General features: G+C 52.0%; 3 protein-coding genes across 5 annotated transcripts; 2 read left to right on the plus strand and 1 right to left on the minus strand.

Annotated features, from left to right (window-relative positions):
• Positions 1-22,392: 22,392 nt before the first annotated feature.
• On the minus strand, positions 22,393-82,090 carry LOC122385680 (probable cytosolic oligopeptidase A). 2 transcript variants are annotated; one of them, XR_006257246.1, is made up of 17 exons: positions 81,837-82,024; positions 73,363-73,526; positions 72,492-72,718; positions 70,984-71,146; positions 69,605-69,707; positions 68,808-68,990; positions 66,963-67,078; positions 63,192-63,318; positions 62,713-62,825; positions 55,441-55,531; positions 40,279-40,438; positions 31,354-31,466; positions 27,622-27,786; positions 25,656-25,755; positions 23,450-23,577; positions 22,649-23,075; positions 22,393-22,584 (listed from the first exon to the last, which is right to left on the minus strand). XR_006257246.1 is itself a non-coding variant. In XM_043374127.1 (16 exons), the coding sequence occupies exons 1-16, from the start codon at positions 81,896-81,898 to the stop codon at positions 22,931-22,933; spliced, it is 2,160 nt and encodes a 719-aa protein (XP_043230062.1). In that variant the 5' UTR covers positions 81,899-82,090; the 3' UTR covers positions 22,393-22,930. The 2 variants fall into 2 exon arrangements, 1 of the variants encoding a protein (XP_043230062.1); XM_043374127.1 differs by having other exon boundaries at positions 22,393-23,075; positions 81,837-82,090.
• LOC122385679 (uncharacterized protein K02A2.6-like) lies at positions 46,841-51,894 on the plus strand. Its single transcript, XM_043374126.1, has 2 exons — positions 46,841-51,486; positions 51,574-51,894. Exon 1 carries the CDS (start codon positions 47,005-47,007, stop codon positions 51,481-51,483), a length of 4,479 nt encoding a protein of 1,492 aa, XP_043230061.1. The 5' UTR covers positions 46,841-47,004; the 3' UTR covers positions 51,484-51,486; positions 51,574-51,894.
• Positions 82,091-93,747: 11,657 nt separating the features above from the next.
• Positions 93,748-100,484, plus strand: LOC122385681. 2 transcript variants are annotated; one of them, XR_006257247.1, is made up of 3 exons: positions 93,748-93,974; positions 95,806-96,028; positions 100,067-100,484. XR_006257247.1 is itself a non-coding variant. In XM_043374128.1 (3 exons), exons 2-3 carry the CDS (start codon positions 95,806-95,808, stop codon positions 99,691-99,693), a joined length of 1,188 nt encoding a protein of 395 aa, XP_043230063.1. In that variant the 5' UTR covers positions 93,748-93,974; the 3' UTR covers positions 99,694-100,012. The 2 variants fall into 2 exon arrangements, 1 of the variants encoding a protein (XP_043230063.1); XM_043374128.1 differs by lacking the exon at positions 100,067-100,484 and adding an exon at positions 98,729-100,012.
• Positions 100,485-144,179: the final 43,695 nt, after the last annotated feature.

Below are 144,179 nucleotides of genomic sequence, written 5' to 3' on the forward strand. Positions count from 1 at the left end.
TTAATTCGAATTCAGCTAGAAAAACTGGCCTAGAAACATGTAAAACTCGAAAAATAGAACCGAGGTCACCAAAGGTCAATGACCTGACCTGACCTTCAGGTGACCTTGACACCCACCCTAATGCATGGGGGGCAACATCATATCACATATTTAAGCGCTTGAAACCACGAAAAGACTGCAAACGCGCTGCTAATGCGAGCCGACATACGCCGAATCGCGATTCTGGCCAAACATAGTCTCGAAAAGTAGGTCACAGGTCAAAAGTCCTTTTGGTCAGGGCCATGAAATTTTCAGGGTAGGTGTAAAATTGATTAACGCGAAGGCACTGAAAGTTTTGACGCGATCGGCTGCTTTTTACGCGAGTTTTTCGCGAAAACCGAGGGGGGTCCGTTCGACCCTCCCTATACGGACGAGGGTTATATTGTGAATATTCGAGCCTTTATGAAGACATGTCATGTATATGAAGCCACAAAACCTACATGACCATCTTTCTTGGACCTATGACCTCACAGAAAGGCAAATAAGGTCAAATTGTACCGGTTTACGACGAAAAGCAATTGTTTTCGTAAAAGTGACTTAACTCACGTAAAGGATCATATTCAGTCAGAAAGAGGTTGATAAGTATCATAAATATTACTCCTGACTGATTTCAAGCACAAATACCGAAAATATTGTAACGTCATAAGAGCAGTCGCTACTTTTCTGACATTCAAATGGCTATATCTCTTGCAGTTTTAGAGATATTTTGTTAGTGTTCGGCATGTGTAAGGCCCGTAAGGGGTTCTCTGACATACCTATGTTCCGGTTTTTTGAAAATTTCCAAAAATTTGAAAAATATCCCAGTAAATCTAAATTTTGAGTTAGGAAATCCCTACGTCTGGAGATTTTTATATTTTGGAAATTTCGAAATAGCTATTTTGTTTGCCATGCGTTTTTATACCTACGGTCCAATTTTTTGAGTCGCTTAGTTGAAACTCTAATGTATGCGATTTTTTCCGTGAACAACTTTTGCGACGAAAAATCGCGGAACATAACTTCAGTGTGACCTCTATAGCTCGTGACCTGAGGTGAGCTAGGACCTATTTTTTTTTAGGAGTTGTGTAAAATTGATGTCCGGGAAGGTACTGAAAGTTTCAAGTCGAAATTTGCAGCCCTTTCTGAGTTATCTGCAAAAAACACAGGGGGCCTTTTGCCCCCCCCCAATGGGTCGCGGGCTTTAACCCTCGCCGGCACAGGGGGGGGGGGGTTGATGCAACCCCCCAAGCTTTTTCGCGAATAACTCACGTAAAAAGCGGTCGATCGCCATGAAACTTTCAGTACCCTCGCATTGATCAATTTTACACCTACCCTGAAAATTTCATGACCCTGACCCAAATGACCTTTGACATGTGACCTCTTTTCTGAGACCATGTTTGGCCGAAATCGCGATTCGGCGTATGTCGGCTCGCATTAGCCGCGCGTTTGCAAGCTTTTCGTGGTTTCAAACGTTCAAACATGTGATTTGATGTTGCTCCCATGCATTAGGGTGGGTGTCAAGGTCACCTGAAGGTCAGGTCAGGTCATTGACCTTTGGTGACCTCGGGTAACCTCGGTTCACTTTTTCCAGTTTTACATGTTTCTAGGCTAGTTTTTGGAGCTGAATTCGAATTTAGCATCCATTTGAACATTTACGAAGTAGTTTCGGTGCCTTCGTAACATGTTACGAAGCTGTCAGAGGCGGTTGACACGTATTACGAATACCCGTCACAACCCCTACCGGTTGACCTGACCTGACCTGACCCGACCTGGTCTAAATGCTTAAAGACATCATCTATGATCAAAACTAACACGATATTCGTGATCAGCACCCCGGAAAACCACATAGCAGCCACGCTTTACGACTTTCTAACAGGTCCCGATTTTCCCGGTTTTCGGGTCATTGACCTGACCTGGAAGGTCACCCGATGATCTAGGACCTTAAAATTGGGTATCATCGGCTTCGTCTCGTGACGGGCAACACGCTCGTTTTTTTCCGCGAAGCTCTAGCTCGATCAGGGGCCAAACGCGAGGGGGGGGTCGTACCAACCCCCCCCCCTTGTGCCGTCGAAGGACGCAAAATGGCCTGTGCCGGCGAGGGTTAAGGAAGGGAACAGAAGGTCCTTTTTCATGTCATTGGGTCTTTCTGTTGCAAATATGCCTATCTGTCGCATATGTGTTGCCACTAGTGATGTCAATTACGGAAAATCGTGATACCGATACCAAACCAAATACCAATTATGTATACCCCTGGAAAAATACCGATACCGTCCGAACTGACATGGAAATATGAGGAAAATACCAACTGTTTACCAAATTCTCAGCCTCCTTTACATTAGTGAGGATTCATAATACCAACAATATACCGAATGCATTCGCCTTGAAATATCAAATACCAAGTTGGTATCGGTTTGGTATCGGTATACCTAAAAGTTGGTATCCGATTGACATATCTAGTGGCCACAGAGCAGTGGCGATTGTTCATCTGCTCTCTGTTGATGCTCCCGACTCGCATGGAAGTGAAAACAATAGTTTTTCTACCCGTAATCGCAATCGTTTCTTTACCCGTTATACTCACCGTCTGACATTAACGCGGCCGCTAGCATCAGAGGAGAAGGTCTTCTCATCGGAGAACTTGACTCTCCTCCAGTAGTCAGAGCCGTTGTCGACCATACGGCGCGCGTAGACCAGCCGCCGCTCCTTGTGCGCTGCGGTCAGATCCACCTTTACTGCTGCCACCCTGGTGTAGATTCCTCGCTCTTGAAGGCGGCGGCGAACGGTGTGCGGCGGTATCACTCTATCTGGCTGGTCGGAGGCGGCGGCCACCGCGATCCCCACCTGTTCGAGGGGGAGGAATGGCTGCTCCTCCGTTACCTGAAAATGCAGTTTGCATGGTCAGGGCACTGGCATATGGCGTTATTAGTGAACCTCTGCACGGATGCAAGATTTTCGTTATGAGACACCTGAACTTTTGAGAGGCTTGTTAACTATCTATATTATGAATTTCTATTTTGCTTAATAAGTCAATGGGAGAGATATTGAAACATAAAAAAAAATAGGAATTGCTGTTATGAAAGGCATATATTACAATAGTAACAACTATTAATAGCTGTTTTCATAACGAGTTATCAGGTGAATGCACCAAACTTGACCAAAAACAATAAACCTCTTTTACAGCAAATATTTTCACTGTATGATTTTATTTACCTAAATTTACACAGCTAAACGCCACACCAAAAGAGCACCTGAATACAATCGAGACGCTATGAAGCTGTGAACCTGAATATTCTATTGGCAAATTGTTGTCAAATTATTTGTTTCGCATCTTAACCTTCGCCCTGGTGGGGGGGGGGCCATTTTGGCCCCCCCCTGTGGTTTTTCAGCGATAACTCAGAAACCACTTGAGTTAGCGCCCTGAAACTTTGTATAGCTGTTTATTCAACATTTTTACATCATGTCCTTTTTTGGGGGGTTCGGGTCAGGTCAGGTCAGGTCACAAGGTCACCAAAACTGACACCACCTCTAAAAAAGTTCAAAGCTCTCTCAAAGGCACAGCTTTTATCCGATCGATGTAAAATTTACAGTACTTGAAGATGTCACCCAGCTCTACAAAATGGCTATCTCGGATTTTTTTATAAATGTGACCTAAGGTCAGGTCAGGTCATCGCTGCTCCCCATTATAAGTCAATGGGAGAATCGAAAAGTAGTTGTTTTTCAGCTAAATCGGGCGTGATTGTTCCTATATTTCGTTATTGATGTGTCTTGGGTCAGCAAATCACAGCCCATGTGAAACCATTTGCTTGTGACCTCGCTGAGGTCACGCCAGGTCATCTCCCTGGTCACCAGAGGTCACCAGCGGTTTTTCTGCACTTACTTGTTATTGAATAGAGATAGAGACTCCGTTCGACGTTTATCGTGTTTGTCTCGTCAATGCGGATCGAATGATATGCAGCATGACCTATTTCGGTAAGGTCATGACCTTGACCTGAGGTCAAATTTTCAAAATGACCTTTCGAGGTCAAACTATATATCATTCGACGCGTCTCGACGAGCCAAGCACGATGGTGCATGAATCGTTTCTCTATTTTCTCGTGAATGCATGCTATAGTTAAAAACATTTTCAACGAAATTTGCCAAGTTGACCTTGCATGACCTCTGTAGGCCAAACCGTTGAGCTGAGGTCAAATCTGACGAACCTTGGCGAAAGAGCTTGAAAAGAGCTATCGATTGCTTTTTTCCGCGGCTCTCTAGCTCTTCTAGTTTCCGAGCTACAGCGGAATATGTCCGGCAACACCGAAAACACTGAAATTTGACCTATGATGACCTCTAGCGACCTCAATATTGACCTTAGCGAAAAAATGACTGAAATACTTTCGAACGTACTTGTTATGGGCTTTCGTTTGCTTTTTTCCGCGTCTTCCTAGCCCTCTTCGTTTTCGAGTTAGACGGGGGGGGGGTCATTTTGGCCCCCCCCCCCACCAGGGCGAAGGTGGCTCAGACCCACACCAGGGCGCGGGTTAACCCTCGCCCGTATTGGTGTTTTTCCAGCCGCGAACGTATAAGGGGGGGGGGGTCCGTTGGACCCCCCCCCTTGCCGTTTCGCCCCTGATCGAGCTAGAGCTTCGCGGAAAAAACGAGCGTGTTGCCCGTGACGAGAGGAAGCCGATGATACCTAATTTTAAGGTCCTAGGTCATTGGTTGACCCTCCAGGTCTGGTCAATGACCCAAAAGTCGGGAAAATCGGGACCTGTTAGAACGTCGTAAAGTGTGGCTGCTATGGGGGTTTTTCGGGGCGCTGATCACGAATATCATGTTAGTTTTGATCACAGATGATGTCTTTATGCATTTAGTCCAGGTCGGGTCAGGTCAGGTCAGGTCAACCAGTAGGGGTCCTGCCGGGCATTCCTAGTAGGTGTCAACCGCCTCTGACAACTTCGTAACATGTTACGAAGGCACCAAAACTACTTCGTAAATGTTCATATGGTTGCTAAATTCGAATTCAGCACCAAAAACTGGCCTAGAAACATGTAAAACTCGAAAAAGTGAACCGAGGTCACCAAAGGTCAATGACCTGACCTGACCTTCAGGTGACCTTGACACCCACCCTAATGCATGGGGGCAACATCATATCACATGTTTGAACGCTTGAAACCACGAAAAGACTGCAAACGCGCGGCTAATGCGAGCCGACATACGCCGAATCGCGATTCCGGCCAAACATGGTCTGGAAAAGTAGGTCACAGGTCAAAGGTCATTGGGGTCAGGGTCATGAAATTTTCAGGGTAGGTGTAAAATTGATTAACGAGAGGGTACTGAAAGTTTCGTCGCGATCGGCCGCTTTTTACGCGAGTTATTCGCGAAAAACCATGGGGGGGTCCGTTCGACCCCCCCCCCCCCTATACGGGCGAGGGTTAATCAATCACTTTTTCCTTTCTTATTATATGGTACGAGTCCTTGGCCGATGGTGTCGTTTGATTCTCGATAACAGCATCTTTTGGAAGCTACGGAAATCCTAACAATCCCAGGTAAGACTATGTAGTCAATATTATGAATCTCAGTTGGTGACTTACCAGGGAAAAAGGCTAAAATTGGAGTAGTCTATTCTATGATCCTGTAACAAAACTGCCTGTCATAGGGTCCCGTATAAAGGATATAAAAAATGACGCCTTTTTGGTAACCTTCTCACGAAAACCACTTGGACCGTCTGAAAACTAATTGGTCCACCCTGGAAATGTCATGATCGATGAACAAATGAACAAGAAAAAGATTGGTCCTGAAATAATGTTCAACTCCCTGTAGAACATACTAAAATATGACTGTAATTACGAGCGAGCGAGCGCAGCGAGCGAGCGAGTTCATACTGAATTAAGGGAAAATCCTGAGTATGAGCGGCCGGCCGGCCGGCCGGCCGTGGGGACGCTCTTCAAAAGCTAATATCTTAGGAACGGGACATCCGATTGACAAGCGGTCTTCTTTACTGAATGTCACTTGGACGTTAAAGTTTTGTGGTGTGATGGCCACCATGCGTTCTTGCCAACCACCGCACGTGGCGCGTGGTAAAGTTGGACATTTTTTAAGAACCCCCAAAATTGCAACCTCAATAACGGCACAACGGTTGGGCCGATTGAATTGAAACTCGGTACACAGTTAGGTCTCCATCAGATAATACATCTGCATGTGTTAAGGTTGGGGTGCTACAGCACGTGCGTACGTGCAGGGGGCGCTCCCAGATCTCGAGAACGGCTGGGCCGATTGCGCTCAAATTTGGTACACGGTTGGGGACCAGTTAGTAGGGTGCCGTGCAAAAGTTGCAGTTTGGACCCCGCTTGCACCTGCGCACGTGCAGAATGCCGCTTCCAGATCTCAGGAACGGCTGGGCCGATTGCGTTCAAATTTGGCACACCGCTAGCGACCGGTTAGAAGGGTGTTTTGCACAAGCCCGTTGGAAGTACCCTCTCGCCCTTGCGCACGTGCAGGGCTCACTATCTCGCTCGCTCGTTCTTCGCCCAAAAGGCGTTTTACTGGTATAACTGTAACTGTAAAATAAAATAATACTGGTTGAATTATCTTTCTCTTGATACCATTCACCGGTCAGAGATGTGTTGCCTTTCTGCGTAACCCGCGCATGCATGGGATATTTTCCGTAGCGTTAGTGACTGGGGATGGGGGGCTATCCAGAGCCCCCACCCCCATCCTATCTTCGAAACTACTAGGCCGATCGTCAAAATTCAAACGGTGTCTGATAGCCCTGGAAAACTCCCATGCGGAACCCATTTTCATTGAACTCGAGGTCACCAATGACGTCACAGGTCAGGTAAAGGTAAAAATTATCAGCATTTTTGCTTGTTCACAACTTAGGCTCTGACCGCCGGCTGACAAGTCGATCAGGCTCATTTTTGGTTTACGCACTCCTTGCTATATGCCTTAGATACCCTGAGGATACCGAACTTTCACTTCGAATTTTTCAGGTCAAGGCCAGGTCATCCTAGGTCACGGAAATTTGTATATCATGTATCGGTCACGTGACACATTTTATGGTCCATTTTACTCGAAGATTTCTAAAACAACGTAGTCTGTGTCATTTGAGGTCATTTCCAGCTGAATTTACCGGAGGTCAGGTCACTTTCAGGTAAGAAAAAGCCAAATTTGAAAATGAAATTTTTAACAATAAAGCCACCCATCAGATGCGGGTTAAGCTCCGAAACACGATGGTGCCACTTATATTGCTATACGATGTCAAAAACGTACTGAAAAATGATTTTGAAAATATATGATTGTGAAATTTTGACAATAATGCAAATAACATGGCTATTTTTGAAAATATTTGGCTACAACTTACTAGAATAGTTTATCAGTGTGTTTTTTATCTCATATATTCCAATTTCTGCGAAAAATGAAGAACATTAAAAAAATCATTTTTTTGTGATGTCAATACATTTTTTTCAAAATTTTGAACATTTTGAAAATTCGAGATAGCAATTTGACAGGTACTTGCAAGTGCAGTCCACTCATGCAAAGGAATTGGATGTTGCCTTAAAACTGAGCTCTTGAGAGCGTTTGCCGAAATTCAATATTTTGCATCGAAATCGGCCGACATGACGTCAATCTGACGTCATTTCCGGTCAAGCTATGGTAGTTAGACAGTTAAAGTTTCAACACAAGGTGTCAAATTGATGCTGCTGAGGGTACCGCAAGTTTCGTGTTGATACTTTAAATTGTTTAGAAGATATTGCCGAAAAACGAGAGGGGGCTCTGTAGAGACCCACCCAGTCATGCGCGGGGTAAGGGCCGATACTGATAAAAAATCATACTTTTAGGGTTATCTCTTCAACATGGCGCAAGATCATTGAATAGAGCGCTCTAATTTTAGCTTATTTCCCTGGGTAAGTCACCAACTGATCTACGCAAATAAATAAAAAAGCTTGACGTGTTAATTTTGAATTCACTTCTTTTCCACCTAACAAGCAGGTCGCCGAAGAAGCATGCTCCATCACGAAGGTTGAACTTACCGCCACAATAGCGGTGTCCTCGGCCCGGGTCGTGGACCTTCTGCGACCAGTGGTCTTTTTCTTTGCCAGGCCGGCATCTCCTTCTTCTTGGTACCGGTTCCACCATTTCGCGATCGACTTTTTACTCCTCCCCAAACGATCCGCGCACTCCTTGTTTGTAAGGCCTTCCTCTTTTAAAGCGACAAGCCTACCTTTATCGATATCTGTGAGGTGATAAGACATGGTTCAGTCAACTGCGCCGCGCACGCGCTGTCTCTGGGCACTGACTGCGCAGTGGGCAGTGGGCTGTAAGCTGACCTGACCTAGCCTGAGGGGCTGTGACGTCACCGGCGGGCGGCCGCGCTGGCGGAAAGTGACGGCTCAGGTAGCGCGGGCGCGCATGCAGTGAACGCCTCTTACACCAAAAACCTCTGGCACCAACACTTAGAGCTTGTTGCAGTGGACACCAAGAGAGTCTACCGTGACAATTTACATATAAATTAATCCAAGCATCTGTAGTCTTATGTTATGAGGCGTGCAAGATAATTTAGAATCATAGGCTGGCTAGCCATAAAACAGAGGCCAGTTTTATCAGCAGAAAAATAGCCGCCTGTCGGATTTTTTCCTTTAAGACCGCTCACATACGGAGCGTAAAGGGTAGAGCCCTATCCGCTTACGTGTGCATGCATCGCGTTTATGCTCCGTATGTGAAGCGGTCTTTAGCCAAAAAATTCCGGCAGGCGGCTACTTTGCTGTTGGTAAAACTGGTCTCTGGTCGCGGATTTTAGCTAGTTACACATTTTGGTACAGCATGTGCTTCCTGAGCTAAAAGAGGTCATTGCTACAGCCAATTTAAAAATGTTTCTTTTAACCCGCGCCCCGTTGAGGTCTGGCATGTTCCACGTCCTGTTTGGGGGGGGGGGGGCAAAGGTCCCCGTCGTATCTCCGGAACCAATAGCCGGATCGGAAAATTCAAACGGTATTCAAAAGAGCTCATCAAGATGCACATGATAGAATATCAATGAACTTGATAATCGATCTGTAACGTCACAGGGAGGTCAGAAAAGGTTAAATCAGTCCAATTTACAATGACGAAAAGTCGGTCATAAAAATGAAATTAAATGTTCCAAAATGAGTCTGGATATGATGTAGGGGCATGTGGATGGTTACCTGAGTGGATGATGACCCATGACGTCACAACAGAGGTCAGCCTCGACTAATCAGAAAACACTTTGGTGAATCGTAAGGAAAGACAAATTAAATTGTGAATATTCGAGTCTATTCGAGTCATATATATATATATATATATATATATATATATATATATATATATATATATATATATATATATATATATATATATATATATACACAACCAGAGAAACCTTGACCATTTTTCTTGGACCTATGACGTCACAGGAAGGTCAAAGAAGGTCAAAATGCACCAGTTTACATCAAAAAATGTATTTACGTAAAGGTGACTTTACTCACGCAAAGGATCATATTCAGTCAGGAAGAAGTTGATAAGTATCATAAATATTACTCCTAGCTGATTTCAAGCACAAATACCGAAAATATTGTGACGTCATAAGAGCAGTCGCTACTTTTTCAGTCATTCAAATGTCTATATCTCTGGCAGTCTTAGAGATATTTTGTTAATTTTTGGCATGTGTAAGGCCCGTAAGGGGCTCTCTGACATATATGCCGTTTTTTTTATCCAAATTTTGAAAATATCACAAATATTAACTTTGAGTTACAAAATCCCTGGATCTAGGAATGTTTAGAATTTTGAGTCGCTAAGTTGAAACCCTGATTTTCTGCGATTTCTTTCATTGAACAACTTTTCCGACGAAACATCGCCGAACGTGACCTCACTTTGACCTCCATAGCTCGTGACCTGAGATGAGCTGGGATCTAAGATTTTCAGGAGCGGTGTAAAATTGACGTCCGGAGAGGTACTAAAAGATTCAAGTCGAAATTCGCAACTGTTTCTGAGTTACCTGCGAAAAACCACAGGGGCCCCCCGACGGGTCGCGGGTTAAAGGAAATAGTTCACTTTTAAAATGGGGTTTCGAACTGGAAGAGCATCATGAGGGGCACAAATCACGAGCTTTTACGGCCCAACGATCAGCCTAGACTAAGATATTCCATTTCCCGTTCCGTAAAGAGTGCCTTGTAGAGGAATGCGTGCCTTTCTGAGGAATGCAGCCACATCGTCGTAGCCAATCAGCATGCTGCTTATACAGCCACTGCAGCATGCGTAGGTTTGAAATACGCATATGATTGATCAACGCGTAATAAGCTTCCGCGTCAAACAACATTTCACCTAGAATATAGTTCTTCCTATATTAAAATATAGAAAATATTTATTTTTATAAAAGGTTATATTTTATTTTCCGTCCATTTTGAGCATAAGAAGTCGTAAATTCCTAGCAAAAAATTAATTTCAGGAAAGTGAACCTTTAAAGAACGCAGGCCATTTCGGCCTGAAAATCTGTTGCCAAACTTTGGATTGATATGGTAGGGCGTAGAACTGTGCGTAGGTTGTGCAAGCCAGTGACGGTATGCCGCAGCGGCCAAGAGCGTCCCAGAAAAATGCACCAGTAAGGCGCCGGAGTAGCGATAGTGTGCCCGTGCAGTGAGAGACTGAAATGTCCGAATAGGGCCCTGTTTCACGACTTGACGCTACCTGACGCTACTGGTATCGTCTGCCATTGGCGTCAGGTATAGCGTCAAGCCGTGACACAGGGCCTGGGGCAGCCCGCCCTGCCGTTCAAACGGTCATCTCGGGAAAAAAGTAGTTATGATCGATTGAGAAGCCTCACCTGAACCGGTCGTGTGTTTGGGATGACCGCCATCCGGATAGGGAATCGTGAGGGGGATGCGGATGTTTTTGTTCTGAGGCAGACAAGGATTGATTTACTACTTCTCTAGGCAAGGCACAAAAAGGCAACGTCCTTACAAAATCGATGACCCCAGCGTGCCCCGAACACTCTACCTGCCAATCCGCAGTCCAATATCCTCCGCTACGCCACGGAGTTGGCGCAGATCGTGTTTTGAAAGTAGATAGGTCTGTCGGAAGCCGCAGAGGTGTATCACTAGTCGGGAAACGATCAGTCGGCACGTGGCCCGCATTCTGCGTCAGTGGGCCAGGCCTCTGGCTAGGTCGGTCACGTGACCGACTGACCGACTGGTGGTAAAGGACTCTGCACCGTAAACACAAGGCGGCACCAGATCTGAGGCCCAGGGCCAAGCTGACGGTTATGAGATGATAGAGCAGATATCTTCCTGGATATCTTCTACAGTTTAAGATTGCAGTTTAAAGCCCGAATGGCCCGTGTCATTGGTGCAACGTGCAGAGGTTTTGCCGGCACCCCTTGATGACAGCATTTAACATTTAACTATGATGACTTCTCTATGCACGCTGATAAATAGCTGGAATCTTAGTAAGTCGCTGCAATAAGCTTTTCTATAGTAGACAATGAAAATTAGTGAAACGCGTGAAAAGGTTGGACACGCAACGACCTACAGAAAACTATTCACCGATAAGTTGTCAAATTACAATGGCACAGATCTCCTTTTCTGTAGAAAAGTAATGAGCCCGGCGCGACACGAACTCGCAACCCTTTGATGACCAGCCCGACGTCAAACCACGGCGCCACGGATCCGCAGTTTCAGCGTGGGGCTATCGAAGTTAAAATGTAGTTTTGATAGGTGACGACCCCATGGCACCGCACCGCCCATCTGCGCTTTGGTCACTTGGCCAAGCCTCGGGCGGGGTCAGTATGTGACCGGTTTGAAGTGAGGAGTCAGCTACGCAGCTTTTGTCCACGGGGCAGGGGAGAACGTAGGTCGCGAGGTCATTCACTGGCGCCTTTGAGAAAACTTTTGAGTGGTTGCGTGGCGCCGGCGCGGTGGTCAGCGAATCCCGAGCAATTGACAGGTGGAATTCTCAGCAAACTTTGACACAGTAAAAAGCAATAGATAAATCGCGTAAACAACAAACACAGTAAAAAGCAATAGATAAATCGCGGTAAGGTCTTACAGAAACGTAAAGATCATTTTTCCATCAGGTCATCGCTAAGGTCACTGGAGCTCACCAAAAGTAGGTAATATATCGCTAATTTTGGTTCTCGATTTTGACAACTTATCAGAAATTGGCGCATAAATCGTGAACCAATAGAGGTAGTGCCGCGGTAAAGCGTATTCGTTAGCTTAAAAAAAGAATGCAATTATTTTCTAAATTTGACCTAGGATCAACAATACCTTCCAGTTGGCAAAAACTCAAAATTTGACGTTTGGTGGACATTTGTTCTGTAATAACTTGTGACACTAAGCTTTTATTACGTTGATTTGACCGGCATCGCGTTTCTCTCGTCGAGACGCGTCAAGCTTACTTTAACCCTCGCCGGACCTATTGGTTTTCTACATACGCGCCGGCCGAGGGGGGGGGGGGGCGGGTACGACCCCCCCCCCTCGCCGTTTCGCCCCTGGTGGAGCTAGCGCGTCGCGGAAAAAACGAGCGTGTGCGCCGTTACGAGACGCAGCGATTGGTACCCGATTTTAAGGTCCTAGGTCAACCGGTGACCTCTGAGGTCAGGTCAAGTGCCCCAGGGCACGGTTCAGTTTTTGGTGAATAACTTCGCAAAAAACGACCGCAGAGCCGCGATTTTGGCAGCATCGTGTTCGCCTCGCTCAGGCGCGTCGAATGATATACTTTTTGTCCGGGTCAGGTCAAATTGGGGTGTTGACCTCAGGTCAAGGTCAGGTCAGCACCCCCAGGTCACGAAGTTGGTCGAAAGAGGTCATGTCGCATATCATTCGATTCGGCAGGTCTTCCTGAGTCCATTGGTGGCTTTCTCGACTCGCTAGCTCAATTTGATCAAGAGTTATTGACGAAAAACTAATATGACCTTGATGACGTCATAAATGACGTCACGCAAGGTCAACATTGCAAAAGTGACGCATCTAACCTTGCAAGGAGTGCATCAAATCACGATTCTGTGTGCTTGAGATAGTTTGAGATCGTTCCCGGCGCCAGAATAGCAGTTTTCATTTTTCCCCATTGACTTATAATGGTGAGGTCACGAAAATGACCTGACCTCATATGACCTTTAGGAAAAATCCGAGATATACAAGTTGTGAGACTCATAATGGATACTAGATCCTGCAAGTTTCATTTCCCTGTGACATCTCCTCTGGCAGTGAGGGCGTTGCGAAGTTGCGACAACTGAAGACCGTGCAGAGGTTCACTTATGACGTCATAGGTCAGTGACCTGACCTGACCCAAAAATGCGGTTGGTGTCAAAAGATGCGGCTTGGATCAAAGGTCAGGTATGCCAAGTTTCAGCTCTCTATCGCCAGCGTGTTCGGAGGTATCGCGAAAAAAACCTATGGGGGGGGGGGGCGGCACCCGCCCCCCCCCTCGGCCGGCGAGGGTTAAGCTGACCTGAAAAGGTCAGCTGAACAATTTGACCTCAGATGAAGGTCATGGAAAAGGTCATATTGCATGTCGCGGTCGATTAGTATCGCTGATCTGAACGCGCACACGGTGTTTTGAGCGTTCTGGCATGTTTTTATCTTTACGACGTTTCATGACGTGAGATGACCTCAGCTGCATAAAAGGGTCTACGCATGCAACTTACTGATGCAGTGTATCATATTTGTCTGTATCCCAATGATTGAAAGTGCTGTCGCTTAAAAAAGAACATTGCAATTTTCTCCCATTGACTTATAAACGGGAAGTCGCAAAACGACCTGAACTAGGTCACCGATATTAAAATTCCGAGACATGCAAATTGTTGGTACTGATTCCTTCATGCCATTACGCGGGTTTCAAAATTCAAGGACGAAGGTAACTGTGGGAAGCACAGAATCACAAAGTTGATTAGAGGCATGGTCACTCAACTTGACCTGCTGACCTGACTTCACGATGTGACCTGGGGTCAACAATTTCACACATAATGCGATATTAATGTATCACAAGTTATACCGAGTTTCGCGTCGCTGTGCGCTGCGGTTTTTGTTACAGACGCAAAAAAAATGTTAGGTGTGGCCAGAAACGCAGGGAGAACAATATTATGAATTGCTGATCTCATTGCGCTAACTACGACCGCAACCAGCATCATACTCGAATCCACACAAATAGACCAGCGATTCGCGGTGCAGGCACCTTAGCCACACATATAATATGTGAGCGGTATGGCGACCAGCGCGGCGCGTCCCTGAAGCCGGTCAAACGCGTCTCTGGCGAGCGTGAGGCCAGTGAGATATACTGTGCCGCTGAACCTGGGTGTGATGCGGCGCAGTCTACCGTTCCGGCCAGAGGGATATACTGTGCCGCTGAACCTGAGTGTGAGACGGCGCAGTCTACCGCTCCAGTCAAACGCCTGGCCGTCGGGGGGCGAACATCACTTAGTAGGTGAGTGTACATTGCATTCACTTGATGTGTTCTTAGTGTATGGTAGGGTCGAACTGGTCACTCGCACTCGAGTTACACACGCACCGAGTTGCAGTTCACTCGCACTCCGAGTTGCACACGCGTTGTTTCATCCGTTCACTGTATTTGGTACTTGGTAGACGGCAGCAGCAGCGCGCACCAGTGCAGTGTGGGGCGGCTGAGCAGCGCAATCTGCCCGTCGAAGACGAAGGTGAAGTGAAGTCTGTGGGTTTGTTTGTTTGTTTGTCTGATTGCTTTGGTTGGTTGGTTAGGAGCAGTGTTTGGCCTGAAAAGACCACTACAGTCAGAGCCAGGGGATGATAAGGTAGGACTAGGGGGTAGCGTGTAGACTAGAGATGTCAATCGGATACCAACTTTTTGGTATACCGATACCAAACCGATACCAACTCGGTATTTGGTATTTCAATCCTAATGAGTTTGGTATTTTGTTGGTATCATGAACCCTCGCTAATGTTTAAAGAGGCTAAGAAATCGGTAAAAAGTTGGTATTTTCCTATGTTCCCAAGTTGGTTTGGTTTCGGTATTTCTCCACGGTTTTGGTTGGTATTTGGTTTGGTATCGGTATTCTGGTTTTCCGTAATTGACATCACTAGTGTAGACATTGGGCTGTATGTATAGTGGCACCGACAGACGGTCGGCCGCCGCGGCCGACACAGTCCCGGTGGACCGGCCGGCCATGGCCCGTCCCGATCGGACAGGCCGCCCGGCGCGGTGGTGGCACCCCACAGAGGAGCCGCGGATCCGGCGTGGCCGGGCGTCTGATCCACCGGTGGCGGTGGCCGCCAGCCAGGAGAGGGCGGCCACGCAGATGGCATTGTCTCCGAGGATGGGTCAGCCGGGGCTGTTTACACCGGGTTGGTATATGAGCTTAAGAAATGAAACCAGACGCGTGTACAAGACGGGCACAGCACACAGAAAGGGCTAAAAATGGCCGGGCGTTCGGCGCTCCACCCGCAGAGCAAACACGCCCGAGCGGTGGGCACGCACAGCTCGCTGGGGCGCCGGGCGTTCAGCAAACAAACGGTCACCCGGACCCGGGGCGGGCCCGGGCCGTCCACCAGTCCGGCCGCTCAGCCAGGGGGGGGGGGGGGCGCCGCGGCGTCGGAGCCCGCTCGGCCGACCGGCGCGGCGCGGCGCACCGGGCCGCAGCGGCGCGGCGGACCGGTCACGCCCAGCAGGCACCAACAGGCACTTACATGGCCCACTGACCACTCGCTGGTGCCATGTGGCGGCAACAGACAACTTGTGCAGCAAAGATGCCCGATCAGGGCGGTGCCGAAAATGGCGGCCGTGCCGTTTTCGAGATATTTGCGGAAAATGGCCACTCGCCAGGCACGTGGTACCGACGAAATGAAAGCCCGCTTGTGTTTTCTCTCCCTCGCTTTGCCTTTGCCTTTGTACGTTCTCACCACCAGTGGCGCGGGAACTTCTTCCAGACTGGGGGGCTGAACCATAATAGAGATCAACCAAGGGTACCCCCAAATCTAGTTTTCTTACCGGTTTTAGGCCACTTATTTTTCAGACCTTGGCCTTTTCAACAAAAAGAGAAAATATTTGCAAAAAAGTGAGGTATTCCGTCTCAGTTGAGTGAAGAAACTACGTAGGGTAGACCGGGGCAAGTCGCCCCGCCGAGGTAAAACGCCTCACCGATGTTTCTCGGAACTGGCAAGCTTCTGGGGAAACATCCTCTCTTCTATAAAACGTGCACTATACGATCATTATATGAGCAGACTGGAAAGAAATTGTGATGACGCTTTAGGGAGATATAGCCAAAAATGTGTTTTTGGAGTGATTTTTATGTTTTGTTGTCAGATTATGCATCATGGCGTTCTTTTATCGTCCACATAAGGTTAACGACTTTTATGTATTTTGAACGACTATTGTCTAACGCTTATAATGCCGGGTTGGTTCGTGTTAAATTATGTCTTCCTGGAGTGCAAGGCGTTGTTCTCTGACCGAACTACGTGATGGGGTAAAACGCCCCAGTAAGTCGCGGGGCAAAAAGCCCCATGGGGCGTTTTACCTCATGTGTTGTTCGGACTACCCACTTCCTAATGTTCGGTAGCTGGCGAACGGCATGTTTCTATGCATTTATATGTACTTTTCTCAGCAACTGGATGGCAAAGGAAGTATTTTGTTAACATTTGCATTGCAATAATTTTTTATTTGGCCTTCTGAGGCAGGTGAAAAAACTGTTCATACAATAGTGTCGTAGCTGAACACCTAATAGGATGGAAGGTGCTAACTTCGGTGCCGTGCCTCCCAAGGTCTAACGGACCTCTCATATAAGATTTAGTCAACTAGCATGTTTAATCTTTAATCTAGAGCATGGGGCTTCTTGCCCCAGGCCGTGGGGCGTTTTGCCCTGGGGTTGGGGCAAAACGCCCTATTTGCAGTTGCTTCACAAATCACTTCCTAGTTGGGAGTCCGATCATAGGTGAATGCATTTGAGGGGTGTAATTTAAAGTAAAATGTCCAAAGAACGCATTGAGCACAAATTTGGCCTTCCAGGTGATGTTGGACAAAAGTTATGTAGCAAAATAAATTATCTGGGGCGTCTTGCCCCAGGCTACCCTGCCGTTTTGGCAACCTGGAATAAAGGTTTTAATCTGCCAAATGAGTTGCCGAGCCAGTGAGAGAGGTGGATTTTTTTTTTTCACTTACATGCTTTCTTTCTTTGTGCAGAGTTGTGGCCGCAGAGTTGTGGGGGCAAGCTTCCCCCACTGCCCCCTCCCCCGGTTTCCGCGCCTATGTATGAATCTATGAAATTATGTTGGTAGATTTCCGAGATTCCTCCAGCTGGGGGGGGGGGGGGGGCTCAAATACCTACATTACGAGCCCCCCAGCCGAAAAGTTGGGGGGGGGGGGTGGCTCAGCCCCCGCTAGCTCTCCCGGTTCCCGCGCCACTGCTCACCACGTTTCACTGGCAGGGCTGGAAAAAAAGTGTTTCGGTGGTTGTCGTCCAAAGGAAAACGGGCTTATTTCAGTCGGGCACACTGTGGTATTTCCGATCCATTTATGGAAACGTTTCCATTTTTGGAACAATGTTCCAAAAATGGATACGCCGTTTCCAAAAATAGAAACGGTCTGTTCCATAAATGGAAACGCTGTGTGTATCGCTACCTTTAAAGCAAACTGGGCATTGATTGGTGCAATTTGGCATGCGCAGGATGCCACCAATCGATAGCCAGCATTCTAGTTTATGTTCCTGTTCTCCGACTTTCCGATCAGAAAACCGAAAGTTGACGAACGAGGCGATGCTTATAACATGTTGACGTGATAAAAAATTCACACGTTTTTCTAATCGAAAATAATAACATTTATGAATGCTTTGAACAAAAAATAACATTTTTAACAGACTACTGAAAGACTGACCCATTGATTGGAACAACCACATCACCGGGACCTTCAGTTTTTCATTCATTTTCACGCTGCGTTTACCGGTGTACCAGCAGCCTGGTGGTCGTCAATCTTTGATTAAATCGCATGAAAGTTGTTGCAAAGCCCTATTTGGAGACTTAAGTGGGCAATTTATGATATTTCAAATGTGCTGAATATGATCGTAGGCTCGGATCAACGTAAATCTCCGTGCAAATACGTAAAAAGCAGGATGGAAATAAGGTCTGCACCGTCGTCACACCAAATACCGTTGTATTCTGACGATGAATTTATTCATTCTAGCTCATGTGTAACATTGATATTAATTTTATATATTGAAATGATATCTACGCTTTATGTATTGCCCACTTTGGACCACATCTGTCCAGTAGTTTCTGGGAAATCTTAGTTTTAGTTGACTTTTGAATGTGCTCAAGTTGCGGCGCGTAATTTATTATTTTCGAACCCGACGTCCAAGATAACTGCCGAGAGCCGAGATGCTAAACCAGTCCCAAAACATCAAATTTTAAGTTGCATGTGAATTTTAAAAACACATTTAAGCTAAGTTTGCACACATTTGAACTTCAGCGTTTCTATTTTTGGAACATCGGCGTTTCCATTTTTGGAAACTAAGTCTCCATAAATAGATACGATTCAGGAGCATTTAAAAGACGTGAATTTGAATGCATACGACAGCTTTCCATTCAAGAAGACAAGTGCTTTTGGTGTATCTGAGCTTGTTTTACACGAAACAGTTGTTATACATCACATCCAGCCACCCTTGGCAAGAAAATATGTGCGGAGATGTTAGCATTTCTATTTATGGAACGAGCGTTTCCATTTTTGGAACAGAAGAGTAGTCAAAATTGGAAACGTTTCCAATAATAGAAACGTCTCCATAAATGAATCGGAGATACCACAGTGCGCCCGACTGATTTGGTTGTCAACTCATACATACCCGTTTTAGAAGTTTAGACCATCATCGCTCGAGCTGTTTTAATTTAGCCCCACAACTTTAGGGCCGCATTTTTAGGGCCACACCTCCACGAGATTTTGAATTTTGCGTTTAGGGCATCACAAAAGAAAACTTTACGGCGATGAAGGACTTTATTCAAAGCGTCGTTTCCATGGCAACCAAGCTCCTGGATGGAGCCCCGCGACACGATTAGGTACTTTGTAGGGCAAATAAGGAAACTGTTGTTTTTGCGCATGGAATGATCTCAAACTATCTCAAGCACACGGAATCGTGAGTTCATGCACTCCTTGCAAGATCCGATGCTTTACTTTTGCATTTTTGACATTCCGTGACGTGTCATAGGAGTTTCTCGTCAATAACACATGATCAAATTGAGCCAGCGACTCGGGAAAGCCACCAATGGACTCGGAAAGACCTCCCGAATCGAATGATATGCGATACGACTTCCTTCGATTAAGTTCGTGGCCTGATGGGCTCTGACCTGACCTTGACTCGAGGTCAACACCTTAAGTTGACCTCACCCGGACAAAAAATATACCATTCGACGCGCCTGAGCCAGGCGAACACGATGGTGCCAAAATCGCTGCTCTGCGGCCATTTTTTGCGAAATTATTTACCAAAAACCAAACCCTACCTTGGGCTTTTTGACTTCACCTCAGAGGTTACCGGTTGACCTGGGACCTTAAAATCGGGTATCAATCGTTCCGTCTTGAAACAGCGCACACGCTTGTTTTTCCGCGAGGCTCTAGCTCCATTAGGGGCGGAACGGCGAAAAGGGGTCGACCAACCCTCCCCCCTCGGCCGGCCGAGGGGGTGGGGGGTTCGACAATAGGTACGGCGAGGGTTAAGCAGCCCCACTTCGTTTTTAGCATGTTTGTTTGTCAATGAGATCAACAACTCAATCACATATAATTTCTAGCACTTTTCCGGGCCCCCGGCCCAGTGTGCGCCGGTCTCCATCCGTCGGCCGACAGCCTGGACCGGTCCCACCGCCTTGGACGTCCAAAGCCAGGCAAGGTACGGCCCATCATCGCCAAATTCGGCACAACAAACGCTCGACAAAAAACTATTCGACAAGCGAAAGGAGCTGAAGGCTGTGAAGGTGGGTGGCCATCCGGTGCTGACCCGTAGTTAGCCGCATCTTTGTTTCAGAGTGCCTGACAGCTAAAACCAGCATCTACTCTTCTTGGCTAGTCAGCTCCGGAAACGCAAGTCTCTGTGGGCCGCCTACACGACCAACGGCTGTGTGCGCGTGAAGAAGACAGAGGGAGACATTGCAGTCTCAATCAAAGAGCCAGCTGACCTTGAAGATATCGTGGGAGCCGAAGCTTTTCGGGAATTGCGCCCACGGGAGACCGAGCCAGGCCGCCCGGCGCGCCGCGGGTCGGGGCCCGCCTGGCAGGCCTCTGACGCCATCAACGCGTGGGTGACCGAGCGCCGCCGCGGGAGGTCCCCCGCCGGTCGGGGCGGCCGAGGGGACGGCCCCCGCCGCTGAGCTAACCAGCCGACCATCGAAGGCATTATAATGGACGGACTGGGTAGGTAGCTGCGCAAATACTCGGACTCAGGTAACACCTCATCAATCAGCTGCTCGCCCCGCCGTCTCCGACAGTGGGCGTGTCGACAGGGAACGATTCCCGAGCGGTGACCGTTAGGCGAGCCGGGCCTACGCTGTGAGTAGTGAGCAGTGAGCATTCCATCTCCCAGACGGGCCAGCACCCCCCCCCCGTCCTCCCGGCGGGGGCTGGGTTTCCGGTGCCGGTTCGCTCAGCGCTGGACGTGCATGTGTCCAGTGTGAACATAACCAAGTCACTCTACAATCTACATGACCCGTATATGGCATATTGCCCATCCTATATTGTCTTCTGCTCAATGTGAAATGATTTCCATTTGCCCACCTGACAACGATGCATGAGTTGTTAACACAGCTCTGTGCCCAGCAGGGGTGCGGAGCCGGAGCCGGAGCTGGAGCCGGAGCCGGAGCTGGAGCCGGAGCCGGCATATTTTGCCCGGAGCCGGAGCCTTGAAACGATATAGCCCGGAGGCGGAGCCGGAGTCGTCAAATAAATATTGACATTTTGATTAAGATCAGTAGTGATTAGTAGTGTTCGATTAGTACTGTTATGTCTGCTTTCTATTTGTTTTGAGCGGCGTCTCGTTTTAAGCGCCATAGCGCTTCTACGCCAATCGTGATGTTTCGACAAGTGTGAATATGGATGCTCCAAATGCTCCAATAAATTCTCCCTTCCTCCCCCTCTCTCTCCCTCTCTTTCTCTCTCTGTCATCGGGCGCTAGCGGAGCCGCGGACCAACACGAAGCACTGCACTCGGTGACTCGTTCAAGTCTTAAACTTCTAATCCCGAAAGTGACAAATTGACGTTCGGAAAGCAATAGGGGCATGGGCCATTACTGTAGTTGTGTGGTTGGAGGTGGATTTTGGTCATTTGGTAGTCCAATTCGGCCGGGCCGCGGCGGCCGCTAGTTACAGCGTCTGAGGGGTCGGTCACCGGTCTGTCTGCCTTTGACGCAGCGGGGGCGCCGCCCAGCCCCCCCCCCCCGGCTCCGGCCGCCGCCCAGCCCCCCCCCCCTCCCCGGCTCCGGCCGCCCAGCGCCCCCCCCCCCCCCGGCTCCGGCCGTCCAGCGTCCCCGGCTCCGGCCTCCCAGCCCCCCCCCCCCGGCTCCGGCCGTCCAGCGCCCCCGGCTCCGGCCGCCTCCCAGCCCCCCTCCCCCTGCTCCGGCCGCCCGCGCGCGCATTTCGTTTTTTCCAACAAAGGAGAAAGAACCCCATACTGGGTCATAACTGGCGCTCCGGTCGGCTCGCTCCGGCTGAGTGGCCAAGTCGGTAAGGTAGGATGCCCGCCTGGTGAGTAATGAACGGGCCGCCGGTGTTTGCAGTCAATCAATCACTCTGAACGGTTTGTTTGGCCCGTTATAGGTTTACGGTATTAGGTTGTAGGTTGTAGGTTATAGGTTAGGACAGGTTAGGTTAAGTTTGTTTTGGCTTGGTTAAATAGAAGCATTTCCGGGTAGCGCCTCTCCTTTGTCGGAAAAACGACACACCCCGCCATAAGGGCAGCGTACAACTGCGCCAGCGCGAGATGAACTACATGGACGCTCCGCACGCCCGGAACGCATTCTAATTAGTGGACTGGGGAGCGTCCGTTTCTGAGCCGTGCAGCTCAGCGGTTCGCTGGTTTCTCCACGATGACGTTCCCGCTGTGTCCGTCCGTCCGTCCGTACCGTACCGGTCCGTACCGTACCGTCCCGTACCGTACTACCGTACCGGTCCGTACTACCGTACCGGTCCGTACCGTACCGTACCGTACCGTACCGTACCGTACCGGCCCGTACCGTCCGTCAGTGCTGGCCGCTGGGCCGTCCTCCGGGACCAGGCCGCCGGGCAGGCGCCCTGCAGTTCAGCGCCACCACTGCAGCTTCCTAATCCCAACATCACCCCGGCACAGGCAGGCCGCTGATGTTGCCAGCAATAAACACCTCGTTGGGCGATATACGGGTGACGGGTGCGCTGGCTCAGCGACCCCGGCACACCTGCTCTCCAACCCACACTACTGGGCCATACCGGACCTATCATGTATTGGGACGATCGCACTCGGCCATTCAGCAGCTCGGCTCCCGTTTGCACAGCTCCTAGTCATCACAACACTACGGCGGCTGGCCAACAGCCGGGCCGACAGCGGCGGGGGCGGGGGCGGCGGCGCTGCAGTCGGAGCCGGCGGCGTGACACCGCCAGCCGCTCACCCGGCCCCCTGCTCACTGCTCAGCCACCGGACACCGGCCGCGCCGGCGCCGGCAGCGGCTCACCGGGCCCCCCTGCTCACTGCTCAGCCACCGGACACCGGCCGCGCCGGCGCCGGCAGACGCCCGGGGACGGGGACGCTCCCAGCGGCGCCGCGCCGCGCCGGGACACTGCGTACTGTGTACAGTGTGTACTGCGCGGGCGGACCGGTCCACAGCGGCCGGCCGGCCGGCGGCGGCGGCACAGACTGACAGCCGCCTCCGATAACAACACAATACAACAACACTGGGCCGCGGTGCTGCAGTCCTGCGGTCTGGTACAGCGGCACGGGGCCGGGCCGGGCCGGGCCGGGCCGCTCAGCCGTGCTGCTGCTGCCGGCCCAGTCGGTGCAGGCCGTGCAGCCGGATGAAGGCGTCACAGGTGGGGTCTCGGCCGCGGAACCGGCGAAACACCTCGGACGGGTGGACGGCGCCGCCGGCCGACAGGTACGTGTCCCGGAACCTGCCGCCGCGGCAGACAGTGTCAGACAGAGCGGCAGACAGTGTCAGACAGTGTCAGACAGTGTCAGACAGAGCGGCAGACAGAGCGGCAGACACAGCGGACCCAGACACAGCGGACCCAGACACAGACCAGACAGCGGCAGACACAGCCCAGACAGCGACAGACAGAGCGTCAGACAGCGTCAGACACAGCCTAGACAGTGTCAGACACGGCGTCAGACACGGCCCGGGCAGAGCGTCACGCGCCGCTCAGACACAGTCCACCAGACCTGAACAGTGAACAGTGACCACCATACCAGCACATCGGACACCGGCCTGGTGCGCGTGTGCTGCCCCCCCCCCCCCCGGGTGGGCGCCGGGCGGCGCGGCTCCCACCTTTTTCCGACGGCGCGCAGCTGCTCCGTGTCGCCGGCGCACTCGCTGAAGGCGGCCGACACGTCGGCGGCAATCATCCGGGCCCAGAGTGCGCTGTACACGCCGCCGCCGAGGTCCTGCGCCAGCGACTGTCGGACACAGACACAGGCACAGGTCAGACACGGCGTCGAGACTCAGACAGACAGACAGAGACACAGACACAGACACAGACAGACAGAGACACAGACACACGGCGCCAGCGACTGTCGGACACAGACACAGAGACAGACAGACGGAGACAGGCAGACACAGACAGACAGAGACAGACAGACAGACAGACAGAGACAGGCAGACAGTCGAAGACACGGACACGGACACAGTATCACTAGCAGGTGCTCGCGGCGGTCGGCGGTCGGCGGTAGGAGAGGCCCAGGTCCGGCAGCTGGGGTTGCAGCCCGGTCCCCACTCCTCCCGTGCCCTCTGTCAGTCGGTCAGAGCAGTGAGCCCGCACTGAAACGACAAAGGCCGACCGGCGGGCCAACGAAAGGAGGAACAGCGGGCCTGCAGTGAGGGTAATGTAGTAGTGGGGGCGTGGGGAGGGGGCGGGGAAGGTCTCTACTCCTCAGGTCTGTCGACAAAGGTGGTGTGCTGCTGGTGCGGTACTGGTGGTTGCAGGGCCTCGTTTCATAAAGCGAGTCCGTAACTTACGTCGGTTTTTGGTCTTGAATTGCAAGTGCATGTGAAGCGATGACGATAGTTTGAATTGTTGAATTTATTTATCTTGTAAGCAAGAACAGAAAGGAAAGGGGGAAATAACTTTATCTCTTCAGATGCACTTGCAATTTAAGACCAAAAACCGACGTAAGTTACGGACTCGCTTTATGAAACGAGGCCCTGGACGTAATGCTCCGCCCCCCCCCCCCCCGCCCCCACAGGCGGCGGCGGCGCTCCCCGGCCGGCCTGCCGAGCCCTCGCCGCCGCCGGCTCGCCGGCCAGCACCCGACACTGGCCACCCGACCCGCGCGGTCGGATACCCGGGGGGGGGGGGGGAGGGGGGTCAGACCGACACTGACCACCCGATCCGTGGTGTCCCCTCTCTGAGGGGAGGGGAGGGGAGGGGCCACAGACAGACGGGAGCCGGCCGGCCGGCCAACCCCGCCCGGTCACGGGTGTATGTCTGTCTGCACATCACATGACCCATCAGTATGGTGCCAAGACCGGTAATGAAGGAGCTGACCCGGAGTACAGTCACTTCCCGGCCAGGGATTGTTCAGATATCGCTGGGTGTCGTACACCAGGCGGGGTCCCGGCGTCCCTGACCGTGGTCCATTCCGTGTGCGGCCCCGGCGCCTCATCCCCCTGACTGTGGTCCATTCCGTGTGCGTCCCTGACTGTGATCCATTCCGTGTGCGGCCCCGGCGCCTCGTCCCTGACTGTGGTCCATTCCGTGTGCGTCCCTGACTGTGTCCATTCCGTGTGCGGCCCCGGCGCCTCGTCCCTGACTGGTCCATTCCGTGTGCGGCCCCGGCGCCTCGTCCCTGACTGTGGTCCATTCCGTGTGCGTCCCTGACTGTGTCCATTCCGTGTGCGGCCCCGGCGCCTCGTCCCTGACTGGTCCATTCCGTGTGCGTCCCTGACTGTGATCCATTCCGTGTGCGGCCCCGGCGCCTCGTCCCTGACAGTGGTCCATTCCGTGTGCGGCCCCGGCGCCTCGTCCCAGACTGTGGTCCATTCCGTGTGCGTCCCTGACTGTGGTCCATTCCGTGTGCGGCCCAGGCGCCTCGTCCCTGACTGTGGTCCGTTCCGTGTGCGGCCCCGGCGCCTCGTCCCTGACAGTGGTCCATTCCGTGTGCGGCCCCGGCGCCTCGTCCCTGACAGTGGTCCATTCCGTGTGCGCTGCCGCTCTGTGTGTTTGGCTGTGGGACTCGCCGTTGTAAAGTCTTACAGGCTCATTTGATCCACTAAGGTGCTATACCACTGTCACAGTGTCCACCGTCCATTGTAATACACTGTATTGGTGCCGGCCTGTCGGTACATCTGCTGGGTACACTGTGCTGTACCGGCCTGTCGGTACATCTGCTGGGTACACTGTGCTGTACCGGCCTGTCGGTACATCTGCTGGGTACACTGTGCTGTATCGGCCTGTCGGTACATATTCTGCTGGGTACACTGTGCTGTACCGGCCTGTCGGTACACCCGCTGGCCGGCCGCGGTGTACCGCTCTCACCTGTACGAAACTCATGGTGTGCGCGTCCTTGCTGTTCAGCTGGAACGGCAGGAACTGGCTGTAGAGCTCCTGCTGCAGGTTCAGCCAGAAGCCGTCCTTCCTGGAGGACAGTAATCACAGTCACAGTCACAGTCACAGACACAGACACACAGTCACAGACACACAGACACACAGACACAGACACACAGTCACAGACACACAGTCACAGACACCCAGTCACAGACACAGACACACAGACACAGACACAGACACACAGACACAGACACAGTCACAGACACACAGTCACAGACACAGACACACAGTCACAGACACAGACACACAGACACACAGTCACAGTCACAGACACACAGTCACAGATACAGACACAGACATAGTCACAGACACAGACACACAGTCACAGACAGACACACAGTCACAGACACAGACAGACACACAGACACACACACACACAGAGCACAGTACCCTGATCAGAACAGTACAGCACAGCACAGTACCCTGATCAGAACAGTACAGCTAAGCACAGTACCCTGATCAGAACAGTACAGCACCAGTACCCTGATCAGAACAGTACAGCACCGTACCCTGATCAGAACAGTACAGCACAACACCCTGATCAGAACAGTACAGCAGAGCACAGTACCCTGATCAGAACAGTACAGCACAGCACAGTACCCTGATCAGAACAATACAGCACCGTACAGTACCCTGATCAGAACAGTACAGCACAGCACAGTACCCTGATCAGAACAGTACAGCAGAGCACAGTACCCTGATCAGAACAGTACAGCGCAGCACCATACCCTGATCAGAACAGTACAGCAGAGCACAGTACCCTGATCAGAACAGTACAGCACAGCACAGTACCCTGATCAGAACAGTACAGCACAACACCCTGATCAGAACAGTACAGCACAACACCCTGATCAGAACAGTACAGCAGAGCACAGTACCCTGATCAGAACAGTACAGCAGAGCACCGTACCCTAATCAGAACGGTACAGCACAGCACAGTACCCTGATCAGAACAGTACAGCGCAGCACAGTACCCTGATCCGAACAGTACAGCACAGCACAGTACCCTGATCAGAACAGTACAGCACAGCACGGTACCCTGATCAGAACAGTACAGCACAGCACGGTACCCTGATCAGAACAGTACAGCACAGCACAGTACCCTGATCAGAACAGTACAGCACAGCACGGTACCCTGATCAGTACAGCACAGCACAGTACCCTGATCAGAACAGTACAGCAGAGCACAGTACCCTGATCAGAACAGTACAGCACAGCACAGTACCCTGATCAGAACAGTACAGCACCGTACAGTACCCTGATCAGAACAGTACAGCACCGTACCCTGATCAGAACAGTACAGCACAACACCCTGATCAGAACAGTACAGCAGAGCACAGTACCCTGATCAGAACAGTACAGCAGAGCACCGTACCCTGATCAGAACAGTACAGCACAGCACAGTACCCTGATCAGAACAGTACAGCGCAGCACAGTACTCTGATCAGAACAGTACAGCACAGCACAGTACCCTGATCAGAACAGTACAGCACAGCACGGTACCCTGATCAGAACAGTACAGCACAGCACGGTACCCTGATCAGAACAGTACAGTAGAGCACAGTACCCAGGACAGAACAGTGGACAGCCGTTCAGAACAGTACAGTTCAGTATCCCGGACAGAACAATACAGCTGAGTGCAGTACACTATAGCACAGGACAGTAATACGGCCAGCGCAGCACACTACAGTGCAGCTCCCAGTACAGTCAGCGGCACAAGTAAGCACGCCAAGCTACAGTCAGCACTGATAATCCTATACGTGACGGATAATCCTATTCGGCGGCACGGTACCCGCGGTACAGTGGCCCATTATAGCGGCACGGTACCCGCGGTACAGTGGCCCATTATAGCGGCACGGTACCCGCGGTGCAGTGGTACATAGCGGCACGGTACCCGAGGTGCAGCTTCAGGTCGAGCTGCGCCATGTACAGCTGCCGGCACAGGTCGTGTCCCTGCAGGTGGTCGCCGGCGGCGATCAGCTGACGGCAGGTGGCCTCGCTGAGTGGGCCGGCACCGGCGGCGGCCGACAGACGCCGCACCGTCTCCGGCTCCCGCAGCCTGGCGCAGCGCAGAGGGCAGGGGGCACCGGTCAGTAGTCGGCGGTCAGAGAGGGCAGGGGGCAGCGGTCAGTGGTCGGCGGTCAGAGAGGGCACCGGTCAGTGGTCGGCGGTCAGAGAGGGCACCGGTCAGTGGTCGGCGGTCAGAGAGGGCAGGGGGCACCGGTCAGTGGTCGGCGGTCAGAGAGGGCAGGGGGCACCGGTCAGTGGTCGGCGGTCAGAGAGGGCAGGGGGCACCGGTCAGTGGTCGGCGGTCAGAGAGGGCAGGGGGCACCGGTCAGTGGTCGGCGGTCACAGCGCAGAGGGCACCGGTCAGTAGTCGGCGGTCACAGCGCAGGGGGCACCGGTCAGTGGTCGGCGGTCACAGCGCAGGGGGCAGCGGTCAGTAGTCGGCGGTCACAGCGCAGGGGGTCGGGCCGGGGCACCGGTCAGTAGTAGCTCGATTTGGGGCTCGAATAGAGTGAGCGGAGGAAGGCCAGCACGAGGAGGGAGGGAGGGGCAGAGGGAGGAGTGGGAGGAGACCCGAGTCGTGGCGCGCGGTTGACGGCCCGGGTCCAGGGACGGGGAGGGGACCGGGCCGCGGCCGGGGCGAGATAAGGCGCGCACAGTATAGTCAACTACAGAATGATGTTCCACTTATCACAGGCAAATATTTGCCTGGAGTGGTAGGCTGTGCCGCATCACACGGGCTGAGTTCACAAATTATAGCTTTGTCCCAATGCTCACAATTGACACGCTTAATTGCGTGATAAACGGCACAACTTAGCGTTCAGGCCAACTGATAGCTTCTGAGGAGTGGAACATCATTCTGTAGTCGACTATACACGGGGAGGGCTCCCGGGAGGGATGGGTAAACTACCGATGAGGGCGTCGTAGCATGTTAAGAAGGCATTAAAACTACTTCGTGACTGTTCTTAGTGTTGCTAAATTCGATATCAGCTCCAAAACTACCTTAGAAACATGTATACATGGTCGGAAAAGCGTATCCAGGTCATCAGACCAGATTCGGTTGCCAAATGGGACGTCAATAGGCTCCGCCCACTCGAGCCTCAATGACGTGACCCCCAACGGCCGACTCGTCTCGTCTCGTCTCGGCCGGCGCCGGCTCTCCCCCAGCAAGACAGTGAACGCTACGGTTAGTGTATTTAGGTTGGACCACCGGCTGGAATGACCGGGTCCGGTTACTTTGACCACGTGGTGTGGGCGTCACATTTCTGTTGGTTTCGACCCGGCGTCGGCAAGGCGGTCTAGATGACGTTAACAGGGTCAACATGCCGCCAACTGGTCGGTGCATATCCCCATCAGCGCGGTCTCGGTATGGTATCGATATAAGGGGCGCAATAGCGGCGCCTGCCAGTCATGCCAAGTTCAACGGCCAACGCGTATCGCCCAGCAGAAACGCAGCGCGGCAAACTCGGTGACTAACGCTCGTCAAACACGAAAGCTGAGGGGTGTTCACGGGCACCGCACACTGCTGCGTGCGGTGTGTGCGGTACGTCCAGCAGGCGTGGTGGTAGGGGATGGGTAGGCGGCTCTGAAGTCACGGCTGCGTGCGGCGGACGGTTTCCTGTGGCCAGTCCCCCCGACCGGCCACAGCGGTCGCTGTGTGCGGTGACGGAAGGCTGACGTAGGGACGCAGTGGGCGGAGCTGGCCCGTGAACAGCCCTCGGGACATGAGGGGAATATGTGGACACAGTGGTGCTATTTGCTTGGGGAATCTGTGGACACAGTGGTGCTATTTGCTTACGACCTGGACGGCCATTGCGGTGATAAAAGCTACACCGCCGACAAACCGCCACAAACAAGGGAAGGACCATGAGACAGCCGGAGAGGAGAGGAGAGGAGAGGAGAGGAGAGGAGAGGAGAGGAGAGGAGAGGAGAGGAGAGGAGAGGAGAGGAGAGGAGAGGAGAGAGAGGAGAGGAGAGGAGAGGAGAGGAGAGGAGAGGAGAGGAGAGGAGAGGAGAGAGAGAGAGAGAGAGAGAGAGAGGAGAGGAGAGGAGAGGAGAGAGAGAGAGAGAGAGAGAGAGAGAGAGAGGAGAGGAGAGGAGAGGAGAGGAGAGGAGAGGAGAGAGAGAGAGAGGAGGAGAGGAGAGGAGAGGAGAGGAGAGGAGAGGAGAGGAGAGGAGAGGAGAGGAGAGGAGAGGAGAGGAGAGGAGAGGACTTGGGTAAGGGAACGTGCGGCAGAGAACGTGCAGCAGAGCGTGCGGACGCTCGGAAAGACGACCTGGCATGGCTCATAACGCACACTGCGGCGCCGGCGGGCCGGTCAGACAAGTGCAAAACAGCAGATAGCCCGGCACGGCAGGCTGTGGTACTGCGATTAAACAATCCTAGGCGTGACTTCGGCGGCGTATTCATGATTTGCCTCGTACATGATCTAACGCCGTAATAAGCTGGAAATACCTATATAACCGCATGTACAGTCCACAGCAGAAGTAATGTGTGGTTTCAGTCATGGGTATGTTCTGCTTCTGAAGCCTAGGAACGATTAGCCAGACTGCAACGAGACTTTAAATGTAGCTTACATGTATCTTCACCCTTGCAGCTACAGCTTTATCTATTGACGTCTTCTTTTCAATCAGTCCGCATTTAAAAATCGTCGGTCAAAGCCATCCGTTGAGATTGGTAAAACCACACATTACTTTAGCGGTGGGCTGTACATTCTGCTCCGTTGGCGAGTTTGGCGTCTTGTTATCGATCATGATATGAACGATAACACGATTTGGGTGCAGACGGCCATTAACAGCCAATACTGGACAACATATCTGGGGAGCGAACGGTATGAGACACCCAAATCAGTAATAGGGCCCACCTGTTCGGAGATGACAGCGCAGAGGGAGGGGGCACCGGTCAGTAGTCGGCGGTCACAGCGCAGGGGTCGGGCCGGGGCACCGGTCAGTAGTCGGCGGTCACAGCGCAGGGGGCAGCGGTCAGTAGTCGGCGGTCACAGCGCAGGGGGCAGCGGTCAGTGGTCGGCGGTCACAGCGCAGGGGGCACCGGTCAGTAGTCGGCGGTCACAGCGCAGGGGGCAGCGGTCAGTAGTCGGCGGTCACAGCGCAGGGGGCACCGGTCAGTGGTCGGCGGTCACAGCGCAGGGGGTACCGGTCAGTGGTCGGCGGTCACAGCGCAGGGGGTACCGGTCAGTGGTCGGCGGTCACAGCGCAGGGGGTACCGGTCAGTGGTCGGCGGTCACAGCGCAGGGGGTACCGGTCAGTGGTCGGCGGTCACAGCGCAGGGGGTACCGGTCAGTAGTCGGCGGTCACAGCGCAGGGGGTACCGGTCAGTGGTCGGCGGTCACAGCGCAGGGGGTACCGGTCAGTGGTCGGCGGTCACAGCGCAGGGGGCACCGGTCAGACGGCCTCGGTACCGGCCGATACGCACCCCCCCCCCCCCCAAATAGAACTGCAAACGTGACCCGCTGCTCACCAAGTGACTGACTGACTGACTGACTGACTGACTGACTGACTGACTGACTGACTGACTGTCTGACTGACTGACTGACACAGCGACTGACACAGTGACTGACTGACTGTCGGCCCCCGTTGACTGACTGATTGAGTGACGCACCAGTTTCTGAAGACGTTGGGCACGATGTCCACTGCGTCCCATTCCATGTTGTTTGGGGCACTGACGTCCGCGTACCGGACCGTGCAGAGCAGCGTCATCATACTGCGGCCGAACTGGGAACACAGAGCAGCGTCATCATACTGCGGCCGAACTGGGAACACAGAGCAGCGTCATCATACTGCGGCCGAACTGGGAACACAGAGCAGCGTCATCATACTGCGGCCCAACTGGGAACACAGAGCAGCGTCATCATACTGCGACCGAACTGGGAACACAGAGCAGCGTCATCATACTGCGGCCGAACTGGGAACACAGAGCACGACGTCAGACTGCGGCCCAACTGGGAACACAGAGCAGCGTCATCATACTGCGGCCGAACTGGGAACACAGAGCAGCGTCATCATACTGCGGCCCAACTGGGAACACAGAGCAGCGTCATCATACTGCGGCCCAACTGGGAACACAGAGCAGCGTCATCATACTGCGGCCCAACTGGGAACACAGAGCAGCGTCATCATACTGCGGCCCAACTGGGGACACAGAGCAGCGGCATCATACTGCGGCCCAACTGGGAACACAGAGCAGCGTCAGGCTGCGGCCGAACTACATATCACAGCGTCATCATGCGGCCCAACTGTGTATGCTGACACCAAATTTTTCGGTCAAAGCGTGACGCGAAAACTTCGGGGCTGTTTGGGTGCTTCCCAACCCTGGTCAAATGTGTGCGACAGGTTCAAGTGCCGTTCAAGTGCCACACATCTCACGAGGGCGTGGCGCGCCGGCTCCCAAATAACTCCACTGACCTCTAAGGAGGGATTCCGTGCTAGCTTTTTCATAGATAACTATATTATCAATATCCCTTATGATGATGACATTGCACACTTTCATACCTTCTGCCCTTCAACCTCTGACCATTCCTATAACATACACGTCCTTTTCAATTTTGCATCCCCGCTAGCACAATGCTATATACCTGTAGCTGGGGGAAGGGAGGGGAGGGCTACTCGCTGGCAAACGTTCTTTGTCACCCTGTCCCGCCCCGAATCGCCAGCGAATTTCACGCCCTGCCTATCAACTCATTTTCACAGAGAAACTTTGCATGTGTGCATGTTGGTTTTAGCAAGGCGAGCCGAGAAGGTACCTATTGGAACATTTTCAACTTTTTTCGCTAGTGCCTGCCGACTGGTGAAGATCAGGAGACTCTGCTCGGCCCTAGAGGCAGCTGGAACTAACAGGAGACTCTGCTCGGCCCTAGAGGCAGCTGGAACTAACAGGAGACTCTGCTCGGCCCTAGAGGCAGCTGGAACTAACAGGAGACTCTGCTCGGCCCTAGAGGCAGCTGGAACTAACAGGAGACTCTGCTCGGCCCTAGAGGCAGCTGGAACTAACAGGAGACTCTGCTCGGCCCTAGAGGCAGCTGGAACTAACAGGTACTCTGCTCGGCCCTAGAGGCAGCTGGAACTAACAGGAGACTCTGCTCGGCCCTAGAGGCAGCTGGAACTACCAGGAGACTCTGCTCGGCCCTAGAGGCAGCTGGAACTAACAGGAGACTCTGCTCGGCCCTAGAGGCAGCTGGAACTAACAGGAGACTCTGCTCGGCCCTAGAGGCAGCTGGAACTACCAGGAGACTCTGCTCGGCCCTAGAGGCAGCTGGAACTAACAGGAGACTCTGCTCGGCCCTAGAGGCAGCTGGAACTACCAGGAGACTCTGCTCGGCCCTAGAGGCAGCTGGAACTAACAGGAGACTCTGCTCGGCCCTAGAGGCAGCTGGAACTAACAGGAGACTCTGCTCGGCCCTAGAGGCAGCTGGAACTAACAGGAGACTCTGCTCGGCCCTAGAGGCAGCTGGAACTACCAGGTACTCTGCTCGGCCCTAGAGGCAGCTGGAACTACCAGGAGACTCTGCTCGGCCCTAGAGGCAGCTGGAACTAACAGGAGACTCTGCTCGGCCCTAGAGGCAGCTGGAACTAACAGGAGACTCTGCTCGGCCCTAGAGGCAGCTGGAACTACCAGGAGACTCTGCTCGGCCCTAGAGGCAGCTGGAACTAACAGGAGACTCTGCTCGGCCCTAGAGGCAGCTGGAACTACCAGGTACTCTGCTCGGCCCTAGAGGCAGCTGGAACTAACAGGAGACTCTGCTCGGCCCTAGAGGCAGCTGGAACTAACAGGAGACTCTGCTCGGCCCTAGAGGCAGCTGGAACTAACAGGAGACTCTGCTCGGCCCTAGAGGCAGCTGGAACTACCAGGTACTCTGCTCGGCCCTAGAGGCAGCTGGAACTACCAGGAGACTCTGCTCGGCCCTAGAGGCAGCTGGAACTAACAGGAGACTCTGCTCGGCCCTAGAGGCAGCTGGAACTAACAGGAGACTCTGCTCGGCCCTAGAGGCAGCTGGAACTACCAGGAGACTCTGCTCGGCCCTAGAGGCAGCTGGAACTAACAAGAGACTCTGCTCGGCCCTAGAGGCAGCTGGAACTAACAGGAGACTCTGCTCGGCCCTAGAGGCAGCTGGAACTAACAGGAGACTCTGCTCGGCCCTAGAGGCAGCTGGAACTAACAGGAGACTCTGCTCGGCCCTAGAGGCAGCTGGAACTAACAGGAGACTCTGCTCGGCCCTAGAGGCAGCTGGAACTAACAGGAGACTCTGCTCGGCCCTAGAGGCAGCTGGAACTAACAGGAGACTCTGCTCGGCCCTAGAGGCAGCTGGAACTAACAGGTACTCTGCTCGGCCCTAGAGGCAGCTGGAACTAACAGGAGACTCTGCTCGGCCCTAGAGGCAGCTGGAACTAACAGGAGACTCTGCTCGGCCCTAGAGGCAGCTGGAACTAACAGGAGACTCTGCTCGGCCCTAGAGGCAGCTGGAACTAACAGGAGACTCTGCTCGGCCCTAGAGGCAGCTGGAACTAACAGGAGACTCTGCTCGGCCCTAGAGGCAGCTGGAACTACCAGGAGACTCTGCTCGGCCCTAGAGGCAGCTGGAACTACCAGGAGACTCTGCTCGGCCCTAGAGGCAGCTGGAACTAACAGGTATATCGCATGTTTTGAGTAACGGTCACAAATCTGACGAATCTGTGACACTCCTTAGCAATCACGTGACTATTGACTAACTATTGTGGATAAATTTTGTGTTTTGTTTTGTTTTGATCTTACCGAAACAGGGGCCCAGGAGCGATTTTCAAGTTGGGGGGGGGGGGCAAGCCCAAAATACCTGACATGACGCATATGAAACACTAAACAGTGGCGTAGTCAAGGGGTCCCAGGAGGGGGTACAGTTAGGTACCCCAAAAACTTGAAATGCCCCTAGGGGCCAAAGTGTACTATGTGGCGAAAAACAGACTTCACCTTCGTAATCAACGTCAAAAACTACAAATTAGCCAGTACTTATGAAAATCTATTGGGGTCCGAATGTGATTCTGAATGTGATTCTGAATGTGAATCTGAATCTGAGGCTGTCTTGAAAGACGTGTCGTTTGTCAAGACAGCCAAATCAAATCAAATTGTCAAATCATATTGTCAAAAATTGTCGAGACATTTTCTTTTAAATTTATTAATCGTTTGTTTAATAAGATTTTAAATACGTACCTAAATACGTTTTTACACCTAGGATTAAGGCCCTTAAAGGGACTATCCCACCTTCTAAAATGTTGTTAAACCACTTAAATTGTGCCCGACTTTATAGATTGGATGACCAGGAACACGGTTCTGGCATTTATTTTTCATTAAACATCTTAGGCTTCCCATATTCCGAACACAAACTTTCAACTATGTGACGTCACAGCCCAAAATTACCTCCTTCCCCAGGCCACATTACTGTCATAAAGCTGATTCTTTTTACTCTGTAGGCACCACAACAGAGTTCAGACCAAGTTTTAAGCGATTTTTCAACGAACAAACCCATTTAAATCAGGATGACTAAACGAGGTGACGTCACACTAACGGTCGCTCCATGTTGAAGATAGGGCCTTGAATTTCTTCAACACCAAGAGGCCGCGGGGGTTGCAACCTAGATAGATAGTGGTTTCTGAACCTCGCCGCAAACTTGGCTATCTCAACTCGAACCCCATGTTAACTCGCGAGTTGCTGGGGGGGGGGGCGTTAAACGCCCCCACTTTTTTCGCCGGGCCATAGCATAAAAACGGCGCGCCGCAGGCGCGCCAAATTTTGGGTACCTGTAGGGAATTGATTGAAGTTTGTTGTGACAAAGTTTAAAAAAAATCGGTCGGAAAATTTTTGAGATATCGAGGTTTTAGTGACGTCATGATTTCTGAGTTTTCGACCAAAAACGGCATATGTTCAAAAAATCATATAAAATCACAGAATAGACATACAGACATGCCGTAAACGCCATTAGACTGCCAATACCATGATCAATCAAATGGCTATTTTCGATTATTGCTTATCGTTCCGCATTTTCCATAATCTTGAACTGAATCGTGGCAATTTTTCGTGACTACTTCACGACCATGATACATGCATTTCTTAAATTGAACTTTTTGAGCCAAACACGTACACATATGATAAAATGAATGTCACCATCGTGTTCTACGCCCCAAATTACCTATAAAACATGTGTCACAGGCTGCGAATATCAGTTTTGATTTTCGGGGATATGTGCCTACCCGGTTGACCTGACCTTGACCCTGACCTATGCTTGACTGACCCCTACATGGAGCTGACACTCTTGTAGGCCTTATATGATGGATTGTGCACCGTTTGGACAGAGTTTATGACGAGAGGTGCCCATTGCGAAGTCCTGAAGTCCATGCTACTGAAAGCCCGATTTCAGGTGTTTGACCTGACCTTGACCCGACCTGTGACCTCAAAATTCAACTTTAAAGTACTCATCTGAAGCGTCTCGTCGCGCTCTTTCGTTTGCCGCCTCGTGCGTTTCGCTGCGCCTATTGGTTCTCGAGTTATCGGCTGGGGGCGTTTAACGCCCCCCCCCCCCCCAGCAAACGGTGGGTGGCGAAATACCCCAGCAACTGCCGGGTTAAAGGTGGGATAGTCCCTTTAAGCTGCCCCTTATACCTACCCACCTAGGATAAAAACTTTCACCATCGCGTTCCTCGCACCATTGCACGCCAAATGATATTTCAAAGTAAAGCGAGTAACGACTGCAGAAAGGCAAGGTTTGATTAACACCAACAATGATTTAGCCCCCCCCCCCCCCCGGGCCTCTCCGGTCTCCCCCCAATTCAAAATCTTTGGAGGTGCCGGTGTAAATGATCCGCTTCTATTCAAGCGAGTTATTCAGGAAAAATCCAGTGGAAGAGTTCATTCGAGCACCACATAAGTGTGGAGTTTAATACCAGGTAACATCGGAAAAAGAAGAACTTTATATTGAGGTAATTATCATTTCTGAGTGAAGTACTGTGGGCTAGCGAAGCGTTAGTCCTAACCGTTGATAACAGATGGCTCTGTAGTGCAGGGGCAAAACTGGACCCCCTTATTGCTTAACTGTACTTGGAATATAATTACTTCGGATCTCATGTCCGTTTTTGGTAGGACATCAAGACATACTAACGAATGATACTATTCTGTGGTGTGTTCACACACCGCATTTATGTTCAAGGTGCACACTATACCTAAAACTCACATTCAGCTCCTCTGGTCTTCAGGATGAGGTTTGGATTGAGCGGTCTACAAGTAGGACCTCACTTCTACAGGAGCCATCCGACAGGTATTAACGCGACTCCCCACGTGGGGGTGCCGTGTGTCCCAAACCACAATGATGGAGAAGTGATCTCTCATAAGCGGGAAATGGTATGTTACCATCCTGGCGTCGGAGGTAATCATGCGTTGATGACCCATCCACTACATGCTTCGGCAGGCGGTGGCCGTGAGAGCACACGCTGAGTGGTTTGGAACATACCGTATGGGCGTCTGGGAGCGGAGAGTGGTGCGTAATATGACAGTGAAATGTTTACGTACTATACTATAACCGTGAGTGCATAATGTGAGTTACTTCAAAACAGCTAATAATGAAACTTAACTGATAATTGCCCGAGCGATAGTTTCTTGAGCAAATCCATTTTCTTACTTTCTCCATTTACTAAGTACAAAGTACCGCTGTCAATCGGAACTTGACCTTCCGGAATTCCGACTTTGTCCAATGTTCAATTCAGAATTTAGGCAGCCGGCATTGGATAGCATTGGACAATCACTTATTACACCTCAGCATTTTATGAGGTAATCCCGTATAACATAGATAGGCGAATAGAAAGCTCAGCTCTCGATACGCTGAACACTTTTGGGCTGATAAAAGTACCTTAAAGGCAATTTAAATAACTGAGTGTTGAGTGCACATTATTGCGTAGTTTGCGGACATCTGGACAAATGGCTGGCTTGGCTGCTTCGGACGAACATCGAATAAACTCTGAAATGGCACCGCTTCCTCAAAGTAAGCTTGCAGCATAGTTGGGGCACCAGCACGTTTGAATGAGAATATGACAACAGGCACCGGCCCTGCCGCCAGCTGTACTTGTAACCATCCCCTCCCCCTCCCTCCCCTGCCGAGAGTGGCTGTGTGTCCCCCCTCCCCTCTCCTGCCGTGGCTGTGTGTCCCTCCCCTCCTCTCCCCCTCCCGGCGTGCCAGCACAACAACGCCACCTTTCTGGGGTGTCAGACGACGACCCCTCTGCCCGGCACCTCCGCCACTCTGCCCGGCACCTCCGCCCCTCTGCCCGGCACCTCCGCCACTCTGCCCAGCACCTCCGCCACTCTGCCCGGCCGCGCCGCGCCGGCCGCCGGACCCGGCCCGTGCCGTATTCGGGCGGCCCGTGTCGTATTCACTCTCTGCCGCCGGAGCTCGGGTAGGGTAGCCCGCCGGCCGTGTCCACTGTCCAGGGCTGCTCCCTGTGTTCAGCCTGTCAGCAGACCCACCCGACCGGGGCAGCCGGCGGCCGGGAACCAGGCAGACGCAGGGCCGCGCCCAGGGCCGGTCGACCGAGGGGGGGGGGATGCTTTACTCATTGCACTGAACTTTGAAGCGAGCTATTTTTAGGTGTCATCGATAAAAATATACACTGAAACATTCGATTGTTGTGTCCATGAAACACTGTTCGTTCATTACAAAAGACTACTCAGGGCGGCCTGGGTCTCGGAAATGACGCCTCCGGTGTGCAGTGTTATACAGTAGCCATTGGCCGGTGTGCCATGAAGGCAGTGTTATGCAGTAGCCATTGGCCGGTGTGCCATGAAGGCAGTGTTATACAGTAGCATTGGCCGGTGTGCCATGAAGGCTGGTGTGCAGTGTTATACAGTAGCCATTGGCCGGTGTGCCATGAAGGCTGGTGTCAGTAGGTGTACTTCATTACGAAGGGCTCGGTATGTGGCCATTCTTATAAAGAAAAGAACGGAGGGACGCTCCGTCATTTCTGAGATTAGACGGAATTTGGTTATCATAAAAGGACGAAGACGAAAGACGGAACCAGTTAAAAGAACGAAGCCAGATTGACGCTACCCCCACCCAAAAGGACGCGTTTCCGTATCATAAAGAGACAAAGACGCCTCTGGTGACGTAAGACTTTGCGTTGTTCGTGAAAAATAACGCACCAGAAATAGCGCTGCTCTTCAGCAGCGCTTTTTTACGGCATTGATACGATATTTAGCTGGTTGCGAGAGCAACTTGTGCGAAATGTGTTTCAGGCTGCATGCTAATCGATATGTGAGCTGTACGACATTGGTCGGGAGTTATTTCACACGAAAATTAGTCAATTTGACATGCAGACCAAGTACCTATAGACCGCCACCTTATCGTTCTGCAGCTATCGTTGTTTATCGGGCATACACATTAACAGGCAGGATTGGACACCTTGAGATGCAATATCCAGTACATACCTAAGTGGTAGGTGTTTACTGTTTGCAACTGCCTCCCAGTAGCTCCACCCTCACCTGGCCTGTGTCCTGTGTCCTCTGGCGCCTCGACTGGTATCACGGTTGGAGGTCTGAGTCACGTGGCACTACAACTTCTCGTTAGCACTTCAAGTTCTTGTTTGCACGCAGAGAAATTCGTATACACTCCGCCACGCTCAAGCGCTCTCGCTGGACTGTCCTCGCTGTCCCCACACAGAGAAGATCCACAGGCCATTTCTTCCCCCGCTCCACCTCCCCCCTCTTTAGCGTGGCAGTTCGTCAAAACAACACCTGCGCCCCCCGTCTCTCTCTCTCTCTACCTACTCCTTCCCTCTCTCCCTCCCTTTCATCCCGAGCCGCCGCGCGCGTTCGCCGCGCGCCGCGTCGTCCCCTAGAACGATAAGATGCCTTATCAGTATCCCCTCCCCTTTTATCTCTACCGCCTGTCCCGAGCCGCCACGCTAACTCAGGGTGTCTGCGTTGTTCCCTTACCGCTTATTAGACACCCTATCACTGAGTAAGACATAGGCATTACCACATTTATACGCAAAAACAATCTTTGGTGGGTTTCAGCCTAGCAGGAAAGACTACAACATATTACATACTTCGCCTATCTATATTATCCTTCATCGTAGCCAAGGCCGCCAAGGCTATGTATCGTAGCAGACAACAGCCCCCGGTCCCATAAAAATTCAAATATGATCCCAAATAATTGCAGGTTCTCATTTTATTATACCTATATAGCGATCACACAATATTTTGTTAGTCTTGTTGCATTCTTTGTGACGAAATTTGTAAGAAAATATTGCAGGAAATAATTCCCGTTTCATTTACTAAAGCTCTTGATCATTTAGACGAAAAACGCATCCTAGCAAAACAACGAAGGGGGAGGGGTAGAGGGACGGAATCTTTATGATAACCAATAAGGACGGAATCGTTTAATTCATTGAGTTCTTTTTTCCTTCCGTCCCTCCGTCCTTTTTCTTTATAAGAATGGCCTATGGCAGTTGACAGCTCCGGCAGTGAGCCGGGGCCGAGCTCCCCCCCGCCCTCCCTCCACACGGAGTCACTGACCTTCTCAAAGAGCGTCTGGACGTCTCGGAAGCTGAGGCCACTGCCACCTGGCGGCGGGAAGTTGAAGTTGAGGTAGGAGATGGGCGTGGTGTCGCAGATGGCGCTGCGGTGCCGTCCGGTGAACGTCCAGCCGGCGCCCAGCGGGAACGACTTGCCCTCCCTGCGGCGGCGGCAGATGGCGGGTCACAGTGGGTCAGAGCGGGTCACAGTGGGTCACAGTGGGTCAGAGCGGGTCACAGTGGGTCACAGTGGGTCAGAGCGGGTTACAGTGGGTTACAGGGCGGGTCAGAGCGGGTCACAGTGGGTCAGAGCGGCGGGTTACGGACAAAAGTACGTATCGCTAAAGTACGTAGGACAAAAGTACGTAAGCAAAAGTACGTAGGATTAAAGTACGTATCGCAGAAGTACGTACAGTATAAAGTACGTATGGACAAAAGCACGTCAGGGACAAAAGTACGTATCGCAGAAGTACGTACAATATAAAGTACGTATGGACAAAAGTACGTCAAGGACAAAAGTACGTATCGCAGAAGTACGTACAGTATAAAGTACGTATGGACAAAAGTACGTCAGGGACAAAAGTACGTATCGCAGAAGTACGTACTATATAAACTACGTATGGACAAAAGTACGTCAGGGACAAAAGTACGTATCGCAGAAGTACGTAGGGTATAAAGTACGTATGGACAAAAGTACGTCACGGACAAAAGTACGTATAGCTAATGTACGTTGGGTAAAAGGTACGTATGGACAAAAGTACGTCACGGACAAAAGTACGGATCGCAGAAGTACGTAGGGTATAAAGTACGTATGGACAAAAAAAGTACGTCACGTACAAAAGCCTACGCATAGCAAATGTACGTAGAGTATAAAGTAGGGTAGCCTTGGGCAAGACGCCCCAGATAATTTATTTTGCTACATAGGTACCTGCTTTTATCTCACACCACCTGGAAGGCCAAATTTGTGCTCAATGTGTTCTTTGGACATTTTACGTTAAATTCCACCTCTCAAATTCATTCACTTATGATCGGACTCCCAGCTAGGAAGTGCTTTGTGAAGCAACTGCAAATGGGGCATTTTGCCCCAACCCCAGGGCAAAACGCCCCACGGCCTGAGGCAAGAAGCCCCATACACTAGATTAACCCTCGCGGGCCCGGGGGGCGTTTTTTGCCACCCCCCCCCCCCTGGCGAATATTTGCGATAGCTCCCGAACGTTTATAGGGATAGGAAAGCGAAACTTTCAGTACCGTTTCTCCCATCAATTTGACATCTTCTGAAGTAAAAAATTTGGACCTAGCCCCATTGATGACGTTACAAAGTCGATTTTTCTAGACCCCTGCACGGCAAACTTCGGTTTCACAGACGCGAACTTCAAATAGCTGCTAAAAATAGAGTTTTAGAGATAAAGACAAATTACGAGCACGGTTGTGTAGCGTTTGACCTAGAGAAAAATACAAAAATAGTTTTAGTGACCTGAGGTCAGAGGTCAGGTCAACGACCCCGAGCTGTGGTTTTAGTTTTTTCGCAAATAACTTCGACAAAAATGGTCCTAGAGTTACGGCAGTGGTACCATCGCATTTGCCTTGTCAAGCCGCGTCGAATGATATATATATATTTTGTTTGGAAAAGGACAAGTTTTATGTTGACCTCATGTGACCTCGAATGACCTTTGGTCGACCTTGACACACCAAAAGTCGTTTATGATGGATTCCCACCCGCTGATCACGAATCTGGCATCTATTTTCCTCTAAGCCTTTATTTAGAGCCTCCGGATGGCAAAATTGTCTTATTTATTATTACTTACTTGAATCAGTTAAATAGCCTCTAGCAAGGACTCTCTTCTGTGACCTTGACCTTTGAGCAGCCTTGTATCGTAAGATGAACCACAAATAGGGACCTGATAAGCCTCAAAACATTTCAAAACATCTTGGAAGTTGACACGCAAGATGTAGGTACGAAAAAGTGCAAAGTTTGAGGTAAATTTTGAGCATGACCTTGACCTTTGATGTTGAGCACATTTTCGGAATTCTCAGATGATTCTCTTCTTTCGTTTGACACCCAATTTTGCCGGTTTTATGCATCCTGCCGTCCTCTAGAACGCTCACTTTGAGATCACTACACATGTGCCGGTTTTTGCCTTTGACCTTGACCTCTGACCTTGAAAATTGACCTGAGGTCAAAAATTTTGGGTGCTTTAGAATCGTCTTGTAAGGACCTTTTGTTTGGTATATCTTTTGTTTGCGTAGCTTCCCTTATTTACGGAGTTAGACAGGGGGGGGCGAAAAACGCCCCTCCCCGGGCTCCGGTGGTTGGAATTACCTCCCGGGCCCGGCCGGGTTAACAGAAAAGAGGATCCTTCCCCAGAACCCTGTTGGTTCCGAGAAACATCGGTGAGGCGTTTTACCTCGGCGGGGCGACTTGCCCCGGTCTACCCTACGTGTGGACAAAAGTACGTCACGGACAAAAGTAGGTATAGCAAATGTACGTAGGGTATTAAGTACGTACCCCACCTTTGGGTTAAGTTGATCAATGTGTAATAACTTTCTTATTCTTTATTTAATGAGCATTTGTTACAAGGCATAACAAAATTTTTCGATGGGTAAATGGGCGAAATGGACAAAGCTATATTATTTGGTATATGAATTTATCATGAGTTCCCTGTAGTATGGCAACAGAGCAGCAATAAAGAAAAAGTGGCTCAACTTACACTACTATACCCTACTTCTAGCTTACGTACTTTATACACTATGTACTTTGGCATAAGAACCGTACGTACTTTTGGCATACGTACTTTTCACACTACGTACTTTTGCATACGAACTTTTGCGTACGAACATTTGCGTACGTACTTTTGGCATACGTACTTTATACACTACGTACTTTTGTATACGTACTTTTGCGTACGAACATTTGCGTACGTACTTTTGGCATAGGTACTTTAAACACTACGTACTTTTGCATACGAACTTTTGCGTACGAACATTTGCGTACGTACTTTTGTCATACGTACATTTTAAACTCCGTACTTTTGCATACGTATTTTTGCGTACGAACATTTGCGTACGTACTTTTGGCATGCGTACTTTATGCACTACGTACTTTTTCATACGTACTTTTGCGTACGAACATTTGCGTACGTACTTTTGACATACGTACTTTATGCACTACGTACTTTTGCATACGTACTTTTGCGTACGAACATTTGCGTACGTACTTTTGGCATACGAACTTTATCGCCTACGTATATTTGCGTACGAACATTTGCATACGTACTTTTGTCCTACGTACTTTAGCGATACGTACTTTAGTCCTAAAATCCAGAGCGGCTCAGAGCGGGTCACAGTGGGTCACAGGGCGGCTCAGAGCGGGTCACAGTGGGTCAGAACGGGTCACAGTGGGTCAGAGCGGGTCACAGTGGGTCACAGTGGGTCACAGCGCAGCATTTCGGAGCTGTGAAGAGGGGAGCGCCGGGCGGTGGTTGGTTGCCGGTGCGAGCGACTTTAGCGAGTGTCATTTGAGCGAACCATTTTCAGCGATTGGCAATTCAGCGATAATCAAATTCAGCGATTATCAAATATAGCGATTATCAATTTTAGCGAAAGCTATGTTTCAGCGACATCTATTTCGTCGAATACAATTTGAGCGACTGCCAGTTCAGCGAAACATGCATATTTACGTCTGGACAACGAGTTGCGTTGGAGAGGCCGGAAATAGTGGCGATTTCAGGACCGCAAGAATGGACCGTAATTGGAATGATTCTTTTTTAAACCGTGCACTGTTTTGGGCCGGAATTTAATAGTTACTACAAAATATTTTGTAATTACGTTTCCACCAAGAACGAATGCCATTAGGGCTAAATTTCTACTACTATTGCATTTTGTCAAGAAGCATTTAGTGCTGTTATATTGCAGTTTTAGCGCGTTTGTTACAAAATATGAAGCGAAAAAGCGTCAGTGTAATTCATCATCAGAGGGCCTTGATCACCAGTGCCAGAATTTAATGAGGGAAAGCTATGCTAATTGCTCTTGTCCATCCACTAAAATTTATTAAATATTTTGCTTTGTGTATTCCAAAAGGAGAGGTAACTATTTCATTTGTGCCTTCATGTCAGAACTGGAATTGAAGGTGGATCATTAAATTTTCAACACAGTTTACAAACAAGCATTTGGTCTTTCTCGTTTATAAGCAGTGGCTAAGAAAAGGTTGATCAATCCTGAAGTTCAGTCATCGTACCTCAACTTGGCAGCAAGATCCCCCAAGGACAGAGGATATATTGTATACATGTCCTGTAAATCAAAACAAACAAGCATTTGGTCTTTCTCGTATATAAGCAGTGGCTAAGAAAAGGTTGATCAATCCTGAAGTTTAGTCATCGTATCTCAACTTGGCAGCAAGATCCCCCAAGGACAGAGGATATATTGTATACCTGTCCTGTTAATTAAAACATTTTTGTGCCTGCAAAGGCTTAAGTTATCTGTGGTGTGTTCGGAGTTGCTATATGGCCGTTTTTGTTGTATGTTTATGTGGAGATTGAATATAACTGTGACCCTGTGCTTGTTTGTATACTTACGGTCAAACAGGGAACAGCACATTCACATAACATACTCACCTAGCACCTAACTCATAGCTGTACCTTGCAGGAACTGTACTTGTTCACGTCTCGAGCATTAACAAAGCACTAAAGTAGCTTAGTAATCATTTCCCACATTTTCTGAGCATCTAACATGACATACAGCAGTGCAGAGCAGCTTCAGAGAAGAAACACTTTAAATGCACAGACTCACACCAGCCACAGCCAGTTCCTCAGTTGACTGTTTCCCTGGATGCAGCTTGGCAATGTGAGCTAACTTTTGGCAAGTTGAAGGTTAGCAGGTAAGATTGAGTTAGGGTGAGTACCTACCTATAACTGGGTGCTACTGCCATGCAGGTCTTGGGTAGACTGCAAATATGTGTGATGATTGAGGTTAGGTCAGCTGTCAGGTTAGTCAGGTATGCTCATTGCTCAGGTCACATTTTTATGGACATTTGGTAAATTAAAAAACTAACAATCTAATCTAAGCTAACCCGACTAAACATACACGACTACTGACTATAGGAACTGAGCACCTACCTACTTGTGCCTACATCTCATACCATGTCAAAGTAGAGTTCCTTGGTGGAAGATTACCCTCAGTACTTTTTATCCCAGCCCTGTGAAGAAAACTAATACTTCTAAGCTCTGAGCCACTGCTGGCCATCCACAGAAAGAAACGCTGAGACTGAGAGCTTTGCCATTGTATATTGGACCAATAATCACTATCACGAATGACTATGAACACATTTCACATTGTTGCATGGATTGTCACATTGACAATTTTACTACAATCCTTTTTTCAAGAAATACAGTGATGATGATTAACATCAAAATCAACATAAAGTGGATTTAGTGATCCAAGATTTCTCCTCCAGTAGCAATGAAATGATCGCATGTTTCATTTGCCAGACACTGAGTACCTGATGCACATTACAATCTGCATAGCATCTAAGCATAGTAAAACTGCCCAAGTCCATTCATTCTAGATTTTAACTTCATAGTTAGCACTAATTTATCTTGCTGCTGTAAGTTATCATTCAATATTCATACCAATACGTCAATATGCGCTCTGTGGTGTCGCGAGCTGCTCCCCCCCTGCCCCGGGGCCTGGCGACGCCAGTTGCTCCCCCCTGCCCGGGGGCCTGGCGACGCCATTGGCGGCGCCGGCGCGCAGACGCGGGGTTCGAGAGCAGTCGGCCGCCGGCCCGCGCGGAGCGCGGTTGTGGTAGTAGCGATCGGTGTTTGGCGCTCTAGGAAGTTTAACGCAATGCGGCTTTGGTTGTGAATAAAGAGCTCACGTTATAACATCCTGGCGACAAGGATGAGATCAAGGTGAAGCCTTGGAGCTGTGATTGCGAGTGATGGCGAAACGGGCCAGTGATCAGTGCGCGGTGGTCAGCGAGGGCGGACAGGCCACGGACGGTGAGGGCGCAAACGTTGCTTAGTACGAATGCTTAGTGCTTAGTATTGCTTAGTATTTTTATTTTCGCGCTGCTGCTGGTAGTGTGCCTGTCGCGCGGCGGCCGTTGTCCTGGCAGGGTTTCCCATGTGATCGCCGAAATTCGTGGCGGCCATGATGCCTCGGCAGTGTGGTGTGCGTGGCGCATGCGTCGGCGTCCTGCACGCTGATTGGTCGGCCGGGGGTGACGCGCAGCTGTGGTAGCGCGTGTGATTGGCCGATCGGTGCGGCGGAGAGGGCCTCAATGCGGTTTGAGGCGCCTGGTCCCCGAAGCGGGTAATTTCGGCGGGAAGCTGGCGCGCGGCCGGGCGGTGTGGGGCGAGTGCGCATGCGCGCGCGGTGACGTGCGTGTGACGTCACTACCACGTGACGCCCCCGTCGAGAAAAGCGCGGGAAACCGCAGCTGCAGCGCCAAGTACAGGCGCAGGGCGGCGCGGTGAGCGGTGACCGGTCGGCGTGTGCGGTGACCGACCGGCGTGTGCGGTGACCGGCCGGTGTGAGCGGTGACCGGCCGGTGTGAGCGGTGACGCCCGGCTGCGGGCCGACCGGTGGAGCGGCTGCGGGCCGCCGGTGGAGCGGCTGCGGGCCGACGGTGGAGCGGCCGCGGGCCGACGGTGGAGCGGCTGCGGGCCGACGGTGGAGCGGCGGCGAGCCGACCGGAGAAACGACGTGCTGGTGAGAGGGCGGCGGCACGATGGATCCAACGGGGATGCAGATAGTGTCTGCGGTGCCGTACCGTCCAGGCACGGACTTTGAAAAGTGGCTCCGGGCATTGGAGCGGTATATGATCGCTGTTGACATTCAAGGGCCTGCGAGACGGTGTGCAGTCCTGTTGCACCTGGTGGGCCCGGACCTCGCCGATGTCAGCGATTCACTGCCTGAGGAGGACGCCGAGAGACAGGGAGAAGACGAGTTTGCTCGCCTGAAAAGGAAGCTAACACGGTATCTGGTGCCGAAGAATAATGTGGTGGCGGAAAGAGGAAAGTTTCAAGGGATGAAAATGGAGCAGGAAGAGAGTCTGGAGGAGTTCCTGGGCAGACTACGGACGCAAATCCTGCGCTGCGGCTACGAGCCGGCGCAGGTGGACCGTGAGTTGAGAGACCGATGCGTCCTGGGCAGCCGAGGTGAGCTACAGAGGAAGCTGGTCCGGGAGGCGGCGCTAAAGGGTGACGACCTCTCTCTGGAGGACGTCCGGCGGACGGCACGGGCGCACAGGGACGTGATGGATCTGACGACGCGGCTGTCAGGGGCGCCGGCGCCGGCCGAGACGGACGGGGAGGCAGTTCACCTGGTGCGACGCCCGCAGCGGACGGAGAGGGTCAGGCCGACCGAGCCCCCGGGGCCAGGCACGTGCTTCCGCTGTGGCGGCCGGGGCCACTGGCGGCGCCACTGTCCCAGCGCGCAGTCGCGGCAGGCCGGCGCGCGGCCCCGGCAGGACGGTGCGCAGCCGCGGCAGGACAGCGGGCAGCCACGGCAGGACAGCGGGCAGCCGCGGCAGGCCGGCGCGCGGCCATGGCGGGCCGGCGCGCCGCGCTGCTATCGGTGCGGAGAGCGTGGGCATCTGCAGCGTGACTGCGGCAAACAGCGAACTGGCGTGAAGCTGGTTCAGGACGGCGACCAGGCTGACTGGCAAGTCAGCGCCGTGCAGCCAGCCGCAGCTGAGTGGGCGACGGTCAGGGTGAACGGCCAGGAGTTCACCATGCTGATCGACACTGGCTCACCGGTGACTATAATCAGCGCGGAGACTCACATCCCCGGTCTGACGCTGCGGCCGAGTGAGCTGCACCTCACGTCATTCACCGGCCAGCAAATCCGTCTGCGAGGCGAGGCCGACGTCAACGTGGAGACGGACGGCCGAGCGACACGGCTGCGACTCGTCGTGTCCGACATGGGCTCTCACCGACCTCTCATGGGACGAGAGTGGATCAAGGCGCTGAGGACGGCGTCGGGTCTGGAGACGCTGAACGTGTGCCCGGTGGCGACTCAGCCGACGCTGAAGGAGGTGATGGACAAACACCGTGAGGTGTTCAAAGAAGAACTGGGCAGAATCCCGGTGAAGGTGGCGCTCAGACTGAAGGAAGGCGCCAAACCGGTCTATCGACGCGCCAGACCGGTGCCGTTTGCGCTACAGCAAGATATCGAGCGGGAGCTCGACAAGTGGCTGGATCAAGGGATCGCCGAGAAGGTGCCTCCTGGACACTTCTCCGGATGGGGTACGCCGCTCGTACCCATCCCCAAGAAGGACGGCGTGCGGCTGTGCGCGGACTATCGGATCACGGTGAACCCGCAGCTGCAGCCTCTGAAGTATCCGATGCGCACGCCGGAGGAGCTATTCGCCAGCATACGAGGGAAAAAGTTCTGCAAGCTGGACTGCAGGAACGCCTATCTCCAGTGTGAGCTGGACGAAGAGAGCCGAGAGATGACCACCGTGACCACACACCGTGGTGCGATGCGGATGAACCGTCTCCCGTACGGGATCAGCACCTGTGGAGCGCAGTTCCAGGCGATCATGGACCAGGTGCTGGATGGTCTTCCAGGAGTCGTCTGTTACCTGGACGACGTGCTGATCGGCGCCGACAGTGACCGTGAGCTGATGGACAGGCTGGACCGGGTGCTGGAGCGGCTGAAGGACAACGGCGTCCGCCTCAAGAAAGAGAAGTGCCAGTTCGGAGTCCGAGAAGTGGTGTATCTCGGTTGGCGACTGTCTGAGGCGGGTCTGCGCCCGGTGCAAGAGAAGACGGCGGCCGTCACAGCAGCACCTGACCCTCGGAACGTGCAGGAGCTGCGATCTCTGATCGGGTCAGTCAGCTATTATCAGCGGCTGCTGCCCAACCTGTCTACCGTGCTAGCGCCGCTCTACGCGCTACTGAAGACGGGCGTCAAATGGGCATGGACGGCGGAGTGCGCCGCGGCAGTGCGCCGTGTGAAGGACATGCTGTCCACGGCGCCGGTCCTGATGCGGTACGACCCCGTGCTGCCGCTGCGGCTCGTCACGGACGCCAGTGCGACAGGAGTCGGAGCGGCTCTGATGCAAGTGACGCCCGAGGGGCTCGAGAGGCCGGTACAGTACGCCTCCCGAACGCTCACTCCGACGGAGAGGAAGTACGCCCAAGTGGAGAGGGAAGCCGCAGCCGTCTCGTTCGGAGTGCGGCGGTTCCACCAGTTCCTGTTTGGTCGGCCGTTCACCCTGGTGGTCGACAACAGGACGCTCTCCAGGATCCTAAACCCGGACCGTGAGCTGCCATCTCTGGCGGCGGCTCGCATGCAAAGGTATGCGCTGCAGCTCGCGGCGTATCAGTACAAGATCGAGCTGCGCCGGACGGAGGACATGAGGCTGGCGGACACGATGTCCCGTCTGTCGGTGCCGGACGAGGCGGAGAACCGGCTGTCGGCAGAAGAGGAGGCGGCGTACGGCGGAGGCGGCGTAATGTTCATCGCCGAGCAGGGGCCGTGTCTGACCGCGCAGCAGATAGCAGTGGCCACGCGCCGAGACCCGGCGCTCGCCCGCGCTCAGGCGGCGGTGCGATCGGGCTGGCCGGCGGTGGTGGACCCGGACCTGGCTCCCTTCAAGAATCGCCGAGAGGAGCTGACGACTGAGGCCGACTGTCTGCTCTGGGGCGGCCGAGTCGTCATCCCGAGCAGCCTGCGCGACACCGTCAAGCGGGAGCTGCATGAGGGTCACTTCGGCTGCACTCGCATGAAGCAGCTGGCGAGGCGCTTTGTGTGGTGGCCGGGACTCGATGCTGAGCTGGAGGCGCTGGCTCGCGGGTGTCAGGCGTGCGTCTCAAAGCGAGCTGAGCCGCCGCAGGCGACACGGCACCCGTGGGAGCCGACGGACGGCCCGTGGCAGCGGGTGCATGCCGATTTTGCCGGACCTCTGAAGGGCACCTGGTTCCTGGTGATGGTGGATAGTTTCTCCAAGTGGGCTGAAATGATCCCAATGAAGACGACCACGTCCGAGCGGACCGTAGCGGTGATGAGGACGGTTTTTGCTCGTCTCGGACTACCACTGGTGCTGGTAACGGACAATGGCCCACAGTTCACGAGCCAGGAATTCGCCCAGTTCGCCAGCTCTAACGGGATCCGACATGTCAGAGTGGCGCCCCATCACCCATCGTCTAATGGGATGGCGGAGCGAGCGGTCGGCTCGCTAAAAAACTCACTGAAGGCGACTCTGGCAGCAGACGACAGCGGAGGCATGGAACTGGCGCTCGCCCGAGTTCTGATGGCGTACAGAGTGACGCCCCACGCCGCGACCGCACGGACTCCCGCTGAGATGCTGTTCGGGCGGAACCTCCGCACTCGTATGAACCTCATGGTTCCGAGCGCCGAGACAGCTCTGCAGGCGGCTCGGGACCGGCAGCGTGAGACGGCCGGCGGACGGAGCAGGGAATTCGCCGTGGGAGCTACAGTGTGGGCCCGCTCGTATGACGGTCGTCAGAAGTGGGTCCGCGGCACGGTGGTCGCCCGCCCCGGTCCCGTGTCGTATGAAGTGGACGTGGGACACGTGATCTGGTCGCGCCACGTTGACCAGCTGTTGGCGGCGGCGGCGGACCCAGGGAACAGCGCCGGCGGTGACGTCAGAGCGGCCACCGGCGGTAGTGTCCGAGCGGCGACCAGTGGTGACGTCAGAGCGACGACCGGCGGTGACGTCAGAGCGACGACCGGCGGTGACGTCAGAGCGACGACCGGCGGTGACGTCAGAGCGACGACCGGCGGTGACGTCAGAGCGACGACCGGCGGTGACCGGGCTGGTGGCGCCGGCGGCAGCGCCGGGCGCCCTGTCGGAGACGATCGCGCCAATGGCCTCGGTGACGGCAGCCGCGCCGGCGTCGCCGGTCAGGCCTGTGACCGGGGAGCAGTCGGCCTCGGCCGTGCCGGTGATCTCGGCGGCGGCGGGGATGCCGGTGACCCCGGTGGCTACGGCCGTGCTGGTGACCCCGGCGGCGGCGGTAGTGCCGGTGACCTCAGCGGCGGCGGTGATGCCGTCAGCAGCGGCGGTAGTGCCGGTGACCTCGGCGGCGGCGGTGATACCGGTGACCTCAGCGGCTACAGTCACACCGGCGGTGGCGGTGACGGCGGCGGCAGGGGCGGCGGGGACACTGAGGGCCCCTCGCAACGCCGTTCCGCTCGGCGCCGGAGGTGCCCGAGGCGACTGATCGCCGAGGTTTAAAATGTGTTTGTTTCCACGTTCCGACGCGTAATGTGTTTGTTTCCACGTTCCGACGCGTAATGTGTTTGTTTCCACGTTCCGACGCGTAATGTGTTTGTTTCCACGTTCCGGTTTAAAATGTGTTCCGTTTTAAGGGCGGCAGGTTAAAGTGAATGTGTTCCGTTTTAAGGGCGGCAGGGTGTGGTGTCGCGAGCTGCTCCCCCCCTGCCCCGGGGCCTGGCGACGCCAGTTGCTCCCCCCTGCCCGGGGGCCTGGCGACGCCATTGGCGGCGCCGGCGCGCAGACGCGGGGTTCGAGAGCAGTCGGCCGCCGGCCCGCGCGGAGCGCGGTTGTGGTAGTAGCGATCGGTGTTTGGCGCTCTAGGAAGTTTAACGCAATGCGGCTTTGGTTGTGAATAAAGAGCTCACGTTATAACACGCTCATCAGTCAACATTTTCTGGCATGATCCTGCTCAGCGTGCTCTTCAGTATTGCTCCAAGGTCTGCAATATTATAGCTTGTTTTTGGCCAATAAACTGTTTTAATTTTTACTTTTTCTTGCTGATATATGAGCCCGATCAGCTTGCGTTAATCAACCAAAATTTCATAACTTGTTCAACTTGATATTGATATTGTTCAGGAGTCAGGACCTCTGTCAGCCTCCTGGCTACTTCAGATTGTTTTCAGTCAACATGCGCCTTAAATATGATATAAGTCAATCTTAAGGGATTCAAAACATCCAACAAAACGACGTACAAGAGCAAGAAAACCACCAGATAAACTAAAAAATGGCCTTGGAACAAAGCCAAATGGTGTGCTCCATTTGTTTGTTTACAATGATTGTAGTGCTGATGTATTTTTAGGACTCTGAACGTCGGCTTATAAAAAAATGAAACGTTTTTACAAAAGTTATAAGGCAAGTAATATTTATCTGAAAGAACTAAAATATTCAAAAGCCAAACACTATGAAATACAAGAATCGGAACGAAAAAGTAACCCAAAAATCCAGCCCAATCACCGGCTCCTAAAACTGCAACACAATTGTTTTTTTTTTTTACTTTTTTGCTTTTTTTACTTTTCGTCCTGAATGCATGACATTCTAAGCCCCAAATCACAAACCCTTCTCCAAAATGCTTGCCCAAAATGAAAAAGCATGCCCTTATTTGAATCCCAGGAAAAAGGTGTCTCATCGACTGATGTGCTAAGACTTCAAAATCAGTGGTGCATAGACTTGTGATCAGCTCAGTTGAGCCGGCTCAAAAATCAGCTCAGCTCATGAGCCGGCTCAACATTTTGCCAAATTGTTGAGCTATGAGCTGAGCCGGCTCAGTAATGCATTGAGCTGAGCTGCTGTCTGAGCTGAGCTGAATGAGCTTGAGCTGAGCAGAGCTGAATGAGCTTGAGCTGAGCTGAGCTGAGCTGATTGAGCTGAGCTGAGCTGAGCTGAGCTGAGCGAGCTGAGCTGAGCTGATTGAGCTGAGCTGATTTAGCTGAGCTGAGCTGATCCAGTTATAATTCTTTTCAGTTCATGCTTGGAAATTAACTCAGGCTTTGATGCTTCAGCTATGAGCTAGCTATGGAGTGAGCAATTAGCTAATGGAGTGAGCCTTCGTGATCGCACTTAAAAATGCCAAAACTCTAAAGAAATCAATAGTAATCACTAACCAAGCTTAATTTCTTTCATCTATATTGCATGGAAATTGGAAGACCAGGATCTTGGCCAATTTACAGGCTAATACAGCCAGTCTAAAGTTTCAAGTCTGACTGCAAGATGAATACCTACTGTCAGGCTTTGATGCTTCGCCTTGACACTCTGCTCCGCAATGTACAATTCAGCATTCTTCACATTGTTATTTAAGCAGTTATTTAAATTAATTTATCAATAAGGGTTCTTGCCTCTACATAAAATATTTACAATTAGGAATTAGCAGATAAAGTTCCTCTTCGTTGGTTGAATGTGGGCTAAGCAACCATATCCTATTGAAAGTGGACTGCCCCACCCCAGGCACTGGCATTTTTCATAACACGGCCTGTCAGGGGGGGGGGGGGTTGATGCGACCCCCCTCGCGATTCGCTCCTATGGCACCTAGAAACACCAAATTTGGTAGGTAGGTGGGCCCCCTGGAGTTCTCGCACCTGTGCAAATTTGGTTGCTCAAGGTCAATATTTAGGGTTTTTTTTTGGGGGGTGGGGGTATAAATGTAAAAATTTCGCTAAAAACAGGTCAAACGTTTTTCGCTTATAACTTTTGATCTAATTAAGATAGAGAAAAAAGAAAAGCACCAGTGATTTCAGCACGTCAAGGCGCGTTGAATGATATGCTTTTTTGCTTGCTTTAGTGTACTTTAAGTTTTTCTTAATTTTTAAGTAAACCTTAATTATTTAATTAAGTTCAAGTTCACCAAATTGCATCATATCGCATATCATTCGATTCGGCTAATCACCAGGAACACAATGATACCATTTTTAAGCTCTAGCTTCATTATGTGCCAAGTTATTGGCAAAAACGTCATTTGACCTCAGTTGACCTCATTTTACCCGACCCATGGATAAGTACACCAAATAAAGAAGCACCAAGTGACCTGCTGTAAAGTACCGTGGTTTCAAAGCACAAAAGTGATAGAACGAAGCGGATATCTCCAGTATTTTCCGAATTTAGTGTTTTCCCATAGGCTTAACATTACGACGTAATGACCTCTAACTGACCTCAGGTCAGTGACATCAAAAAACCCGAAATATATGTTATACAACTCGGTGAACTTAGCACATCCTGAGAGTTTCAAGGAAATCATTCAAAAACTGTGAGTTGGACAGGTGCAAAAAGAAAATTGAAATTTGACCATGACCTTATACCGGTTTTTTGACCTGGTGACCTGATCCAAGGTCACCCGGACCTGAAATTTTCAGGTCATATGTAAAAAGGTTGCCCCCTTAGGCTGTGCCAAATTTGGCGGCGCTGCGCGCCGCCGTTTTTACGCTATCTTCGAAAAACCTTAGGGGGGTTTGCATCAACCCCCTGCCAGGGGAGGGTTTAAAAGAACGACTGAACGACCTGAGCGTGAATTTAACTGAGCGGAAACTGAGCTGAGCTGAGTTGAGCGGAAACTGAGCTGAGCTGAACGGGAACTGAGTTGAGCTGAGCTGAGCTGAGCGGAAACTGAGCTGAGCTGAGCGGAAACTGAGCTGAGCTGAGCTGAGCGGAAACTGAGCTGAGCTGAGCTGAGCGGAAACTGAGCTGAGCGGAAACTGAACTGAGCTGAGCGGAAACTGAGCTGAGCTGGGCGGAAACTGAGCTGAGCTGAGCTGAGCGGAAACTGAGCTGAGCGGAAACTGAACTGAGCTGAGCGGAAACTGAGCTGAGCTGGGCGGAAACTGAGCTGAGCTGAGCTGAGCGGAAACTGAGCTGAGCTGAGCTGAGCGTGAGCGGAGCGTAGCCGGTTTGAGCGGAACGTGAGCTGAGCTGAGTTGCGTTAAACTGAGCGGCAGCTGAGCGGGAGCGGATAAGACGGAATTGAGCTGAGCGAGCTCACTTTTTTCTTGAGCTGTCACAAGTCTGGTGGTGCAAGATACTGGCTGCAAATTTGGAGTAACCTTGTCCCACATTCTGTCATACAGAACCCTTGTTTTAGCCGTGACACATAACAAACGGGTATTCCAAGGGCAAGAATTTCCGAAAAGTAGCAAGTGATTGAATTTCGTCGCGTTCGGTTTCGCTGTAACTGTATTCGCTCAACTGGTTTCCCATTGACCACGATATATTCGCTCAATCTGGTTTCGCTGATTCTGGTCCTCGCTAAAGCTGATAATCGCTGTGATTGAATTCGCCGACTTGACAATCGCTGGAAAAGTTAATCGCTTAAATTGATAATCGCTGAAAATGTTTCGCTCAAATGTCGTTCGCTGAAATGACGCTCGCTCAGGTGTCGCAGAACCGTTGGTTGCCCTCCCCGACTGCGCGCCATTTCCCCCGGTGGCCCACCTGGCGTAGGGGTCCACCAGCAGCTCGGAGAGACGCCGGCCGTCCTCCCAGACCGAGAGTCGGATCACATCCGGGTGCCACCGCTCCGCCTCTGTGGCACAGTGAGGGGTACTGTCAGACACGCGGTACCTAAATACCACCGCCGGCCGGAGGACCGTCCCAGAGGACTGGGTCGGGAACCGCTGGGGAGCGGGCACGGCACGACTCCAGGCCCTCATCAACACACCGGGCTCCAATACCGGCCCCCGCTCCAATATCAGTGGGCGAGCACATACAGACACACGCCGAGCACACCCGGTACCCCTCCCCTCACATACAAACACACGCCGAGTACACCCAGTACCCCTCCCCTCCCCCTCACATACAGACACACGCCGAGCACACCCGGTACCCCTCCCCTCCCCCTCACATACAGACACACGCCGAGTACACCCGGTACCCCTCCCCCTCCCCCTCACATACAGACACACGCCGAGTACACCCGGTACTCCTCCCCTCCCCTCACATACAGACACACGCCGAGTACACCCGGTACCCCTCCCCCTCACATACAGACACACGCCGAGCACACCCAGTACCCCTCCCCTCCCCCTCACATACAGACACACGCCGAGCACACCCAGTACCCCTCCCCTCCCCCTCACATACAGACACACGCCGAGTACACCCGGACCCAGTACCCCTCCCCTCCCCCTCACATACATACACACGCCGAGTACACCCGGTACCCCTCCCCTCCCCCTCACATACAGACACACGCCGAGTACACCCAGTACCCCTCCCCCTCACATACAGACACACGCCGAGTACAACCGGTACCCCTCCCCTCCCCCTCACATACAGACACACGCCGAGTACACCCGGTACCCCTCCCCCTCACATACAGACACACGCCGAGTACAACCGGTACCCCTCCCCTCCCCCTCACATACAGACACACGCCGAGTACACCCGGTACCCCTCCCCCTCACATACAGACACACGCCGAGTACACCCAGTACCCCTCCCCTCCCCCTCACATACAGACACACGCCGAGTACAACCGGTACCCCTCCCCCTCACATACAGACACACGCCGAGTACAACCGGTACCCCTCCCCTCCCCCTCACATACAGACACACGCCGAGTACACCCGGTACCCCTCCCCCTCACATACAGACACACGCCGAGTACAGTCACCAGCACTTGCTACTAATCACCTCGTTTTTGCTCAGTAGTTTGAAGACCGATCAATTCTCAGTCGCGCAAGATACGTCAAACGATCGGTTTGGTCCTCCGATTTTCGAATATCTAACTTGTTTTTGTATGTTCGAAGCATTTTGGGATGAGGAGCCAAAAAAACGTCTTTTCTGCCCTAAAGTTGCCCCAAGAAGTCGCAGAACCTAGCCCCGCCTCTGATCCACAGACCACTAGTGCCATCTCTTGTCAGCCGAACAAACCGCAGGAGTAAATAATGTCACGTGACCTTTGCACACGCTACAATTACTACGCAGTTGTAGTGGGGGAAGCGGGGCGGAGGCGTGGAGAGGGACGCGATCGGTCCGGTCGGCTGGGATCAGGTCGCCGAGGTCAGAGGTCATCCGCCGGAGGGTGTTTGGGCGGTTGAGCCGTGTGGGCTGGGGCTTGCGGAGTGGGGAGAGCCTGGATCTGTCTGGAAACAAGTTCTACAACGCTGTGGCAGTCGAGAATATTGTGAGCAAAGAGCGAGAGAGAGAGAGAGAGAGAGAGAGAGAGAGAGAGAGAGAGAGAGAGGAGAGAGAGAGAAGAAAGACTGGAGGGAAGGGATAAGGACGGGAGGAGAGAAAAGAGAGACAGAAAAGGAAAACCAGGAAGGGTAAAATGAGAGAGAGGGTAATGGGTAAATCAGTGAGAGGGAGCGAGAGAGAAAATATTTAGTTGTGTCAGCTCTTGTTTCGTATGTAAATTGTAAATTTGCTTTCCATCATTTCAGCTTCGGATTGGAAATTAAATCTTAGCATCATTATGATAAATCCACGCTGACGGGATGGGGACGTTTTTATGGTCGTCGTTGGGAGCTCGGCACTAAGGGGATGATGTTGAGGATTTCGCAAATATTTCATAAAAGAGATTATATTTTTGCAACACCTATTAAACATTTTTTTACGTTTGCTATGAAAAATGTTAGGCCCAGTTCCTTCAAGATCAGGTCTACGACTCCACAGCTTACAACAGGAGCTAGCTAACATAACAATTCACCCGCGCCGTGTTGGTGGCACGAACTTTCCGTCGAGTGCTGAGGGGGGGGGGGGCGTTTCACGCCCCTCCGTCTAACTCGGCTCCTGGGCCACGTAGCGACACGCGGTAAGCGGCAATCGAAAGAGCGTCAAAAATAAGACGGAAAACACTCGGCCATTTTAAGGTCAGGGCAAAGGTCAGGTCACGAGCTCATCAAAGGTCAAATTTTGTCGATTTAAACGATTTTAAACATCCGACGGCTTACTCTGGAACCAATAGAGCTACAGCGCGTGGAAAAGCGCATTCGATAGCTCTTTTAACGCTCTTTCGCCAACATGTCCTCAAATTTAACCTCAGATCAATGGTTTAGCCCTCGGAGGGCACCGCTCTAATTGACCTCAAATTTGACCTCAGATCAACGGTTTAGTATTTAGTTTAGTGTTTTCATCGCTCTAGCACGTCTCTTTCAAATCAAAAGTTATAGTAAAATAAAAACTGCTGAAGACCTTTCATGACCTGAGATGACCTCAGCGGCACACAAAGGGGGCACAGGTGCAATTTTCCAATTCGGAGTGTCATGTTTACATATGAACCGATGTTTGAGAGGGTGTAGAACGACATTCGGCCAAAAGAGGCTCATTTCAATTTTCTCCCATTGACTTATATGGAGCAGTCGCAAAATTGACCTGACCTTAGGTCACAACTCAGATAAAAAATCCTAGATATCCATTTTATACATACTGTTGCCCTGAGCAAGTACTGAAAGTTTCAAAGTGATCGCTCAGTCGGTGTAGCTACAGCGAGCTTTCTAACTTTTTCTGAGGTAAGGTCACTTGACGTTACATGGTGACCTGACCTTGAATGACCGGGATCTGAAATTTTCATAGCATGTGCGAAAAAGATGTCGGAACGGGTGCATCTAAAACAGCGGCGCTACGCGTCGCCGTTTTTGAGATATTCGCGAAAAACCTAGGGGGCGTAAAAGCGCCCCCCCCCCCCAGGACGGCGCGGATCAAACGGCCCCTGAGACCTCGGGATGGTACCCCTGAGACTTCGAGATGGTGCCCTCAGACCTCGCGATGGTGCTACCGGAGACCTTGGGATGGTGCCCCGGACCCTCGAGATGGTGCCCTCTCCGACCTTGGGATGGTGCCTGCGGAGAACTCGGGATAGTGCCCCCTGAGAACTCGAGATGGTGCCCCCGCGGACCTCGGGATGTAAATAGATGGACAATATTAAACTAAAAACTAAAAAACTCGACTAAACTAAAAAAAAAAACGAGGCGAGGGACAGAAATGGGCCTCCGGGAGACCCCGAAAACGGTACCCTATTCCGATAGACCTTCTGGATGGTGCCCCCTTAGGAGACCTCTGGGTTAAAGCTCCCGTCGGTGACCTCCGTGATGAATTAAAAAAAAAACTCCGTGATGGGCCCCCGGAAATCCCGGGGGGGAGAATGGCCCCCATGCCCTCCCTCTGGATCCGCCACTGAAATGATCTGACCCAAGATCTTACCTAAAACCGACCAAAAGCCTTCCTGCCCTTCCTTCATTGTCCGAAAACCGCTGACAGTTGATAGCTCAATGACATTAGAGCCGTGCATACTCGTAAGGAGGCGTGAAAACACTCTCCTCATCTCGATCTATTACGAGAGGACCATGTCATGGCGTGAGAAAGGTGTTCTCAATATAGATGACACTGTATGAATGAGTAAACAATTTGCGCCCCGTTGGGCTATTGGCGGACCCTACCACCTGATGGGGTGGTGCAGCCGTTTCGTCCTCCACCTGAGATTTCGGAAAGTTACCGACCGATTTTGAAAATTCGAAGAACGTTCGATAGCCCCACCAGGGGCTATCGAACCTTGTTACCAGGTTTCGTTGGCCTAGGTGCAACCCATGACGTCACAAGTCAGGTCAAAGGTTGCATTTTTCACCGATTTAGTCTAAGGAATGCGTTACAGTCAGTTAACACATCAAATAAAAGGCATGTTATCGAAAAATATCGATGGAGCGTGGTTGCCCAATACATATGTTGCAAAAAGAGGTCACTGATGCCAGGTCAGGTCAAAGAGGTCAGGTCACCAAGGGTCACAATATGAACCCAACTATGCTAATTGCTAGGGTCGCGTGATACATGTTTTATGGTCAATTTTACATTTAAAATTCAATGGTGTGGGCTAGACGGCCATTGGGGCCGGTTTAGATTACGTTCTGGTGGAGGTCAGGTCAAGGTCAGGTCAAAAAGGGTTAAATTTCAGAGTTGATAATTTGTATAAAAGGGGTATCTATTCGATGCAGCTCATCACGGGAAATCCAATGGTGGTCTTTGGCTTGCTCTGTGTGTTCTGTGACGGCTAAAAATTGAGTTTGAAAATTTTACGTTATACATTTTGAGTAGTGTTTTTTTTTTTTGCCATAACTTTGCTAAAAATGGAGCTGTCGAGTTTAAGTTGTATGTATAACTATATTAGCATAAAAACACACATTAAAGCAAATTCAAAAACTTGACCTTTCCGAAATCACACCTCGGTCAGACTGAGGGACACGATTCGCGCGCCGTCACAGCCCCGACCCCGACCCCGACTGACCTTGACCAACGTTTAAGTTTGGCATATCTAGAGCAGATAGTTCTATAACATATAGGTATTCCAGCTTTAATTTTGAATGTTGTTGGTATTTTCGGGGTGTTATACTTCTATAGTTTTGATGGTCAAAATCAATTTTTGTTTAGAATTCAGAGTTGGCAGTTTTGTAGTGCTGTTTATTTTACATCTTTTTTATCTTGAATACCTATTTTTGTTATCTTCAAAACTGTAAGCGTGACAGCTTTTCCCGCTAAACCTTTTATTGGGTCGAAAATGACAGAACATGACGTCACTCTGACGTCATTTGTGACTAACCTTTCATAAGAGCTCTGGAAAAATTTGTTCACAAGGTGTAAAATGATGCCCGGAGGGGTCTTGAAAGTTTGGTGGCGACCTATGCTATCCTTTAGGAGATATCGACTGAAAAGGAGAGGGGGCTGTTTCGCGCCCCCCTCCCCCCCAACGGGGCTCGAGGTTTTCAGTTGTTGCTCTCACATAACTCTTGGTTATATTACAACGTAGTGGAATTGCAAGCTTGGCAATATAAGCTTCCTGTCAGCGCCGGACCCGAGTTTAAACATGCAGGCTGAATTTTAACATTTGACTTTTAAATTTTTACCGTTGAGCTTTTTAGAAGTTGTATGAACTGTTCAGCTCCTTTTTTGGTCCATCACAGCGGGCTTGTATGTCATTTGTCAATCAAAATCGAATTACAAACTTTTTATTGGGTCTGGTTATCTCGCCAACTTCTTAACTGAATCGTTTAGTAGCTTTTGATTGGGCACTGCCCACGTTGTCTGTCAAACTTTTCGTGTCAACGAGAAGAGGCTGCTGACATCGTTTGTCGCGGTTAGATAATACCAATCCACGTCTCAGTGTGGCTGCTCGATCGCACTTTCCCTGGCCCACCTCTCCCACCAGGCTAGGCTTTGCCCGGCACAGCCGTCGCCTCAGTGCCTCGGGCGGTGACCCGTTCAAAGGGGCTCACAATTCGTATGGTGCCGTGGCTCTCAAACCAACGAAACGCACAGGCTTACCTTCCATATAAGGCGAACGGCTGATTCTGGCGCCGGGGCTTCATTCATGCTAAAGCGCCCAATCACAGCGCCGCATTTCAGTTAGTGTCGGGCGCAAAAGCTACTATGCTCCGCCCCTCCATCACGTGACCCTGCCCTCACGTGGCCTCAGTCACGTGGTGTTTCCACTTCTTGGCGCATGGCGGCGCTAGTCTCGCAAGGGCGGTGGTAGCTTGCTCCCCCGCCGTCCGGGGGTGATGGGTAGCAAGTGCTGGTGACTGTACACCCGGTACCCCTCCCCCTCACATACAGACACACGCCGAGTACAACCGGTACCCCTCCCCCTCACATACAGACACACGCCGAGTACACCCGGTACCCCTCCCCTCCCCCTCACATAGACACACGCAGAGTACACCCGGTACCCCTCCCCTCCCCCTCACATACAGACACACACCGAGTACACCCGGTACCCCTCCCCCTCACATACAGACACACGCCGAGTACAACCGGTACCCCTCCCCTCCCCCTCACATACAGACACACGCCGAGTACACCCGGTACCCCTCCCCCTCACATACAGACACACGCCGAGTACAACCGGTACCCCTCCCCTCCCCCTCACATACAGACACACGCCGAGTACACCCAGTACCCCTCCCCTCCCCCTCACATACAGACACACGCCGAGCACACCCGGTACCCCTCCCCTCCCCCTCACATACAGACACACGCCGAGTACACCCGGTACCCCTCCCCCTCACATACAGACACACGCCGAGTACACCCAGTACCCCTCCCCTCCCCCTCACATACAGACACACACCGAGTACACCCGGTACCCCTCCCCCTCACATACAGACACACGCCGAGTACACCCAGTACCCCTCCCCTCCCCCTCACATACAGACACACGCCGAGTACACCCGGTACCCCTCCCCCTCACATACAGACACACACCGAGTACACCCGGTACCCCTGCCTCCCCCTCACATACAGACACACGCCGAGTACACCCAGTACCCCTCCCCTCCCCCTCACATACAGACACACGCCGAGTACACCCGGTACCCCTCCCCTCCCCCTCACATACAGACACACGCCGAGTACACCCGGTACCCCTCCCCCTCCCCCTCACATACAGACACACGCAGAGTACACCTGGTACCCCTCCCCTCCCCCTCATATACAGACACACGCCGAGTACACCCGGTACCCCTCCCCTCCCCCTCACATACAGACACACACCGAGTACACCCGGTACCCCTCCCCCTCACATACAGACACACGCCGAGTACACCCGGTACCCCTCCCCTCCCCCTCACATACAGACACACACCGAGTACACCCGGTACCCCTCCCCCTCACATACAGACACACGCCGAGTACAACCGGTACCCCTCCCCTCCCCCTCACATACAGACACACGCAGAGTACACCCGGTACCCCTGCCTCCCCTGCGTTCCCTCTCACCGTCTCCCTGCTCCACTCGGAATTCGACTCCGAACAGTTGGCTGGACAGCTCCGTCAGGAAGCGCAGCGCCCCGACCAGACTGAACTGTCCGGCCGCGTCCGACTCCTCGGCGCTGCGGCGACACGGGACGGGCGGCGGCGGCGGCGGGGGGGCACGTCAGACGGCGGCGGGAGGGGGGGGGGGCACTGAGACAGCGCGGGCGAGTACCGGTACATCAGTGGTACGCACAAACTGAACTGCGCAGTGACAAACCAAACAACCATACCGTCTCACTATGACTGTGGCCGAGCTCAGTGTGTGGCCGGTCGGTGGACGTGGATGTGAGACGGCTGATCAGCCACTGGGCGCTGAGTGCTACCGCCGGCCCGACCCCGGCCCCGGCCCCGTCACCCGGCCGGAGGCCAGAGGGCGCCAGGCCGACTCGGCAGTACCTCCCGCCCGTTCACCTGACCGTGAGCAGTACCTCCCGTCCGCTCACCTGAAGGTGCTCAGTTTGTGCCGTCGCCGCCAGTAGGGTACGTCGCAGATCTCGAGCGGCTGCTGCTCGCCGTTGGAGCGGGCGAACGCGTTCAGCTCCTCCAGCTCTCTGTCCTGGACGGGCCGCGCTGCCGGCGGGCGGGGGCGGGGGCGGCTAACATGGCGGGGCGGGCGGGCGCAGTCGCCAGCGGAGACACGGCAGGCCGACGCAATGTCACGAAACACTTCATATAGTGATAATTGCGCTGTAAGCTGTTTCATTTGAAATAGCAACTGCATAACTTCGTACTTTACACTCAGTTTGCTGTACTTAACGTAACTAAGAAAGGTGTAAGAGGCCTAAAACGTGTAAAACTATGAATTAATCCCAAACTTCTTTGCTAGCGACTGCTGCATGAAGCCATCACCGAGGGGTGGCATACAGCGTCCGGCTCTGACCTCCGCTATGGGTGGGCGCACCCACCGGCTACCACCCACCGGTAGCACCCACCGGTAGCACCCACCGGCTACCACCCACCGGCTACCACCCACCGGTAGCACCCACCGGCAACACTCACCGGCTACCACCCACCAGCCATACCCTCACACCGGCTATACCCACCACCTGTCTATCACCGGCTGTCTATCTGGGACCCACCGGCTGTCTATCTGGGACCCACCGGCTGTCTATCTGGGACCCACCGGCTGTCTATCTGGGACCCACCGGCTGTCTATCTGGGACCCACCGGCTGTCTATCACCGGCTGTCTATCCGGGACCCACCGGCTGTCTATCTGGGACCCACCGGCTGTCTATCACCGGCTGTCTATCTGGGACCCACCGGCTGTCTATCCGGGACCCACCGGCTGTCTATCTGGGACCCACCGGCTGTCTATCTGGGACCCACCGGCTGTCTATCTGGGACCCACCGGCTGTCTATCACCGGCTGTCTATCCGGGACCCACCGGCTGTCTATCTGGGACCCACCGGCTGTCTATCTGGGACCCACCGGCTGTCTATCACCGGCTGTCTATCCGGGACCCACCGGCTGTCTATCTGGGACCCACCGGCTGTCTATCTGGGACCCACCGGCTGTCTATCTGGGACCCACCGGCTGTCTATCCGGGACCCACCGGCTGTCTATCTGGGACCCACCGGCCGTCTATCACCGGCTGGCTATCTGGGACCCAATGGCTGTCTATCTGGGACCCACCGGCTGTCTATCTGGGACCCACCGGCTGTCTATCTGGGACCCACCGGCTGTCTATCCGGGACCCACCGGCTGTCTATCTGGGACCCACCGGCTGTCTATCTGGGACCCACCGGCTGTCTAGCACCGGCTGGCTATCTGGGACCCACCGGCTGTCTATCTGGGACCCACCGGCTGTCTATCTGGGACCCACCGGCTGTCTATCTGGGACCCACCCCCTGTCTATCTGGGACCCACCAGCTGTCTATCTGGGACCCACCGGCTGTCTATCACCGGCTGTCTATCCGGGACCCACCCCCTGTCTATCTGGGACCCACCAGCTGGCTATCTGGGACCCACCGGCTGTCTATCTGGGACCCACCCCCTGTCTATCTGGGACCCACCGGCTGTCTATCCGGGACCCACCGGCTGTCTATCACCGGCTGGCTATCTGGGACCCACCGGCTGTCTATCTGGGACCCACCGGCTGTCTATCTGGGACCCACCGGCTGTCTATCACCGGCTGTCTATCCGGGACCCACCGGCTGGCTATCTGGGACCCACCGGCTGTCTATCCGGGACCCACCGGCTGTCTATCTGGGACCCACCGGCTGTCTATCCGGGACCCACCGGCTGTCTATCCGGGACCCACCGGCTGTCTATCCGGGACCCACCGGCTGTCTATCTGGGACCCACCGGCTGTCTATCACCGGCTGTCTATCCGGGACCCACCGGCTGTCTATCTGGGACCCACCGGCTGTCTATCACCGGCTGTCTATCCGGGACCCACCGGCTGTCTATCCGGGACCCACCGGCTGTCTATCTGGGACCCACCGGCTGTCTATCTGGGACCCACCGGCTGTCTATCACCGGCTGTCTATCCGGGACCCACCGGCTGTCTATCTGGGACCCACCGGCTGTCTATCTGGGACCCACCGGCTGTCTATCTGGGACCCACCGGCTGTCTATCTGGGACCCACCGGCTGTCTATCACCGGCTGTCTATCTGGGACCCACCGGCTGTCTATCTGGGACCCACCGGCTGTCTATCTGGGACCCACCGGCTGTCTATCCGGGACCCACCGGCTGTCTATCTGGGACCCACCGGCTGTCTATCACCGGCTGTCTATCTGGGACCCACCGGCTGTCTATCACCGGCTGTCTATCCGGGACCCACCGGCTGTCTATCTGGGACCCACCGGCTGTCTATCTGGGACCCACCGGCTGTCTATCTGGGACCCACCGGCTGTCTATCACCGGCTGTCTATCCGGGACCCACCGGCTGTCTATCTGGGACCCACCGGCTGTCTATCTGGGACCCACCGGCTGTCTATCTGGGACCCACCGGCTGTCTATCACCGGCTGTCTATCCGGGACCCACCGGCTGGCTATCTGGGACCCACCGGCTGTCTATCTGGGACCCACCGGCTGTCTATCCGGGACCCACCGGCTGTCTATCACCGGCTGTCTATCCGGGACCCACCGGCTGTCTATCTGGGACCCACCGGCTGTCTATCTGGGACCCACCGGCTGTCTATCTGGGACCCACCGGCTGTCTATCACCGGCTGTCTATCCGGGACCCACCGGCTGGCTATCTGGGACCCACCGGCTGTCTATCTGGGACCCACCGGCTGTCTATCTGGGACCCACCGGCTGTCTATCCGGGACCCACCGGCCGTCTATCACCGGCTGGCTATCTGGGACCCACCGGCTGTCTATCTGGGACCCACCGGCTGGGTATCTGGGACCCACCGGCTGTCTATCTGGGACCCACCGGCCGTCTATCACCGGCTGTCTATCTGGGACCCACCGGCTATCTATCTGGGACCCACCCTCTGTCTATCACCGGCTGTCTATCTGGGACCCACCGGCTGGCTATCACCGGCTGTCTATCTGGGACCCACCGGCGGCCAGCAGACTGGCTATCTGGGACCCACCGGCGGCCAGCAGACTGGCTATCATGTTCTCCACGGCCGAGACGTCTATCTGTCTATCTGGGACCTACCGGCGGCCAGCAGACTGGCTATCTGGGACCCACCGGCGGCCAGCAGACTGGCTATCTGGGACCCACCGGCTGGCTATCTGGGACCCACCGGCGGCCAGCAGACTGGCTATCTGGGACCCACCGGCGGCCAGCAGACTGGCTATCATGTTCTCCACGGCCGAGACGTCTATCTGGCTATCTGGGACCCACCGGCGGCCAGCAGACTGGCTATCATGTTCTCCACGGCCGAGACGTCTATCTGTCTATCTGGCACCCACCGGCGGCCAGCAGACTGGCTATCATGTTCTCCACGGCCGAGACGTCTATCTGTCTATCTGGGACCCACCGGCGGCCAGCAGACTGTCTATCTGGGACCCACCGGCGGCCAGCAGGCTGGCTATCTGGGACCCACCGGCGGCCAGCAGACTGGCTATCTGGGACCCACCGGCTGGCTATCTGGGACCCACCGGCGGCCAGCAGACTGGCTATCTGGGACCCACCGGCTGGCTATCTGGGACCCACCGGCGGCCAGCAGACTGGCTATCTGGGACCCACCGGCGGCCAGCAGACTGGCTATCTGGGACCCACCGGCGGCCAGCAGACTGGCTATCTGGGACCCACCGGCGGCCAGCAGACTGGCTATCATGTTTTCCACGGCCGAGACGCGGCCGGCCATCTTGACCTCCATCGTCTTATGCATGTGCGTCTTGTAGCCGAGCAGGCGCGCTATGTCGTCCCTGGACAGAGGGGGAGGGGGTGTACAGTACACACATAACACTGTGCGTCTTGTAGCCGAGCAGGCGCGCTATGTCGTCCCTGGACAGAGGGGGGGAGGGTGTGTACAGTACACACATAACACTGTGCGTCCTGTAGCCGAGCAGGCGCGCTATGTCGTCCCTGGACAGAGGGGGGAGGGGGTGTACAGTGCACACATAACACTGTGCGTCCTGTAGCCGAGCAGGCGCGCTATGTCGTCCCTGGACAGAGGGGGGGAGGGTGTGTACAGTACACACATAACACTGTGCGTCCTGTAGCCGAGCAGGCGCGCTATGTCGTCCCTGGACAGAGGGGGGAGGGGGTGTACAGTGCACACATAACACTGTGCGTCTTGTAGCCGAGCAGGCGCGCTATGTCGTCCCTGGACAGAGGGGGGAGGGGGTGTACAGTGCACACATAACACTGTGCGTCCTGTAGCCGAGCAGGCGCGCTATGTCGTCCCTGGACAGAGGGGGGGAGGGTGTGTACAGTACACACATAACACTGTGCGTCCTGTAGCCGAGCAGGCGCGCTATGTCGTCCCTGGACAGAGGGGGAGGGGGGGGGGTGTACAGAACTCTGTACCACACTGTACCACATTGTACTACACCGTGCGTCTTGTAGCCGAAGCGCGCATCACACGCTCTGGAGAGACACCACCTGCCACGACGCAGCAGTACAAAGCGAAAGGCAGTACTTTCATCGCGCAAACACAAAACATTTTTATTTTCAATTTCAGCGATAAAAGCTAAACAAAAAAGAGTATGTATATACCGTAGACTAAAACCTGCGGAGAAAGAAATGGTTTGGCAGGGTTTCAGCAGTTTTGTTTGTGTAAAGAACGCCACAATAGCAGGAGAGTTAAGGCCGCCGTCCACTGCGACGGAATTCCGTCCGGAGTCCGTCCGGAATGTCGCCGCACGCTGGCCGCATCCGGTCCGGATGCGGTCCGGATGCGGTCCGGATGCGGAGAGCTAATAAATGTTTCCTATCACTTATTACCAAATAAAATATTGCAAGTAACCAGCAGCGAATACTCTTGCCATTCTAAGGAGATAATTTTTACTTACTTCATGATGATCGAGTTCCAATTCTTCGTACAATTCAAAATGTTTGCCTCCGATACGGCCCCAAACCACGTCTGTTCCGGACGTTCCGGATGCGTTTTCCGCAGAAAAGTTCAACGCGTCGGACATCACTCTTCCGTCTCCGTAGCAACCGCATCCGAAACGCATGCGGAGAGCTGACGGAAAATCAACAGCTGATTGCCGTTCGGATGCGGTCCGGACGGAGCGCAAACGATTTCCGTACGGACCGGATGCGCCCATAGGGTTCTGTGTTAAATTCCGTACGGACCGCACGCGTTCCGCACAGTGGACGGCGGCCTTTATTAATCGACCCTGGCACATTCCAGTTATAACGAGGCGGATCACCGGCCGACAGTGACCCCATCTGGACAGCGTCACTGACACATAAGGTGCTAACTAGCGGCCCGAAACCCTGGTCCGACCAGAGCCACTTACTGGCCCGGCGGGTCACCGTTCAGTAACTCCCCTGGCCCGGCGGAACTCCGCTCAGTAACTCCCCTGGCCCGGCGGGTCACCGCTCAGTAACTCCCCTGGCCCGGCGGAACTCCGCTCAGTAACTCCCCTGGCCCGGCGGCTCTCCCTGGATAGCTCGCACACAGCGGCTCTCCTCGGAGCGACTCACTTGGCCCAGCGGATCTCCTCCGAGCAGGTGCTGTTGCTGAGGTCGCGGTTGAAGTTGGAGCAGCGCATCTCGTGCGCCAGCCACACGTTGAGCCGGTGCGCGCCGCTGGGACAGTGCTCCAGGAAGGCGGTGTACACCTCCGGCTCCAGAGTGACCGTCCACGGGCCGGCGCGCGGCTCCGAGCTGCCCGACGGCGGCGGTCAGCAGTCAGCACTCAGCGGCCGGTGGCGGACTTTACTACATTTCCATCACTGACCGGGAGGGTCACACGATGGCCTGGGACATCACCATGTCGTATCGTAGGCTTACTCTGGCTACCGGCAACAGGTCCGTTTTTCCCGCGAAGCTCTACTTCGATCAGGAGCCGAACAGACAGAGGTTCACCCAGCCCCCCCCCCCCCACACACACACCAACACGTCAGAGGCTGTGAAAACGCAACAACGGGGCATTTGTGGCGAGAATCGACCTGGCACCACCCACCCTCAGAGACACCAGTCAGTAAGGTTGATGGATGTCACTCTATAGTGTCAATCTGCCTTGTCAGTCTGTAATGTCTGTCCAGTGTCAGTCTGCGGTGTGTCAGTCTGCGGTGTGTCAGTCTGTGGACTGTCAGTCTGTCAGTCTGCGGTGTGTCAGTCTGCGGTGTCAGTGTGTCAGTCTGTGAACTGTCAGTCTGTCAGTCTGTGAACTGTCAGTCTGCGGTGTGTCAGTCTGTCAGTCTGCGGTGTGTCAGTCTGTCAGTCTGCGGTGTGTCAGTCTGTCAGTCTGTCAGTCTGTGGCGGCGGCGTCCACTCACGGGTTGTGCGCCATCCGCTGCAGAATGTGGTCGGGGATGCCCCTGACCAGGTCGTACTCGACCACCCGGTGGCGGAACACCTCGTCCGAGGCGCGCACACGACCTGCCGGAGGGTCAGCGCCCGTCAGGGCCGGTCAGCGCCGCCACCGGCCGGCGGGCGCCGACTCGGCACAACGCAGCAGCCCGCGCCGACACCGGGCGGCCGGACCGCTCCCATCAGCTGGTACATTACAGCAATATCTAAACGAGTTACAGAGTCCAACTGTGACGCAGGGCGTCTCAGAGCTGTCCCTCAGACATCTCAGAGCTGTCCCTCAGACATCTCAGAGCTGTCCCTCAGACATCTCAGAGCTGTCCCTCAGACATCTCAGAGCTGTCCCTCAGACATCTCAGAGCTGTCCCTCAGACATCTCAGAGCTGTCCCTCAGACATCTCAGAGCTGTCCCTCAGACATCTCAGAGCTGTCCCTCAGACATCTCAGAGCTGTCCCTCAGACATCTCAGAGCTGTCCCTCAGACATCTCAGAGCTGTCCCTCAGACATCTCAGAGCTGTCCCTCAGACATCTCAGAGCTGTCCCTCAGACATCTCAGAGCTGCCCCTCAGACAGGGGAAAGGTGTGCTGTGACAGGAAGACCATCACCGGCTACATATAGCTACGGTGATGGCTACATAGACATTGACAGCATGATTCCATACACGTTCCGCCAGCATACAGCTCATCCACACAAAATCGTCCACTAAATCACACCAGACTCGCTCCGTAAATAAGACCAAATTCGCTCATTGAACTACCTGAAAACTCGCTCAGAAAAGTACACCAAAGTCCCTCAGTAAATCACACCAAACTCACTGAGCAAATTACTGCACTCATTCGGTCCATTAACACCAGACTCTCTCAGTAAACTACTCCAGACTCACTCAACAAATTACTGCAGACTCATTCCGTCCATTAACACCAGACTCCCTCAGTAAACTACTCCAGACTCACTCAACAAATTAATGCAGATTCATTCAATAAAATACTCTAGACTCACTCGTGAATTACACCGGACTCGCTCAGTAACTCAAACTAGACTCACTCAGTGACTCAAACCAAACTCGATCAGTGACCCACACCAGACTCGCTCCGTGACTCACACCGGACTCGCTCAGTGACTCACACCGGACTCGCTCAGTGACTCACACCGAACTCGATCAGTGACTCAAACCAAACTCGCTCAGTGACTCACACCGGACTCGCTCAGTGACTCACACCGGACTCGCTCAGTGACCCAAACCAGACTCGATCAGTGGCCCACACCGGACTCGCTCCGTGACCCCCACCGGTGCCATGCGCCCGTTGGGCCGTCCCGAGCAGCCGCCCTCCGCCCGGCCTCACCGATAAAGTCGGCCTGCTCTCGGCGCAGTTTACTCGAGTGCAGTTTGAACTTGCGCAGGTCGGCGCCGCGCAGCTCCAGGCCGTTCAGCCGGCCGTCGCGGGCGTACTTTTCGACGACGCGCGTCTGCTCCTCTGAGAGCAGGTGTCGGTCCGAGAGCAGCTCCTGGCGGCCAGAGCGCAGCCCACCGACCCGTCAGCGCAGCCCACCGACCCGTAAGCGCTGAGCCCCCTCTCCCCCCCCCCCCCCCACTGGCTCTGAGGCGGCTCCGCCCACGGCCTGAGCGCGGCCCGCGCGGCCCATACCAACACGTCAGATAGCAGCGCCTGGGAGGCACCAATGGAAGGAGGCATCGAGCGACCACCGAGGTCGACAGAGGCCCTTCCCAGCGGGGGATCAGCGACAGCCGACTTCAGACACGGGCACAGCACCTACTGATCAGCGACAGCCGACTTCAGACACGGGCACAGCACCTACTCATAGTCTCACTGAACAACGACAATTATCTATCAAGAGTGAGCGAAGCGGTCTTCGAAGAACAACGTACATTTCCGAGTATCAGCGAGCAAGTGCTAAAAGTGCTACAATAGTCAGATTTTTTAAGCCTGTCTAATCGTTTAAAGCGCTCTAAATGTAAAGCCCACGTGAAGCATCCATACCTTTAAAACTGGCCTGCGGAAACATTTATCTTAATTTTTATTTTACTTTCGACTCTATTCATTGCAATGGCTCGACTCGTGCCCCAATGGCTCGACTCGTGCCCCAATGGCTCGACTCGTGCCCCAATGGCTCGACTCGTGCACTTAGAGCGATCAGACGGGCTTGAAAAACCAGTAACTACTACCCGGATCCCCAGCGGTGTACCAAATTTTAACCTAATCGGCCCAGCCATTGTCCAGATCCGGAAACGACCCCTGCACGTGCACACGTGCAGTTGTTGCATTCCAACTGTGATGCATGGAAATGCATTGCCCAGAGGCGCCTAATGGTATGACAAGATTCGGCGCAATCGGCCCAGTAATTGCCCAGTTATTGTAAAGGTAACCAGCTGGACACCCCTTCAGAGTTCGGGCTGCACTGGCCACGACGAGCAGTGGGGTCAGCCGAATATTGAGCTTTTCTAACTTCTTAAGCAAGTGGAGCAGCTTTAAACCCCATGACTTAGCACATACCACGACAATCACCTACATAAATCAAGAGTAGTTAATTACGGCGTAGAGGGGGTCTTCTGTTGGGTAGGTAGCTCCTACCCAACAAAAAGACCGCAGGTCAATCGGTCTAGCGGTTGCTGAGATATAAGCCTCCCAAAAGCGTTACAGGCCGGAACGGGTCGGCCGTTCATGCAGATAATTTTTTTTTCCATTTCATTGAAAAGACTCGCTTTATGCGAACTTGTCATTATCTAGTTATGACTCTTGTCCAACTCATCGATTGCCACCCTATGTAATTCCGCCGTTTCCCGGTTCGCCCCCCCCCCTCCCCCAGTGCCTGGTCCCCCTCCCCCGGTCACCTGGCAGGCGGCGTAGATGGACGGGTTGTTGTACTTGCTGACGTGCGCCTTGGCGGCGGCGGCGTGGATCTGCTGGAAGAGGCGCGCCGGCACCAGCTGCCGGTCCACCGTGTACAGGTTCTTGACGGTGGACCACACGTAGCTGAAGGGCACCTCGCGCCGCTCGATCGGCCCCACCACCTCATCGCAGGTGAGCGGCTCGGCGCGCGCCAGCAGCCGGCCCGTGTCTGCAGCGGGCAGCGGCGGGGGGGGGGGGGGGCGGTACCACTGTCACACTGTCCGGGCCAGCAGCCGGCACGGACCCACAGCCCCCTGTGGACGGACCCGTCCCACAGCCCCCTGTGGACGGACCCACAGCCCCCTGTGGACGGACCCGTCCCACAGCCCCCTGTGGACGGACCCACAGCTCCCTGTGGACGGACCCGTCCCACAGCCCCCTGTGGACGGACCCACAGCTCCCTGTGGACGGACCCGTCCCACAGCCCCCTGTGGACGGACCCACAGCGCCCTGTGGACGGACCCACAGCCCCCTGTGGACGGACCCGTCCCACAGCCCCCTGTGGACGGACCTGTCCCAGGCCCACCGCTGCCGGGTGGCCAACACGGAACGAAGGGCTCCGTGTGCACCGGCTGCGGGCCGTCAGTACTCAGCCATACCCATTGAAGGAGTGGGAGGAATACCGCAGCTCAACTCATTTAGCCAGGATACATACAGATGTCCAAACTACAGGACACTGACTACTGACTATAGAGCTCATGAGGGACAACTCATATTCTGCAGAGGGACCTGTGAAGTATGTGCGTACTGAGAAATAGTCAGACATGCTTTATTATCCTGTGATAAAACGAGCCAGATGGACAATTGCCGTACCTTCAAGATCATCCCCGTAGCAGGCCATATCGTACTCAAACTGGTAGGCCAGCTTGAGGACAGCATCGTGACACTTGAGAGGCGTGAGTTCCGAGTACTTTGGCGGCTGACCGGTTCTCAGAAGGCAGTTTGTCTCTGGTGTGTCCTCAGGAATCTCAGGAAAGCTAAAATACATAACATTTGTTAGTTTAAAGTAAACATGTCAGTAAGCATACACCCTAGGCTTGTCACAAGTTAACCCGCGCCGGGCCGGTGCTCCGAGATTCCGTGCCGGGCCGGGGGGGGGGGGTGTCTGAACACCCCCCTCTAACTCGGCTTCTGGGCCACGTAGCGACACGCGGTAAGCGGACGAAAACACTTCGGTCATATTTTTGGGTCAGGTCAAAGGTCAGGTCACCAGAGGTCACCAAAGGTAAAATGTTGACTATTTCAACATTTTGGAAACTGCCGACGGCTATCTCGGGAGCCGATAGAGCTACAGCGCCGCGGAAAAGCGCATTCGATAGCCCTTTTACAGACCCTTCTGAGTACTGTCCTCAGATTTGACCTCAGGTCAACGGTTTAGCCTCCAGAGGGCAAAAACTCCAAAAATAGCCGTTTTTACGAAAAGCGTTTTTCGGCAATAACTCTGGACTCAAAAGAGCCATGACATTACTTTTACCAGCATCGTGTTCCTCTCGTCGAGACGCGTCGAATGAACTATAATTTGACCTTGAAAGGTCAACTTGAGAATTTGACCTCAGGTCAAGGTCATGACCTGACCGGAAAAGGTCATGTTGCAAATCAGTCGATCCGCAACGTCGAGCCGAACACATCTAAGGCGTTTTCAGCGCTTTAGCACGCCTCTATCAGAAGTTATTAGCGAAAAACTGTTAGATTCTGTTTGTGACCTGAGATGACCTCGGGGACATAACGAGGGGTCACAGTTACCATTTTCCGGTTCAGTGTGTCAATTTTACCTACATCTCGATGTTTGAGAGTGTTTAGAATAGCGTTCGTGCAAAACAGACGCTTTTCAATTTTCTGCCATTGACTTATAATGAAGAGGCCGCAAAATTGACCTGACCTTAGGTCACCGATATCAAAATTCCGAGATAAACATTTTATAGATAATGTTACTCTTATCCATCGCTGAAAGTTTCAAGGCAATCGATCAATCGGTGTAGCTATGGCGAGCATTCTTATTTTTTATGAGATGAGGTCACTTGGCGTGACCTGGTGAACTGACCTAAGGCGACCTGGGTCTGAAATTTTCACAACATGTGCGGAAAAGATGCACGAACAGGTGTGCCAAAAACGGCGGCACGGACGTTTTTGAGATATCTGCGAAAAAACGCAGGGGGGGGGGGTGTTCAAAGTCAAACAACCCCCTGGCCCGGCGCGGGGTTAACCCGGCAGGCGGTGGGCCTACCAGCCACCTTCCACGCGGTGGGGGGGGGGGGGCACTTTTTTGCCCCCCCCCCCCGTATCTCCGAAACTACTGGACGGATCCGGAAAATTCAAACGGCGTTCGATAGCCCTGTCAAATTTGTCAAGGGAAACCAAATTTCATTGACCTCGGGGTCACCGATGACGTCACAGGTCAGGTCAAAGATAAAATGTTTCACCGTTCACGGGGCTTCTAGGGAAAGCGCTGTAACACCGAGAAAAACGCATTTTGTCGAAAATCAGCGATAAGGCGTCAGTTGTCTAGTACATATGTTGCTATTAGAGGTCACTGGTCATACCAGGTCAGGTCACCAAAGGTCACCAAGGGTCACAACATGAGCCCAACTTTACTAAGGTTATGTGATGCATGTTTTATGGCCAGTTTTTCATTTCCAACTCAATGGTGTTGGTTATAAGACCATCAGGTACGGTTTAGGTCACTTTCTGGTGGAGGTCAGGTCAAGGTCAGGTCAAAAAAGGTCAAATTTCAAAGTTGATATTTTTGCATAAAATGGGTATTGATTCGATGCAGCTCGTCACGGGGAGTCTAATGGTGGTCTTTGTTTTGCGCTACGAGGTCTAGAATTGCTAAAAATTGAGTTTGAAAATTTGACGTCATCAATTTTGAACAGTTTTTTCGCTATAACTTGGCCAAAAAACGAGGTATCGATCTCAAATTTGGTATGTAGATAGAAGGCGGTAGGGACTATCACATATATTCCGGTTTTTTCGAAATTCAAAAAACTTTTTGGATTTTTTGGCTATTATATTCAAAAAATCTATTTTTTGATTTTTGGGGGTCAAAATCCAAAAAATTCGAAAAACCGAAATAGCAGTTTTGTAGCCCTTTTGATTCCACACCTTTTATGTCAAAAACATTTTTCTGTATCTCTAAAGCTGTAGGCCTGACAGCTCTTCCCGCGAAACCTTTTTTTGGGTCGAAAATGGCAAAAATGACGTCACTCTTACGTCATTAGCGGCCAACCTATCATAGCCTTTGGAAAAATTTTTGGTCACCATGTGCGCTAGCTGCTCCCGGGAGGGTACTGAAAGTTTGGTGACGATCGGCGCAGCAGTTCTCGAGATATATCGAAAAAAGTAAAGGGGGGGGGGGGGGCAAAAAAATGCCCCCCCCCCACCGCCTGGAAGGTTAAACAAGCTTCATTACTGTTATCTGTACTTTATTAGATCATGATATACTATTGCACTATGTCTTCATCCAGTACCCAATGATATAAATTTGACACCATCAATCACAATACCATTTTGGTCATATACAAGCAATGCAATGCGGATTCGCCACCACATCCAATGGACCCAGTGCTAACTGGGACTCTCACTCTGTAAGGCAGCCAGGCAGCGGCAGTGCCGCGTGCATTGCACGGAAATTGAGCCCGGATGGCTGAATCTATAGGCAAGCAACTTGCTCACAGAGCAGAATGCTCCCCGGTCATAGACAACAATATCACCTCCACCTCATGGTCAGGCTTGGCGCCCCTGCCTGTAGTACCTCAAACCTTGGTAGGTGAACTGGAATGTGAAGTCATCACCCATAGCACTTCTTTTTTGGAATATTGTTTGCTAGCTGCATGCATAGACTAGATTGACTCACTTCTGGTGAAAATCAAGCTCCATTCAGCATTTATCACTCCAATGATATCAATTAGGTATTTCATATTAACCCTCGCCCGCACATGCCATTTTCCCATCCTAGAACGCACATGGGGGGGGGGTACCATCCCCCTGCGCCATTTCGTTCCCGTTAGAGATATAGCTTCGCGGTAAAGACCAACTGATTCTTTGGGAAGAGACGAATCCAATGGTACCCAATTTTACCTCATTAGGTCCATCATTGACCTTCCAGGTCAGGTCAAACTAAAAAATGTTGCTGTTTGGGGCCACCGTCGGAATATCACGTGCGGTGCCCATCATATACCGATGGCGCTGCCCTTTGTGGTGCCAAGCCAGCTAGAACAGCTCTTTGTCACACTATCTGACTAGGTTTTTACCGGATGTGGTCATTTCAGGTCAAGCTAGGCCAAGGTCAATGATATGTGTTTGTATGTCTGTGTGTGTCTGCGTGCACTGCATACTGATGTGTGCACCAATTGATTTGTGTGCCCCTATTACATGAGATCATGATCTGAGAAGCTTTTACCAAAAATGCAGTCCAAAAACTTCACGAAAACTGATAAGTAAATTCAGCAAGCCTAAACTAATGTTTTTAGATGACCTAGGTTGACCTTGACCCTGACATCTGCACATCGTCGAATAACGTGTTCCATGATAGGTGGGAGGTAAGACTAGCAAAAACATACCGAAATATAAGGTGCCAAAAGCTCACAAGACCCATAGCCAACGCAAGATGTTGAGTATTGGTCGTTTGGGTCATGACATGACCTGAAAAAACAAGGTCATACCTCCGAAACCAAAAATCACAGAAACTTGAAACTTTCAGTGGACATCAAGAAAGGATAGAGGAGCAGCTATACGAAAAATCAGGCTTTTAGCTTAAAAAATGTTGAGTGCAGAGCAGAAAAACTACCTCGGGCCTGGGGGGGGGGGTGGCAACCCCCATGTGCGGGTGAGGGTTAAGAATGGCAAGGCCAAGATGACAGATTTCTTTTTGGACAAAACTCGGTCATTTCCGTCTTTTCCACTCTTTTAAAACTGAAGAAATTCACAAAACAAAATCATGAAAAGAAAAACACATCCTTCTTAAGTAGAAAAGTGAGATCACACATAGATACTTGCAGTGGCGGCGCCACGAATTTTCGCCAGTGGGGGCAAGCTTGAGGTGACCAGACTGTTGTCTGATACCTCGATCTGGAAAATCCATGAGCACCTTCCTTGCCCCTAGATTCTGCCATTCAAAATTATTTTGGTTTCAGGTGTCATGCATACGTATTGAGCTTAACCACTAACCCTCGAGGGCCCGGAAGGGGGCGGGGGGCGTTTTTCGCCTCCCCTTAGGCGAATATTTGCGATACCTCATGAACGCTTAGGGATAGAAAGAGGAAACTTGCTGTTAGAAATGCTGATAGAAAAAAGGACCTAGCCTTCTTGATAACATCTCAGGGCCGATTTTTCAAAACTCCTGCACGGCAAACTTCGGTGTCACAGGCGTGAACTTCCACCAGCTGCCAAAAATAGAGTTTTAGAGATAAGACAAATTACGAGCACGGTTGTGTAGCATTTGACCTAGGAAAAAATACTTAAGTAACTTTGGTGACCTGAGGTCAGAGGTCAGGTCAACGACCTTAAGAGCTGGGGCTTTAGTTTTTTTTTTCGCAAATAACTTCAACAAAAATGGTCCTAGAGCTACGGCGGCGGTACTTTCGTATTCGTCTCGTCGAGACATGTCGAATGACATGTATATTGTTTGGAAAAGGTCAAGTTTTATGTTGACCTCATGTGACCTCGAATGACCTTTGACACATAAAAGGTCGTTTGTGATGATTTAGTAGCCGCTGATCACGATTATGGCATTCATTTTGCTCTAAGCATTAATTTGGAGCCTCAGGATAGGATGGCAAAACATGTCTAATTATTAGGTATTCCTGATTTAAATAAGTGAAATAGCCTAGTCTAGCAAGGATACTCTCTTGTGACTTTGACCTTGTAGCAGCATTGTATGGTAAGCTAAAGCACAAATAGGGGCCCGCTGAGCTTCAAAACATTTCAAAACATCTCGGAATTTAGTATACAAGATATAAGAAAAAGTGCAAAGTTTGTGGTCAATTTTGATCATGACCATGACCTTGAATTTGAATGTTATGCACATCATCGGAATCCTCAGACTCTCTTCTTTCGTTTAAAATCCATTTTAGCCGGTCTTATGCACCATGCCGTCCCCTGGAACACGCACTTTGAGACCACCACAAAAGTGCCGGTTTTTGCCTTTGACCTTGACTTTTAACCTTGAAAACTGACCTGAGGTCAAAAATTTTAGCTGCTTTAGAATCTTCGCGTAGATACCTTTCATTTGGTACCATTTTTGTTTCCGTAGCTGCCTTATTTACGGAGTTAGACAGGGGGGGGGTACCCCCGGGCTGCGATGGTTGGGATTACCCCCGGGCCCGGGCGGGCTAAGGTCGCGAGCAAATAAAACTATAAAATTAGATTGCGAGATACAAACCTGTGAATAAGTTATGTTGTTCGTTGAGATGTAAAATGGTGTATTTCTCAAAACGATAATCAGTACCTAGTTCTCTTTTTCCCGTAGTGCGTACCTATATGTGCGATTCTGTCGCACACGATTGATATGCCAGAATAAGCTCCATTAGGGCGATCCAATACATTTCCAGATAACTCGGACACACATATCTATCACATTTTGTCATACCTATGTGAGCTCAGTCTCAGTCTAAGGGTTCCTAAAAGAGGGTGATCTCTTCTCTGGCCGATTTTGACAACCTGCCTCTCAACCTCCTCGAGGTCAAGCTCGAGGGCAGCATCCTGGTGAATGAAAATGAGTAGGAGAATGAGTGGGAGTAGGAGATATGCGACAGACGGTCCGAGAACGAACGTTCTGCTGATATACTTGATACGGGGACCGTCAAAAACAGGCATGCTATTATAACCGCCTACCATGAATGTTGCACCGGTCTTCTGTTTCCATTTCAACATCAGCCAAATTTTGTGGGGGCAAAAACATAGTCTTGCCCCCACGGCCTCCTGCCAGTGGGGGCAGTGTGCCCCCACTGCCCCCACGGTGGCGCCGCCCTTGGATACTTGATACTTTTTACACAAAAAATTTATAACTTACACCCAACCACTCATTAAGATTAGGTTAGGTTACATGGTACATGGTACCTATATAAGTAGATTTAGGTTGTAGGTTAGGTTGTAGCCTGTAGGGCAGGTTGTAGGTTGTAGGTTGGTAGGTTGAAGGTTGGTAGGTTGAAGGTTGGTAAGTTGAAGGTTGGTAGGTTGAAGGTTGGTAGGCTGAAGGGGTATCGGTAACCCTGGCGTCACCGGTTATGTTTTCGTTCAAGGTTAAGGTTTCCTGTATTAGGCCGCCGTGCCAGGCCGAAGCATGCTGTGACGTCACTGGAAGAGAAGATAACGTACTACGCTATCAGTATCGACTGAGACTCAGATAGACTCAGACCGACTCAGGACGACTCAAACTGACTCATCGACTTAAATATTCTGATCGACTCGGACAGACTCAGAACGACTCAGGCAGACTCGAACCGACTCAGGCAGACTCAAGCTCACTCGACCGACTCAAACCGATTCAGATCGACTCAGATCGACTCAAACTAACTCAGACCGACTCATCCGACTCAAATCGATTCCGATCGACTCAATTCGATTCCGATCGACTCAGAGAGACTCAGGCAGACCCAGACCGATTCAGATCGACTCAGACTGACTCAGACCGACTCAACCGACTCAAATCGATTCCGATCGACTCAGACAGACTCAGAACGACTCAGGTAGACTCAAACTGACTCGACCGACTCAAACCGATTCAGATCAAACTGACTCAGATCAACTCAACCGACTCAAATCGATTCCGATCGACTCAGATAGACTTGGAACGACTCTAACAGACTCAGGCAGACTCAAACTGACTCGGCCGACTCAAACCGATTCAGATCGACTCAGACTGACTCAGCTAGACTCAGAACGACTCAAACTGACTCAGACCAAATCAACCGACTCAGATCGATTCCAGTCGACTCAGACAGACTCAGGCAGATTCAAGCCGACTCAAAGTCAACTGACTGAAACCGATTCAGACCGACTCACACAGACCCATCGGTTTGACCTGAATTATCAGACCTGAATCGGTTTGAGTCGGTCGAGTCAGTTTGAGTATGCCTGAGTCAGTTTGAGTCTGTCTGAGGCTGTCTGAGTCGTTCTGAGTTTGTCTGAGGTCTGAGTCGATCAGAATCGATTTGAGTCGGCTGAGTCGGTCTGAGTCAGTTTGAGTTGTTCTGAGTCTACCTGAGTCGGTTTGTGCCTGCCTGAGTCGGTTTGAGTGTGTCTGAGTCTGTCTGAGTCGTTCTGAGTCGGTCTGAGTCGATCAGAACAATTTGAGTCGGTTGAGTCGTTCTGGGTCAGTTTGAGTCGATCTGACTTCTGAGTCTTTCTAAGTCGGTCTGAGTCTGCCTGAGTCAATCGGAATCGATTTGAGTCAATCGATTTGAGTCGGTTGAGTCAGTCTGAGTTAGTTTGAGTCAGTCTGAGTCAATCTGAATCGGTTTGAGTCAGTCGAGTCAGTTTGAGTCTGCCTGAGTCGGTTTGAGTCTGCCTGAGTCATTCTTTACGTTATCCTCTCTTACCCAGTGACGTCACAGCATGCTTCGGCCTGGCACTGCGGCCTAATACAGGAAACCTTGACCTTGAATGAAAACGCTACCGGTGACGCCAGGGTTACTGATACCGGTTGAAGGTTGGTAGGTTGTAGGTTGGTAGGTTGTAGGTTGGTTGGTTGTAGGTTGGTAGGTTGGTAGGTTCAAAGGTTGGGTATTCTCTTAGCAGACGTCACCCGAGCTGCCATATCCAGTTAGGTAGGTTGGTAGGTTAGGTTGTAGGTTTGTAGGTTAGGTTGTAGGTTGGTAGGTTAGGTTGTAGGTTGTAGGTTGTAGGTAAGGTTAGGTCAGGTTTGATTATGTTTTGTTATATATTTAACTGTGAAAAGACAATTGTTGCCCACGTGAGACATAGATATGGCAGCTCGGGTGACGTCTGCTAAGAGAGTACCCAAAGGTTGTAGGTTAGTAAGGTTAGGTGAGGTTAGATTAGGTCTTTTACTTCCGCTTGCATTGTACCTGATTTTTTAAACCATGTAATGATTGTATGACAAATTTTCTAGGTTGATAAATGGGTAATGGTTAGTGACAATATCAATATGGTTTGGTTTTTATTCAATTTTGAGCCCAGGGTGCAAAAGAGATTTGACTGAAAACTCAGCAGATTTCACATTCACAACCAGCCTTACTGTCAGAAAATTGATATTAGCACAATGAAGTAGAAACCTCTCTAAAAATGGCAATCCTTAGAAGAAAATGTTCAAAAGGGACAGGACTCACAGCACATAAGTACTTATCCTCCTCAGGGGATTTGTCTTGTAAAAACGTAGCGCCGACAACATTTTTCTCCTATTAATATACAATGTCACAAAATCTTAGATGCCTTCATTTAACACAATCGAGCAAAATAATACAGAACAAGCGGCTGTAAAACCTCCATCAAACTCGACTCTGTAACGAAGCAAGGCCCTATATAGAGTAACGAAGCAACGAATATGGGCGCAGCCATCTTTGATAGGTGATGTAACGATAGTGACTAAAATGCTGCCAAGTAGGCGGAGGTAAAGATCTGGAAGACGGAGCCCGTTGCAGTCAAGAGCGGATCCAGGGGGGGGGGGACATAGGGGCCATGCCCCCCTTGGCTCTGAAAGGGGGGCCAACATATCTTTTGGCCCCCTTTCATCCGTGCTGTTTCTCACAGCCGACTAATTTCTCAGAATTATTTTCACCATTTCCATCGACGCTAAGGCCGAACTTAGCGAACTTAGCTAGAACTTAGCTAAGGCCGAATAACTTTTTTGTTATTTATTGAACAGGGATTTACGCATGAACATTTTTTGGCGTGCTGGCAACCAGCTTATGCAGCACACTGCACAGACAGCTTGATTTTCAACTATGCCCGTTTGGCTGTAACTGCAAGGCGCCGAGGTTGGCCGCCGAATTCCATTTGTCTATGTCTTGCTGGAAGGTAGCCCAAAGATCCTCGCTCAGGATTAGGGTCCGGATGGTAGCCGGTTATTTCTTCAAAACTCCGGCAGGCTCGATTGACACAACCACCTGGACCTTGGTAGAGCAATAAGCTGGCGCGCCGTCCTCCATGAAATTGCATGTTGACCTTCCATCGACCGTCGAGGCCATGCGTCGACTCAGAACTGATCCGCTGGAGGCTATTGGACCGTGCAATATTTCCCAAAATCTTTTTTTCCAAAATATTTATCCCTTAGGGGTAGACCCAGTAAACATGCCGACGTCGGCCCGACGTCGGGCCGAGGCTCGGCCCGACGTCGGCCCAGCGTCGGTTCAACCTCGGCCCGACATCGGCTGGACGTCGGATATGCCCGCATGTTCCGACGTCCAGCCGAAGTCCAGCCGACGTCGAGCCGACGTCGGGCCGAGATCGTTTGCCGAGGTTGACGAGATCGTTTGTCGTTGGACCGACGGGGCCGACGTCGGCATGTTTATTGGGACAACGCGCCAAAAATATCAACCGGCGGCGGGATTCGAGCCCCCCAGTCGCCGACGTCAGCATGTTTACTGGGACAACACGCCAAAAGCATCAGCCGGCGACGGGATTCGAACCCCGTGTCATTCGAATGCGAGGTTAGTGCGCTAACCACTACACCACGCAGCCAGCTAACGAGTTTGGTTTGTTTTGTTGGGTTATGCCCTTTCGGTCTGACAAGACCATTTCAGAGCCGGAAGGATCATAGGATGGAGACATTGGTCTTCTTTGCGAGCCTGGGTCCAGTTCATATAGAGTCCCTGGTCCCATTGCTGTTACGTGACACTTATTGGAAAGGGCGACCCCACAATGGATTCATATAGCCACTCTTACACACCTGCACCAACGTTTCCCAAAGTGTCCCTTTGATAAGTGGCACTTTGGCAAAGTGACACTTGCCGACTGGCCTTTCTATATGAACTGGGCCCGGCCCTGGTGAGTTGCCGGGGCTGAGCCTGACCAAAGGATAGGCCGAGCAGCCCCCAAGCACTCACCGCACCCGGCTACGGGCGAGCTCGGCTTACGGGCAATCCCAAATGGGATAATGTTTCCCGTCCAGTCCGGATCAGGGGGTTGCGGCGTGGAGGAAGATTTGAGTTTCCTGAGGATATTTTGAATACAGAAGCTCTTTATGAAACATGAAACATGTATTTTATATTATTTTAACCCTATTAGTGGCAGGCTCCTGGCTACCCCATATTAGTGGCAGGGGGGGCTGTTTACGACCCCCCCTTGATATCTCGAGATCTAACGGGCCGATTTTCAAAATTCAAACGGCATTCGATTTCGCTCAACGTGATCTACATTTCTAAAAAATAAAAATTAAAAAATGTCAATAGGGGGGTAGAGGGGGGTAAAAACGGGCAAATTGCAGATACATTTTAGACTGTTTATCACGGCCAGGTTTCTGAACCAATCTTAACGCAACTTTTGCCGATCGACAGAGAATGAACCAGGAATTCACATGGATCCTAAAAATATGCATTTTCAAAAATCATAGGCGGATACAGATCATTGAGATTGGGGGTACACAAAAAGTATAGTAAATAAGGTTTTTGTTGGTACTGTTTCTAAAAAGGGTGGCAATGGTCTTGTTATGTTACAATTTTCTTATGAGAAAACGACTACAATTGTATTGGTCATGCATAGGCGGTGTCAGGGCACCTATGTTGGGAGGTAAAACATAACCCCCCTTTTTGAACGCCTGGATCCGCCTATTATAGCAAAAACGTGTCAAAAGAGGATGCACAATAACTTTGTATATGTTATCACATGATACCTTTCATTCAATGTTCGTAAAACTGGTGTATACAGTTATAATACATCAGCATCGTGATCTTCGCCCCAAATGACTCGCTTCACGAATAGGACCCCCCAATTCCAAGTGCTCTGGAGCCGCCTCTGGTAAAGGTATGAACTTGAAATTTTCAGGGAATGTGCCCAGTTTAGTTTTAGGAAAAGTCCGAAAATTTCAGCATCGTAGCTTCAGCAGTTTCGGAGATATTCCCGAAAAACCTGAGGGGTGGATAAAAACAACCCCCCCCCTGCCACTAATAGGGTTAACGGTCAAAACAGCGGCCGATGTCGGTCCGACGTCGCCCCGACGTCAGCCCGACGTCGGCTGGACCTCAGCAATTGATCTCGGTCCGACGTCGGCCCGACGTCGGCTGGACCTCGGCTGGACGTCGGAACATGCGGGCATATCCGACATCCAGCCGACGTCGTGCCGAGGTTGGACCGACGTCGGGCCGACGTCGGCATGCTGATGCCGAGTTGCCGACGTCACCCCGACGTCGGCCGACGTCGGGCCGACGTCGGCATGTTTACTGGGGAACGATGAGAAACCGGATAAGTGTTGCCCTAGGTAAATAGAGGACAAAACTTTTGCCGGACCCTGCATAAAACCACCTTGCAGTTTCCCTTCAATCGGCTTTGATCCAGCGGAAATGCGTATTTGGAAATTCCGACCTCGACGAGCATCTGTGGTAGAAAACCACCCCTTTGGTAGGGGAAACTACTGCTGTCTGCTACCATTTGCACTACATGTGTCGCTATAGCTGCGACATCTATGCATATTAAATCGCGACGTGTGTGTGCGGTGGCCGGTGATTCTTGGGTGATTCTACATTTCTGTAGTTAGCGATTAGCTAGGGCAGCAGGGTGGATCCAGACTTTCAGTTTGAGGGTGGGCGGACTCTTGGCCGGCCCGATCCCCGGCAGTCAAAGTTGCTGAGCGGGGGCCCGGGGGGGGGAGGAAGGTCCAATATAATGACCCAAAAGACATGCCTATTGCCCATAGGTATATACGTATGTATTGAATGGTATCAGCACTCAGCAGTGTGCCTCCTGAGATGTTAGTGATTTTTATCGATTCATCAAGTTGACGATTTGTTTTTTGCGGATATCTTAAAAACGGCAGCGCTCCGTGTCGGTGTCTTTTAACTTATTTAATAACCTTTAGCTTTAACTTTACCAATACCAATACAAACCAATATATACTATATATGCCTATAGGCAATATGTGTGGCATCATATTGGACCTTTCTCCCCCTTCCCCCGCTCAGCAACCGGACTGCCAGGGATCGGGCCGGCCATGAGTTACTCCACGCCCACCCGCGTATTTGGAAATTCCGACCTTGACGAGCATCTGTGGTAGAAAACCACCACTTTGGTAGGGGAAACTACTGCTGTCTGCTACTATTTGCACTGCAAGTGTCGCTATAGCTGCGCCATCTATGCGTAAAGCATATACCTACTGAACTGATACATATAAACCGCGACATCTGTGTGTGCTGATTCTAGTTAGCAATTACCGAGGGCACCAGGGTGGATCTTAAAAACGGCAGCGCTCCGCCGTCGGTGTTTTTTTTTTTTTTTAACTTATTGAATAACTTTTAGCTTTAACATTACCAAACCAAACCAATACGTAGCAATACATACGCAAATATACCTACATATAGTCAATAGGCGTGGGGCATCATATTGGACCTTTCTCCCTCCCCCCCCCCGCTCAGCAACTGGACTGCAGGGGATCGTGCTGGCCATGAGTTCCCCCACCCTTAACCAGGGATGCGGAGCCGTGGAAATTTCAGACGGCTCCGACTCCGGCTCCGCCGCTCCGGGTGAAATGTCATGACGGCTCCCACGGCTCTGAGTAAAATGGTCTGGCTCCGGCGGCTCCGACTCCAATACTCCAATACAGTAGGTACCAGGGATGCGGAGCCGTGGAAATTTCAGACGGCTCCGGCTCCGGCTCCGGCTCCGGAGAAAAAAATCGGCTCCGGCTCCGGCTCCGGGTGAAATGTTATGGCGGCTCCGGCTCCGGCTCCGGCTCCGAGTAAAATGGTCCGGCTCCGGCGGCTCCGGCTCCGGCGGCTCCGGCTCCGACTCAGTACATCCCCTACGCAATCAATTAAATACGGGTGGAAGAAAAATTGGATTGGTTATACTCGTTACTCTTTGCCATGACCGGCTCACCGCGTCCCCGCGCAAACGCACCTCGGAGAGAACTGGCAGAACAAAGGGCTAGGAAGCGATGGCATTGGAAACGCAGTCGCCGCGAATCGGAGTTCAGTGAACCATCGTAAGCTGACACCCGTCTCGGCTGCATTGGGGGGTGAGGGGTGGGGGGGGGGGGTGTGGGATGGGACGGTGCTGGGAGTCGCAGTCCACTGCACTGGTTTGAAAACAATGGCCGTCACCTGATGACTGGTCCTCATGTTCTGGGGATGCAGTAGACGTGGGGGGGGGGGGGGGAGAGCAAACAGGAAGTTGTTTGCGTACTGTGGGATACTGGGGATATTCGGATTTTTTCATTCACTTGATGGCCCATGACTTAAGTACCATATGTTTTACTGCCTTGTACTGTCAAACCGAACTAGGTCAATTATTTTTTTTCCTCTTCAAAAAATAAAAAGGAGCCGGAGTCGCCCCCTTTTTTGGCGGCTCCGGCTCCGGCTCCGGCTCCGGGCTATATTGTTTCACGGCTCCGGCTCCGGCTCCGGCTCCGGACAAAATATGCCGGCTCCGGCGGCTCCGGCTCCGACTCCGGCTCCGGCTCCGCATCCCTGGTAGGTACATATTAAATACGGGTAGCAGAAAATAGAAGATGGGATTGGTGCATGTTGCTTCTGCATTTGCATAACAAGGCTATTTTCATATTTTGAATGCCGCACGTTCTACTGCCTGGAACTGCAAGTTCAATGCAGTTCGGTTTGACAATCCGAACTAGGTCAATAAGACAATAATTTTTTTTCCTATTCAAAAAAGGAGCCGGAGTCGTCCTTTTTTTACAACTCCGGCTCCGGCTCCGGGCTATATTGTTTCATGGCTTCGGCTCCGGCTCCGGGCAAAATATGCTGGCTCCGGCTTCACACCCCGGCCCTGCCTCAAACTGAAAGTCTGGATCCACATGGGATCCACCCTGGTGCCCTAGCTAATCGCTAACTAGAATCAGCGCACACAGATGTCGCGGTTTATATGTATATGCATAGATGTCGCAGCTATAGCGACACATGCAGTGCAAATGGTAGCAGACAGCAGTAGTTTCCCCTACCAAAGTGGCGATTTTCTACCACAAATGCTCGTCGAGGTCGGAATTTCCAAATACGCCGCCCACCCTTAACCAGGGATGCGGAGTCGTGGACATTTCAGACGGTTCCGACTCCGGCTCCGGCTCCGGGTGAAATGCCATGGCGGCTCCGGCTCCGGCTCCGGCTCCGAGTAAAATGGTCCGGCGGCTCCGGCTCCAATACTCAGTACATTTTAAATACCTATGGGTGGCAGAAAAAAGAAGATGGGATTGGTGCACGTTGCTTCTGCATTTGCATAACTTAAGGCTATTTTCATATTTTGAATACCGTATTTCTTACTGCCTGGAACTGTAAGTTTAAGGCAGTTCGGTTTGACAAACCGACCGAACTAGGTCAATATTTGTTTCCTCTTTTTGACAGCTCCGGCTCTGGCTCCGGCTCCGAACTATATTGTTTCACAGCTTCGGCTCCGGCTCCGGGCAAAATATGCCGGCTCCGGCGGCTCCGGCTCCGGCTCCGCACCCCGGCCCTGCCTCAAACCGAAAGTCTGGATCCACCCTGGTGCCCTAGCTAATCGCTTACTAGAATCAGCGCACACAGATGTCGTGGTTTACATGTATATACATAGATGTCGCAGCGATAGCGACACATGCAGTGCAAATGGTAGCAGACAGCAGTAGTTTCCCCTACCAAAGTGGTGGTTTTCTACCACAGACGCTCGTCAAGGTCGGAAATTCCAAATACGCAGCGGAAATAGTCACGCATTAACCTCTCTTCTTAAAGGGACCCTCCCACCTTCAAAAAAGTTAATGAATTGGCATGAAAGTGATGTCGCTCGGTTCAGAAAGAGCAAAAACGAATATCTACCAAATTTCATCGAAAAATATTCACCGGTTTTCAAGATATTAGGCTTTTACTTTTGTTTACTTTTTGGGATCTCCGCTGTTCCTAGCGACTTTATTTGAAAGTGCGGCATTTGTTGCGCGCAAAGCAGCATATACCACCCAGTAAACATGCCGACGTCGGCCCGACGTCGGCCGACGTCGGGGTGACGTCGGCAACTCGGCATCGGCATGCCGACTTCGGCCCGACATCGGTCCAACCTCGGCACGACGTCGGCTGGATGTCGGATATGCCCGCATGTTCCGACGTCCAGCCGAGGTCCAGCCGACGTCGGGCCGACGTCGGACCGAGATCAATTGCTGAGGTCCAGTCGACGTCGGGCCGACGTCGGGGCGACGTCGGCGGTCGGACCGACATCGGCCGCTGTTTTGACCGTGAAAATAATATATAATACATGTTTCATGTTTCATAAAGAGCTTCTGTATTCAAAATATCCTCAGGAAACTCAAATCTTCCTCCAAGCTGCACCCCCTGATCCGGACTGGTCGGGAAACTTTATCCCAGTTGGGATTGCCCGTAAGCCGAGCTCGCCCGTAGCCGGGTGCGGTGAGTGCTTGGGGGCTGCTCGGCCTATCCTTTGGTCAGGCTCAGCCCCGGCAACTCACCAGGGCCGGGCCCAGTTCATATACATAGAAAGGCCAGTCGGCAAGTGTCACTTTGCCAAAGTGCCACTTATCAAAGGGACACTTTGGGAAACGTTGGTGCAGGTGTGTAAGAGTGGCTGTATGAATCCATTGTGGGTTCGCCCTTTCCATAAGTGTCACGTAACAGCAATGGGACCAGCGACTCTATATGAACTGGACCCAGGGTGCTCGCCAAGAAGACCAATGTCTCCATCCTATGATCCTTCCGGCTCTGAAATGGTCTTGTCAGACCGAAAGGGCATAACCCAACAAAACAAACCAGATTCATTAACTGGCTGCGTGGTGTAGTGGTTAGCGCACTAACCTCGCGTTCGAATGACATGTGGTTCGAATCCCATCGCCGGCTGATGCTTTTGGCGTGTTGTCCCAGTAAATATGCCGACGTCGGCGACTGGGGGGCTCGAATCCCGCCGCCGGTTGATATTTTTGGCGCGTTGTCCCAATAAACATGCCGACGTCGGCCCCGTCGGTCCAACGACAAACGATCTCGTCAACCTCGGCAAACGATCTCGGCCCGACGTCGGCTCGACGTCGGCTGGACTTCGGCTGGACGTCGGAACATGCGGGCATATCCGACGTCCAGCCGATGTCGGGCCGAGGTTGAACCGACGTTGGGCCGACGTCGGGCCGAGCCTCGGCCCGACGCCGGGCCGACGTCGGCATGTTTACTGGGCCATCGCGTGCTACAAAACGTTTTAGTCAAACATTTAAAAATCGTTAGATATCTGCGATGACGTCACACATTCAGAGGGGTATTCCTATGCATTAGCCCCTCTGAATCAAAATGCTGCAATTTTGAAATTCAATATTTCCGATTTAAGGCATTTCTCGATGTTGTGAGTGCCGAAACCGGTAATTGTGAGCCAGGGACCCCATTTTGGCAATCTCAACTCAAATCTAATGTTAAGGTGGGAGGGTCCCTTTAACCCGCGCCAGGCCGCGGTCCTCGGTGCCAACCGCTCCGGGCCGGTGGGTGTCTGAACTGGTCTGAACACCCCTCTCCTTCTTACTCGGCTCCTGGGCCACGTAGTGACACGTGGCAAGCGGCATTCGAAAGACCTTCGAAAATCAAGACGAAAGCAGTCATTTTTTAACCCTCGCCCGCACATGCCATTTTCCCATCCTAGAACGCACATGGGGGGGGTGGTTGCCACCCCCCCCCCGCGCCATTTCGTTCCTGTTGGAGATAGAGCTTAGCAGTAAAGACCAAAAAGATTCTTTGGGAAGAGACGAATCCAATGATACCCAGTTTTACCTTCTCAGGTCAGTCATTGACCTTCCAGGTCAGGTCAAACTAAAAAATGTTGCTGTTTTGGGTCACCGTTGGATATCAAGTGTGCTGCTTATCAAATACCGATGACGATGCTGTTTTCTGGTGCCAAGCCAGCTAGAACCTCTTTGTCACACTACCCGACCAGAATTTTGCTGCTGAGGTCATTTCAGGTCAAGTTAGGTCAAGGTCAATTATATGTGTTTGTATGTCTGTGTGTGTCTGTGTGTATACTGATGTGTGCACCGATTGTTTTTGGGTCCATATTACATGAAATCATGATCTGAGAAGCTTTTACCAAAAATGCAGTCAAAAAACTTCAGAAAAAAGTAAATTCAGCTTGCCTAAAACGCAATTATCTTAGGTGACCTAGGTTGACCTTGACCCTGACCTTGACCCCTGTACATCGTCAAACAACATGTTCCATGATAGGTAGGAGGTAAGACTGGCAAAAAAGGCCGAAATCAGGGTGTCAAAAGCTCATAAGGCCCATGGCAAACGCAAGATGTTGAGAATTGGCCATTTGGGTCATGACATGACCTGAAAAACAAGGTCATATCTCCGAAACCAAAAATCACAGAAACTTGAAATTTTCAGTGGACATCAAGAAAGGATAGAGGAGCAGCTATACGAAAAATCAGCCTTCTAGCTCTAAAAATGTTGAGTGCAGAGCAGAAAGACTACCTGGGGGGGGGGGGGTGGCAACCACCCCCCCCATGTGCGGGCGAGGGTTAAGTCTGGTGACCAGACTCTGGTCAAGGTCATAGGTCTGGTCATCAGAGAACATCAAAAGAAAAATCTTGCCTATGTGTGTCAACACATTTCGAAACTCCGGCGCATAACTCAAGAACCAATAGAGCTGCAGCAGCGCCGCAGAGAAACGCATTCGATAGCCCTTTCAACGCTTTTTCTAAAGACAGTGCTCAGATTTGACCTCAGGTGACAGGTCAACGGTTTAGCCGGCAGAGGCAATAATTGAAAATAGCTGCTTTTACGAACAATGTTTTTTTTTTTAATCACTTCTGACACTCAGGGTTTGGCAGATAAATTGGGACAAATTTCAACTTCCTCTAAAACGACCATTTTTTGAGTGATTAAGATAATTTTTGAACGTAGGGGAGAGAGGTCATATTGCGCCATGTTCTTAAATGCGCCACACCTTCCTCCTGTCCAAAATTCGATTCGAATGAATGCTCGAATGTGTGCATTTACTTCACCACCAATAACTCGCTCTTATTCCGGTCCACGGGGGCAGGTGAGATGTCTCAGCTTTCTCGCAGACCATTTTTTTGTGATTTCCTCTATTTTCTTACGCGAAACAGTCTATTTCGACCTTTGCTAGTGTCATGGTTTATCTTAGAGATAGTGATTCAACTAATAATCATTGTTAATTGCTCGTTTAATGGTAGTTTTGAAAGTTTATAACCACCGTGGCTTCGCTGTCCTCGCCATATTTGAAGCTCATGAAAAATGTGTTCCATTCGTAATTGCGCCCACCCTATTTGCGCCCTATTCTTCAACTCAGAGAAACAGTATCTGGTGGTTGGGACACATTTCATTGAACACTTTGATTATTAGAGCACTCACCTTACCATTACCTTAGCCTTCACAGCATAAATGGTTAATGGGCTGACACGTTCAAATAGGCTACATAGTTAGGTGGCAAACCGTTGTTTTTAATAGGGCGCTTTTACATGAGAGGCATGGGCGCTTTTTGATGGGGTAGTCCGTAAATGCGCCCTTTGCAGGTGTGTCGGAAAACTTCTCTCTTGTTAGTTTTTATGGGTGTGATACAAATTAAGAGTTGTAATTTGATGCCAAAATAACTGAGGTAGAATTTGAGATATCATCAAGCATGACAGCTGGTCAACTTTGGCCGCAATAGGCCGATATCCTTAAGGTGGCGCAATATGACCTCTCTCCCCTACATATAGGCTAATGAATACTTTTCTATGTTATGCAGGTTGCGTTGTAATTTTGAATCGGTTGATCACAGAACATGGGCTTAAGCAAGTCACCATCAACTTAGTCCGCGCCCACATGCATGCCAATACTCTAATTATGCTCCATCAAATGGCTGAAAGTAGTGTGTATCGAACAGACGTAAACGTTGGAGGAAGAGAAGATGTTGACTCATCCTTACATACTTATTGCATTGACACCGGCCGCTCCCCCGGTTTTCCAGGGGGGCTAAAAGGCAAAATTCAGTTAAATCAGAGGATCCTCGCGAAAACAGTGGCGCGAGCTTACAACGAAGGTAGCCGCGCTATGAGAAAGCGATATACCAGCACCTCAAACATGTACTCTTATGCATTGATGCATATCGACCTGTTAACATAGATGTTGAAGCAGCTGTGACGTTAAAAAGATTGTTTCCTCTTGAAGGGCTTGGAGAAGCGAGCAAGCACGTGCAGGTCTTTTTCGACGATGGTATCCCCATAACCGAACATATGAACAACCGCAAACACCATGAAACATCGCAACCAGCCCAGAAGACGTGATCTTAGTTCCAAAAAGCATGCAGCAGACCTCGGTGATGGCATTCCACTCGGTGACCTCTGACGGCCACGTGGGGCCCCCTTATTTTACGGAATCGGGAGGGGGTTCGCCCTTACAGCGTACCTAACCATTATTCCGGCAGTTCGAATCAACAAGATGGAAGAAGGCATCATCCTGCATGGAGTGATGCTCTTCGAGGAGTCAGCTCCCCGGCATACAGTAAATTAAATACAAAATCTCCTGAAACGGAGGATCCCGCAAACTGTACCCAAGGCTAAATGCCCCCTCCCTTATTAAACCTCAGCCCACACAAGTTCTGGTTGCTGGGGCGTTTTTGCGGCCGAGTCTAACGAACGTCCCCATGTGACTGTGGTGAGCCTCAGTAGTGCCAGTTGGCTACAATTACGAGCCATTTCAGACGGGAGATCTCGCCGCGCGTGCGGCCAGTCCAGGCACCGATAAGGACTGATGCAGGTGGACCACAGCGATCATATTTGGTGATAAATGTGTAAAATTGGTGTGACAATGTGTGATCCAAATTTGAAATGCCTACGTTTACAAATTTCTAAGCTACGGCGTTCTGAATGCAAATATGTATTTTGTCCCAATTTATCTGCCCAACCCTGTAGGTAGGTACTTTGGAGTTTGGACTTACAAGGTATTTTGAAAATTTGACCTTGGGTCAAGGTAGTGACCTGATCGGAAAAGGTCATTTTGCATATCAGTAGATCCGTATTGTCGACCTGAACACATCGAATGTGTTTACTTTTCATTCCTCTAGCATGTCTCCAATCATACAATGCATGCCTGATAAGACCTTATTAGGCGATTTTTCCATCGATCGAAATCAACCAGCTGCTTGGTGATCGGAACGGCGCGGCTCGTCGGGCGGTGGTCTGACCCGCCGCAGGTCATTCGGCTCCGCCAATCAGCGACCAGGGGCGCCGGCCGCCGGGTGCTGGATCGGTCCAGGACCCCTGCGCCCGGCCGCAGTCGCTCCCGATCTTCGTCCGCGAACAGTTCACGTCCGGACGCCTGGTTTCTGGTCGCGCCATCAGCATCAACGAGGTCAGTTTATCTGTTGATATTTTGCCTGCACATATGGAGTATGGTTGCACAATGACATTTGTCGGCTGACTGCTGCGCCTGAAATGGGGGCATGGGTGGTAACTATGTGGCGGTGAGGTGAATTATTTGGTACGTAGCTTATATGCCTAGCAGGCATCCCGCCTCAACATGCAGGGATATCGGCCGCTAATGTATTATGGGTTTTGGTTACCAGGGGCATTTTTTAATATCTAAATTAAAATAAAATATAATATAAGTTGGTTAAAGAGGAAATAATATAACATAAAATATTTGCAATAAAATACAAATGAAAGATAACTTTATGAATAAACAATATTAATAATAATTAACAAATGCATAAATAAGTCACAATGCTACAAAGTAACAAGCAACACATTACAAGCAACGAGGTAAAGTAACAATAGGTAACAATGTAAATTAGGAGTAATGTATGTAAATAAAATAAAGTTAAATTAGATTAAAATTAGATGAACAAAAAGAGAAGTAACTCTGATTTCGGCGGTTGGTTAGCCCGGATTTCTCGGATTCATGCGCTCGGCTGGCCCGGTTATCCGGATTGCTGCGCTTGTCTTGCCCGGATTGCCCGGATTTATGCGCGTAGCTGGCCCGGTTATCCGGATTGCTGCGCTGGGCTTGTCCGGATTTATGGTAAAGTAACAATAAGTAACAACGCTACTATATGGAAAAAGAATAGAAATAAAAAATGAAATAAAACAAATATTAATAAATCATATTAAATAAAATTAAGATAAAATTGAAGTAAACATATCATAAGTTATTGAACAATAAAAATAAATATTGGCATAATAAATATTAAATATTGAATGGAGATTGGATAAACAGCTATAAAAAATAAAAATTAACAAAGCGAGGAGGTGTCTGTCAATTAGATCATGGGAAGTAATCATTTAACCACTGGGGTTTAATAGGTCTTCTGGTTAATACTATCCTTGGGACCGGACAGTATGGAGACTTCGGTATTATGCTTCACTTACAGTTGAGGTTATTTGTGCGCTTACTTAAGGGGACGATTAAGAAAGGTTCAGAAGGGGACTTGGATCAGGTATACTTGCGCCATCTAATGTTAGATAACGCCCCGTCCACCAAGGTGCCCCTAAGAAGGGCGGGACATTTATCTGGTCTCTCATCTGCATTTATCGTTGGACTCGTCAGATGAGTATGCTCATCTTGGGCTCGAGCCACGCCAGACGGCTGAGCCGGCGGCTACGGGAATATCAACGGACAAGCCCGTCGCAGCCGCCGCCAATTTCGGCGGCCGGGATCCCGGGGGCTCGGCTGTCAAGTCTTCGGCACCAGAGGGAGCTACTCGGCCTTGCCAAGGCATATAACCCAAAGTCTGTGATTCTGGTTTTGGGGGGTAATGACTTGGCGTATAAGGATCTCGACGTGCCTGAACTCTCCAACGACTTAATCACGCTGGGTCTGGGGCTTGCGGCCATCGGGATCGAAAAAGTATGGGTCCTCCCAATCCTACCGAGGGCAACCACCCGTCCCTGCGACGTATCTCCCGCACGGTACGAGGAGCGGCGCCGGGCGGTGAACCGCATCTGGGCCACGCGATTCCGGCGGCCGCCAGTGACTATGCTCAACGTTGAATATCCCCAGGGGATGTTGGGACGAGATGGGATCCACCTGTGCGCCCGAGGGGAAATGGCGATGTTAGAAATGGTGAAAAATATAAAATGAGCTCAGGGAATTGTGTCTCAATTGTCATGAATTTAATCAATTGAATTGTCACGTGTATGCCATTTTCACCATGATCTGTCCCTGTTCTCTTTTTTTCTTCGAGATGCCGAGAGGGAGAGGGCGACGTCCAACCGCGTCGGGCGGAAGGACGAGATCGGCATTAAGAGCCAGCCGGGTTGCTGCAACAGCAAGCTCGCCTTCGGCCTCTTCTTCGGCGGGAACGGCTCAAGGGGCAGACAGCGGGACGGTGTCGAGGGAGGAAATATCGGCACTGATCAATGTCGCCGTTCGGGAGGCGGTCGGCGCCGCCACCGAGGGACTACGAGGTAGGTCTGCGGAAATGGAAAATTCCCCTCTTCCATGGGAGGCGGGGCCAGATCATCAATATGTGGGCAATGGGCCAGCCACCCATCACCCCATAACACCTCTCGCTTTTGATGGTGCACCCTCTGGGACAGCGGGCATAGGCAACTCAATCCGCCAGAGAATCATCAGCCACAAGTACGTCGACCTGAAATTGCTGCTGCTACCGGAAGAAAGACCGTCAGGAGGCGAGGAAAGGCAGTATCTGATAGCGGAAGGGGGGAGGATTGCCCTAGGTCCCGCTCCACAGACGGACAGCCTGTCTGTCAGTGGATGGGTCAAGGCGTTCCTTAGGTACGCTAATGTGTACATCGCAGAGTATCCTGAGGAAGCCAAGGCCCTTTTGAGGTACATGTCCATAGTAATGGATTTGTCTCGATCCGGACTTGGTATGGCCTGGAAAAATTACGATGAATCATTCCGCAAGGCAAGAGAGGTCTCCCCATCGGAATATCCATGGGATCATCCACCCCAGATGCTATGGATGGGTGCGGTCGCAAGCGGGGTAGCCACGTTTCAAAAAGGTCAACAGGGAGGGCTCCCCCGCAGGGTACCAAGCAGCATGCCGGGACCCAGCCCTTCAAGGTGCATCGACTTCAACCACCGCAGGGGCTGTAAGTGGACATCCTGCAGATTCAGGCACGCCTGCACTATCTGCGACGGTCCCCACAGTGCCGTGGTATGTCGCGACGGGCCAGGACGGGCACTGGCGCCTAGCGGCGGCGCCCCGATCCACTAAGCGGCGCATCGAGGACACATCTTACCATGGGAAAAGTCACACGATCCAGAGTTCCAGTCGCATCGCTAAGAGCCCGAGGGTCCCTGGCGGTACCTCAGCATCCGGTGGCGGTTCGTGGGGCCCTGTTGTCCCCACGACCAAAAACTATGAAACACAAGGCTATCGTAGGGACCCTGTTGTTCCCTGCAGTAGCGCGGCAAAAGCAAATCACATTTCGAGGGGCCCTGTTGTCCCCCCGGGCGAGAGCGGGAGTTCTGTCTGCGAGCCCGTGGACCCTGTTGTTCCACGGGACGAGAGTGTGAGAGCGCTTGTCACAATTGGGGGCCCTGCCGTCCTTCGCAGTGACACGTCTGGGATAATTAAAGAAAACGGGGAAGTCGATATCCACTCGGCTTTTCCAGTGGTGGTGCAAGGGGAACAGGGTAAGGCTGCATTCCCAGTGGTAGATGCAAAAATGCTTGAGCACCTTCTTGCGGGCTATGATTCGGTAAAGGCCAATTACATTATTGGAGGATTTTCTAAGGGATTTTCGCTGGAATGTACCGCGCCTTGCGCGGGAGACGGCGGAGAAAACCTGCCCTCCTGTCAGTCCTCTCCGGACGCCATAGATAGGTATATCCATGACGAGAAAGCGCGAGGGCGCATTATCGGCCCAGTTGACATCTCTCCGTTCCCCACGCACACAATCGCCCCGATTGGCTTGATTCCCAAATCAACCCCGGGCGAATTTCGCGTCATCCACCACCTGTCATATCCAAGGGGCGGATCGGTCAACGATTCCATTCCCCCTGAGGCGGTGAGAGTCGAATACGGGTGCATTGAGGACGCGATTGGGGAGATACTGGCCCTCTCGAGACCCGCTTTCTTGGCTAAAACGGACATTCAGTGTGCGTACCGTATTGTACCTGTCCGAATTTCAGATAGGAAGTTCCTCGGTTTTCGTTGGCGAGAAAAACTGTATTTTGACTGTGCCCTGCCAATGGGCTGCTCCTCTAGTAGCAAGATTTTCCAGGCAATCAGTGATGCCATAGTGTGGATAGCGAAACGTAGATTTGGGTGCACCTCTATAGTCAATGTCCTGGATGATTTTTTGTTCATTGAACAGACTGAAACATTGTGCAAGATTGCGTTGGGCAGCTTTACTAGGCTATGCGAGCTGGTCCGGGTGCCCCTGAAAGTCAGTAAAACTGTTAAACCGTGCACAAAAATTGAGTTCCTGGGGCTCGAGCTAGACTCAGTGAATAAGCAAATTTTGTTGCCAGAAAACAAAACTGAAGCGTTCAAATTAGCGCTGCAGTCATCGCTTCGAGAAGAGTTCTTGACTCTGCGAGCAGTGCAGTCACTCATCGGCAAGCTGAATTTTGCATGTTTGGCGGTGCCCATTGGCCGCCCATTTCTGAGAAGGCTGATCGACACAACACGTGGTACGATCGAACCGTGGCGTCGGATTACCACTACAGATCAAACACGGAAGGACATGGAGGCTTGGCTTTTATTCCTGTCCCATTTTAATGGTAAAACGATGATGGCTGAGCGATATCCAGATTTGTCGCGTCTACATTGTATTTACACTGATGCGTCCGGGGGGTTTGGCTTTGGGGCCCTGTTCGGATCCAGCTGGTTATGCGGTCAGTGGCCTTCCGCACTTGTGGGAAGCTCAATCGCCGTCAAAGAGTTAGTTCCAGTTGTTATTGCTTGTCACGTATGGGCAGACAGACTCCGGGGCAAATATGTAAAAATAGCATCAGACAATTTATCCGTGGTTTGCGCGATTAATTCTCAGTCGTGCAGGGATCCCCTTCTAATGGCATGGGTCAGGAGGCTTTTCATTGTGTGTATGCTTGGGAACATTCACGTAGTGGCGTCCCACATCCCGTCAAAATGTAATGCATGTGCTGATGCTCTATCCCGCGGGCTGTTACAGCGGTTCCGGGAGCTCATGCCGCAAGCCGATCGGGCTCCCACGGATTGGTCATGGGGCGTCTTCAGCGACCTGTTGCGGTAGCGGCCCTCATAGATGCAGGCTTGGCACCGGGCACGAGGAAATTCTACGCGACCGTCTGGGACCGGATAGCTCGGGGACATCTTCGCGGGGGAGTGCTTTCGTTTCCCATATCGGTCAATGCCGTGGCCGACTATTTGGCTTCCCTGTTCCAAGAAGGCTGTGGCCCGTCTACGATGATGTCTCATGCATCTGCTATAGCGTATGGACACAAAATCAGGGGAATGGCGGATCCGACGGCTGACTTTCGGATCAAGCAATTGCTCAGAGGAGCCGGTAGGTTTAAAGTGTCCGCTGATCAACGTAGGGCCCTCTCGATACAAGAGGTTCAAGCGCTGTGCAGTAAACTTTATGTAGCGGGCCTTCCGAGAGTAGACCGGCTAGCCTTCCGGGCCATTTTTCTCTTGGGATTTTTTGGTCTCTTACGGCCTGGTGAATTAGTTAAGGGGATAGCTCCTCAACACACAATTCGGCTATGTGACGTCACAGTCTCAAAGCAGCGACTAGTTATTAGAATTCCGTCTTCGAAGACGTCTCCAGGTCCTCACGTTTTGACGTTTAATGCCCGACCTGATACGGATTTTTGCCCAGTGAGAGCTGTCGGTGATTTTATACAGGTCAGACCTCAGGGTGATAGTCAGCTGTTCGTGGATGCCAGGGGTTCAGCTATCTCTACAGCAAGGCTCTCAAAAGTGCTGAAGAGGACTGCTCTGCTGCATGGCATGAGCTCATCTGGCATATCTGGTCACTGTTTGCGCATAGGTGGGGCATCACATGGCGCATTGCAGGGGATGTCGGAGCTGCAGTTGGCCGAGGCGGGGCGCTGGCGTTCCCGTGCGGTGCGCAGGTATTTTCGGGGGACGGTTTCGGTGCTTGATGTCTCGTAATAGCCTCGTAAAAGCATCTTATTCGCGAGGCTTCCCGTAAAACGGTAGTCAGGAGCCCGGCTTGTCTTGGCGAGAACGACGAGGTAAAGGTTTGGTGGTGGTGGGATCACCGTTTTCGCCTGTCTTTTGTTATCAATGCTGTGTAGCAAGGAAAAACGGTGGGGTTGATGTATTATGGTGGTGGCACCGTTTTTTCCCGCTAGAAGTGATGGGACGCAACGGTTAGTGGATGTATTCGGCAGGGTTGTGTGTATATGTGAAAGAACGCAATTTGTATTGGTTGTATATAAAATACACTCCCAATCAATCAGCACCCAACTGTCTGTCTCGTGATTTCTTGAGGAGAAATTTGATGATGTTTATTCATTCACAGATGTCGAGAGGAATGGAAAATGCATGCCTGATAAGACCTTATTAGGCGATTTTTCCATCGATCGAAATCAACCAGCTGCTTGGTGATCGGAACGGCGCGGCTCGTCGGGCGGTGGTCTGACCCGCCGCAGGTCATTCGGCTCCGCCAATCAGCGACCAGGGGCGCCGGCCGCCGGGTGCTGGATCGGTCCAGGACCCCTGCGCCCGGCCGCAGTCGCTCCCGATCTTCGTCCGCGAACACCCCCCCCCCCGGCCCACTAATCAGGCGCTGGCGGGCATTCGATTTTTTTTTTTACACCTCGTTATCATGTACGTGAAAACTGGGTGCGGTGGTGGTGGCACCGTTTTTTCCCGCTAGAAGTGATGGGACGCAACGGTTAGTGGATGTATTCGGCAGGGTTGTGTGTATATGTGAAAGAACGCAACTTTTCACAACTTTTTCACAACTTTTCAAACACAACGCAACTTTGTGTTTACTTTTCATTCCTCTAGCATGTCTCCAATCATGAAAAAGTTATTGTCAAAAACTGCTGGGGGCCTTTGATGACCTAAGATGACCCCAGGGAAATGGAGGGGTCATGGTTGCAATTTTTCGATTTATCTGTCTATTTTACCGATGTTTGAGTGTTTGGAATGACGTTCGTCGAAAAGAACCGCCTCTCGATTTTCTCCTATTTACTCAAAAAGGAGAGGGCGCAAAATTGACCTGACCGTCAGTCACCGATATCAAAACTCCGAGATAAACATTTTATAGGTAGGTACGTACATACTGCTACTCGTGCCAGCCGCTGAAAATTTCAAGGCAATCATTCAGTCGGTGTAACTAATGACGAATATTCAAGTTTTTACTGAGGTGAGGTTTCTTGAAGTGACGTAGTGACTGGACCTTTAGCGACCTGGGTCTGAAATGTTCATGACATGTGCGGAAAAGATGCATTGACAGGTGTGCCAAATACGGCCACCGTTTTTTAGATATCCGCAAAAGACCGCAATGGGGTGTCCGAACATTTCCCCAGCCCCGGCGTGGGTTAAAAAAGGCGCTACTTGATGTTCGGTTGGGCAGAGCCTAGGTTGATGTCACAGATTTGTGTTTGTCGGCGCCGGGGTGGTGCCCGCAGACGCCCGCCGGTACGGCCTCCACAGCACCAGCTGACGACGGGAGCCCAACCAGGTAAGTTAACTACTGTTAACGCCAGACCCCTTGAGACCCTAATTTTTCGCGATTATTTTTAAATGCGTGGAGGAATTTCAACCAAGCTCAGGACATGGCCGTTTCAAGACAGGCCGAAACTTTTACAATTTAGATATTTTATCGCCATTTCAATATTTCAGGCACTTGTCATTGACTCGTAATGTTAACTGTTTTTCCATCCTGGATAGAGGCTTTCTACGTCATATGACATTAGGCTCCGCCCACGACTGCGGCATTGACCCGTGCCCATCAGCGACCTCTGTACAAACGACACCCTTTTTTTGTCCTCCCAGCAAGCCAAGTGGCTATAGCCGGGGGAGGGGGAAAGTTACTAGCTGGCAATTGGCCAGGTCTTCCGTTTACGTTACGTTAATGCCGGCTATTTAATTCCGGCCCAAGAACTAAGACAAAGGCAAAAGACTACGTTAAAGGGACCCTCCCACCTTAACATTAGTTTTGAGTTGAGATAGCCAAATTGGTGGCCATGGCCTGAAAATACCGGTTTGGGCATTCACAACATCGAAAAATGCTTTAATTCGGAGATATGGAATTTCAAACTTGCAGTTTTCGGATTCTAAGGGGCTAATGCATTGGTATGCCCCCTTAGAATTTGTGACGTCAGCGGAGATCTAACGATTTTTAAATCTTTTACTAAAACGTTTGGCAGCACGCGGTGGTATATGCTGCTTTGCGCGCAACAAATGCCGCACTTTCAAATAAAGTCGCTAGGAATAGCGGAGATCCCAAAAAGTAAACAAAAGTAAAAGTCTAATATCTTGAAAACCGGTGAATATTTTTCGATGAAATTTGGTAGATATTCATTTTTGCTCATTCTGAACCGAGCGACATCACCTTCATGCCAATTCATTAACTTTTTGAAGGTGGGAGGGTCCCTTTAAACCGGCTCATGTGGCGTCCGGTGGGTTGCAAAGCAAAGGGAAGGCCGAAAGGTGCCTGATGGGCGAGACAATGAATTTGGTTACTTACATAGAACTTGCTGCTGAGACTTGCTGCTGATTTGTGTGCTGTTGTTTGGTGTGTGTTGCCATCTGTGAAGGACTATGAATTTCGCTGACGCTTCAGTGCTATGAGTCAGTTGCAGCAGACGGTCAAGTAAATGTTAGGCTCTTGTTGACTCTTGTATATAGGACCAAGAGGACCATCACTCCTCAACCTACTACTCAGTCGTGCTTCGAACAAACGTTAACGATTCCTAACAAATACGATTTTCGATGTAGGGTATCTGTTTGAAATACGAGCGAGCCGTATGATGTGAAGCTCAGGCAATTAACTTATTATTGCGTTGTTCGATGGTTGCATAGCGATGTACAAATCGGCAGCTACTTGGTGACATCCGACATCCCATTATCGCATTATCTGCAACGCCATAGGCTTTAAATACAGGTGAATATTTCCTAACCTTATGTCAGTTATATGCCATCTGCCCGTCATATGCAGCTTATAAAAAAATATATATCAGCGAACATATCAGCATTGTAGAAGCAATGCGCATTGAGCATTTATGACTCCTTAGTCATCATGTCGCTCTCTGGGCACTGTCAGCCAAGACGCTACGCACAACTCCGCCGACTTTCGGCACCGCTCGACCGTCGCCCGTCCCCGCTCCCCGCCACAGCGAGAGTGACCGCGCGCCGGCCCGAAACCGCCGCAGGCCAAGACCACAGAGGCGGGGCTTAGCTGTGACGTCATAACGTATCACAGACTGACTGGTGATAGCCTCTACACACCGGATGAAAATCTTGCTCGAAATTTAACATTACGAGTCAATGACAAGTGCCTGAAATATTGAAATGGCGATAAAATATCTAAATTGTAAAAGTTTCGGCCTGTCTTGAAACGGCCATGTCCTGAGCTTGGTTGAAATTCCTTCACGCATTTAAAAGTAATCGCGAAAAATTAGGGTCTCAAGGGGTCTGGCGTTAACAGTAGGCAAGATAATTGCGGCACAGACAGCATCACCGCAGACGTTTTACATCTGCCATCTAGCGGCCAGTAGTGAAGGTGCAATCATTGCGGCACAGTATCACTGCAGGCGTCTTACTTCTGCCATCTAGCGGCCAGTAGTGAAGGTACGGTCATTGCGGCACAGTATCACTGCAGGCGTCTTACTACTGCCATCTAGCGGCCAGTAGTGAAGGTACGGTCATTGCGGCACAGTATCACCGCAGGCGTCTTACTACTGCCATCTAGCGGCCAGTAGTGAAGGTACGGTCATTGCGGCACAGTATCACTGCAGGCGTCTTACTACTGCCATCTAGCGGCCAGTATTGCAGGTACGGTCATTGCGGCACAGCATAACTCGCACCGGGCCGGTGTTCGGCAGGGGTGGCAGGGGTGGTGCATTTGAACATCCCTCTCTGACTCGGCTTCTGGGCCACTTAGCGACACGAGCTAAGCGGCGCTCGAGGGAGCGCTAGAAATCATGACGACGGTATGTCGATTATTTTGGGTTAGGCCAAAGGTTTGACAAACCGGCGCATACTCGTAATTCGGGAGCCAATAGAACAATAAAGCTGCAGCGCCACCGACATCGGTAGCTTGTAAATTGTCATCAGATTTGACCAAAGACACTAAAAAACAGGCGTTTTTCTATTTGTTTTACGTTACAACTTTTAGCTAAAGAAAGGTACGCCATTTCGTTTGCCAGCATCGTGTTTCTCTTGTCGAGACGCTTCGAATAAACTATAGTTTGGCCTTTAAGGGTCATTTTTAAAGTTAAACCTTAAAGTCAAGGTCATTACCTTGATAGAAAACGTAATGTTGCATATCAGTCACTCCGTATCGTCGACGTGAACACACCCAAGCTGTTTTCGTCACTCTAGCATGTCTCTATCAAAATGTAATATAAAAAACCAGCTGGGACCTTTAATGACCTAAGATGACCTCAGGAGCATAAGGGCGGGAGGGAGTCACTGGCGCAATTTCCCGATTCAGTGTGCCTTTTTACCTGTAACGATTTTTTGAATGACGTTCGTCTAAAAGAGGCGCCTTTCAATTTCCTCCCACTGGCTTATAATAGAGAGGGCGCAAAATTGGCCTTACTTTAGGTCACCGGTTCCAAAATTCTGAGATAAACATTTTATACACACTGCTACCTTTATTATTCACTGAATGTTTCAAGGCGATCGTTCAGTACAGGATGTCCCAAAATTAATGTCACACCCTCCCACAACCTTTATTTTGCCTTCTGTAGCGCAATGTCAATATAATTTCCCCGGTACTAGCTCCCAGACCATCTTAGCTGCATTCTAGTCACGTGACCTTCGAATTTTTGTGACCCTGACCGGTCAAGGGGTGTACGGAGGTCATTTCCGGGGCAGTACCCAGCGCGTGCGGACCAGGTGTCCGAGATGGCAAAACTGCAGAGCAAATCGTCCCGCAGCGGGGCAGTCGGCATGCGGATTGCCGGCGGCATGACCTACGGCCAAGTCGCTAGGCACTGGGCACGAGTTGCTGCATGATTTGGCGCTGGTTGACACGCGGCAAAAGCGGATAGACGCCTGAGAACAAGCTAGGTCGCGGCAAGAAGACTTCCGCCAGCCGGGTATAGCGCAGATCGTCATTGCGAAGTGCGGAGATAAAGACGGGCTTATCCACAAGGACACTGGCAAGGAAGCTGTTACCAACAGTCATCCAGTCTCCAAGTCGACAATCCATCGATACCGGAGGTTGTCTCTAAAGCTGAAGCTCACCAAGCCACGTCTCCAGCCGAGAAATTCTGCTGAACATGTCCAGGGTCATCTTTCAATGGGTCGGCGCCCCGACTCATCGAGCTAGAACGACGCAGGACTGGTCCAGATCGAACTTCCCAGCATTCTGGGAGAAGGACAAATGACCGGCAAATAATCCTAACCTGTCGTCGAGAGAACATTTTAGGGCGATCGTCCGGTAAGAGGTGAACAAAATGGCACCAGCATAATCTGAAGGCACGCTGACCAGGAACGTTCGAACTGTCTGGTCCAAGATCAGTCCACAGAAGCTGGGCATGTTGATGTCTGATGTCCCGGACCGTATGCTTGCCCGTATCAGGGAGAATGTGGGATACATAGTATGTAAGAAAAGCGCACTTCTCATGTTTGTTATTTTCATGCAATTGACGCTGGAAGGGTGTGACATTATTTTTGGGACACCCTGTAAGTGTAGCTATGGCGAGCATTCTATTTTTTTTCCTGAGGTGAGGTCAATTGACGTACCTGGTGACCTGACCTTGAGTGGGTCTGAAATTTTCGCAACATGTGCAGAAAAAAGTTCATGAACAAGTGTTCCAAAAATGGCTGCACTCCGCGCGGCCAATTTTGAGATATAAGAGAGAAACCGCAGGGGTTGTCCAAAACACCCCTCCCCCGGCATGTCACGGGAAACTCAGTGGCGGATCCCGAGGAGGCACAGTCGACAGTCGGGTCATGCCCCCCCCAAAAAAAACAGTGAGGGGTGATTTTACCCCCAAAAGCCGAAGACATAAATGAGTTATAAACGCCGCCACGCATACTCAAAATCACCTGTCAAATACTCGAGAGCTAATATCGCTGCTTTTTCTTGATTGGGTTGCGTGATAGGCGTATTGACAGACACAATCAGTACTTTCCCAGATATAAGCAAGGGGTCTGCACGTGCGCACATGCAGCCGCACCTGATAGGTAATGCAGAGGTTTAGTACCGTTGGAAAACAAATTTCTAAGATGCCCAAATGTATTCGTCGCTAGTGGTTATGGAGTACCTACATTGCTGCATACAAAATCTCAGCAAAACGGAACCGCTAGTCTCCGAGCTACGAATTAGGGGCGCGCGCGTGGCGCGTGCGCACGTGCAACGGCACTTCAAGATAGCGACGAGTATCAGGAACGTTTAGCTTAGCTCTTAGAAAGGCAGATACACGGTTTCAGCCAAATCGGGCAGCTAGTTTTCAAGATATGAACGAGGGGTGTGCACGTGCGCACGTGCGGCCGCACCCCTTGTTTGAGGTGTGAACCAGCAATGGTTGTTAAGGTGCTGCCTGTATACAAAATTTGAATGAAATCGGACGAGTAGTTTTTTAGATAAAAAAAGGGGTTGTGCACGTGCGACGTGCATCAGCACCTCAAAGTTGGGACATGTATTATTGGCAAGTGTGATATACCTAGCTGTGTGCCAAATCTGAAGTCATTCCGCCCAGCCGCTCCAGAGACACTGTCACGCCATTTCCATAAACATCTCTCATGCGCCACGTGCAAGTGCTCCCCCATCACACCGCATCGGTTCGGTGGATGGTGACCATCAATTTCAATGAATGCGGCGGTGAAAAAATGTCGTAGGTAAACTGGCTCCCGAGTTATAAGCGTTTACTTTTAGGGCCGTTGTGGTCATGGCCAGATTTTCTGTGTCCATTCCCTGTATGCAGAGGTCTATGGCGTGACCTATCGATAAAATGATTTGACCACTTGTATTAGTTAGGTCATTGTTTCCTTATTGGTCAGGCTGCTTTTCCGCCAAAGTCATTTCGGTAGGCGGAAATTTGACCACGCTGACGTGACTGTTTTCGACGGTCGGCGCTTCCGACGGGCGCTAAAGCGCCTCCCTGCCCGTGATTGTATATACTGACTGACATGTCTGCAAGCGTGGACGTACGTGAGTGTGAGGACGCGTGGCAGAGTGTTTTTGTGTGTGTATGATTCATAGGCTGACATAAGAATGTACTGCATCGCTCACGCTGTTGACTCGGAACCATAAAAGCCACTGCTGCTGTGGAGTGCTCCTCAAGGCAAATACAAAATAGAAATACGTTTCATTTAGTGCAAACGAAGGCCACGATCTGGATGCCACTATCTGTTATGTGGCGCACCGGACGTTCGTGTGGATGTAAAGGTGCCTACGGCGAAATCAGCACGATTTCCCCGAATCTCTAACGGCATGACTGAAAGCATGGCTCCCGTTTCTAAAATGTATTGTATCAGTGGCTGGCATATAGCGGCACAACCAGACTAAATTCCACAAACAAAGGGGCGCCACCACGCCGCCACCATATAGTTAGATGCAGATCTGGCTCGGTCCTATACACGATCATAGCGATTACGGTTGTTACAGATATCATTTTCTCTCATTTTGTGTCGTATGCCAAAGTTATCACCAGCGAGCTCTCTAACAGCAGCTCGTCACACGTCAGTGAGTCAGTGAGTCAGTGAGTCAGTGAGTCAGTGAGTCAGTGAGTCGAGTCAGTGTGTCAGTGAGTAAGTGTGTGAGTGAGTCAGTGAGTCAGTGTGTCAGTGAGTCAGTGTGTCAGTGTGTCAGCTCGTCACACGTCAGTGAGTCAGTGTGTCAGTGTGTCAGTGTGTCAGTGTGTCAGTGAGTCCAAAGTGCAGCTGGATGCGCCGTGCAGCCGGTCGGCCGCTGGCTATCGCTCCTCCGGGCGGGCGGGCGGGCGGCAGAGCAGACCGCCGTGGAGCGGGCGCCGGCCGGCTCAGAAGAACTGGGTGCAGCTGGCCCGGCCGGCGGTACACTCGCAGAGCAGACCCTCGAACGGCTGGAAGCCGCCGGCCGGGAACAGACCCGTGTACCAGCCACGGTCGCGGCCGAACGCCCGGCTGTTCCACTCGTGGTGGTAGCAGCCTGCCGACCGGTGTCAGACGGTGTCAAAGGCGTGTCAGAGGGGTGTGAGAGGGTGTCAGAGGGGTGTTAGAGGGGTGTCAAAGGGTGTCAGAGGGTGTCAAAGGGGTGTCAGAGAGTGTCAGAGGGGTGTGGTCAGACGATGTCAGACGGTGCAAGAAGGTGTCAGACGGTGTCAGACTGTTGGATGGTGTCAGAAGGTGTCGGAGGGTGTCGGAAGGTGTCAGAGGGTGTCAGAGGGTGTCAGACGGTGTCAGGGACTGTCAGACGGTGTAAGTAGGTATCAGAGGGGTGTCTGTCAGAGTGTTTCCGAGGGGTGTTTGGTGGTGTCAGAGTGTGTCATAGGAAGTCAGACGGTGTCAGAAGAGCTGGAGGGATGTCATAGGGTGTCAGAGTGTAAACAAGTCGTCATATTGGCGGCTGGTCTATCCCCACGGCCCACACACGGACGAGCTCGACTACTGTGTAGGGGCGCTTGTCTGGCGGCTTGTGAGCTTATCTGGCATCGTGTCTCAAGAAATATCTAGCTAAGTAATGATAAACCTTATAGGATGAATCATTCGACTATTCGATTCTCTGCGGTAGAAGGCAGACGGATCAAACTTTGAAGGGCCACCACCATTTGAAAAAATGGGCAATTTTGGGCGAATGACTCAAGATCGGGACCCCAGCCACCTGCTTCTACAAGTAACACTGAATAATTCCGAAATTACCCTGAAAATTCTTGAAGAAGATGTTACGTAGTCAGTGCGTGCCCCGATCAGTAGCCCAGTGTCGCCTCAGCTCAGCGCGACCGCTGTCACCCGTGACGGCAGATGCCGATACTCACATTGCGGGCTGACCTCGCGCACCACGTAGCTGTGCTCGTTGCACATGAATCTCTCGCAGTCGCTGGAGAAGATGGACACCTCCGAGCTGGGTGCGAACATCATGTCGCCTTCGAACGGGCCGCAGCCGGTGCTCAGATCGCCGCAGCCGGGCTTGTCCACCTGCGGGGCGCGGCGCCGTGCCGGCCGACAGTGCGGCAGTGACGCCAGCCAGCCCTCTCAGACTCTCAGACTCTCTCTCTCTCTCTCTCTCTCTCTCTCTCTCTCTCTCTCTCTCTCTCTCTCTCCTCCTCCTCCTCCTCCTCCTCCTCTCTCTCTTCCTCTCTCTCTCTCTCTCTCTGTCTCTGTCTCTGTCTCTTTCTCTCTCTCTCTCTCTCTCCCTCTCTCTCTCTTCCTCTCTCTCTCTCTCTCTCTCTCTCTCTCTCTCTCTCACACACACACACACACACACTCACACACACACACACACACACACCGACACACACACACACACACACACACACACACACACGTCATCTTATATCGTTCACTGTACAGTTATAGCAAGCATGACAATAAACCGGCAGATAAGCTAGATATGATTGAGGAAGGATGAAATCTCTATAATGATGACATCTTTCACACAAACATTTCCGAAGCAAGAATACGAGTATGTGCTTTCGTATTCGTGAACGATGCCGGTTAAGTCTTCCAATACGGGATAGCCTGCACAATATCTACGCCCTTCATTTCCCGCGCCGGGCCACCGTCCCCCGCGCTGAGCGCTGACCCCCGTCCCCCGCGCTGAGCGCTGACCCCCCTCCCCCGCGCTGAGCGCTGACCCCGTCCCCCGCACTGAGCGCTGAGCGCTGACCGGCGCCGGTCGGCGCCGCGCTCACCTGGCAGATGGGGTAGAGCATGTTGGCCCGGTTGTCGCACATATAGTCCTTCCAGCCCTGCGATTGGCGCGTGACGGTGAGGCCAGCGCAGTTGGTGCGCCGCAGGTCGTCCGGGTGGCCCTCCTCCCAGGGCGCGAACGTCAGCGTGTCGCCCTGCAGCGTCTGCCACTGGCGGCCGCTGAAGCGGGCGTTCACCCAGCCGCCCAGCTCGCGCGTCGAGTCGCGCCCCTGCAGGAGGGGGGGGGGGAGGGACAGATACAACACTGGGCCCAAGGGAACGGGGGAGGAGGAGAGGCGGCATTTACCACACTGGGCACGCCAGATTTGGTCGCAACCCTGTACAGACCGGGGAAAGTTGACCCACGGCTCACGGCAGAGTCCGTGTCAAGAGTAATCACCGTTCAGTGTCTCCGTTGGGCGCTGTGCGGGCCCGGCGGTGCAGCCCGTTACCCCCTGTCCCCGGCGGCGTCTCGGTGCGCCCGTTACCTCCCTGTCCCCGGCGGCGTCTCGGTGCGCCCGTTACCTCCCTGTCCCCGGCGGCGTCTCGGTGCGCCCGTTACCTTACTGTCCCCGGCGGTGTCTCGGTGCGTCCGTTACCTTACTGTCCCCGGCGGCGTCTCGGTGCGCCCGTTACCTCCATGTCCCCGGCGGCGTCTCGGTGCGCCCGTTACCTCCCTGTCCCCGGCGGCGTCTCGGTGCGCCCGTTACCTCCCTGTCCCCGGCGGCGTCTCGGTGCGCCCGTTACCTCCCTGTCCCCGGCGGCGTCTCGGTGCGCCCGTTACCTTACTGTCCCCGGCGGTGTCTCGGTGCGTCCGTTACCTTACTGTCCCCGGCGGCGTCTCGGTGCACCCGTTACCTCCATGTCCCCGGCGGCGTCTCGGTGCGTCCGTTACCTTACTGTCCCCGGCGGCGTCTCGGTGCGCCCGTTACCTCCATGTCCCCGGCGGCGTCTCGGTGCGCCCGTTACCTTACTGTCCCCGGCGGCGTCTCGGTGCGTCCGTTACCTTACTGTCCCCGCAGCGTCTCGGTGCGTCCGTGTAGTGTATTGCACCACCCACGCGATATATACAGTCCGGTTAAAAGGAAGAACTCAAAACGCGCACGGCACAGACCGTCACCATCCGTGACCACCGTCGCCAACCGACTGCCCCGCCGGCCGGCCTACGGACACGTCACTCGCCCTCAGCGCCACCCCCACAACCTGCAGTTAACAGAACTGCCGCTAGGTGACACTGGCACACTCGTACGGTACGGAACGAAAGAGGGACACCAGTCCGTAACAGAACACCACATTCTTCCCCCCTGGAAAAAGTTACAGTCTATTTGGCGCACGTCTCGTACGCTGGGACCTCCTCACCGGCTGCGTCCCTGAGTTCACTCTCGCGCCCGGCTGGAGAGCAGGTTCGACCGCCACCAGCCCGGCACCGCTCGCTGCCTCGCGCGGCGACAGCAGTATGCCAGCGTCTTGTTGCTCTGCCTGCCGCTCCGTCGCCGGAGGTGGTGACGCCTCCCGCTCCCGAGCGTCCTCTGCGTCTTCCGGTGACACAGCCACGCCGTCCTCCGCGGGACCCCGGCTGGCCTCGGTGTGCCGCCGGCCGACCCCCAGTGACACAGCCTGTCCGTCCTCCAGTGGCACGCCGTCCTCCACGTGCCGCCAGTCGTCAGCCTCCAGCCGCTCCCCGCGGCGAGGCACAGACGTCGGAGACACCGCACTCCGCTGACCAGCCCCCGGCTGACCGCTCTGACCCACGTGCAGCTCAGCCTGAGACTGCTGCGGCGCCCGAGCTGTCGTCAGCCGCTCTGCGTGGATCCGGGAGCCGTCATCTAGCCTGTAGCTGACTGGTCCCAGGCGAGACTCCACCCGTCTCGGCTCGGAGTACCGTGGCCGTCCCTTCTTGGGACGCGGCACCAGCCGGCACCGGACCCAGTCGCCGACCTGGAACCGTGGTGTCTCAGCTGCACGCCGCTCGTCAGCGTACCTCTTCTGCTTCTTCTGCCTCTTCTGCACTCTGTCTCGCAGCTCACGATCTTGCGGTTCTTCCGTGGGAAGAGCCGCCGCGTGCAGACGTGTCCTCAGCTTCCGTCCGTGCAGAAGCTCGGCTGGACTCAGCCCCGTCGTGGCGTGAGGCGTGCTCCTGTACGTCTGCAGAAACTTCTGCAGATAACACGCTCGATCTTCGCCGCTCCGGTCCGCCGCCTGGAGAGCACTTTTCACAGTGCGATTCGCACGCTCCACCGCACCTGACCCGGCAGGGTGGTACGGCGTGACCCGGATGTGGCGTGTGCCGACACTCCTCAGGTAGTCTGCGAACGCTGCTGAGGTGAAGTGTGTCCCGTTGTCGGACACCAGCTCCTTCGGGTAACCTTCTCGAGATGCTAGCGTCTCCAGAAACTGCACCACCGCCTCCGTGCTGGGTTCTGTGCAGAAGCCGACTTCTATCCATTTGGAAAAGTAGTCTACCAGCACTACCGCGTATCGGTGCTGGCGGCGCGCTTCCATTGGACCGATAAAATCCACGCCCACCTTCTCCCATGCCGCTCCTGGCAGCGGCACAGGGTGTAGCGGCGCACTGCGAGTCCGAGCCGACTTGTCCACGTCAGCACACACGTCGCAGTTTCTCACCGCCTCTTCTATGTCCGTGTCCATCTTGGGCCACCAGTAGATGTCACGAGCCCGCTGCTTAGTTCGGACGATCCCTTGATGTCCTTCGTGGGCCAAGGACACCATCCTCGTCCGCAGCGCCGCCGGCACGATCACCCGCTGACCGCGGACGACCAGGTCTCCCACTAGGCTGAGCTCCTCTCGGCAGTTGTAGAAGGGCTGCAGCTCTGCCGGGCAGTCGCGACGCCGTCGCGGCCACCGCCGTGGGATCTGCTGCACCAGCTGGCACAGCACTGGGTCAGTCTGTGTCGCCTCCAGCAGCTCGTCCCGCCGCACTGCTCCGAGCTGGGCAGTCACTGCCGCCACCGCCACGACATCATCATCCAGTTCGCCTTCCTCTGCGCCTGGCAGTCGTGAGAGGCCATCAGCTGGGTTGTCACCGCCTCTGACATGCTCCACGGTGAAGTCGTATGCCATGAGACGTGACGCCCACCGTGCCACCCGTAGGCCGGCTCAGCCCACCCCCGGTGACGTCATCAGCGTTTGGAGAGCCGCGTGATCGACTCGTAGGCAAAACGGCCTACCCCAGAGATACTTCCGCCACTTTTCCACGGCCCACACACATGCCAGGGCCTCTCTCTCCGTGACATTGTATCTTCTTTGAGCCGGGGTGAGACTGCATGACGCAAAACTCACCACTCTCTCTCCCTCAGGGTGAGTTTGGGAGAGCACGGCCCCCAATCCCACGTCACTGGCGTCTGTGGTGACTCGGGTCGGCAGCGTTGGGTCGTACATGGCCAGCGCTCTGCTGCCCAGGATCCGCTGCCGGACGTCGTCCATCACCGCCTGAAGTTCGCCAGTCCACTGGAAGGGTGGCGCCCCCTTCCTCAGCAGGCACCGCAGTGGCTCCACCAGCGTGCTGTACGCCGGCACGAATCGGCTGTAGAAGCCGAACAGGCCAAGCATGGCCTGCAGGTCCTTCAGGCTAGCAGGTGCTCGCAGTTCTCGGAGAGCCTTGATGCGGTCTGGGTTCACTGCCACCCCCTGCTTGGAGATGATGAACCCCAGAAACTCCACTTGCTCTCTCCTCAGCTTGCACTTCTCGATGTTGAGCGTGATCTGGTGCTCCCTGAGCCTCTTCAGCACAGCCGTCAGTCGCCTCTCGTGCTGGTTGGAGGTCGCAGCGTAGATGATGACGTCATCTAGGTACACCTGCACTCCTTCCAGACCACGAAGGATGGCTTCCATTACCTTCTGGAACGCCTGTGGCAGACTCTTCAGCCCATAGGGACACCTCCTGTATCTCATCAGTCCCTGATGGGTGATGAACGTCGTCAGCGACCTTGAATCCGGATGCAGATCCAGCTGATGGTATGCTGACTTCATATCGAGGCTGCTGAAGATGGTTGCACCCTGAAGCTGCTCCAACATGTCCTGCATGTCGGGGAGTGGATGTCCGCTGGCTTCCACCGCCTTGTTGACCTCTCGAAGATCCACACACAGCCTCAGTTTCCCGTTCCGCCGTCTGGACACCACTATGGGGGAGATCCATGGGGATGCGTCGACTGGTTCGATGACTCCAGCCTGTTGCAACTTCAACAGATGATCCCGCACCTCTTCCCTCACGGCGTACGGTAGAGGTCTCAGCCGCTGCTGTACTGGGTTGACCTCCGTCTTCAGTTTCACCCTATGCACGAACCCAGTGAGACTCGGCAGCTCCTCTGGCATCTGCTCCTGGATAGCACACACAGTCGCCCCGTGAATCACGGACAACTTCAGCTTTTCCTGCAGATCCCTGCCCAGCAGGGGCACGCCAGCGTCTACCACATACAGTGAAACTTGGGAGCTGTTGCCGTTCTCTGCCTGCACCGTCACGTGCACCACCCCCTGCACTAGCAGCGATGACCCTCCGTAGGCCTCCAGGCGCACTGCAGTGGGCAGGAGGGGCAGATGGCGGAACTGCTTCCTGTAGACGGACAACGGCAGGATGCTCACGGCCGAGCCAGTGTCAGCCAGCATCCGCAGTGGCTGCTGGTCCACCCGCAGCTCGGTCCACAGGTTCTTCCGGTCGTCATCCGTCACGGCCAGCACTTCAACGGTCCTTACTGGCTTCCTCTTGGTCTGCTTCGTCTTCTTAGGTGGTTCCTTGCAGAATCTGGCGTAGTGGCCCTTCTGCTGGCAGTTGTGGCATCTTCTCCAACGAGCTGGACAGCAGGGATCAGCAGTCCGGTGGGGACCGCCACAGTTGCAGCACGGCGAGACCCCCTTCCTGGGAGCAGTAGTCACTGCAGCTATCTCCAGCTGAGCCGGGGAAGAGGTTGATGCACGGGTAGCTCCACCTCCACCCACCAGCCGCTGTCGCTCAGCAGCCACCTCCAGCTCCTCAGCCACCTCGAGGATGCGCAACACAGTCAGAGCTGGCTCCCGACACAGCCGCTCCCTCAACCTGTCGTCCCTGCAGCCCTCGATGAACTGCTCACAGGTCAGCTGCTCCTGGAGATCGCCGAAGGCGCACCTGGAACTCAGGTCCTGCAGCTCAGTGAGGTACACCGCTGGAGACCTGTCCAGCTGGTAACACCGCCGGAACAGCATTCTCTCGGAATGAGTCGCTCGTGTCTCCGGAAACAGCCGCTGAAACACTGCAGAGATCGCAGCCACCGGGTCGACTGCTGCAGTCGGTTGTCCTTCCTCCTTGACGCCATCTTCCTCCTGCGCCGGAATCGCCGCCTCCTGCGCTCCCGGTGCCACGCCCTGCGCCGGTTTCGCCGCCGCGAAATAGAGACGCCGCGCCTCCTGTCCCACACAGTGTAATAGGAGGGCCTCTCGTCGCTGAACAGTCCACTCGTCCCAACCACTCGCCACGGCGAAAATCCTGAACTCGCCAAGCCACTGGGACCAGGGCGTGGTCGGCCGTCCTGGCGCCACTAGAAATGGCGCTGGCGCACGCAAACAGTCCATCGCGGCGATCACTGTTATCACTTAGCGCAGAAGGATCTCAGTTCCTCGTCGCCACTGTAGTGTATTGCACCACCCACGCGATATATACAGTCCGGTTAAAAGGAAGAACTCAAAACGCGCACGGCACAGACCGTCACCATCCGTGACCACCGTCGCCAACCGACTGCCCCGCCGGCCGGCCTACGGACACGTCACTCGCCCTCAGCGCCACCCCCACAACCTGCAGTTAACAGAACTGCCGCTAGGTGACACTGGCACACTCGTACGGTACGGAACGAAAGAGGGACACCAGTCCGTAACAGAACACCACAGTCCGTTACCTCCATGTTCCGGAACACGCTGATGAGCTGCTCCAGCTGAGCGGCGTTCTGTGGCAGCGCCAGCCGCGCGCGCAGCTTTTGACACGCCGCCGTGGCGTTGTTGAACGTCATCAGCTCCCTCCAGATGAAGACACACGAGCCGCCCAGGTCCAGCCAGCCCTCCGGACACGGGCGCGCGAATATCGCTGTAAATGGGGCACCAACACCAACTGTCACAGGTCCAGCCAGCCCTCCGGACAGGGGCGCGCGAATATCGCTGTAAATGGGGCACCAACATCAACTGTCACAAGTCCAGCCAGCCCTCCGGACACGGGCGGGCGAATATCGCTGTAAATGGGGCACCAACACCAACTGTCACAGGTCCAGCCAGCCCTCGGGACACGGGCGCGCGAATGTTGCTGCAGGGGAGGCACCATCCGTCATCGGCACTCTCTCCAAATGGCACACAACTGGTGGTCGCTTTCTGAATAATTCAACATGGCTTTAATTAAAGTTGACCAATACAGCACTACAGGAAAGCGAATTAGAATTCGAATACGAATTCGGCGACGAATTCAAGGAAGGAACACATCAATGACAAACGAGGCAAAGCACCAATAGTGGGTTTCTTTCGCGAATGCCAATAGCATTTAACAGTGCTAATTTCACTGGCGCCTGTGACATTTTTAATCGTGCCGCTAAGCCGACACGCGTGCTGAACTGAACGGGCACTGTGCAGGGTGCCGACTGGGGAGGGTGCGGCTTGGGACTGAGCCGACTGGGGGCTCGGGACTGAGCCGACTGGGGGCCGGGACTGAGCCGACTGGGGGCCGGGACTGAGCCGACTGGGGGCTCGGGACTGAGCTGACTGGGGAGGGTGCGGCTCGGGACTGAGCCGACTGGGGGCCGGGACTGAGCCGACTGGGGGCTGGGGACTGAGCCGACTGGGGGCCGGGACTGAGCTGACTGGGGAGGGTGCGGCTCGGGACTGAGCCGACTGGGGGCTCGGGACTGAGCCGACTGGGGGCTCGGGACTGAGCCGCCTGGGGGCCGGGACTGAGCCGACTGGGGGCCGGGACTGAGCCGACTGGGGGCCGGCGCGGCTCGGGACTGAGCCGACTGGGGGCCCGGGACTGAGCCGACTGGGGGCCGGCGCGGCTCGGGACTGAGCCGACTGGGGGCCGGCGCGGCTCGGGACTGAGCCGACTGGGGGCCGGCGCGGCTCGGGACTGAGCCGACTGGGGGCCGGCGCGGCTCGGGACTGAGCCGACTGGGGGCCGGGACTGAGCCGCCTGGGGGCCGGGACTGAGCCGACTGGGGGCCGGGACTGAGCCGCCTGGGGGCCGGGACTGAGCCGACTGGGGGCCGGGACTGAGCCGACTGGGGGCTCGGGACTGAGCCGACTGTGGGCCGGCGCGGCTCGGGACTGAGCCGACTGGGGGCCGGCGCGGCTCGGGACTGAGCCGACTGGGGGCCGGCGCGGCTCGGGACTGAGCCGACTGGGGGCCGGCGCGGCTCGGGACTGAGCCGACTGGGGGCCGGCGCGGCTCGGGACTGAGCCGACTGGGGGCCCGGGACTGAGCCGACTGGGGGCCGGCGCGGCTCGGGACTGAGCCGACTGGGGGCCGGCGCGGCTCGGGACTGAGCCGACTGGGGGCCGGGACTGAGCCGACTGGGGGCCGGGACTGAGCCGACTGGGGGCCGGGACTGAGCCGACTGGGGGCCGGCGCGGCTCGGGACTGAGCCGACTGGGGGCCCGGGACTGAGCCGACTGGGGGCCGGCGCGGCTCGGGACTGAGCCGACTGGGGGCCGGCGCGGCTCGGGACTGAGCCGACTGGGGGCCGGGACTGAGCCGACTGGGGGCCGGGACTGAGCCGACTGGGGGCCGGCGCGGCTCGGGACTGAGCCGACTGGGGGCCGGGACTGAGCCGACTGGGGGCCGGGACTGAGCCGCCTGGGGGCCGGGACTGAGCCGACTGGGGGCCGGGACTGAGCCGACTGGGGGCCGGGACTGAGCCGCCTGGGGGCCGGCGCGGCTCGGGACTGAGCCGACTGGGGGCCGGCGCGGCTCGGGACTGAGCCGACTGGGGGCCGGCGCGGCTCGGGACTGAGCCGACTGGGGGCCGGGACTGAGCCGACTGGGGGCCGGGACTGAGCCGACTGGGGGCCGGGACTGAGCCGACTGGGGGCCGGCGCGGCTCGGGACTGAGCCGACTGGGGGCCGGGACTGAGCCGCCTGGGGGCCGGGACTGAGCCGACTGGGGGCCGGGACTGAGCCGACTGGGGGCCGGGACTGAGCCGCCTGGGGGCCGGCGCGGCTCGGGACTGAGCCGACTGGGGGCCGGCGCGGCTCGGGACTGAGCCGCCTGGGGGCCGGCGCGCGGCGGCGCGGCTCACCGGCGGCGTCGGTCGGCTCCGGCGTCCAGGCGCCGTGCCGACAGACCAGGTTGGTGCAGTCGTCCTGCGGCACCGCGTGGCCGGGCGGGTACAGCTGCCCCTCGCCGGGCCGCTCACAGCCTGCCGAAACGGCGCGCCGGCTCCGTCAGACAGCACAGCACAGACAACACAGCACAGCACAGCGCAGACAGCACAGACAGACAGCACAGACCGACCGACAGACAGACGGACAGCACAGCACAGACAGCACAGACAGACCGACAGACCGACAGACAGACGGACAGCACAGCACAGACAGCACCGACAGACGGACAAACAGACAAACACACAGACAGACAGACAGACAGACAGACAGACAGACAGACAGACAGACAGACAGACAGACAGACAGATATACAACGAACAGATACACGACTGACAGACAGACAGACAGATACACGACTTTAGCCACCAACAGACATAGATGGTTCATATCGATATATTACAGGTCGTATGAAAACTCGTCCGTTTACAAACGGCCTGGCCCGAGTCAGGTTGTTTGCAAACGGCCTGGCCTGAGCCAGGCTGTTTGCAAACGGCCTGGGCGGCCCAGTCAGTAGTCACTTTGCAAAAGAACTGAAAAGTCAGGCCGCTTGAAAACGGACTGAAGTTCCAGGCCGTTTGCAAACCGCCTGAAATTTCAGGCCGTTTGGAAACTGCCTAGGCCGTATGAAAACTAACGAGACACCAAGCTGTTTGCAAACGGCATGCGCGGTTTGAAAACTGTCTAATCAGTGTGAATATAGCTGAGCAATGTTGAGGGCAATAATTTGTTGAAACACGACTGTTGGCAATACCTATGTCGCCCCATGGACTGCCTGTGGCATGGTTCACCAGATGTCATCCGCTGGATGAATTTTAAAACCTAAAGTAATATTGTCGGGAACAGGGCCGGGGCGAGCACCTGCACAGTTAGAAAATGTTCGAAGCAGACGAGTCCTACCGCAGACCCGATCATCGACCAGTCTGGATCTATCAAGTCATCCTCAGAAGTTGTTGTTACTTCGCCAGGCCGTTTGAAAATTGACTAGGCCGTTTGAAAACTGCCTCGTCCATTTCGAAATGGCCTAATATTTGAGGCGGTTAGCAAACGGCCAGTGTTTTCAGGCCGTTTGTTTCATACGGCCTGTAACAGACATCCACTTTGAAGCTCCAGTCAACGCTGGGCGCTCAGACTGAGTGAGTAAATACTCTGTACTATACTACACCTTTTTGCATTTGTATTCAACTATTCGCCATAACTGTTTCGGGGGCCATTTCGACAATCGGCGTTGAGCACAACTATTCCGACGTTATGTGTTCCATTTCAGCCATTCAGCAAAACCGATTGAACACTGGAGTGAGCGATCGGCAAGACAACTTGACAGTTCGACAGACTTGGGCATAGCGGGAGCCAGCTCGGCATGTGACGACTAGCTTCGACCATTGACGATTTGTTTCACACAATGTTAAACCATTCGCTAAATGTCGAGTTGTAAATGAAGACCGCCGAATAGTTTTGCACAATAATGGCGATTCTTTGTGACCAACCGCACATTTGTAGCGCCACCTATATGGCGAATGTGTACGAATGTTTTGTCTAATGGTCAAAGGCTACCGCAAAAAGGTGTAGTACCTTCTCTGTACTTACAGCCCACGCTGGGGAGGTAGTCCTACCTACTCTGTACTTACAGCCCACGCTGGGGATGTAGTCCAGCACCACCTCTGGCCCCGCTCCGTTGTCCTTGCAGAAAACAAACATACACTTGGAGGCAATCCGGTCGAGCGTTTCGCCAACAGGGAACAGCTTTCCCTTGTAGACGCAGCCTACCGGTCCTGCGGGCACAGTCCGCAGCCACCCAAATGTTATCTTCCAGTCACTTATAGCCGCCTGCCACCTGCAACTATAGCTATAGTTTAGTTATAGTATAGTTAAGTGACTATAGTTTAGTTAAGTTTGACGTATTGCGTAGATGACCACGTCATGTGCTCGGAAGACGGCGGGGCGCTCGGTCGAAACCGCCTGCTATAAAACAAAACAGACGGGCTCAGCACGCGACCAATGGCGAGTCAGTGTGCACGAGGCCCGTTGGTGTACCACTGCCGCCGCCGGCGGCTCTCAGCAGCCGCGCCACGCCGGCCGACCGACTCGCCTTCTGGCTGGCTGGTGGGCGCCGGCCCGCACTCGGGACACGTGCCGTAGCGCGAGCAGCACTGCCGAAAGCCCAGCGTGTCGCCGTCGTGCTGCAGCGGACAGCAGTCCTCCTGGGCCAGCTTCTCAGAGTCTGCCGAGACGGCCGGGTAACGCCGGGTAACGCCGGGTAACGGGGCAGCAGGGTAACGGAGTAACGGGGAAACGGGGCAGCGGGGTAACGGGGCAGCGGGGTAACGGAGTAACGGGGAAACGGGCGTGTCATGGAATGGTCCGCAATGTTGAGAAATGTCTGCAAATGGGATTTGTATCTTGTCTAAAGCATGTTGACATTTTTCGTAGCTGTCTAATATCTAACTTTGTGTATTCGAATAGTACCGTAAAGTGGGGCTATTTGAGACAGTGGGGCTATTTGAGACAGTAAGGTAATGGTATAGTAAAATCGCTATAAAATGAAAACCGTTTGATGTTTTTTCGTCATTTTTGCTTAGGCTGATGTGGAATTGAACAATGAATGCTCTGAATAACCTTTTTGAAAATTTCGAAAAGTTCTGAAAGAAATTTGCAATAAAATATGAAATACAGAAAGACGCACAATTTAAGTTGCTCGAAAAGGACCCCTACCTGCAGCTTAACCCTCGCCCATGTAGGGGGGGGGTTGGTGCAACCCCCCCCCTGAGGTTTTTCGGAAATAGTGCAAAAACGGCGGCGCGCAGCGCCGCCAAATTTTGGGTACCTTATGGGGCAAACCTTGCGCATCTTTTGATAAAAAAAAATTTGACCGGGTCATGTCAGGTCACGGAGTTATGACGTCACAAAGGGAACAGCCTCCGGCCGGATTTTCACAAACTGAGTGCCAACGCCCGAGGTTTCCTGCCGGTGGTACGGACATCGGTTGATGGATCGTGATGAAACTTCCCATGCATGTTGGGGCAAGTATTGGCTATCATATGGTATAAGAAACTTGACCGGGTCAGGTCAGGTCACGGAGCTATGACGTCACAAGAGGAACAGCGTTCGGTACTATTTTTGAAAAGCGCCCGAACCACTATTTTGCTAATTCTTGTCACCTCAATGGGAATATGCAGCAATATTAGCTTCTATAGGGAGCAAATGGACCTTCCAAATCCAAAAATACAATCAGATTTCAAAAATTTAAATTTTGATTTTTCGAATTTCTGCCGCCGACTGTGACCTTGCCGACTTCCGGCGCTCCCAACGCGCCATTTTTAGAGCTATGGAAACGAAATACATACCAAACGATAGAGAATTGATCAAGGAACACGATAGTGAAGGTTTCAAGTCGATATCTCCCACCGTTTTGCCGCAATCGCCGCGGAAAGTTGAAAAAAGTCTATTTTTCCGAAAATTTTACCTTTGACCGGTCAAAAGTAGGTCAAATGTTGACCTAGGACCAAAAAATATACCACCAATCGCGAGATCTCGGCGAGAGCAATCCGTTGGTCCTTTCCGCTAAGCTCTACGACGCTCCGTTTTCAAACGCCAAGGGGGGGGTCGCACCAACCCCCCCCCCCTGCATGGGCGAAGGTGGCAGATCGCCGTTTACGGGCGAGGGTTAAAAAAGTTGAAGTTTTAACAGCTTTGCCTCTGTATCTATCGTTACAACCTTTTTTCTTATAGGCTAAGCACATTTTTCATGAAAATATCATATATTGTTAACGGTACTGCCGATTGCGTAACCCATTGTCTCAGAATCCCGATGATGCCCACCTGGTCAAACCTCAACGGATATGCCAAATAGCTGATGATAACGGTGATGCGATGCACCCGAGAAGACTTACCGCCATCTACCTGAAGTGCATCGACCGTTCGACATGAGCAACACCGGTGAATCGGTCGTGGTCATAAACGTGCAGAGGGTTCATGGTAGGTACTTTAAGCAGCAAGCAATATTTACATGTTCGTAGTGTAACATAATAACCCTTTAGCTGGTGACCAAACTAGTTATTCTGATGAATATGTGCTAATAATGTGCTTCATCAGTCACTGACTCATTCGACAATCAACATATGTCTGCCTTGATCGACCAAAAAACACCATTGAATGTTACTTAACACATGAACGTACGGTTAGGTGAGCCTCTCCAAGTACTTGATGTGGTAGGGTAACCGGCCAATTGATACAGCATGCAGCGATCGAGGAAAATCGGCATAAAATCAAAACCGTTTAACATTTTTCTGTTATTTCTTCGCATGGAGATGTACAATGGAACAAACAATCATGCAGACCATTCACTCAAATGTTTTGGGAAACCTTTTGCCTTGTTTGATTCATTACAGTGTGCTTCATAAGGTAGCGAGACTGTCTCAAATAGCCCCACCGACTTTCGGTATATCTGGTTTCACGTCACTGGGGCTATATACAAAAACTTACTTTCAAAATTTTACTGTCGATGACTTTAAAATAGTCCTTGATGATCATCCTGTCAGTTTGAAAGCTATGGGTCACATCATATTATGAAAGCCTTAGCATATAGGCCGTTTTCACGACGGAACTTTCGCAGAGGAACTTATTTGATACCTAAAAAGTACCTACCCTTAGAGGCCTTAACATCCCTCAAACTGAAATATTTTATGTTCAAAATAATTTTAGAAGTTTAAATCTGGGCATTTTTTGCCCTCAAATCACTTATTTATTTACAAACACAGCAATTTTTGGTTCTAGTAGCCCACCTTTCGACTATGAGGTATTAAATCAGCGTGGCAACTTGCTCCCTCTTTGCTCCCTCGGGTATCTAATTCCGGAATTCTTAAAAACAAGGAAAGTATATATCGAGTTTTCTTTTATACCTATTCAGTTATGTTTTAATGGTGATTAAAATATGACAATTTTTTTAATTACATTTCATATAAGAAAACACGCAAAACAATGAAACAAAAATAACTACGGCAGATAATTACCTTCAGGTATCTAATTCCGACCAATCAGCACCTCAGTAGGATATGACGTCATACAAGAATGGAAGAATGGTGGTGAAGGCCGTTTGCAGTCCCGGCCGGTAGGTCACGTGACCGCCGGGCGCCTCGGGTCACGCGGCGGTCGGGAGTCGGACGCGGGGCGTGGTCGCGGGCGGACGCGCGGGGCATCATGCTTTGCTTTGCTTGCTTTGTCAACTTCATATAACTCACTATCGCATTCGTGTGAAAGCCAAACACTGCTCAGTGCCCTTAGAAATTGAGTTTTGGAAAGCTCAAGTCCCTGTAGCTCCTCAGGTCGGCAACAGTTGAAGCCTCATCTGAACCCATGTGAAAAAACGAGGGTAAGGAACCTTGTGTTGCTTTTTCTTTTACCGTCATAATTATCTCAAACCATCACAATTTTGAGTTGCCACATTGTCTGCTTCACTACATTCGTGTAAAACTTGGGTGACCCTGGTGGCTCAAAGAAAGGTGAAGATATTTCTTTAAGTGCCTAATCCGTGAAATTGAAATATCCCGGCTTTACAAATCTACACTTTTCATTTTCTCCACGATACATTTTTTAAAATTGTTTAAATTTTATCTACATTTGTTAAAATCGGGGCTTTGGTTTTTTGTAAACTAGATCATAAAGTTTACTATAGTTTTGTGTAACCTGATGGCTGAAGAAAATAGTAATTTTGCTAAAATGATGTGCGGAAATTTGTTGCTTTCCAAATCAAATTACTCATACCTATATTTCATGCAAAATTAGGAGGCATTATTACTGTTTTTTCTTGTAACATGAACTGAGTTTGGGTACGGTGCTCCGGAAACGTTGTGGAACTTTAAGCTAGCTAGAGCAGTTTCCATAAGAATTGTTTAGATAGTTGACATGGCTTGTTGACAACTCTTTTGCTGTTTCTAAAAAAGTGAAAAAAAAATATTTCCCTGCATTAAGCACACAAGGCATGTTATTCTCATAAGCTATCGAATGTGTGTGTGTGTTTTTTAAGCTGTTTTTTAAGCTTTTAAGCTGTAACTTCAGTTACTTCACTTTAGAACATATTGCCCAGAATGCGTCACTGATCATGAGCTGGTATATCATATCATATGTAGCAAAGACATAAATGAGAATAGTGTGTCATGAATTTTTGTGCATGCTTCTGGATCATCTGTAATTACATCAAAGGCTCGGCTCAAGAGTGTCCTGCCGACCAGCTTATGCCCAACCCTTTCTGTCCGCAGAACGTCGCCTGCGACTCCCGCACGCCGTTTGCCCCGGCCGTCCGTACTGGTCTTCGCGCTGCGAGCCGCGCTGGAGTTCGCGGCGGCGTCGTGGAGCTCCCATCGGGACGGCGTGTGATGCCCGCGTCGAGCTTATAAGCCGTGAGCTTCGATTGGCGGCTCACGCGGTCACCAGCTGTATGTACAGCCTCGGCCCCGACGACCCCGCTAATGGCCGAGACCGGCATACCCCCGGCATGGGTCCGCTGTCCGGCGCAGCGCTGGCCGCCCGCATGCTATGCTACTTTTGGCTGTATCGCTGCCCAGCGGGAGCGCGCTCCACGCTGCGGAAGAGGTACACGTTGCGACCCGACTGAGGACTGCAACCGGATGGTGACACGTCGGCCTCTGCGCCCTGGCCGGGGCAGGCGTGACCGACGTCACAGTGGAGGAACGCCCAAACAAGACCAGCCCACCGTCGGAGCAGCATGGAAATATCATGTTCTGCCTGGACGTCGGACCCGGCAGCCGCAGTGCACCTGCACACGTGCGGAGAGGGGCGCTGGAGGCTACTCTGGAGCTTCTGCCATTCCGCGGCGCGACTGCTGGCAAAACGGCGGCGATTGAGGCGGTTGGGAACAGCTGCAGCAATGGTGATGGCGGTGATGGCGACATGGCGGTTTGGGACTTCATCTCAGCGCGGCCGCCGCCCAGGCGCCGCTGCGCCCGGCTGCTCAGCCACCTACCGGATGGCGGGGTGGCCCTTACGGCCCTCACGCCCGTTCGGTCTGCGGCCACGTTGTGGGGTGGCGCCGGCGGTCGCGGGGTTAGCGGCGTTGGACTTCGTCCTTTATCCAGACTGCACCGTACCATCTGAACGGATGGATCTGCCAAGAAAGATGACATCCAAGGCGGCTATGAGGCGATCACAAAGCTTCACCAAGAGCTTCTCCTTCATGGGGCCGGCCGGCCGTTAAGTCGCAACACCGGCTGCCGAGTGCCAACAGCTGCGTGCGCTGGCGCCGACGCGTTGTGGGCCGCGCTGCTGACGCCCAAGCTGCGATATCAACCATCTATGAATAAGTGGCAGCGGTGGCGGCTTGTCAGTTGTTAACGTGCCTTAACAGACGTTGCGAATAGCCCGCGTTGGAATCGCATGGTTGGGAACACAACGCAAGTAAAAATGGGCTTCCTTGATGAACCTACTTTTTAACCCTAGAACGCCTAGGGGGGGGGGGTTGTATCAACCCCCCCTGAGGTTTTTTCGAAGTGCACGCTAAACGGCTTGTCGTAGCGGGCTGAAATTTTCAATGCCCTCTGGGGCAACATTTGCGCATCTTTTGCCGAAAAAAAATTGATCGGGTCATGTCAGGTCACGGAGTTACGACGTCATAAGAGGTACAGCCTCCGGCCGGATTTTCACAAACTGAGTGCCAACGCCCGAGGTTTCCTGCCGGTGGTACGGACATCGGTTGATGGATCGTGATGAAACTTCCCATGCATGTTGGGGCAAGTATTGGCTATCATATGGTATAAGAAATTTGACCGGGTCAGGTCAGGTCACGGAGCTATGACGTCACAAGAGGAACAGCGTCCGGTACTATTTTTGAAAAGCGCCCGAACCACTATTTTGCTAATTCTTGTCACCTCAATGGGAATATGCAGCAATATTAGCTTCTGTAGGGAGCAAATGGACCTCCCAAATCTAAAAATACAATCAGATTTCAAAAATTTAAATTTTGATTTTTCGAATTTCTGCCGCCGACTGTGACCTTGCCGACTTCCGGCGCTCCCAACGCGCCATTTTTAGAGCTAGGGAAACGAAATACATACCAAACGATAGAGAATTGATCAAGGAACACGATAGTGAAGGTTTCAAGTCGATATCTCCCACCGTTTTGCCGCAATCGCCGCCGAAAGTTGAAAAAGTCTATTTTTCCGAAAATTTGACCTTTGACCGGTCAAAAGTAGGTCAAATGTTGACCTAGGACCAAAAAATATACCACCAATCGCGAGATCTCGTTGAGAGCAATCCGTTGGTTTTTTCCGCTAAGCTCTACGACCTTCCGTTTCGAAACGCCAGGGGGGGGGGGTCGTAACAACCCCCCCCCTGGTCGTTCGTGTTATGAGAAATGGCCTGGTCGTGCGAGGGTTAAGCATTGTAGCCTTTGTAATTTTGGATGTTTTGCTGTAGATATTATTTTCTACATATATATTATATAGGCACTCACGTGCTTTAAATCGCGCAATGCAATTGAACTATGGTAAAGACAATAATAAATGAACTGAGAGCTGACATGCCCCATGCTTTGTGTGTGTATGTGTGTGTGTGTGTGTGTGTGTGTGTTTTTTTTTTTGGCGAGTCGATAAAAGTGGTTTTGGACACTGGATGAGTTTTTAGGGGTGTGGTGAGGGGGGATGTAATTCCACAGACATTCTGTCAGATTCACTAATGCAGTAGGTCTGTGCGGTGTTTAGTTATCGGAGCATTCTTTGAAAGTCGTGAATAGGGCCACCGAGTACCTAAAGCCGTGATATTCCCCCACAAAAACTTCTTTTAAATAACCGGGGATAGGTACATGAGCAGAGTAAATGCTATTACGAACGCCTATCACAATGCTGAGCGAATAGGAAAATCCATAGATGGAGAATTGTGCCGCGTTACGGGTGCTCGGGCGCACCCAATCCACCATTACCCCAGCGGTGACCTTGACCCGCATCGTCTGTCTCGGCTCCAAAGCCAAACCGGCGTGGAATTGGGAGCGTTCGAGCACTCATGGTCCAGCGCAATTCTCCACCTAAATCCATTCCTGATACACATTTGCTTGCTCATAGTCATGTAACCCCGGTAAATTCACCCAACTTTCATATTGGTCGCTCCATAGACGATGGCCACAGAGATCAACTTAAAAGGCCATTGTTGCATTCATTTAGTGGAGATCATTAAAGAGCCGTGACAGGCCACAAGTCGCGTGACATCATACGTGTAACGACCAATGACGACGGCCTGCAAAACCCAATGGAAGCGGCTAGCAGCGTGCAATAAAACAGGGCGCTGCTTTCTAAATGTCTGTCGTGCGCCATAAATGAATATATTCTTTGTAGCCTGGCAACTCAGTATCTTTTTTTAACTATTGTACTAGTATTTAATAATTTCATAATTTTATAATTGTGCTTACGCTTTATGTTGATATTAGTGATAAATCCTTAGATAAAGTAAATCGATGTGATATTTAATAGAAAAATAGCAAACTAACGCACCATTCATTCGAAAGCTGGGGAACCTACTAAAAAGAACTACTAAAATTCCTGAGGAACCAAAGGATCAAATGGGGATTAAATAGATACCTGCTATTCCGTCGTGAAAACGGCCATAGTGATGCAATTTTATACCCTACCGAAATGAAGTGTCTTACGAAAAAGGAAAAGATTGAATATAAAGGTCATATAACAGTCTTTGAAAAAAAAACAATTTTTGCCAAAATGATCAAAATTCAATTTCCAAATGCATGGCGTTTAAAAAATTATCTCTAGCGTGACCGATTTTCTTTAATTTCCTTGCAACTAAAACTGTCTCAAATAGCCCCACCCTATGGGGCTATTTGAGACAGGCTTTAACATAAAAAATAACCTTAATCATTATTACTAGCTGAACCAAAATACACCTATATGAAAGAGCTCACAGAGAACTACATTTTTCCAATTTACATGCTATAAGAAATATGAACCGTCTTAACGGGAGAGGCCAAAAGCTGTAAAATCCGTTTCAAATAGCCCCACTTTACGGTAACCCATTGTAGCATTTCGCTTCCTCTGCACCCAGAAAATGACTCGAATCCGGGCGGTGTTAGCGGCGCCCATTTGGGCCCACCCGCGGCTAGTGTGTGTGTCCGGGCTCACCCACCGACGGCTATTGTGTGTCCGGGCTCCCCCACCGACGGGTGTTGTGTGTGTCTGGGCTCACCCACCGACGGGTATTGTGTGTGTCTGGGCTCCCCCACCGACGGCTATTGTGTGAGTCCGGGGTCACTCACCGACGGGGCAGACGGGGCAGAAGCCGAGCGTCTGGCAGCAGTTGTTGAAGCCGTAGAGGTCGCCGCGCTGCTGCAGCCCGCAGCAGGTCTCCTGTGCCTTCTTCATGGCCGAACCGTCGGGCACGGACGCTGCGGCCGGCCACAGAGGGACACAGTCACCGACACAGTCACCGACACAGTCACCGACACAGTCACCGACACAGTCACCGACACAGTCACCGACAGTCACCGACACAGTCACCGACAGTCACCGACACAGTCACCGACACAGTCACCGACATAGAGGCACAGAGGGGCACAGTCACCGACACAGAGGCACAGAGGGGCACAGTCACCGACACAGTCACCGACCGACACAGTCACCGACACAATGGCACAGAGGCACAGAGGGGCACAGTCACCGACCAACGCCGGTCAAAACGGAGACTCAGCACAGTCGGTCAGCGGGGCACAGGGCACACACAGGGGGAGGGGTCTATGGTTAAACTAAAAACTTAGTCTCAATATGCTGCTGGTGAAACGGGCGCGGGGAAGGTCACGTGGTCGGTCCGTGATGTCATAAAAAGCCATGCATGGCCCCCGGCCCCTAACCACCCTAGCGTCGCCACGGGGGGTAGGCGGCTCAGCCTGCCCCCCCCCCCCTCTGCCTCCGATCTGACACCCTCTGGGATCGATCCACATCTGAGAGACCTTTAGCTCGGAAGAATGGGATATAGTTCGTTTGTTTTAAGTTTGCCTCTCACTGTTAACATCTCTTTGAACACAGCGCGAGAATTGCTAGCTGAATTACTGAGAAAACTGGTTAGCGCATATTGTATTGAAGATATGAATGATATTTTAAAAATAAGTTTTGAACACAAAAGATGTAACGTTATGTTAAACGCCGTGCAATTTATTAATTAGCTGAGACATAATTCCTGAGAATTCGTCTGTCCCTGTGGTGCTGTAGGTATTGGCAAATACTAGCTATGAGTCTGTGAAATAGTAAATAAATTTGATGAAATTGATCGTCTGTGAAATCTGGTCAAATCAATGTGCGCGAACCAGTTATCTCAGTAATTCAGCTTGCAATTTTCGTGCTGTATTCAAAAAGACGTTTACAGTGAGGGGCAAACTTAAAATAAACGAACGTTTAAGGGAAGGGGGATGTAAACAGCAACGATCACAATTTCGCCGGAGCAAATCCTGCAAGAGAAACTCTCGGCATTGTGCCGCCATCAGCGCCGACGACACAACGCCGACAGTTTTTTTACAGTATTGAATGTAAAAACACAAAGAGGCTCTCCGGTGAATGACTCCTCTCTCTCTCCCTCTCCCTCTCTCTCCCTCTCTCTCCCTCTCTCTTTCTCTCCCTCTCTCTTTCTCTCTCTCTCTCTCTCTCTCTCTCTCTCTCTCTCTCTCTCTCTCTCTCTCTCTCTCCCGAAGAAACAAAAGACACATCACATAACTACATCTCATGGAACTCTTTCTGAGCAAGCACTGGGAAGGGATCCTGATGTTATGAAGGCATAGTAGGACAAGCGTGGCCGGAGCTTTGTGTACAGCGAGGCTCTATAGAAGTGTACAGTATAGCTGTAACACCAGTATAACGCCTTATGGGGCGACTAACGGAGCGAGCGAGAGGGTGAGCCTTGCACGTGCGAAATTTCGAGGGGGTACCTCCAGCTGACTTGTGCACGGCACCCGGTCTCTAGCGAAGCGCCAAATTTGAGCACAATCGGCCCTGCCGTTCTCGAGATCTGGAAGCTGCATCCTGCACGTGCGCACGTGCAAAATGGGTCCCAACTGACTTTTGCACGGCACCCTACTAAATGGTCCCTAACCATGTACCAAATTTGAGCGCCATCGGTCCAGCCGTTCTCGAGATCTGGAAACGACCCCTGCACGTGCGCACGTGCAGCAGCACCCCAACTCTGGCACATGGATATGCATTGCCTAGTGAGTGCCTACCTACATGCCAACTTTCAGCGCAATCGGCCAAGTAGTTACCGAGATATTGCAACAATTACAAAAAAGACACCTCTTCGTTTTGCACGTGGCACGTGCATAAGGGGTCACCCACATGCATCGGAAATAGTCCAATACTTGGTAGAAGGAATGAAGCTACCCTACAAAAATTACCGCGTGTAAATCGGTCAAGTGGTTGCTGAGATATAAGCGTCGCAAAAGCGTGACCACGGCCGGCCGGCCGGCCGCTCATACTCAGAAATTTCCGTTAATCTAAGGAAAGACTCCGCTCGCTTCGCTCGCTCCGTAACTACTGGTTCAAATCGGAGAACGCTCTACACACCAGTATAACGCCTTTTGGGGCGATTAACGGAGCGAGCGAGAGGGTGGGCCTTGCACGTGCGAAATTGCGAGGGGGTACCTCCAACTGACTTGTGCACGGCACCCTACTAACCGGTCTCTAGCGATGTGCCAAATTTGGGCACAATCGGCCCAGCCGTTCTCGAGATCTGGAAGCGGCACCCTGCACGTGCGCACGTGCAAAATGGGTCCCAACTGACTTGCGCACGGCACCCTACTAACCGGTCCCCAACTGTGTACCAAATTTGAGCGCAATCGGTGGAGCCGTTCTCGAGATCTGGAAACGACCCCTGCACGTGCGCACGTGCAGCAGCACCCCAACTCTGGCACATGGATATGCAGTGCCTAGTGGGTGCCTACCTACATACCAACTTTCAGCGCAATTGGCCAAGTAGTTACCGAGATATTGCAACAATTACAAAACGGACACCTCTTCGTTTTGCACGTGGCACGTGCATAAGGGGTCACCCACATGCATCGGGAATAGTCCAATTCTTGGTAGAAGGAATGAAGCTACCCTACAAAAATTGCCGCGTGTAAATCGGTCAAGTGGTTGCTGAGATATAAGCCTCGCAGAAGCGTGACCACGGCCGGCCGGCCGCTCATACTCAGAAATTTCCGTTAATCTAAGGAAAGACTACGCTCGCTTCGCTCGCTCCGTAATAAAGAGTATACTGTCGCACTTATATGATTTAAACCGGGCCTGCAGTGAACACCACCAGCTACGTGTAGAAAAGAGGTGAACCGACTGAGGAAAGGGCCGTTCCGCCGCACTAGATCTCAGGGACTGCTTTGTTGCAGTACATAGAGCTCGTCTGCACGTTCGTAACAGGAAGCACTGCGAGACTCGCACTATCCTCAAAGAAAGTGCGACAAGAGTGGTCACGAATCACCGATCACGAACGATGGAGCTCAAAGGACACCCGGTGGAACAGCGAAACCCATCACTTTGTGCACGGAAGGAGGCCACCGTGCCACAGAGTGTCCTTTCCGCCGTGGAGGATGTAACGGAGAAGAGGACGGACCGAGTGGAGGACGTAACGGAGAACAGGACGGACCGAGTGGAGGATGTAACGGAGAAGAGGACGGACCGAGTGGAGGATGTAATGGAGAAGAGGACGGACCGAGTGGAGGATGTAATGGAGAAGAGGACGGACCGAGTGGAGGATGTAACGGAGAAGAGGACGGACCGAGTGGACGATGTAATGGAGAAGAGGACGGACCGAGTGGAGGATGTAACGGAGAAGAGGACGGACCGAGTGGACGATGTAATGGAGAAGAGGACGGACCGAGTGGAGGATGTAACGGAGAAGAGGACGGACCGAGTGGAGGATGTAACGGAGAACAGGACGGACCGAGTGGAGGATGTAACGGAGAAGAGGACGGACCGAGTGGAGGATATAACGGGACCTTTGGCTTCCAACATATTTGATTTTCAAAAAAAAAAAAACGATCATGGCCATTTGATTCACGTCATCCAGTCTTTATATGTAAATTGTAATGGTAGAGTATTACCGGAGAAGTACTTTGTTGACGGCCGTCTTTGGGGCATAATATAAAGCTGAATGAGTGCACAACACCGTCAATCAAAATGTCTCACACTTAAATTTTCTTACACTTTACTTCACACCTCTTGTCTCACACTTTAATTAACGGGTGCCTGGCCGTCTCCGCCGTTGGGGCGTTGTCGCCGTCTGACGTCCACACACGCCTTTTTCGGCCGGTTCAAAGAACAGATTACCTTCGCTAGACCACAAAGTGTGTTTCACTTTACCTTTTTGCTGTATGTGTTATTATTTATGACTGAATTGCAGTGACTTGCGCTGCTTTTCCATTAATTTTTCTTTTTTTAAGCCAGAGACCCCAAATTCCAAAATTTTGTCGAACATAGTGGTGAAAGGTAGAATGATGTTTTGTAGCTAGCCCTGAAATGCCGTTTAGCTAGTTTTTTTTTGGTGGATCGGTGACGTTTGTTGGTCATATCATGACAAACACCCGCTGTAAGAATGGTGCATGCTCCTTTTTGTCCGCGCCCAGACTTGTCGATCAGGTTATCTCTTGCTCTCTCTGGCCTCGGTCGATGTATAATTGCGCTTTCCTGACTCCTACCTGCTTGCTGAGCTGCTGAAGCTCTCCAGCAAGAACCATGCCGAAAGTCCGTTTACGAATTTAAAAACGGTACTTGATTCACCACGATTGCCTTCTGGCGGCTCAGGCTAAAAACGGAAAGGGACTTCCCTTACCTGACTCTGGATAATAATTGACTCGAGTCGTGAACGGTGTCCAAAAGCACACAGCCTCCAAGATCCATAGATAAGGGATGTCTTGTTAAAGTATGATGCCTGTATATCATTTGAATCGAGCCCAATCGTACTCTAAGCCAGAAAATAAATGTTGGGATAACTCTGAGACACCCTGTACGTTTTCGGCGTTCGGCCCCTTCTGCACCGCTCAGTCCTGGTGCCTTTGGCGGTACTGATAGTACTCCACTTTATTCCACCGTCCCCGCTCCAGCACGTCCGAACCACCACGCCACGATCCGTTTCAGAGCATTCGGACGAAGCCCTCGGACCGAATGAGGACGCCCCGATATGGCCGGTCGAGAATTTCGGCAGCTGCTGCGTTCGACGGCGCCCGGAAGGGACGCCTGTGCCGGCGCGCGGCTGCCGGGCTATTCCGGCCAGTTTCTGCAACGAATTCTTCTCAGTTGGGCTGCCTAACTGGTAATTATGTAGCCCCACACTTCCAGACCAATGTCTGCGTGCGGCTGATACAGAAATAACCATACATTATGTAAGGGATACAAGACATTCGGGTGGACACATTTCGTCAGACATTTTTAACACCCTTTCAGAAATATAAAGGAATACAAGCGCACCTCTTTCTATTTCTAAAAAGGATGTTGAAAAAGTCTGACGAAGCGCGTCCAACCAAATGTCTCCGTCTCATAATGTAAATGTCTACGTCTCAAAATGTATCCGTCTCATAATACATACTTGTCTTTTACTGCTGAGAAACAATCAATAACCATGTTCGTTCCTTATGCAGGTATTCAATTTTTGCCAAATATTTAGGGAACTTCTAATTAAAGGAAAAGTGCCACATTCGTGAAATTAGCTTTTTTGCGATGGATTTATGATTTTTTATGCTCAAAATGATCAGAAAATAAAATAAATCCTTGTTATAAAAAGTTTTTTTTTGTCTTCTATATTTTAAGAAAGCAAGAAATATATTCTGTGAAAAAGTAATGTTTGACGCAGAAGCTTATTAGGCGTTGACCAATCATATTGCTTAGTTCAAACCCATTGGCTGTAAGCAGCATGCTGATTGGATTGGCTGACGCCAAGCTGAGGCTGAGGTGGCTGCATTCTGGGTATTTCTTCATCAAGGCACACTTTCCTCAGCAAGGCAATTTTTTTGCGACGAGAAATGGAATATCTTTGCCTAGGGTGATCGTTGGCTCGTAAAAGCTCCTGATTTGTGCTGGTCTCAGCTCAAGCTACGAAACTGCTATTTCAGCTTTATTACCCCTTGTTATAGATGGCGCTTTGTTCTTTTAACTGTAAATGAAAAGCAGGCAAGCAATTTTAGGTCATGTGAATGTCTTCTTAAAAGTTCATAGGGTCACATATTCCATCAATACTCAATAGTCAATAAAAACTGCGAAACTAGCACACTGTTCCACCCTCCAGGATTCCAAGGGCGACTCTGCGACAGCACGTAGCTGTGATAGGAAGAAACCAGTAAAGAAGAACCGCAAGGGCCCAAAGGACTGGGCCTTAAAACACATTCACTGAACAGCAAGAAGGAATTTTTACCACTTATTTCCGGAAGCTGCCAAAGAATGGGAATACACCTGAATATAATAATGCGCGCATCTACCAATGACAATGAGCATTCCACGATGAGGCTTATGCATGTTGCATGCGTCGACATAAGTCGACATACATATGTAGCATTACGAGTCGACATTTGTAGCATTACATAGGTATGTAACTCTTTATGTCGTTACAACGGCATAACGAGAACTTTTGTCGTCGGCAGTAGAAAATGAGTCGTAGAATCACTATGATAATTGGCTTTAACATATTTCATGCCTACTACTTAGGTGCGAATAAAAGCACGAAAAGAGCCACTGAACCAATACGAGTACCTACCTCACTCACACTGCCTGTTGGCTGTTAACAAAATATGTCTAAAAAAGGGAACAACTTTCCTATTTGTATTTTGCAAGTTGCACCTCCGGCAGGACCGACTGGCTGGGGACGCACTGCCGGCAGGTGCTGGGGACGGAGTGGCTGGGGACGCACTGCCGGCAGGTGCCGGTCGGACGGAGTGGCTGGGGACGCACTGCCGGCAGGTGCTGGGGACGGAGTGGCTGGGGACGCACTGCCGGCAGGTGCTGGTCGGACGGAGTGGCTGGGGACGCACTGCCGGCAGGTGCCGGTCGGACTCACGGCAGGTGACGGGCGGCGCGGTCGGAGCGGCGGTCGGAGCGGCGGTCGGCGCGGCGGTCGGCGCCGGCCGCTGGGTGACGCCCCGGCGGCGCTGCTGGCGGCGCGCCTTCCTGCAGGCCTTCTTCTTCCAGCGCGGCACCTTGGCGCACAGAATGCGGCCCCGCCGGCTGGGGGCAGGCGCGGCAGGCGCCCTGTCAGACTTCCGACGTGGCTATCATTTAGTGAACGGCAATTATCGTCCTACAAAATCCGTGCTTCAAACAAATTAACCCGCGCCCTGGTGGGGTCTGTTTATAACGCGACCTGGTGGGGGGGGGGGGGCTATTTTTTGGCCCCCCCCGTATCTCCGAAACTACTGGACGGATCCGCAAAATTCAAACGGCGTTCGAAAGGCCTGTCAAATTTGTCAAGGGAAACCAAATTTCATTGACCTCGGGGTCACCGATGACGTCACAGGTCAGGTCAAAGATGAAATGTTTCACCGTTCACGGGTCTTCTAGGGAATGCGCTATAACACCGAGGAAAACGCATTTTGTCGAGAATCAGCGATAGGGCGTCAGTTGCCTAGTAGATATGTTGCTATTAGAGGTCACTGACAATACCAAGTCACGTCACAGGTCAGGTCACCAAGGGTCACAGGTCAGGTCACATGAGCCCAACTTTACTAAGGTTGTGTAATGCATGTTTTATGGCCAATTTTTCATTTCAAACTCAATGGTGTTGGTTATAAGACTATCAGGTACGGCTTAGGTCACTTTCTGGTGAAGTTCAGGTCAAGGTCAGGTCAAGGTCAGGCCAAAAAAGGTCAAATTTTAAAGTTGATAGTTTTGCATAAAATGGGTATTGATTCGATGCAGCTCGTCACGGGGAGTCTAATGGTCGTCTTTGTTTTGCGCTACGGGGTCTAGAATTGCTAAAAATTGAGTTTGAAAATTTGACGTCATCAATTTTGAACAGTTTTTTCGCTATAACTTCGCCAAAAAAAGAGGTATCAATCTCAAATTTGGTATGTGGATGGAAGGCGGGAAGGACTATCACATATATTCCGGTTTTTGCGAAATTCAAAAAACTTTTTGGATTTTTTTATCATTATATCCAAAAAATTTATTTTTAGATTTTTGTGGTCAAAATCCAAAAATTTCAAAAATCCGAGATAGCAGTTTTGTAGCCCTGTCAATTCTACAGCTTTTATGTCCTTATCATTTTTCTGTATTTGCAAAGCTATAGGCCTGACAGCTCTTCCCGCGAAACCCTTTTTTGGGTCGAAAACGGCAGAACATGACGTCACTCTGACGTCATTTCCGGCCAACCTATCATAGCCTTTGGAAAAATTTTTGGTCACCATGTGTAAAATTGATGTCCGGGAGGGTACTGAAAGTTTGGTGACGATCGGCGTAGCGGTTCTGGAGATATATCGAAAAGTCTGGAGGGGGGGCAAAAAATAGCCCCCCCCACCAGGTCGCGGGTTAAGGAGGCATGGTGTCGGTCGGTTAGATACGGATAGCAGATCCAATGTTCTGAATCGTAAAGCCCTTTAAGCATATACCGACTACGAGTTGACATGTATGCCGGTACACGCCGGAGCCGACCCATGTAGGCGGTGCAGGTAACGCAGGATCGCCTTGATGCCGCTCCCAGGGGCATCTGCACCGATCCGGATCAGCCAATTTAAATCGTACTTTATTTCTCCAACCCCTTGTTACATGATATAATTCAAAGTGGATTAGCTTTGTTTCATCAGTTAATCCCTTAATTTCATTTTCATATCGTGTCTAATTATACTGGATTAGGTAATCCATTTTTTATTCGGATAATGATGCACATGGTCATGGAAACGTGGTAATTGGTCATTGACTAATGGCTATTTAGGATTTATTTGGGATCGTATTGCGGACTGTGCCTACCTGTAAATAGCGTAATGTTAAACTAACGGTATATATTAGCCGCTCTCACGACGGGCTATCCGGCGAGTGCACCTAATTTCACCGAATCTGCACCTAATCTCTTTTACAGTAATTATCTTCATTTTATGAATTTATTTCGGTGATACTCTCTGATGATATGATAAAGGAGCCATACAAACAATTAGTGCAACCCTAGCTGATAGCTTCTAAGAGATACACTGAACCTGATTTGACCAAATCTGCACGTAATCTGCACCAAATGTTCACCAAATGTGTACTAGATGACCGTCGTGAAAACGGCTATTATTGCTATACATATAGACTGAGGCAGACATTAATGATAATCCTAGCAGTCTTACTCGACTGGGAATCCTTGCAAAAACCGCGGGCTGGTCGGTGGTTCCGGTCCGTAGTCCTGGGAAAAGGCGCAGCTCTGTGTCACTGACGGGGGAAGCAGAAGGCGCAGACTTATACCTACAGCAATGTCACTGACCTCTAACTTCCAACACGAGTGAACCAGAAAGCATATCCAAGCAAAAAATGTAAATATATTGTATTCATTGCAGACTGCAATTGCGAATTTTCAGTTAGGTACTTTTTGTTGCGTAAAACTTTTCTTTTATTGAAATAACTCGATGTGTATGAATATCGGTAGGATAAAGAGCCGCGCTAGGAGCATTGACATAAAGAATCCTCTGGCCAGCGCTGACCGCCGTCCCCGGTACCCAGGGAGCTGACACAGCCGGCTGGGTACCGGTACACACACACACCCTGTGTCGGACTGCCGGTACCGGTACACACCCCCTGTGTCGGACTGCCGGTACCGGTACACACCCCCTGTGTCGGACTGCCGGTACCGGTACCCCCCCCCCCCCCCCCTGTGTCGGGCTGCCGGTACCGGTACCGACCCCCTGTGTCGGACTGCCGGTACCGGTACACCCCCCCCCCCTGTGTCGGGCTGCCGGTACCGGTACCGACCCCCTGTGTCGGACTGCCGGTACCGGTACAACCCCCCCCCTGTGTCGGACTGCCGGTACCGGTACCGACCCCCTGTGTCGGACTGCCGGTACCGATACACACCCCCTGTGTCGGACTGCCGGTACCGGTACACACCCCCTGTGTCGGACTGCCGGTACCGGTACACACCCCCTGTGTCGGACTGCCGGTACCGGTACCGACCCCCTGTGTCGGACTGCCGGTACCCGGGGAGCTGACAGCCGGCTGGGTACCGGTACACACCCCCTGTGTCGGACTGCCGGTACCGGTACCGACCCCCCCTGTGTCGGACTGCCGGTACCCGGGGAGCTGACAGCCGGCTGGGTACCGGTACACACCCCCTGTGTCGGACTGCCGGTACCGGTACCGACTCCCTATGTCGGACTGCCGGTACCGGTACACACACCCCCCCCCCCCCTGTGTCGGACTGCCGGTACCCGGGGAGCTGACACAGCCGGCTGGGTACCGGTAGGTACCGGCTGTCGGCCGCCGCCCGCCGGCTCACGGCTGGGTACCGGTAGGTAGGTAAGGTACAGGGACCCGCAGTTGCTACTGTACACATATATTACCAATTTAGAATTGTGCTATTATTTGCTAAGTGCTGGCCATTGGAGAAAGGAAATGTAGCGCAAAGCATGGAGGAATAACACATGTTTGCTCCTAGGACGTATGTTTTGTATAATTCCTCTTACCGCAACAGATATTCTTCCAAAACTACAATCGTGCTATTTTTCCGTGCCGGTTGCCTCCCCAGAGCCCGTCCTTGGTATCGCCTATAGCTTCCGTTCACGCTACGTGAATGAAAGTCACGTGACTACTACACGTTTGCGCTCAGTACTAACACACCTAGCCCGAGGGCCGGTCCGTAGCGGGGAGGGGTAGAACGCCATAGCTCCAGCGCAGTGGAGGTAGTGGTGGCCCGTATCATAAAGAGGCAACCGTAAGCAGAATTACAATTGCCGCAGTATGATATAATGATAAAGTTTTCTGTGAATGTATTGATTGACAAGAAAGTGCAATGCTTATCAGATATAATAAAACGGTGTCCAAGGCCTTGGAAGAGCTATAAAACATATTCAGCAGCGTATATATTTCTGATACAGGCCATGACCTTTCACCTTGCCTCCGGGGAGGACCGCTCAGGAATCCACATACCGAACGAATCGAGGCCTCGCAGCGCGGCGGCTGCGGGGTGGATAAACCATCGCCAGATCTTTCGGTTACTTATGTTTCCAGAAGAAGGGGAAGGGCTGTTTTCAACCCACTCACCAATCTTTCCTTATTAACTTATAGCTTACCGAAAAAATGCAACCCAATGGTGGCCGTCACGAGATGTCGCGAATAGTGCCTCAGCCAGAGTAAACTTTAAGCACTGGAATTCAGGCCAGTGATCCTGAAGCATCATTTTATTTTTGTCGTGCATAAGCTGGGATGACGTGGGCCAAGTTAATTGCGAAGAAACGGTTTTAGTTTCAGAACATTTCTGAGGCTAGTCGCGCCAAATAGTATACGTTTGTTGCAAAATGTCAAATAGAATGTTGACGTGCTATCCAGATGGTGGAATTTATTTGACACAAGAAGTCAAAAAGTGGCATCGTTCGTCATCCTGCATTCCTATAAATCGATTCGTCACCTCGGTTCGAGCTCAATAGTTCTTTTCGCGGATGATCGGTTTCGTTTTTTTAGGGGGGGGGGACAGTTTATGAGCCAGCAGCCACCCTCCCCAGTCCCCCCAACAATTGTTGACAAATATTGTGATGGCCTAAAATGCCCTCAATTGTGTTACGTATTTGGGGCTCTCAACTTCGATTAGTTAAAGTTATTTGTCTATTCATTATAAAAGCTGTCAAATTTGCCGTATCCTTAACCCGGCGGCCGCTGGGCCTCCGCGCCACCCGCCGGCCGCTGGGGGGGGGGCATATAGTTGCCCCCCATTTACTTCTGCGACGCTATCGTCGCAACGCGAAGAGATAGAGAAGCGAAACTTTGCACACACCTTCCTGAATACCTAGCCGAGGTTGTGTCCAAATTTGGTGTCGATCCCATTTGAAATGACGTCACAGTGACGTCATAAGTGAAATTATAGATTTGCGACTCTCATATTCCTCACGATACATCAGATATATGGGACCGAATATAAAGGGTCAATTATTGGTCAGAAACTAGATGGAAGTGTAGTTAGATGTTTTAGGATGACAGCAGGTGCTATCTAGTTCATTTACAGTTGAGTTTCATGCTCAGCGTCATCAGAAACGGTCCATATCGGAAAACGACAAAACTTTATGACGTCACTGTGACGTCATCTTAGGTGCTACAACCACCAAACTTTCCTCAAACATTGCCTAGGTATTCATTTGAAGCTATGCCAAGTTTCACGTTCGTAGCTCATCAGGTTTCGGAGATATTTCACAAAACGTAAAGGGGGGGGGGGCAACTTTATGCCCCCCCCCCAGCGGCTCGTGGGTTAAACTTTTATTGAGTTTGTATTTCACACTTATCTAAAATGAACAATTTTATCACTGGCCTCTTTTATGAATGGATGGTCGCATGAATGAACGAGATACGAATGAAAAGCTCTATCATCATTTGAGCATCAGCTGAAATCAATCCTAAAATTTAATCTACCAGTCTGCAACAAAAAGGTTTAAAAACCAGTGCAAGTTAGGTGCAGATGCCGTTTTTTTATTAAGTGTCTCATATCTCCTTAATCTTGAGCCGATTCTCTCACGATTCATTTTATGTGGTGCTTACATTGTTCAAGAAGTTCGAGCTCGTTGGTCTTAAAAACTGCTATCGACGTAAATTAAAGTGCTTCGGGCTTCGGCCCTTAAAAACCAATCGATATTTAACCCTCACCCATTTAGGCATTTCTTTTCAGCGACTTACATGTAGCGGAGGGGCGTAGAAACCCTCAGCCATTCGGCCCCTGATAAAAAGAGCCAGTGCTTCGCTGAAAAGGCAAAAAGAAAAAGAAAAAAGAGCGAGCTGCTCGTGACGAGAGAAATACGATGATTTGAGGGTCCTGGTCATCGCTGACGAGAGAAAGCCAATTATTTTTATGTCCTGGTCAATGCTGAGATCCTAGGTCATTGGTTGACCTCCCAGATCAAGTTAATAACCCAAAGGCACGGAAAATTGGGTCCTGCTAGAATTTCTACAAGTTAAGTTTGCTGGGACTTGGCTTGCTTCTGACTCCGAATTTGCACTTGCTTTGATCAAAGATGATGTATCAAAGCATTTGGGGTAGGACAGGTCACGCCAGATCACCCATCAGGCGTTCTGCCGGCTATCCATAGAATGTTAACCAGCACTTACAGCCTTGCAACATATTGCATAGGCACTATAACTGATACCTAAGTATGCCTAGTTTTCAAATGCTAAAATGGGTGCACTAAATTTCAAACCAACACTTCCTAAAAACCACAGTAAAAAGGTGTAAATTTAAGGAAGTTAACCGAGATCATTTCAAGTAAATGACCTTAACCTGAGTTTCACGTGACCTTGGCACCCACAACAATCAATGAGACAAACATAACATAGTATATTTCACATGTTGTCACGTCCCTAATTACGAAACGACTATGGAAACACACAGAAGATGTGCGCTGACTTTCAATTGCTATTCTGGCCTGACATGATCTTGAGAAAAATAATCACAGGTTAAAGGTAATTTGGTTCAGAGATTTAAAATTCTCGGAGAAGATGCAGAAATGATATGGGCTAGTTAATTTTCCGGGAAGTTGTAAAATTGATTAACTCCAGGGCACCAAAGAATCGTCGCAATCCTTCGCTTTGCCGCGATTTATTGGTGAAAAACAGGGGGCGCGGTCTATTTACCTCTACTTATATGTGTGGTGAGGGTTAACATTCATTTTATCTGTGTAGATGAATGTGCGACAATTTCTACATGAACTGAGACTAGTCCATATGAGTATGTTTTTTCTCACGGACAATGACAATATAAAAAACAATGCGAATAAAGCCAAATGTTTCGGACAAAAACGTGCCTTCGTCAGTGCAGTGGAGAAAAATAAGTGTAGGTTTAACATCGATGAGAACTATGTATATGCGGCACCGTCTTGGTCTGGCCAGCCGGGTTGCCGATAAAATACACAAAAGTTTATAAGCTTCCGTGCTTAAAAAACTGCTGAAAATATTTTTTTTTTTTAAATAAAGATAACTACTTCATCGATTTAGTCGAAAGAAAACATGTATGCCAGTTACTTACTTCTTGCCACTGACGGATACTTTTTGTGCGAAACGTCTGGTTTTATTCGTATTGTTATTGTATTGTCATTCCCTGTGAGAAAAAAGGATAACTCTTCAGTTAGTAACCATAAGAGCGAAACGGCTTAATGTAACACAATTCACTGTGTATACGAAACCTATAAGTCCCTAAAAATAATCCTATTTAGAGCTTTTAAAAAGATACAGCTTATACAGCTTAGGCATACAATTTTTTTCTGCATTAAGATGATATTCATTTATCTCCACATAATATGGTAAATTAGTGCTGCTGAAGTTCGCTTTCGAAGCGTCTCCTCCAGGCATTCCACAGTTCTCTAGTGCCATTTTGGATCACGGAACATGGCTGGACGCGGGACAGGTCCGTCTGCGAGCTTGGACGGACCACGTGACCACCTCCTCCCCTCCCCCTCACTCCCGTCCCCTTCCCCAGCAGGGCGTCCGATCTGACCGCGCCCCAGGCAGTCGGCTCGGTCCGACCCTCACTGGTCGAGCCACGGCCCGGTGCCGCCTGAGTTTGTGCCGGGTGCAAAACTGGAGCAGTAACTAGCGCCGGAACTAGTAATCAGCACGACCATCGTCAGATGGCAGGAGTGAATGGAATAAGCGGTTCCAGGTTTCAGAAGGAATGGGGCAGGAAAAAACGCTGAAAACAATGTTTTGCTGATATAGCCATAAAAAGTTCACTGAATTAGGAGAGCAGCACATCAGTTTAAAGCCCTTCAGATGGTGCTTTTAATAAGCGCAGAATCATTTCCCAATTCGCCTCCAACGGTGTCACAGGCCAAGAATACGCTGAAATACTAGTGTGTACAGAAGCAACTGCGGGTCCCTGTACCGGCTGTCGGCCGCCGCCCGCCGGCTCACCGGGTAGTCGTCCACCGAGTTGCCCGCGCCGCCGGCGTCCGGTACGGACCAACCGCCATAGCCTCGCGCCGGGGGCCCGGCCGGCGGCTCCCCGTACTCCGGGTACTCGGAGTCGTCGTACAGGTCCAGAGTGGGCGGGTAGGCGCCGCCGTAGCCGGCGCTGGCGGCTGCGCGGGGCGGCGGGACCGGCGGCGGCGGCCGGCTCTTGGCCGCGCCCAGGGTGCCGAGCAGGCTGCTGGCGGCGGCGCCCAGCTTCCGTCCGATACTGGCCGACACTGGCGACACAGGCGGTCACTGTCACTGTCACTGTCTCTGTCACTGTCACTGCCACTGTCACTGCCACAGAGGCACAGAGGCACAGAGGCGGTCACCGTCACCGTCACCGTCACCGTCACCGTCACCGTCACCGTCACCGTCACTGTCACTGTCACTGTCACTGTCACTGTCACTGTCACTGTCACTGTCACTGTCACTGTCACTGCCACAGAGGCTGTCACTGTCACTGTCACTGTCACTGTCACTGTCACTGTCACTGTCACTGTCACTGCCACTGCCACTGTCACTGTCACTGCCACTGTCACTGTCACTGTCACTGCCACAGAGGCTGTCACTGTCACTGTCACAGAGGCCGTCACTGTCACTGTCACTGCCACAGAGCCACAGAGGCTGTCACTGTCACTGCCACTGTCACAGAGGCTGTCACTGTCACTGTCACTGTCACTGTCACTGCCACTGTCACAGAGGCTGTCACTGTCACTGTCACTGTCACTGCCACAGATGCTGTCACTGTCACTGTCACAGAGGCACAGAGGCTGTCACTGTCACTGTCACTATCACAGAGGCTCTCTCTGTCACTGCCACAGAGGCTGTCACTGCCACTGTCACAGAGGCTGTCACTGCCACAGAGGCACAGAGGCTGTCACTGTCACTGCCACTGCCACAGAGGCTGTCACTGTCACTGTCACTGCCACAGAGGCTGTCACTGTCACTGCCACATAGGCTGTCACTGTCACTGCCACAGAGGCTGTCACTGTCACTGCCACATAGGCTGTCACTGTCACTGCCACAGAGGCTGTCACTGTCACTGCCACAGAGGCACAGAGGCTGTCACTGTCACTGCCACAGAAGCTGTCGCTGTCACCGTCACTGGCGGCACAGAGGCTGTCATTGTCAGTGTCAGTGTCAGTGTCAGTGTCAGTGTCAGTGTCGGTCTCATACAGTGCAGTGTCAGTAAC

The sequence above is a fragment of the Amphibalanus amphitrite genome, unplaced genomic scaffold (genome assembly GCF_019059575.1).
Source record: "Amphibalanus amphitrite isolate SeventyFive unplaced genomic scaffold, NRLGWU_Aamphi_draft 000227F_arrow, whole genome shotgun sequence".
Classification (NCBI taxonomy): domain Eukaryota; kingdom Metazoa; phylum Arthropoda; class Thecostraca; order Balanomorpha; family Balanidae; genus Amphibalanus; species Amphibalanus amphitrite.

Coding starts and splice junctions, on each gene's coding strand:
- LOC122385679 (XM_043374126.1), top strand. CDS start 47,005: ATGGATCCAACGGGGATGCAGATAGTGTCTGCGGTGCCGTACCGTCCA.
- LOC122385680 (XM_043374127.1), bottom strand. CDS start 81,898: ATGTTGTCGGCGCTACGTTTTTACAAGACAAATCCCCTGAGGAGGATA. Junction 69,708..70,983: donor AGAGCAGGCCGACTTTATCG/GTGAGGCCGGGC, acceptor ACCCTCCGGCAG/GTCGTGTGCGCGCCTCGGAC. Junction 27,787..31,353: donor CCCAACGTCTTCAGAAACTG/GTGCGTCACTCA, acceptor GCGCTGCGCCAG/GCTGCGGGAGCCGGAGACGG.
- LOC122385681 (XM_043374128.1), top strand. CDS start 95,806: ATGCCGAGAGGGAGAGGGCGACGTCCAACCGCGTCGGGCGGAAGGACG. Junction 96,029..98,728: donor CGCCACCGAGGGACTACGAG/GTAGGTCTGCGG, acceptor GGGCTGTTACAG/CGGTTCCGGGAGCTCATGCC.